The following is a 130,996-nucleotide window of genomic DNA, read 5'->3' on the forward strand; positions in this document are numbered from 1 at the left end:
TAACACCCCGTATTTTATTAAGTTGGATAAAATTCTTTTAATTGCTATTTTGAATTTAATTACATCATTTAACGATTTATATATATATGCTTAGCTAATTAATTAATTTCATCATAATTCGATACGTTAATTTTAATAATCATTAATAAGTTTATTTAAAATTAGTCCGAGTTTATTTATTTAATAATTTCCGTTTCTTTACGAGTCCTTATGAAAGTTGTTTTAAGTAAACCCGAGATGGATTTTGGGAACAAAACCGTCCAATTAGCTATTTTGAGCTTATTTCACTAAATTAGCAATTTTTATTAATATCCGTTAGTTTTGTAAAAATCGCTAATAATTCCGATTCAAGCTGATATCGTATTATTTCCGTTAACTAGCTGAGTTTATTTTATTTTCACTCATTAAATTTATTTATTATTAATTTCGTTTTATTACTGAAACTTTTATTAAAAACCGATTTTATTAACTCGAAACGGTTTTAAAAACGAACGAAATTACTTAACGATGAAGAAACGTACGTATAATTAGAAGCTAGCAAGCTAGCTGGTGTATCATTATTATTATTATTATTATTATTATTTATTATTGTTGTTTTTAGGCGTGACCCCCCACTTCCCCTTCTTTCCTCTTCTTTTCTTATTCCCTGCATAACGACTCAGCACCAACAACACAAACACAGCTCCGTCCAACTCCATTTTTGTGACATAAAAACCTAGATCCCGCCTTCATTTCTCAACCAAACTCCATTATTTTTGTACCATTAGCTTCCTCGTCCTTTCCTCGTTCTTTTAAGTTGAAGACTGAAGAAAGGCTCGTGCTTTGGACGTTTTTACTCGGGAATTCGAGAGTTAAAGGTAACGGTGATAGGTTACTCGAATTATTTATAATAGTAGCTATATATTTTTTTTTCAATCGTTTTTATTGGGTGTTCGTTCGTTGGGTTATGTTGAGATGATTTTAAGTGAGAACGATATTCTTGAAGATGACGTACTATTTTTGGGCTCAGTTGGGATTATTTGGGTGATAACAATGAATAATATTTGGTTGATTTAAGGTTGACAAGTTGGATATGAATTGTTCAATGAATATAATGAAACTACGTGAAGCTAATAGCAAGATATTTTGATTTTCGTTAATGTTATTCTAAGTTAATTGATAGTGTGTTTGGCTGTTGGGTTTGATTTCACTACGTGAGATCTAATTAGTGCACTACTATTTTATATTTGTGATAAGGCGAGCCTTGGTTGGTTTCTAGTATGTGTTTAAATTGTCGATTTCTTTGACTAAGACTCGTATGGTCATAATTTGGGGAAATTTTCATAATTGAATGTTCATGTGGTGTTGGTTTGAGACGGTTTTATACAAGTTTTATTTATCCATTTTGAGAAAAGTTGGTACCTTTGGATTCATGGTGAAGTGGGTGATTATGTTGGGTAATTTAATTGGGTGAATACTATCATTTTAATGCTTAAAATTTCGTCTTAAGACGGTCACAAATGAGCTTCTTTAATAGTGAAAATGGGTTTTGTCGAGCAGTTTTAGCGGGCTGTTTTGACGGGTTTCTTTATGCTAAATTGAACCAACCTCTTTGCTAACGTCTCAAGTACATGTACATGTTGGGTTTGGGTCTTTTGTTTGGGTGATATCCGTCGTGGTTTGGCCTAGGAAACCGTCTTAAGACGGCTGGACAGTAGGGAGTGGCCTGCTGTTGGCCTGGCCGTGGCCTACTGCAGCCTGGCCGTGGCCTGTTGTAGCCTAGCAGCAGCTGGCAGTGGCCTAGCTGTGGCCTGGCCGTGGCCTAGGCAGTGGCCTGGCCGTGGCCTAGGCAGTGGCATGGCCGTGGCCTGGCTAAGTCGCGAGTTTGGGCCGTATCTATAAATTGTTTTGACGCTAGTTTGGTTTATTTAAAATATAATTAAATTAATTTCCGTCTCATATTTTATATAACGATAATTCGTTAATATCGTCCTTTCACATAATTATTTTAGGTGACTCATATAGGGTTGAAGATGAAGAGTAATTTTGGGTTTTAGAAGCTTTCTCAAGTTTATTGCTTGTCTCTTTGCTAGCTTAAGGTAACTATTCCGAGTTACTCGACGAATTAATGTCACATTAGTAGTAGATGTGGTGCTTGTTGTTTGTTAAGTGTTTAGGTGATTGATAATGTTTTACTTTCATTTTTCACATGATAGAAATTGGAAATAGCAAAATGAATTTTATAGCGATAATTGTAATGTTTTGTTGATTGTCTTAAAACCGAGCCTTAGTCCCTTTGATCGATGCGATGTCGATTAATTGAGTGATTGGTCAGCCGCAATTTGACCCGCACTGTCCGCAGGTGGGGTTGCGGGTAAAAATTCGGTTGAATGATTTAGATAATCGGCCTTTTTCTTGTTTTAGGCCATTTATCAAGCTTTTGTTCACATGTATAGCTTATTGAATTTAATAGTGACTTGTATTGTAGAAATGGCCCTAGTTTCCCCTGAAGCCTTTAATATGGTTACTATTGTTAGAATTAGAAATTAGTATTGAATACTTATTGAGGATTCTGTTGGGATTGTATGCTGTAAATAGACATTATAAGCCTTTCACATGATAGAATGCTAGAATTTATATTGGTAAGTAGGACTTTTTGCCCTCTTAAGGTTAAGTGGGTGTCTTACTTGACTTGTGTGGTGAGTCTTGTGTGGTGTGGGCTAAAGTATTCAAGCTGGGACTAGCTGTGACTAGGTCCTAGGTGAGTATTTCGACCTTCATCATAGATAGGTCTTTATAGTCTCTGACGAGTATATGTTCACTGCTTGATAGCCTTTGTGTTCCTGACTAGTGGATGTTTATCCAAGTTGGGGCATGACCTCAGGTACTTATTTTGATAGTATGGGGTCGGCTTAAGTACTAGCCAACCCTTCGGTGGTGTCCTTAGGGTACTCACTTCACTTTGTTTTAAAAAAGTTGTGAGTCTTGGGTGCGGTGGTGTGTATCCGCATGTCTAGGTCTCAAGGCAGATTTTAGGCTAGGGTCGTGTTGTCTCTTGGCCATGTTTTCTTAATAGTAACCGCTGAGCCAAGATACCGGTTCGATTACCTTCCCTACCTCGTGGTATAGACTCGAGTTACAAAGTGACTATTGACGGTGCTAAGAACTTATGCCTGTCTTTGATATATTGCCCTTTCTTGTATGGTGATTCTATGAATCATAGAAGGTGAGATGCAAGTCGGCTATGGTTGATAGAGTTTGGATTCCTGGATGTTATGTGATTCACATGATAGTGTAGTATGAGTCGGTCTAGTATTCACATGCTAGGACTATGTGTTGTTATATTGTTGTTCACATGATAAGCACGATTGTCTAGCATCTATATGCTAAGGCTATGTGTTATTCATATTCATATTCTTATGTTTACATGTTATATTAATTATGACATTTCGTGGTCGGGAGAACTCGGAGTTACTCCCCATCGATCGTGGCTTTCGTATTTGTATAAAATGCGAATGACGGTGTAGGTGATGCATATATGGGGTACATGGACGAGCTAGCGAGCAAAGTAACCTTGGGACCTAGACTGGTTTTATTTCATTGTGACCCTTAAACCTTTTTTATGTCACATACATTTTAGGGACATATGTCTCCCTTTCTCATATTTGGTTTGTATAACTTTCTTTTCGCGACTTTAGCGATGTTTCATTCTTGAGATTTATTTTGGACCTTGCATGTTTGACACCTTCCCTTTTGGATATCTTTATAACAGTTCAGGTTTTAAAAATTAGGTTTTTACCCAATTGAACCTATTACAAACATATCCCGTCAGTTTTTCTGTAGAATTACGTGTTTACTTTTCCGCGATATATGAAAGACAGGTAGGTGATGCATATATGGGGTACATGGACGAGCTAGCGAGCAAAGTAACCTTGGGACCTAGACTGGTTTTATTTCATTGTGACCCTTAAACCTTTTTTATGTCACATACATTTTAGGGACATATGTCTCCCTTTCTCATATTTGGTTTGTATAACTTTCTTTTCGCGACTTTAGCGATGTTTCATTCTTGAGATTTATTTTGGACCTTGCATGTTTGACACCTTCCCTTTTGGATATCTTTATAACAGGTTCAGGTTTTAAAAATTACAGGTTTTTACCCAATTGAACCTATTACAAACATATCCTGTCAGTTTTTCTGTAGAATTACGTGTTTACTTTTCCGCGATATATGAGGGTGTCACAGTTGGTATCAGAGCATATTTGCTCCCGACGCACGTTTGTGCACCCCACTATAAATAACTTGACCTTAAAATAATAAACTTGAGAGATGGGTAAGATGGGTAGACTTAGGACCTTATGTTGTAGTCTCTTTGTGTTTGCTCTTTGTTAGGTACTAACCTGTTTGTTGATTGTCATTTAATAATTGTTGCGTTCCTTGGATCAATGACCGTGAGCTTATCTATAGCTAATGGGGTTATTACCCTTATTATAAAAAAAAAAAAATTTTGAACTAAAGGTTTTGAAAATATTTTAATGTTTTTCACCGGTTTTAACGCCAATTAGTGTTAAAGCTTGTTATTGGAGACGTCTGATAATTAGTTTTATCATTTGTTGGTGTAAAAATGTATTTTTATGTCTTTGAATTGGAATATTGATGTTCTTGAGTGATCGCCAAGAGTATCTCCGTTCCATTGAAAGGACACTTATATATTACGAAGATCAAGATTTAGTGCCTTTTGCTGAGGATTGAAGATTTGTTCAACCTTTGAAGAATGCTTCTACTTCCTTGAAGATATTTCTCGTTCTTTTTGTATCTCGCCTTATTCTTAATCTCTTGGTGCCTATCCTTCTTCTAAACTCTCTATTCTTCTTCCTAGGAAGTTACATTTGTATCCTCCCAACTTGTCCTTTCACCCTTGCTAATTCTCCCTTAACGCCTTTTAGATAGTTCTCTTTCTTTTGTGGGGTGTTAACCTTGGTTGGATAATTTGGCTTGTGGAGTTGTTTCTGGTTGACCTATAACCCCGGTTTTGAGAAGTTGTGATATTGGAAGGACTTAGGTTGAGTGTTGATACCTTAGGAGTAAACACGGAGTAAGGTTTATGATGTGATTTTGGAAAGTGATACCTTTAGGATGTTGATAGCCATACATAAATTGATGTTACCTTATGACATTGTTGTTTGAGATTTGAGTATCTGACTTTTCCTTGTTGTCTAATTTCCCTTTCTCCTTGATCATGAGCGTTACCGTTCATACCTCCTTTCCTCGCTTCATCTTGCTCCTCCTTTAAGTTTGACACTCGTATCTTGTGAAACTCTATCTTTGACATCCTTGTAATTTTGACTTCAATTTTTACCCTATGAAAGTCATTATAGCTCTCTTGTGGCTTAAGTTTGAGCTCTCTTAACATACTTTGTTTTTATGCTATCTAAGTTACTTTCCTTTTTGTACAACTTCTAAACTTTCAAGCTACCAGTTTCGATTCATTCTTAAAAGTTTATGTCACTTCTGCAAACCTAACCTATTTTTGAAGACTTGAAAATGAAAATTTGATTTAGTTCCCTATTCCTTCCTTGAATATAAACTCATTTATCGTAATTTTAATTACTAGACCCGAAATTTCTTTAAATTTTATCCAATTTCTATTAACCTTGATCTATTTATGACTTCTTTGTCAAAGTTTAATATTATATTTCCTAATTTAACTCCCCTTTTAGTTTAAAGGTGAAACCTTTATTTCTACTTTGGCTTTTTGCAAAAGAACATTTGAGAAGATTACCTTTCTCTTATTTTGATTTTAACGTTGATCGGATGTTAGAACTAGTTATTGGAAACGTTTGATAACTTGTTCTACGATTGTCGGCGAATAGTTTTTGTTTTAAATTTGTCTCTGACTTGGAAAGTTAGCGTTCTTGTGTGCACGACAAGAGCAATTCCGTTCCATGAATGAGACTTATATTTTTCAAAACTCTTCATTAATGTTTTTGAAGGTATTTTGATTTTTGATTTATACAAATGATTTGCCTTTTGACCTTATCTTTGATTTGGAATGTGATGTTCTTGAATACGTAACGAGAACACTTTCGTTCCCTTGATGAGAATCTGGTTATTTTCGGAAAATTTTATTTGAAACTTTTGAAAGAATTTTGATTCTTACGATAAATAACCTTTAAAATGTTTTGTTTACCGATTCCAATTCCAGTTTTATTTTCATAACCTTCCATTTATACTTTCAAGTTTCGAGGACGAAACTTTTTAAAAGATGGGGTGATTGTAACACCCCGTATTTTATTAAGTTGGATAAAATTCTTTTAATTGCTATTTTGAATTTAATTACATCATTTAACGATTTATATATATATGCTTAGCTAATTAATTAATTTCATCATAATTCGATACGTTAATTTTAATAATCATTAATAAGTTTATTTAAAATTAGTCCGAGTTTATTTATTTAATAATTTCCGTTTCTTTACGAGTCCTTATGAAAGTTGTTTTAAGTAAACCCGAGATGGATTTTGGGAACAAAACCGTCCAATTAGCTATTTTGAGCTTATTTCACTAAATTAGCAATTTTTATTAATATCCGTTAGTTTTGTAAAAATCGCTAATAATTCCGATTCAAGCTGATATCGTATTATTTCCGTTAACTAGCTGAGTTTATTTTATTTTCACTCATTAAATTTATTTATTATTAATTTCGTTTTTTTACTGAAACTTTTATTAAAAACCGATTTTATTAACTCGAAACGGTTTTAAAAACGAACGAAATTACTTAACGATGAAGAAACGTACGTATAATTAGAAGCTAGCAAGCTAGCTGGTGTATTATTATTATTATTATTATTATTATTATTATTATTATTATTATTATTATTGTTGTTTTTAGGCGTGACCCCCCCACTTCCCCTTCTTTCCTTTTCTTTTCTTATTCCCTGCATAACGACTCAGCACCAACAACACAAAAACAGCTCCGTCCAACTCCATTTTTGTGACATAAAAACCTAGATCCCGCCTTCATTTCTCAACCAAACTCCATTATTTTTGTACCATTAGCTTCCTCGTCCTTTCCTCGTTCTTTTAAGTTGAAGACTGAAGAAAGGCTCGTTCTTTGGACGTTTTTACTCGGGAATTCGAGAGTTAAAGGTAACGGTAATAGGTTACTCGAATTATTTATAATAGTAGCTATATTTTTTTTTTCGATCGTTTTTATTGGGTGTTCGTTCGTTGGGTTATGTTGAGATGATTTTAAGCGAGAACGATATTCTTGAAGATGACGTACTATTTTTGGGCTCAGTTGGGATTATTTGGGTGATAACAATGAATAATATTTGGTTGATTTAAGGTTGACAAGTTGGATATGAATTGTTCAATGAATATAATGAAACTACGTGAAGCTAATAGCAAGATATTTTGATTTTCGTTAATGTTATTCTAAGTTAATTGATAGTGTGTTTGGCTGTTGGGTTTGATTTCACTACGTGAGATCTAATTAGTGCACTACTATTTTATATTTGTGATAAGGCGAGCCTTGGTTGGTTTCTAGTATGTGTTTAAATTGTCGATTTCTTTGACTAAGACTCGTATGGTCATAATTTGGGGAAATTTTCATAATTGAATGTTCATGTGGTGTTGGTTTGAGACGGTTTTATACAAGTTTTATTTATTCATTTTGAGAAAAGTTGGTACCTTTGGATTCATGGTGAAGTGGGTGATTATGTTGGGTAATTTAATTGGGTGAATACTATCATTTTAATGCTTAAAATTTCGTCTTAAGACGGTCACAAATGAGCTTCTTTAATAGTGAAAATGGGTTTTGTCGAGCAGTTTTAGCGGGTTGTTTTGACGGGTTTCTTTATGCTAAATTGAACCAACCTCTTTACTAACGTCTCAAGTACATGTACATGTTGGGTTTGGGTCTTTTGTTTGGGTGATATCCGTCGTGGTTTGGCCTAGGAAACCGTCTTAAGACGGCTGGACAAAGAGGGAGTGGCTCTTTGTTGGCCCGGCCGTGGCCTCATCGCACTGGCCGTGGCCTCTGTTGTAGCCTAGCAAAGCAGTTGGCGAGGGCCTAGCCGTGGCCTGGCCGTGGCCTAGGCAAGGGCTTTGGCCGGCCGTGGCCTAGGCGGGCCCGGCTAAGTCGCGAGTTTGGGCCGTATCTATAAATTGTTTTGACGCTAGTTTGGTTTATTTAAAATATAATTAAATTAATTTCCGTCTCATATTTTATATAACGATAATTCGTTAATATCGTCCTTTCACATAATTATTTTAGGTGACTCATATAGGGTTGAAGATGAAGAGTAATTTTGGGTTTAGAAGCTTTCTCAAGTTTATTGCTTGTCTCTTTGCTAGCTTAAGGTAACTATTCCGAGTTACTCGACGAATTAATGTCACATTAGTAGTAGATGTGGTGCTTGTTGTTTGTTAAGTGTTTAGGTGATTGATAATGTTTTACTTTCATTTTTCACATGATAGAAATTGGAAATAGCAAAATGAATTTTATAGCGATAATTGTAATGTTTTGTTGATTGTGCCGAAAACTGAGCCTTAGTCCCTTTGACTGATGCGATGTCAATTAATTGAGTGATTGGTCACCGCAATTTGACCCGCACTGCCGCAGGTGGGGTTGCGGGTAAAAATTCGGTTGAATGATTTAGATAATCGGCCTTTTTCTTGTTTTAGGCCATTTATCAAGCTTTTGTTCACATGTATAGCTTATTGAATTTAATAGTGACTTGTATTGTAGAAATGGCCCTAGTTTCCCCTGAAGCCTTTAATATGGTTACTATTGTTAGAATTAGAAATTAGTATTGAATACTTATTGAGGATTCTGTTGGGATTGTATGCTGTAAATAGACATTATAAGCCTTTCACATGATAGAATGCTAGAATTCATATTGGTAAGTAGGACTTTTTGCCCTCTTAAGGTTAAGTGGGTGTCTTACTTGACTTGTGTGGTGAGTCTTGTGTGGTGTGGGCTAAAGTATTCAAGCTGGGACTAGCTGTGACTAGGTCCTAGGTGAGTATTTCGACCTTCATCATAGATAGGTCTTTATAGTCTCTGACGAGTATATGTTCACTGCTTGATAGCCTTTGTGTTCCTGACTAGTGGATGTTTATCCAAGTTGGGGCATGACCTCAGGTACTTATTTTGATAGTATGGGGTCAGCTTAAGTACTAGCCAACCCTTCGGTGGTGTCCTTAGGGTACTCACTTCACTTTGTTTTAAAAAAAGTTGTGAGTCTTGGGTGCGGTGGTGTGTATCCGCATGTCTAGGTCTGCGCAGATTTTAGGCTAGGGTCGTGTTGTCTCTTGGCCATGTTTTCTTAATAGTAACCGCTGAGCCAAGATACCGGTTCGATTACCTTCCCTACCTCGTGGTATAGACTCGAGTTACAAAGTGACTATTGACGGTGCTAAGAACTTATGCCTGTCTTTGATATATTGCCCTTTCTTGTATGGTGATTCTATGAATCATAGAAGGTGAGATGCAAGTCGGCTATGGTTGATAGAGTTTGGATTCCTGGATGTTATGTGATTCACATGATAGTGTAGTATGAGTCGGTCTAGTATTCACATGCTAGGACTATGTGTTGTTATATTGTTGTTCACATGATAAGCACGATTGTCTAGCATCTATATGCTAAGGCTATGTGTTATTCATATTCATATTCTTATGTTTACATGTTATATTAATTATGACATTTCGTGGTCGGGAGAACTCGGAGTTACTCCCCACCGATCGTGGCTTTCGTATTTGTATAAAATGCGAATGACAGGTAGGTGATGCATATATGGGGTACATGGACGAGCTAGCGAGCAAAGTAACCTTGGGACCTAGACTGGTTTTATTTCATTGTGACCCTTAAACCTTTTTTATGTCACATACATTTTAGGGACATATGTCTCCCTTTCTCATATTTGGTTTGTATAACTTTCTTTTCGCGACTTTAGCGATGTTTCATTCTTGAGATTTATTTTGGACCTTGCATGTTTGACACCTTCCCTTTTGGATATCTTTATAACAGGTTCAGGTTTTAAAAATTACAGGTTTTTACCCAATTGAACCTATTACAAACATATCCTGTCAGTTTTTCTGTAGAATTACGTGTTTACTTTTCCGCGATATATGAAAGACAGGTAGGTGATGCATATATGGGGTACATGGACGAGCTAGCGAGCAAAGTAACCTTGGGACCTAGACTGGTTTTATTTCATTGTGACCCTTAAACCTTTTTTATGTCACATACATTTTAGGGACATATGTCTCCCTTTCTCATATTTGGTTTGTATAACTTTCTTTTCGCGACTTTAGCGATGTTTCATTCTTGAGATTTATTTTGGACCTTGCATGTTTGACACCTTCCCTTTTGGATATCTTTATAACAGTTCAGGTTTTAAAATTACAGGTTTTTACCCAATTGAACCTATTACAAACATATCCTGTCAGTTTTTCTGTAGAATTACGTGTTTACTTTTCCGCGATATATGAGGGTGTCACAGTTGGTATCAGAGCATATTTGCTCCCGACGCACGTTTGTGCACCCCACTATAAATAACTTGACCTTAAAATAATAAACTTGAGAGATGGGTAAGATGGGTAGACTTAGGACCTTATGTTGTAGTCTCTTTGTGTTTGCTCTTTGTTAGGTACTAACCTGTTTGTTGATTGTCATTTAATAATTGTTGCGTTCCTTGGATCAATGACCGTGAGCTTATCTATAGCTAATGGGGTTATTACCCTTATTATAAAAAAAAAAAAATTTTGAACTAAAGGTTTTGAAAATATTTTAATGTTTTTCACCGGTTTTAACGCCAATTAGTGTTAAAGCTTGTTATTGGAGACGTCTGATAATTAGTTTTATCATTTGTTGGTGTAAAAATGTATTTTTATGTCTTTGAATTGGAATATTGATGTTCTTGAGTGATCGCCAAGAGTATCTCCGTTCCATTGAAAGGACACTTATATATTACGAAGATCAAGATTTAGTGCCTTTTGCTGAGGATTGAAGATTTGTTCAACCTTTGAAGAATGCTTCTACTTCCTTGAAGATATTTCTCGTTCTTTTTGTATCTCGCCTTATTCTTAATCTCTTGGTGCCTATCCTTCTTCTAAACTCTCTATTCTTCTTCCTAGGAAGTTACATTTGTATCCTCCCAACTTGTCCTTTCACCCTTGCTAATTCTCCCTTAACGCCTTTTAGATAGTTCTCTTTCTTTTGTGGGGTGTTAACCTTGGTTGGATAATTTGGCTTGTGGAGTTGTTTCTGGTTGACCTATAACCCCGGTTTTGAGAAGTTGTGATATTGGAAGGACTTAGGTTGAGTGTTGATACCTTAGGAGTAAACACGGAGTAAGGTTTATGATGTGATTTTGGAAAGTGATACCTTTAGGATGTTGATAGCCATACATAAATTGATGTTACCTTATGACATTGTTGTTTGAGATTTGAGTATCTGACTTTTCCTTGTTGTCTAATTTCCCTTTCTCCTTGATCATGAGCGTTACCGTTCATACCTCCTTTCCTCGCTTCATCTTGCTCCTCCTTTAAGTTTGACACTCGTATCTTGTGAAACTCTATCTTTGACATCCTTGTAATTTTGACTTCAATTTTTACCCTATGAAAGTCATTATAGCTCTCTTGTGGCTTAAGTTTGAGCTCTCTTAACATACTTTGTTTTTATGCTATCTAAGTTACTTTCCTTTTTGTACAACTTCTAAACTTTCAAGCTACCAGTTTCGATTCATTCTTAAAAGTTTATGTCACTTCTGCAAACCTAACCTATTTTTGAAGACTTGAAAATGAAAATTTGATTTAGTTCCCTATTCCTTCCTTGAATATAAACTCATTTATCGTAATTTTAATTACTAGACCCGAAATTTCTTTAAATTTTATCCAATTTCTATTAACCTTGATCTATTTATGACTTCTTTGTCAAAGTTTAATATTATATTTCCGGAATTTAACTCCCCTTTTAGTTTAAAGGTGAAACCTTTATTTCTACTTTGGCTTTTTGCAAAAGAACATTTGAGAAGATTACCTTTCTCTTATTTTGATTTTAACGTTGATCGGATGTTAGAACTAGTTATTGGAAACGTTTGATAACTTGTTCTACGATTGTCGGCGAATAGTTTTTGTTTTAAATTTGTCTCTGACTTGGAAAGTTAGCGTTCTTGTGTGCACGACAAGAGCAATTCCGTTCCATGAATGAGACTTATATTTTTCAAAACTCTTCATTAATGTTTTTGAAGGTATTTTGATTTTTGATTTATACAAATGATTTGCCTTTTGACCTTATCTTTGATTTGGAATGTGATGTTCTTGAATACGTAACGAGAACACTTTCGTTCCCTTGATGAGAATCGGTTCATTTCGGAAAATTTTATTTGAAACTTTTGAAAGAATTTTGATTCTTACGATAAATAACCTTTAAAATGTTTTGGTTACCGATTCCAATTTCAGTTTTATTTTCATAACCTTCCATTTATACTTTCAAGTTTCGAGGACGAAACTTTTTAAAAGATGGGGTGATTGTAACACCCCGTATTTTATTAAGTTGGATAAAATTCTTTTAATTGCTATTTTGAATTTAATTACATCATTTAACGATTTATATATATATGCTTAGCTAATTAATTAATTTCATCATAATTCGATACGTTAATTTTAATAATCATTAATAAGTTTATTTAAAATTAGTCCGAGTTTATTTATTTAATAATTTCCGTTTCTTTACGAGTCCTTATGAAAGTTGTTTTAAGTAAACCCGAGATGGATTTTGGGAACAAAACCGTCCAATTAGCTATTTTGAGCTTATTTCACTAAATTAGCAATTTTTATTAATATCCGTTAGTTTTGTAAAAATCGCTAATAATTCCGATTCAAGCCGATATTGTATTATTTACGTTAACTAGCTGAGTTTATTTTATTTTCACTCATTAAATTTATTTATTATTAATTTCGTTTTTTTACTGAAACTTTTATTAAAAACCGATTTTATTAACTCGAAACGGTTTTAAAAACGAACGAAATTACTTAACGATGAAGAAACGTACGTATAATTAGAAGCTAGCAAGCTAGCTGGTGTATTATTATTATTATTATTATTATTATTATTATTATTATTATTTATTATTGTTGTTTTTAGGCGTGACCCCCCCACTTCCCCTTCTTTCCTTTTCTTTTCTTATTCCCTGCATAACGACTCAGCACCAACAACACAAAAACAGCTCCGTCCAACTCCATTTTTGTGACATAAAAACCTAGATCCCGCCTTCATTTCTCAACCAAACTCCATTATTTTTGTACCATTAGCTTCCTCGTCCTTTCCTCGTTCTTTTAAGTTGAAGACTGAAGAAAGGCTCGTTCTTTGGACGTTTTTACTCGGGAATTCGAGAGTTAAAGGTAACGGTAATAGGTTACTCGAATTATTTATAATAGTAGCTATATTTTTTTTTTCGATCGTTTTTATTGGGTGTTCGTTCGTTGGGTTATGTTGAGATGATTTTAAGCGAGAACGATATTCTTGAAGATGACGTACTATTTTTGGGCTCAGTTGGGATTATTTGGGTGATAACAATGAATAATATTTGGTTGATTTAAGGTTGACAAGTTGGATATGAATTGTTCAATGAATATAATGAAACTACGTGAAGCTAATAGCAAGATATTTTGATTTTCGTTAATGTTATTCTAAGTTAATTGATAGTGTGTTTGGTGTTGGTTTGATTTCACTACGTGAGATCTAATTAGTGCACTACTATTTTATATTTGTGATAAGGCGAGCCTTGGTTGGTTTCTAGTATGTGTTTAAATTGTCGATTTCTTTGACTAAGACTCGTATGGTCATAATTTGGGGAAATTTTCATAATTGAATGTTCATGTGGTGTTGGTTTGAGACGGTTTTATACAAGTTTTATTTATTCATTTTGAGAAAAGTTGGTACCTTTGGATTCATGGTGAAGTGGGTGATTATGTTGGGTAATTTAATTGGGTGAATACTATCATTTTAATGCTTAAAATTTCGTCTTAAGACGGTCACAAATGAGCTTCTTTAATAGTGAAAATGGGTTTTGTCGAGCAGTTTTAGCGGGTTGTTTTGACGGGTTTCTTTATGCTAAATTGAACCAACCTCTTTACTAACGTCTCAAGTACATGTACATGTTGGGTTTGGGTCTTTTGTTTGGGTGATATCCGTCGTGGTTTGGCCTAGGAAACCGTCTTAAGACGGCTGGACAGTAGGGAGTGGCCTGCTGTTGGCCTGGCCGTGGCCTACTGCAGCCTGGCCGTGGCCTGTTGTAGCCTAGCAGCAGCTGGCAGTGGCCTAGCTGTGGCCTGGCCGTGGCCTAGGCAGTGGCCTGGCCGTGGCCTAGGCAGTGGCCTGGCTAAGTCGCGAGTTTGGGCCGTATCTATAAATTGTTTTGACGCTAGTTTGGTTTATTTAAAATATAATTAAATTAATTTCCGTCTCATATTTTATATAACGATAATTCGTTAATATCGTCCTTTCACATAATTATTTTAGGTGACTCATATAGGGTTGAAGATGAAGAGTAATTTTGGGTTTAGAAGCTTTCTCAAGTTTATTGCTTGTCTCTTTGCTAGCTTAAGGTAACTATTCCGAGTTACTCGACGAATTAATGTCACATTAGTAGTAGATGTGGTGCTTGTTGTTTGTTAAGTGTTTAGGTGATTGATAATGTTTTACTTTCATTTTTCACATGATAGAAATTGGAAATAGCAAAATGAATTTTATAGCGATAATTGTAATGTTTTGTTGATTGTGCCGAAAACTGAGCCTTAGTCCCTTTGACTGATGCGATGTCAATTAATTGAGTGATTGGTCAGCCGCAATTTGACCCGCACTGCCGCAGGTGGGGTTGCGGGTAAAAATTCGGTTGAATGATTTAGATAATCGGCCTTTTTCTTGTTTTAGGCCATTTATCAAGCTTTTGTTCACATGTATAGCTTATTGAATTTAATAGTGACTTGTATTGTAGAAATGGCCCTAGTTTCCCCTGAAGCCTTTAATATGGTTACTATTGTTAGAATTAGAAATTAGTATTGAATACTTATTGAGGATTCTGTTGGGATTGTATGCTGTAAATAGACATTATAAGCCTTTCACATGATAGAATGCTAGAATTCATATTGGTAAGTAGGACTTTTTGCCCTCTTAAGGTTAAGTGGGTGTCTTACTTGACTTGTGTGGTGAGTCTTGTGTGGTGTGGGCTAAAGTATTCGTGGGACTAGCGTGACTAGGTCCTAGGTGAGTATTTCGACCTTCATCATAGATAGGTCTTTATAGTCTCTGACGAGTATATGTTCACTGCTTGATAGCCTTTGTGTTCCCGACTAGTGGATGTTTATCCAAGTTGGGGCATGACCTCGGGTACTTATTTTGATAGTATGGGGTCAGTTAAGTACTAGCCAACCCTTCGGTGGTGTCCTTAGGGTACTCACTTCACTTTGTTTTAAAAAAGTTGTGAGTCTTGGGTGCGGTGGTGTGTATCCGCATGTCTAGGTCTGTGCAGATTTTAGGCTAGGGTTGTGTTGTCTCTTGGCCATGTTTTCTTAATAGTAACCGCCGAGCCAAGATACCGGTTCGATTACCTTCCCTACCTCGTGGTATAGACTCGAGTTACAAAGTGACTATTGACGGTGCTAAGAACTTATGCCCGTCTTTGATATATTGCCCTTTCTTGTATGGTGATTCTATGAATCATAGAAGGTGAGATGCAAGTCGGCTATGGTTGATAGAGTTTGGATTCCTGGATGTTATGTGATTCACATGATAGTGTAGTATGAGTCGGTCTAGTATTCACATGCTAGGACTATGTGTTGTTATATTGTTGTTCACATGATAAGCACGATTGTCTAGCATCTATATGCTAAGGCTATGTGTTATTCATATTCATATTCTTATGTTTACATGTTATATTAATTATGACATTTCGTGGTCGGGAGAACTCGGAGTTACTCCCCATCGATCGTGGCTTTCGTATTTGTATAAAATACGAATGACATGTGTAGGTGATGCATATATGGGGTACATGGACGAGCTAGCGAGCAAAGTAACCTTGGGACCTAGACTGGTTTTATTTCATTGTGACCCTTAAACCTTTTTTATGTCACATACATTTTAGGGACATATGTCTCCCTTTCTCATATTTGGTTTGTATAACTTTCTTTTCGCGACTTTAGCGATGTTTCATTCTTGAGATTTATTTTGGACCTTGCATGTTTGACACCTTCCCTTTTGGATATCTTTATAACAGGTTCAGGTTTTAAAAATTACAGGTTTTTACCCAATTGAACCTATTACAAACATATCCTGTCAGTTTTTCTGTAGAATTACGTGTTTACTTTTCCGCGATATATGAGGGTGTCACATGATGTCAGACTAGATGCCCAGATTTTTGAGGGGGTGTCGAGTGCATCAAGAATGCCTTCGCAAACACTAGTTAGCTTCTTTTCTTATATGATTATAGTTGTTTATTTATTTATTTCCCTACTTGATCATCAATTATTTTTTTTTATTTTTTTTTTTCAGGAAGGTGAATGTGCCTTGGAGACAGTCTCTCTTGCTCCGGAATATCGTCTTCCGCATCGTCCACCAAAGATGAAGCCTGGAAAAGGGAAGGGGCTTATGATTCTTAATAAATCAATACCCGTAGGAGACTCTTCTCAGTCCAAAGATCTCGGGGAGAGCAGATCGACGATTCGTTTGCCAATGGTAGTCAAACTGCCGTGGATAGTCCAGCCTCAACTCATATGTCTCCTCCTTGCAAACCTGACCATCGAAAGCAGACGTTTAAGCCTCTAACAATACCATTTAAACCTACCACGCTCCCTACGTGCTCCAAAGCCTCATTTCGTCCACCTCCTTCACTTAAGGGGATTTTTGACAGAGCACTAGACGCGATCCGCTTGCGGGTCTTGGGAGGATTAAAAAATGCAAGCTTCTCTAATGTAGGGGAAGTGGCAATGAAGGCTAACGTATGTTATGAGGGCATTCGACAACTCAAAGGTGATTGTTCTTCACTACAGGCACGAGTGGATTCTTATGTGGGTGCGGTCCATGCTTACCTTGCACTCGAGAAGCAGGCAGCAAAGTGTCATCATCCTGCATTGCTAGAGGACAAAAGACTGGAGTGGCATCAAAATATTGAGGATACCAAATCTCTTCATGATAAGGCGCAAGAAAAGCATAAAGAGCAAGCTGTGGAACTTTCTGTTACTCTAGAAGAAATAAACGATCTTGAAGCTAAACTCAAGCAAGCACGAGAGAAGGAAAAGACATTGCGAAGCAATTTAGAAGCTGAGGATATATCTTTAATCTCATTGCAAGATGATCTTCTAGAGTTGGAGAGAGAATTAACCGAGTTTGACGATATCCCTGTTTTGAGTCCTGAAGAGGAAGCCTTACTTCAAGAGCGAAGAGTTGAATTAGAAGAGATGCGGGCTTCTCTGGATGTTGATCTATAGGCACTTAGATTTTTTTTTTTTTTTAGATTATCTAGATTTCATCCTTGATTCATCCTTTTTTTTTGTAGCCTAATGGACCAAATGCGCCTAAGATGTTTGTTTGTCTTAATCGTTTGTGTGCAATAGCACCCTTTCAGCTTGTCACATTCCATTATATTTATTTATACAAACAAATACTTATAATACTGTTTATTTAGCCGTTCACAGTTTAAACTCTTGCGGGCCAGGAGTAAATATTTTGATATAATGTTTTTGGTGTGGCTGCACTTGAACAAAGTGTTTGCTCAAACTGCCTACGTACTTGCAAAGCTACCAAGATGACAACTTGCAAGATCAAGCCAACGTAGTTCAAGAGAGGGATTTTTGTTTTTTTTGGAGGTGTGGCTGCACTTGAGCTACATGTTCACCCAAGTTGCCTACGTACTTGTGAAGCACAAAGTGTATTTCACAAGATCAAGCCGACGTAGTTCATAAAGGAAGAAAGGAGTATTTTTTTTTTGAAACAGTTTAACCTCTTGCTTAGGAGCTTGGACTTGCAGTTTACGCTCTTGCTTAGGAGCCTTCACTGTTGGGATTTAAGAATAGTAACGCTTCAAAAACTTCCCATTGATTGGGCCTACCCGAACGCCGTCTTCATCCACGATTTTGTAAGCACCATTTGTATAGACCTCCTGTATCACGTATGGACCATCCCACTTAGAGGTGAACTTACCAACTGGCTTATGAGAGGTGATGATTGGTCTTCGTACTGCAAGGACGAGGTCTCCTACTTGGAAAGAACGAGGGCGCACTTTTTTGTTGAATGCGCGTGACAACCTTGCTTGATAGCACTGGAGCTTTTGTTGAGCCTCTAATCTCTTTTCATCGAGAGCTTCCAACTCTGCTAATCGCAATTTGTCATTCTCATCATCTGTGAGTCCCTCCTGAATAGCAATGCGTAAGGAAGGGATCTGCAACTCCAAAGGCAACACGGCCTCCACTCCATACACCAACGCGTACGGGGTTGCCTGAGTAGGTGTTTTGTATGTGGTAAGATATGCCCACAACGCCTCACCAATTCTTTCATGCCAATCTCGCTTTGACTTTGCTACTACTTTTCTCAACAAGTTGCAAAGAGTTTTATTAAAGGCTTTAGCCAAACCATTTGCAGAGGCATTGTACATGGATGACTTGTATTGTTTGAACTTGAATTTTTCTCCCAGACTTGTCATCAGATGGTTGAAAAATTGTTTCCCATTGTCAGTTGTGATACGTTGAGGTACACCATATCTGTAGATGATTTGGGTTCTAATGAAGTCCACAACATTTTCTTTCTTCACTTCCCGTAGTGTGATGACTTCTGCCCATTTTGAGAAGTAGTCAGTGGCAGCGAGGATATACTCGTGTCCATTTGAGGCCTTTGGAGTAAGAGGTCCCACAACATCAAGTCCCCAAGCTTCAAAGGGCCATGAAGAAACAGTAGGATGCAACGGCTCCGGCGGTTGGTGTATGAAGTTTCCGTAGAACTGACAGGGTTCACATTTTTTCGCAAAGTCCATACAATCTTGCACCATGGTTGGCCAGTAATACCCCATTCTCTTTACACGATCATGAAGTTTAGGCCCAGATTGATGAGCACCACAAATGCCAGAATGAGCTTCATGCATTGCTTGATAGCTTCGTCCTTGCTTAGACACCTCAACCATTGGCCTGAGAAAGAACGTCTGTAGAGTGTCCCTTTATAGTGAATGAACTTTGGAGCACGTCGACGTATTTCTACCTTATGTCTGGGATCATCGGGTAGTTTTTGGTGGTCCAAAAAATCAATGATAGGTTGACGCCAGTCATCTTCATCAACTGTGTAGACGCATATCATGTTGGTTGTGTCTACATTTTCTTTTCCTTCAAGCGATGATACTACCCAACGATTGCAGACTGGGACTTTCATAGACTCTTCTACCCCCAGTGCCAAAGTAGCTGCAAGATTAGCAAGCGCGTCAGCCAACTTATTGGCACTCCTTGGCACATGACCAACATGGATGTCGTCAAGTTGATTCAAAGAGTTGTAATGCCTGTTGATGGTAGGGAATCAAGTCTTCCTTTTTCACTTCATATTCACCAAGGACATGGTTGACCACCAGCTTTGAGTCTCCATATATGTCCATATCCCTGACACCTATTTCGATCGCCATTTGAAGACCGAGTATGAGAGCTTGGTATTCTGCCATATTATTTGTACACAACTGAGTGAGTGTAAAGGCATATGGCATAAGATGATTTTGTGGAGTTACGAATACAACTCCAGCTCCAGCTCCATCTTGCCTTGCAGCGCCGTCAAAGTACATTTGCCATGGAGGTAGGACGTCCACATAGAAAATTTCTTCTCCTGGGAGGTCATCGAAATTTCCCACTCTGCTTTGGTAATCTGGATGATCGCAAAGAAGTCGGCGATAGCTTGACCTTTCATGACCTTTTGAGGCACGAACACCAAGTCATACTGCTTAAGCAACATTGCCCATTTCGCAAGTCTTCCAGACAAGACTGGTCTTGAGAGTATGTACTTGATTGGATCAGCTTTTGAAACCACATGTATGGTATGCGCCTGCATGTAGTGCCTCAACTTCTGGATGGCGAACACCAAAGCAAGACATATCTTCTCTATGGGCGCGTAATTCAACTCAGCTCCAACCAAGGTACGACTCAAGTAGTAGAGTGCTCTCTCCTTGCGGTCTTCAATTTCTTGAGCACACATTGCCCCCAGTGAGCGTTCATGTGCTGCAATGTAGAGGACAAGTGGCCTTCCTGGAATTGGTGCCCCCAGCACTGGCGCGCTGGCCAAGTACTTCTTGATGCTATCAAAAGCATTTTTGCATTTTTCATCCCATTGAAATGGAGCATCCTTTTTCATGAGATGGCTAAACGGCTGGCAACGCCCGGCTAAGTTAGAGATGAACGTTCGGATGTATGCCAAACGTCCTTGCAATCCGCGCAACTCTTTCAATGTCTTTGGTTCCGGCATTTCGTTGATAGCTTTGATTTTTGTTTGGTCAATTTCAATGCCTCTATGCCTGACCACAAAACCTAAGAACTTCCCATATGTGACTCCAAATGCGCACTTGAGTGGATTCATCTTGAGTTGACATTTTCTAAGTCTTTCAAAGACGGTTCGAAGGTCTTTGATGTGGTCTTCTCTTTTCTTTGATTTGACAACCACGTCATCAACATAACACTCTATTGTTTTATGCAGCATGTCATCAAAGATCTTTTGCATTGCGCGTTGGTACGTAGCGCCAGCATTCTTCAATCCAAACGGCATGATGCGTAGCAGCGAAGATCCCTTTTGGGGTTCGAAACCTGTTGCTTCTTGATCTTCGGGTGCCATATGTATTTGATTGTAACCAGCAATACAATCCATGAATGAGAGGGCTTCATGACCGGTGGTTGCGTCAATCATCAACTCGTGGATCGGCAAAGGGAAGTCATCCTTCGGGCATGCATCATTAAGGTCTCTGAAGTCGACACATATGCGCAATTGTCCATTCTTCTTTTTGACTGGGACAATGTTTGCTATCCAGGTAGAATATTTGACTTCTCGAATGAAACCTGCTTCAATGAGTTTGTTGACTTCCTTTTCAATTTCAGGTACAAGCTCCGGCCTGAAACGACGTTGAGGTTACTTTTTGGGACTGGTGCCTTTCTTGATTGCTAGACGATGAACTGCAATTTTTGGGCTGAGTCCAGGCATCTCTTTATAGCTCCAAGCGAAGACATCCTTGTACTCGACCAACAACTTGTAGTACTCCTCTTCTTCTTCTTTAGTCAGCAGAGCACTAATATAAATGGGGCGAGGATCTTCCGTAGTTCCCAAGTTGAGCTCATTGAGTTAATCCACAGTCGATTGCCCCCCGTCTTCAAGTGTTTCCGGGGCCTCATCGGCCTCAACTTCTTCACTCTCATCAGGTATCTCTTCTACTGATGTGATATGACGACGTTGTAACTTCTAAATCTCCTGGCTTCTTTACACCAGAAGGACGTGAAGATGAAGGAATAGGCTCAACATTTTTTGACTGGCCTGTGAGAACTAGTACGCGCCTCCTTGCTTTGAGTGGCTCATGCTGGATGATATCCACTATTTGCATACGCTTCATGCGAGATGGTATTGCGCTTCTCAAATCATCACTTACTCTTACTTCTTTTTCATTTTGTGTTGCAGAAGTTGAGAGAGGACGACCCTCACCACTATTCCTTTTGAGAGCCCCTAGTCGACTGAAGACTGTTTTTGATGGACCACCCAAGCGTTCATGCATTGCGCCCTTCTTGTTTATGCGCAACGAAGGTGTTGACACTTTGACCTTACTTTCTCCTTGATTCCCAAGCCTAGCAAAGACAGAAATGTGTTTGGTTGAAGCATTTGGTCTCCCTAACCTTGTAAATATAGAAGGACGACACTTCTCTGTAGGTGAACTTATTCGATCGAAGACTGAAGATGGATGCATCTTTTCCTCTCCTTCTTCATTTTCTTCGACCTCTTTCTTTGTGATATCTTTGAGAAGATGCAGTAGCCCCTTTTCTACGAGCACCAATCTTCACAGGCGCAGGAGACTCATATCCGAGCCCGGCCCTGGTCACCATGAAGCTCCCATTTTGCTTGAATACTTCATGTTGCGCTTTGTTAAGACCGTACGGCTCAACTTTTATAACTTTGCCAAGAGGAGTCGGATTTGTAAAGTCATATCCAGCCTTTGCCAGTAGCTTGTAAGCATTGGAATCAAATATCCCCTTGTTTTCTTCATTTGATGATTGACTGGATGAACAGACGAAACCATTCGGAGGAGGTCTCACAATCTTCGTTTGAGTTGAACTTGGTAGAGGTGTAACGACTTTGGCTACCCATTCCTGCTTGAACACCAGACTTGACTTTTTATCCTTAGGCTCTATCTTTGGTGTTAGACACTCTGCAAAAGGACTCTCCCCATCTTTGCGGCGAGACTTCGAGATGTAGCGTAGTACTGGTGGTGTAGTTTTCTGCGGCGTCTCTTGCTTCTTGGGTGACGCAACAGGAGTAGCTGTTTTGTTGACCTTGTCTACATCTTTCTTAACATCATTTTCTTTAGCAGGACTTGCAGCTTCATCTTCTTTGATGATGTTCTTTTCCCGCTTACCTCATTTTCCTGTTGAAGAGATGGTGGTTGGCATGAACTCACTGGAAGTACCATTCTCTTCAAAGAATTTTGCATCAGCGAAGAAAGAGTCGACCTTAGAGAAAGGTTTGGCGTCTCCGTCTATTTTCCTTTCGCCACCACGATAATATTTCAAGCATTGATGGAGGGTTGAGGCGACAACTCTATTCTCGTGCTTCCAAGGTCGTCCCAGCAATAGTTTGAACGATGTCTTGCCATCCATGACATGGAACAATGTGTCGGAAGAAAGATCACCCATGGTAAGGTTCACACGGATCATGTCAACCGCACGCTCCCCATTCAAGTTGAAACCATGAATCGTTGTTCGACTACTGGAGAGTTCATCCATCGTGATCCCTAATTCGTTCATGGTAGCTTTTGGCATGAGATTGACTCTTGAGCCTCCATCTATTAAAATGCGCTTGACCTTTTGCCCCCGGATGTACCCAGACACATAAAGTGGCATGTTGTGAGGCTTGGATCCAAGAAGTAAATCCTCATCTGAAAAACTCAAGGCTGCATTGCATGAGACACATCCAGTTGATTGCTCAAGAGGCTCAATTTTTTCTTTCATCTTGCCCGCATACAACTCGGGCTTCTCAAGTCCTTGAATTATCAGCTGACGCTTCTCTTTAGGTAGATGAAAGATTTGCTTCCATCCCATGTTTGTAGGAAGGGCGTCAAGAACAGCCACTATTTCGTTCTCCTTTTCAGAATGCAACTGTTGTGCCAATACCGCATCATCTGGGCTTCCTTCCTCTATCTTCTTTTTATCATCACCACCTTCCGTAGCTGAGACGGTGCACACGGTAATCTTGTTTAAGAAGTCTTGTGGGAAGAATTCTTTTAAGGTGACGGGACTCGGTGGTTCTTGCTCAAGTACATCGATAGGCAAGACATGTGGTTTGATCACTGTTTTGGGCTTTTTCTTTCCCTTCGTCTTGCGAGGTTTAGTCTTCTTTGATTGTTTTCTTCGACGGTGAACAGGTTGCGCTATCTGTCTTGTTTGTTTCTTTGACTTCTTGCGCGTAACCAAAGTCCAACCTTCATCGTCATCTTCATGCTTCTTTTCCTCATTCTTATTCTGAGGAGGTAGTTTTTCTTCCAATGACATTGGAGGTAGCGACGGCAATGACCCTTGGATCTGTAATGCCACAGGCTCAAAACTTCCGAACTGCAACATATACACACATTGTCCTTGCCGTATAATTGGCTCGTCAAGTTGCTCCAGGACTACAGTAGTTTGATTTGTGGTTACTGTGTCCTCCAAGTCAAGAATGATCTTCCCTTCCTTGGAGAGCGGCATGATCTTCTCCTTGAGTGTTATACACTTTTCAATAGGGTGACTCACCAGCCTATGATAACGACGATAATTGGGATCGTTTGTCTTGTTTGCTTGCTCGGGCGCTTGGACTCGGCAATTGTATAACCTTCTTTTCCAAGAGGTCATCAAGCATTCCGGACAAGTCGAATCGGGGAATGGATATTTCTTAGCCTGCAACTCTTTAAATGTAGGCTTGTCTCGTTGGTAGTTGTAAGAGAATGACTCTTTCTTCTTTTCATACTTAGGCTTTGACGAGATTTTTTTGACAGTGCACTGCTTTGGTTTCGACGACCATTGTTTCCTTTGTCGACGATTTGGAGTTCTTATCAGTTTTCTTGAACTCCTTCTTTTCACTTGGCACCTTAGAAGAACTTGGTCGAGCACTACCATGTTCTTTGATTGTGATCTCCATGTCATGGGCGCGAGTAGCCAGGTCTTGAAAGCTCTTTGGCATGATCCCTTTCAGGATGTAAAGAATGTCCCATTTCATCCCGTTGACGCACATTTCAACTGTTGACGCTTCACTTAAGCGATCCTTGCATTCGGCACTCGCGACGCCACTGTTGATATAATCGACGACGGACTCATCTTGCCATTGAGTTGTCTTTGTCAATTCGCTCATGCCGACGACACGTGGTGTCTTTGTAGAATCTGTTGAGGAATTCATCTTCCATGTGACCCCAACTGTCAATTGACTCAAAGTCCAGATCGTGTACCGGTCGAACGCGATCCCTTTGAGCGAACGAACGAATCGCTTCACCAAACGATCACCTTCTGTTCCAAAGATTGTTGCATGTCTCGACGAAGTGGGCGATGTGTTGCTTTGGGTTCCCCTTCCCGTCGAATTGTTGAAATTTTGGAGGCCGATAGCCGAGATGGCATGCGCAGATCGTCAATCCTCTTAGTGTAAGGCTTGATGTAGCGTCCACTACTTGTCGAGCTATCATCCAACTGACACTTGATCGTCTTGGCTATTAACTCCTGCAGACTTCTCTTCGATTAAGTTCTTGATCTCATTCTTTGGCTTTTCCCTATCCTCGCCAACTTCTCTATCGCTATCAACATCCCTATCGGTGTCACCATGCTCGCTCTCGGCCTTCCTGTCACGGAGTGCCACCACCTCTTTTTGGAGCTCATCAATTTTCTTGTTCTTTTCTTCACTCTCCTTCATCATCTTTTCAAGGAGATCATTCATTTTCTGCATTCGATCCTCAAGAGTATCGCCACTTATCACCATGACTGAAGCAACGTTAGGAGTTGAGGTGTCTTTCTTCTTTGGCGACACTTTGGGTTTGCATGGAGAAGCCTTCTTGTCAACCTTAACACTTCTAGTCTCCTCGCGTGAAGGAGAAGAGGCGCCGGGAGCGCTATAGCAAAGAACAACGGCTATGGAGGCGACAGAGAACTTGCGCGGCCTAGTTGGGACGTGTGCAGAGCGTAGACTGGCAGCAACAGCATTGACAGCAGCCTTCTTCGCCATTCCTCTTGTGGAGATGCCAACTGACTGCGTAGCAGGGGAGGTAGTAGCAATGGGGGTGCCCTGCAGGATATCTGCGTAGGTCTTCTTGGATGGACTAGAGGAGATGTTTTGCTTAGTAGACATCTTCTTGTTTTGGTAGACTTGAATAAAACAGCAGCAGAGATGAGAGGTAGAGATTTTCACGTCGGGTTCACCAAAATTTGTAACAGCAAATTTTGTATTGCGATAACTGAAATACAAAACAAGGAAACAATTAAATTTTATTAATAAATATCAAAAGAACGTGTACAATCTCTAATGTATCCTCTAATTCTAAATGCCGTAGGGGGTACGTGTACGGGGTACACGTGAGGGGTGCGCGTGTGGACAAATTTAATTGATCTACACGCGATGTAGATTTGATTTCTTGAGAGAGTCGCGATGACTTGAATCTCTCTTGAAGGTTTGAATTTGTGATTGAATCTTCAACGCAGGCGGCACGATTTGATGTGCTTGTTGATTGCTTGCAATGATTTTGACAGAGAGGATTTGTAGGAATTTTGTACCTTGTTCTCTCTAGCTCCTTTGCAATTATGAATTTCCAACCCTTTGAATGAATGAGAAGAGCTCTATTTATAGAGTTTCAAATCTCCTTGTTGGACTTTGCTGGTCACAAGCCCATTTGTGGGTTTATAAGTAACCTTGGCCCAAATTTAATTCTTTCTGGGTTTAGTGATCTGAACAACTCCTTTTGTAATCCGAATCGGCCCATATTTCATTTAATCGGGACAAATTAATTAAATTAAGTTAAAATTTGGTATTAACTCAAAATAATTAATTTATTTTATTTACTCGACACATTAATAAATTTTCCGTGCCTACACCCTCAAAGTTGGGTCTATATATATATCGAGTTCTTCCAAAAATTTTGAACTTCTCATCAATAGATAGACGCCCAATAGGCATTCTTGACAGAGTATCTTCAATCCCAAAACTACACGCTTCCATCTGATTTGTAAGAGATGCAAATCATCTACAGAGTGGAAGAATGGCTGAAATGGAAGGTCATTGATATTAGTAATATACTTGTAATGTTTTGTTTCTCAACCACTCAGTAAAAGGTTGGTTCAAAGCAACATAATCAAATATTTTAGCTGAATAACTTAAACCTCATAGTAATCAGAGGAAGCTAACATCAACCATAAACCAACAAAAAACAGTAAATTATTTTCAAGAAAGACCAAGAACTTACCTCAGAAGCATTAAGTGATAACTGGAACACTTCACTACGTGAGAACTTCTCCAAAAATATGTTAAACCTTCTATGTTGTTTCTCATCATGGTCACCAGCACCCACATAAATGTCCAATTCTTTGAGGTAGACATCTCGAATAGATGAAACAGCAATTACATCTGGCATATAACCTATTTCCAAATCCAAACTTTTAAGATTGGGGACATCCAACGACCAATTTAGATCATCAGGATCATTAACTTCCATAAAAACAAGAGATAATTTATGAATGTTTGGAGCAGTAAATCTCAGCTTGTTTGTTGTAGGAAGTTGCTCAATATGGAGTTCCTGTAAAGAAGGGCATCCACAAATTAATTGTTGAAAGGCCTCCTCACGCATATAGGTATGGAAAAGTATAAGCTTCTTTAGAGATCGTAAGTTCACTGGAAATTGGAGAAAGATTTGGCAGTAACGGAGTTCAAGTGTAACAAGTGACTGACTTGTGAAATTCGGAAAGTCAAAACAAACATCAGAGATGTTAATTTCCTTTGCTTGTTTATCGAAAGCAAACGTCAACCACATTCTTATATCATCACCAGCCTCCTCTCTTCCGTCCTCATAATACTCCCCAAAAAGAAGATAAAATTTATCAATGGAGGGTCTTTTGTGAAGCATCAACACATTGCGAACAAAAATGTTGAACCGTACAACATTAAACCCTTTATCAACAAAACCCATCTTATTAAGGAATCCTCCAATGTCAAAGTTAAGAGTAGGAACCAAAGTCCAAAGATTTCCAAATGGACGAATCAACATTGTTCTAACAGCATCAAATGTCGGCATACAGGAAAGAATGTGAACAAGGACTTCATCTGGCATTTCACTCAACTTATCTGAAGAACACTTGCGCTTTTGGGGTTTCATAGTTTCCAAGTGATTACCTAACAATAATATAAAGGGTTTTTTGATAAAAATAATCCAACCTATTGCTGACCTGCTCAAATTAACCCAAGCTAAACGTAATCCCAAATTAATTCAACGTTTTCCTTAATTTAACTTTTTTCGCTTTAAGTAAAGGGAAACCTGTTTAACAGGTCACCCTTGAACTAACGTCATTACAAATCACCACTTTTTACTTTACTCTTTCATCTTCCTCCATACGTCACCCTTTATCATTCTTCACTGTCTTCATCATCCGCCCTTCTTTATCATCATCTGTCACTTTTATGCGTCATCCTTCATCATCCTTCGCCTTTTTCATCGTCTTTCTCACTAATCTTCACCGCCATTGTTAGACTATCAATGAATAAGGTAAATTTCAATTTACAGCTTTATTTTTTTCAATTCATATGTAGTATATTAATTTTGTAGTCTTAATTTGCTAATTAGTTTTGATTTGGACTGAATTAGATGATATATATTTGCTGTGTTTGTTATTTTTGTTAAATTAGATTGTTATTCTTTTACCCTAATTTGCGAAATTAAATTGTTATTCTTTTACTCTAATTTCGTCATCATTTTTATTGAATAATTGCAATCTCATTTGTTTAGGGTAACATGTGGGAAAGTGTCACCCTGAAAATGTGGTATGGAGGGTCTTTACTAGGAATGAATTAGGGTTTGTTTATACGGGTACATTATATAGGACTACTTCTGTTGAGTGTGATGAATTCTGTTGGTTTACTTTATTGGAGCAGTGTGAGAAATGTGGGTCATTCAAGAGGAATGTTGATGCCATCTTCTTCATGAATCCTGATGTTGGGTTGGAAAGAGTGATAGATGACAGTGGTGCCCAGGTTATGTGTAAACTTGCTGTGAAAGAGAGAGTAGTTGAGTGCTTTATTATGTTTGCTGGTGATGTTGCACATTTAATGCATTTGATAAACTTTGGTGAGGGTAATGGGACAACAATTGTCAAAAGCTCTAGGAAATTGACTCCTAGAAGAAAAGCAAACAGTAGAAAACAAAACCAAAAGATTCCTCCCCAAAAGCAGGGACCACAACCAAGTGAAGCAATTAATTATTCAATCAATACTACTACAAAAGAAAAGAAAAAAAATGTCTCTCACAGCACTACCACACAAACCCTAAAAGAATCATCTCCTAAAGCCACTAATCAGGAGAGCCAAGTTACCACAGTTGACCAAATAACATCAAAAAAAGCTGTCCAAACAACCTCACCAAATAACCCCAATCACACCACTATTGAATCATTTTATGATGTTAATGATATAAGAGTTGCAGATCTATTTGAGGAATATGAGAAACAGTCAGACTTGGCATGTTTGAATGCTAATGATGAAGAATGGGAGGATTTAAGTGAGGGAGAGGACCCTGGTTATAACCCTGATGATGAGTCTTTAAGTGATAATGAAGATAGTGAGGTAGAGTTAGTGGATGAGTCAGAAATTCAGACTGAGGATCTGAATGAAGAGAATTTTATTGAAGAACAATATGAGTCAGATGGGTTGTCAGGGGATGAGGAGACTAAAGCAGCAAGGCAGAAAGTGAGGGAATGGAATGCAAAAGCTCTTGAAACAGCAAAACAACTTCAACTACAAGCCTCTTCAACACAATTGTCTGGTCAAGAGACTGATTGCACTGTTGTTGAAGAAGTGAATGGAAATTTGAGTGATTATGACAGGAGTGGGGATGAGATAGATACCCCTTGTGAGAGTGATGAGGACCCTATACCTGGTAAGAGGAGGAGATCTTCAGTCCCAGAAGTTAATGAAAAAACAGATTTCTCAAAGTTCAAATGGTCAGTAGGGATTAGATTTCCTACAAGAGAGGTTTTTAGGGATTGTGTGGCAAGGTATGCCATAACACAGGGTAGAAATCTGACATTTGTGGTCAGTGATAAGAATAGAGGTAGAAGACTTGGTGTGAGGTGTAAACAAGGCTGCCCATTCAAGTTATATGGTAGTTGGGACAATAAATTGGCTTGTTTTATGGTAAAAACTGTCAAAGCAGCTCATAACTGTCAGAGGACCATGGAGAGCAATACACAATTGAAGTCAAGCTGGGTTGCCAAGCAATTACTTGAAGTTTTCAAAGCAAGACCCCACTGGCCTGCTGCTGATATAATAGACACAGTTAGGAGGGCATATAAGGTCGTAATTAAGAAAGACTTTGCATACAAGGTTAAGTACACTGCTCATAAGCTTTTGCATGGGTCTATGAGAGACCATTATAGCAAAGTTGGAAGTTATTTAAAAGCTCTTGAGCAAGAGTATCCTAGGAGTGTCTTCACTTTGAAAACAAACCCTAATGTCATAAGTTCAGTACCAGTTTTCCAAAGACTATTTATCTGTTTTGAGGCACTGAAATTAGGTTGGCTTGAAGGATGTAGGAAGATTTTGTGTGTAGATGCTTGTTTCTTGAAGACATTTCTTGGGGGTCAGTTGATAAGTGCAGTGGGCAGGGATGGTAATGATCAGATGTTCCCATTAGCATGGGGGGTTGTGGAAGGGGAGAACAATGAGAGTTATGAGTGGTTCTTCAAAGAGTTGAAGAATGCAGTGGGAGAAGAAGATGGTGCTGGTTGGACCATCATTTCTGATGAACATCAGGTACTTAAATGCTCTTTATTAACTTATGCTTTATTAAGTTATTCTTTAGTAAGTTATTCTTGTTTCTTGATTCTTAAATGCTCTTTATTAACTGTAGAGTATCATTACAATGGTGGCAAAAGAGTTTCCAAAGGCAGAACACAGAAGATGTGCCAGGCACATCTTTGCTAATTGGCACAAATCTTACAAGGGAGAGGAGATGAAGATGCTGTTTTGGAACTGTGCCAAAGCCTATAATCAGGCTGATTTTGATGAAGCAATAGCAGCATTGAGAGAAGTAGATCCAAGAGCAGCAGAATCATTCCTAGCATGTAATCCTACCCTTTTTTGCAGAGCCTTCATCAGCACAAGCACAACAAATAATGTGATTGTGAACAACATGGCTGAGACCTTCAACGCTTTTATCATTAATGCTAGATCAAAGCATTTGCTTTACATGCTTGAGGATATTAGGACTATGTTGATGCAAAGATTGGTGAAGAAAAGAATGGAGATGGAGGCATCAACATCAATAGTATGCCCTAATATTCAGGCAAGGCTAGAGAAAGAGAAAGAAAAGGCTGCATATTGCACACCTCTCTTGTCAAATGTAAATCAGTACCAGGTAAAGGATGGTCTAGATGAAGTAAAAGTAGACCTGACACAGAGAACCTGTACTTGCAGGAAATGGGATGCCACTAGAATCCCTTGCTACCATGTTGTGGCTGCCATATTTGACATCCATGCATTGGCAGAGGATTATGTACACCCCATGTATAGGAGGGAAGCTTACCTTAGATCATACCACTACTCCATAGCTCCATGTCCTGGAGAAAGACACTGGCCAAAAGTTGAGCAGCCTATGATCCCTCCACCTATCAAGATTGGACCTGGCAGACCCAGAAGGAAGAGAAGAAGAGATCCACATGAGGATCCAAAAAGGAGTGGAAAACTAACCAGACATGGGCTTAAGATGACATGTTCTATTTGCAAATCAAAAGCTCACAACAAGAGGAAATGTCCTAAAAAAGACCAAGTTCTTCCACCACCACCTAAAAGAGGAAGAGGCAGACCTAGGCTTACTAATGTGGGAAATAGAGAAGAACAAGCCTCAACCTCCCAGCTCCATCATGATGTAACTGCACAACCCAAAAGAGGGACGGGAAAGGGAAAGGGTGAACGGGTAATTAGAGGAGGTAGGGGTGCTGCAAGAGGGGATAACAGAGGAGGTGGAACAGGAGGTAGAAGAGGCAGAGGTGGTTGGAGAGGCAGTGGTGGAAGGGTAAGGTTATTCTGAAGCTATTTTGTTTATGCTATTGTTATAGTGTATACCAATATTGATGCTACTGTTTCACTTGCAGGCACCTCAAGGCCTTGGTGTCCTTATTGATGATCATGGAAATGCTTTCACAAACCTGCCAGGAAGTCAGAGGGGACCAAGAAGCATTTTGTCACCACTTGGATCAACCAGTCAGCCTTCCACCCAAGTTTCAACAAACCTACAGCCAACATAGGAGCCACTCTTGCTCTTGATGTTGTTATTTTGAAGCAGGAGCCATTTTGAAGTGCAATCAGAGTGTTTGAATGTTTAGTTTGAATGACTGTTGTTGTCATTATGAATTGCAGGCACTTGCAGTATTTTGTTTAACTTAGCTATGTATGTCTTTCAATATTGTCAAACTTATAATGTTATGTAATGGCAAATTTGGATAAACAGTGACTGTTTTAAATGGTAATGTCATCGCAAATTTGGAACAAATGATCAGTCTATTGCAATTTCTCATATAAATCAAGCACTTTCTACATAGCATTCTCCAATACTTCATTACATTTGCTGGGATTACATATGTTCTATCAACCAACACAAAGCAAAGAAAACCCATGAACATATCAAACACCTCATAGCTAATTTCTCGCCACTACAATGTTTCCTTACTTCATGCCTTAATTCCATTAACTCTCCCTTCAATTTTTTATTCTTCATCTTCAGTGTACTGATTTTCTCTTCATACCAATTCTTGTCCATTGAATTCATTCGTATATCCATCTCCTCTTCAAATACAAAAAACCCACAACCTTGCTACACAGACCAAATACAGAGAAATCACCATCAAAATTAAACCCAAATTATTATGTGTTATTGCTGTGTATAAATCTAATAATCAAATCAGGAAAAAAAAATTTCAGAAACTTACAGGCCACAAAGAACACCCGTAAAACATTTTTCCAACATTAGCCCCATTATTCACGCGCTTCAAAACAGCGGGTAATTGGTGTTTGCATAACACCTCTTTTCTGACATTTGTGCTCCTTGAGTATGAAGAAGATGAAGAAGACATCAGATTAGATAATGATATTTGGGATATTTGGTTATGGGGAAAGAGTAAAAATAAAGAAGATGAATTTTTTGAAGAAATGAATTTGGGGAAAGAGTAAAAATAAAGAAGATGAAATTTTTTGAAGAAATGAATTTGGGGAAATCTGGGAAGCTATGAAGAATATATAAAGTGAATTGGAAGAAGAAGAAGGTAACCTACAACTAATGGCATAATACCGGTTACAACAGGTGAGTTAATGAGGAAGAGCGAAAACAGTTAAATTAAGGAAAACGTTGGATTAATTTGGGATTATGTTTAGCTTGGGTTAATTTGAGCAGGTCAGCAATAGGTTGGATTATTTTTATCAAAAAACCCTAATATAAAAGCCTGATTCAGCATTCAAAAAAGCAACCGCTAAATAACTAAATTATCGATTAAGACTAAAAATCACCAGCACAAGCATCCACTTAAAGGCGGCCTGTACATGAACAATTCGTTGCTATAGTATTGCAATAAATCCGTCCCAATCATTTTTTACTTTTGTATTATTTGTGAGCGGTATTTTAATTAAAGGTAAATAAATGATTTGGACAAACGGAGTAATAATGAGGAGTTGAGGAATTCACTCCAATTGTTTACCTAAAACTACTCCCTCCAACAATTTATATGTGAATCTCTAATCAAATGATCGAGACGGAAAGAGTAATATAAAACTACCCCATCCAACAATTTGTTTACCTAAACTATTTATAAAACTACTCCCTCCAACAATATGTTTATCTAAGCAAATGATGGAGACGGAAAGAGTGATAAAAAAGAACACTTGAAACGAACAATAGAAGTACAATCTCAGATTAATTTTAATTAAAAATGCTAAATTGAAATTACCTAATCGTAAAGTTGGGATTGAGCACGGTGGTGAGTGGTGAGTGGTGAGTGGTGAGCAATAGGACTCCGGATAATTTATAGAGATGTTTTGGTAAAGAAGGAAGGGTTTTTTGTCAAACACAACCTTTAAAAATTTTTTTTTTCCAAACACCACCTTTAAAAAAAAAGTTTGTCAAACACAACCTTTAATAATTTTTTTTTGTCAAACACGACATTTTGGCCAAAGTTTGAGCACTTGTAATGGGTTGACTTTCAATTGATGTTTGAGATAGCAAATAAGATCGGTTTGAGGCGTTTTTGAACTCGTTGGAAAGGTGGGAGTACAGGCTTTCCAGCGGTTGTCAACACGGTGGTCAAAGATGGCCTTATAAGGGGTAGATTGGTGTATAAAGTAAAGCTGGTCACATGGGGTTGATGTAAGTTAAAGTAGGATTTTTCCGTGGGTCAATTCACTCCCCTGAACCACCACTTACAACCAACGAACATCACAAACAACACAACTACGATATACCTTGCACTCCCTTCAATCTACATACCAAATTTCAGAACAAACAAAACATCATAACCCCATTAAAAGACCCTCGAAAACCCCTCTAACAACCCACTGTAAACCCAAACTTCTAACCCTTTCTTTGACCAGCCTTACTTTGCGCCCCAATTGACCCCACGTAAGGCCACCTTTGGCCATCGTGTTGACAACTCCTAGAAATTCTGTACTCCCACCTTTCCAACAAGTCCAAAAACATCTCAAACCGACCTCGTTTGCTATCTCAAATATAGACTGGAAGTCATCCCATTGCAAGCGGCCAAAAAGTCGTGTTTGACAAAAAAAAATTTATTAAAGGTTGTGTTTGACAAACTTTTTTTTTAAAGGTGGTGTTTGAAAAAAAAAGTTTTTTAAAGGTTGTGTTTGACAAAAAACCCAAGAAGGAAATTGGAATTAGAATGGTTTGAGTTGGGAGTTTTGGCTAAGTCCGGATCCTCGCTTTCATCTTCATTTGTCAATTGTCACATAATTGCAGCTAGTTTTGCTATAAACGAATATATCCGTTTATAGTTAAAGACGGGTCAAATAACTTGAAAGTGGTTATATTTTTAATCCCCAACACTCCACTTATTATTTGTCCTATTAAAAATTTGATATTATATTTGACCCGTCTTTAATTATAAACGAATATGTGTCGTTTATAATGAGATTTTGTGAAATTGTTGTGTTTCATTGTATTTTCATCGGACTCATAAGTATAAGAGTAAAATAGTTTAGATCCATATAACCCATGCGAGCTATATACAGAGGTTTAACTATCTAATGGGGAAATATAGCAAATCACCCACATAAGTTTGATACCATGTACAAATGTATAATCAAGCCCTTAACTTATAAATGTAGCAAATCAACTCCATAAGTTTCTCTTAATGTGCAATTAGCCACATATCTTATTTTTAATAATAAAATTTGCTAATTAAATATTTTACTATTATTGAAAATCAAAATTATTGATTAGATTTTAATGATGTTACAATGAAAAATTCTTGTTTATTAAAAAACATGTTCGAATATTTCTTTGCAAAATTCTTGTTTATTTTTAATCCTAAATTCTTGTTTATTAAAAAACATGTTCGAATATTTTTTTTTTTTGTGAAAAATGTTCCTAATATGAGAATTGTTAATGATGTTACAATGAAAAATTACATGACCAAATTTTTGTTTATACTAAAATTGGTTCGCATTTTTCGTTGAATATGTAAATATTATATTTAACTATTTAAGAAATATATTTATAATAATTTTTATAATAGAAATAAATAGGTTTTAGTTAAAAAAATGGTAAAAAACTTGATTTGTGCTTAATTGCACATTTTTGAAAAGTTATGGAGCTAATTTGCTACAAGTGAAAGTTAAGGGGCTGATTTGCACACAATTCATAAGTTATGGGGGTAATTTGCTACATCCCCGCATTCTAATGTATTGCAAGTATAAATCCCGTGCAACGCATGAGCGGTATATATAAAGTTTTTATTTTTGTGGGGTATTATTTATAGAATTTAAATCGACGCCTCATTAATTTTAAATATTTCACTCCATTGTATTTTGATATGAAACAAAAAAAAAGAATTTAAATAAAAAACTAATAAAAGATAATTGTGTAAAATGTGTATTTTAATGAAAATATTTATTTACCATAAAACAAGCGATTTCATTTTATAAATTTTCTCCAATTATTTTAATGCATTTTTTTCTCACGAAACTAATAATAAGTATGTGTCAATTCATTTTCTAAATTAATAATTACTACATTAGTAAAATATTTAGCAATTTATAATTTTATTATAATAATTTTGAGTTTTATTTTAATGAAAAGATAAAATCATGTTTTCTAAAATTACTCTCTTATAAAAACTTTTTTTCTAAAATTAGTCACTTAACATACATTCTGATAAAAAATTACTCACTTAACTTACTACACTCTAATCAAAAATTATTTTAAATTATAAATGATGGAATAATTCATCTTGTATAAGTGAGTAATTTTAGGGGGGAAAAAAATTATAAGGGAGATTTTAGAAAACTGAATTTTATAAGGGAATAATTTCTAATTTACACTGAGCATAAATCGTGAAAAAGAGTTGTAAATAACATAAAAGGATCATGTGTCATGAGATTCATCTTAAGGTAGTGGGACATAACACGGGACACAAAAATTATATTGGACAAAAAAATTGTTCTTGTTTTGAGTTTGATAGTTCTACTAAGACACAATCTTTCAATAAATTTCTAAAAAAAGTTAATTATAATTTGATACTCCCTCTGTCTCGATAATTTGTTTAAATATTTTATATTTGGGTGTCTCATTAATTTGTTTAACTTTCTATATTGAAAATGTTTTTGAAGGCTAAGTTGATCCAGTAGGAATTGAACCTACGAATTAGCCAATTATGAGTTGGGCACTTTAACCGTTCAGCCGTGGATGCTTAGCGGGGATCCTCATACATGGTGAATAACCAAATTCTAATTGAAATGAAATTTTTAGGATAAATCAGTGTAATTTAGGAGGAATCAATGAAAGGACATCAATTCAAACTCTGGATTTTCGAATTGAGAGAGATTAAAAATTCTCACTATTTCTCAGATTCATGGACCCAATTCAATTCAGTGGGATCTTTCATTCACATTTTTTCCCACCAAGAACGTTTTATAAAACTCTTTGACCCCCAAATTTGGAGTATCCTACTTTCACCTAATTCACGGGGTTCAACAAGCAACTGTTATTTCACGATCAAGGGTGTAATACTCTTTGTAGTAGTGTTCCTTATATCGTATTAACAATCGAAATATGGTCGAAAGAAAAAATGTCTATTTGATAGGGCTTCTTCCTATACCTATGAATTCTATTGGACCCATAAATGATACATTGAAAAAACCCTTTTAGTCTTCCATTATTAATAGGCTGATTGTTTTGCTCCTCTATCTTCCAAAAGGAAAAAACATTTCGGCGAGTTGTTTTCTGGATCCGAAAGAGAGTACTAGTGCTTGGTTTTTTCCAATAACTAAAAAGTGTATCATGCCTGAATCTAACCGGGGTTCGCAGTGGTGGAGGAACTGGATCAGAAAAAAAGAGGGATTCTAGTTGTAAGATATCTAATGAAACCGCCGCTGGAATTGAGATCTCATTCAAAGAGAAAGATATAAATTATCTGGAGTTTCTCTTTGTATATTATATGGATGATCCGATCATCAAGGACCATGATTGGGAATTGTTTGATCCTCTTTCTCTGAGGAGGATGCGAAACATAATTAACTTGAATTCGGGACAGCTTTTCGAAATCTTAGTGAAGCACTGGATTTGTTATCTCATGTCTGCTTTTCGTGAAAAAAGACCAATTGAAGTGGAGGGTTTCGTCAAACAACAAGGGACTGGGTCAACTATTCAATCAAATGAATTTGATATAGAGCATGTTTCCCATCTTTTCTCGAGAAACAAGTGGGCTATTTCTTTGCAAAATTGTGCTTAATTTCATATGTGGCAATTCTACCAAGATCTCATCGTTAGTTGGGGGAAGAATCCGTGCGAATCGGATTTATTGAGGAACGTATCGAAAGATAATTGGATTTGGTTAGACAATGTGTGGTTGGTAAATAATTTTAACAAGGTACCGAATGTGTCATCAAATATTCAATATAATTGCAGAAGATCTAGTTTCGTTCAAGTAACAATTCTAGCATTAAAAGGATATTCTGATCAATCTAGAGATCGTTGGGATTTCATTAGTAATGTGGATTATTCGGAATATCACACATTAATCGATAAAAGAGATATTCAACAACCACATAACGTATTATTTGCTTGTTAATCTCCAACAATATCCACAAATGGTGCCATCCTTTTTTCTTGGTCTTTGTGCGCAAAACCAAAGGTAAACAAATGACCGGAATGGAGATGGTATCAAATGACCGGAACGGGGGAGTACCGAGTACGTAAAGGGTATGTATAGGTTGTACTAACACATATTATTTGTTCCGGGTGTGAATTCGGAGCAGTGTTATGACCACGTAAGCTTTGTTGAATGATGACTTTGCTTGACTCTTCCTTTCGGCCTCTCCTGAAACAATGAACAAACTGAGGGCTCGGCTTGGTACCGAGCGTACTCACTCCGACGCTCAAGTCAGTAAACTTAAAGGGATTAAGTTGTGTGTTACTTGGGCACGTATATTGTAGAGAGATAAAGGAGTTTATACCAGATTATGAGATGTTTAGGTTATATTTTCGGATCCTTTTCTCAATGAGAGAAGTGGAGTATTTATAGACTTTCACCTTTTGTCACGTAGTGGCCAAGTGGCAGAGCAGGTGGAAAGACTATCTTACCCTCGGCCCAGAGACCCATGGTAGGCCGGCTGGCCTGGTTGACTCCATGCCGAGGGGTCTTGGATATGAGTACGCGGATATGTCTCCCGGCTGGCTAGTTGCCTAGCCGAGACCCAAGTGACAGGCCGACAGGCTGCGTCGGTTAGCCTGTCAAATACGTTGACTTGCTGTCTTTTGTCTTTGACCTTACTCAATATGTTGACTCGGTCAGCGGGTGCAGAATATGCCCCATCATTATTGTCACAATCTACGATAAACGGGGCTTGTTTATCTAAAAACGTGTATCATATGAAAGATTTATTTGAGTCACAATCAATAATAAAAGTGTTACGAAAAACACATAAAGTGTTATGAAAAAAATGGTCTACCAATAACTTGGTAAGAATACGTCTCTCACAAGTTTTATATCTTATCATAATCAACTAATCATATATCAAATCCGCATTGGAATTTTTTTATATATTTTTTTAAAACAAAAACAATTCATTATTTATAAAACGTCTTATGACACTTATAAAAGATATGCAATCGACAACCAATCTGATGGAAACCAAAATAAAACTAATTATCTAGTAAACTAATAATCGTAAAACATGATTTTGGAATTCGGCTCATCCTCGTATTACTATCTTCATGCATCATTGGGGGATGTTTCCTTTGATTCATTATCAGAAAATTTACCTTTTCTAGTTCTAAATATCGTTGACAAATAACTTGTACGGAGTATATTTTAAAAGAACATACACGAACCTTCAACGAATTATTCTTGTCTATATTCTATTACTCTTGAAACTAAACACGGGAAAAACTTGAAAAACCCCTCAAAATACGGGATTGAAAAATAATTCTCACCAAAATGGGAATTTTATTAACTAAATGATAGATATGCATACTATTGATTGAAAATGAAACAATTTTAAACCAAGTGGTGTTATTCTAGTGGTAGCCGGGTTAAACCTTGAAACTTGCAGAAATGCAGGAGTTGAGAAGTCTCGGATTCGACTAGACCTGGCAAACAGATCAGGTCGTGTCGTGTTCGTGTCCGTATCAACTTTAAACGGGTCATCACTACCCCAACCCTAACCCGACCCAATTACATAAACGGGTCATTTGTCTCAACCCTAACCCAACCCATTTAATTTTTCTATAACCCAACCCGACTTGTTTAACCCGTTTATCGTATAGCAGGTCATTTTTAACCCATTTAACCCGTTTAACCCAATAAACTAATAAATAATCTAAGTTTTATAACCTTATTATCTCAAAAATGATGAATAAGAATGATTATTTTTAAGTTGTTTGGTTGGATTATTGATTGAACCCAGCTATATTATGACACTTTTAAATAAATAGGTTATTCGTGTCGGGTTCGTGTCAAAAGAGCTCAACCCTAACCCGACCCATTTAAGTTTCGTGTCGTGTTCGTGTCAACCCAATTACTTAAATGGGTCACATCCTCTCAACCCTAACCCGCTAACTTCGTGTCGGGTTCGTGTCATGTTTTCGGGTCGTGTCAATTATTGCCACCTCTAGATTCGACTACCAGTTGAGGCGATGATCACTTGGCCACTGCAGCTCCCGAAGGGGGTGGCGGCTTACATGGTCCATATGGTAGTGCGGGAATGCATGGGCCCGGGGGCTCGACCCCCTCGTTATCAAAAAAAAAAAAAAAAAAAAAAAAAAAAAAAAAAATTAGGGCGTATCATCGACTAATTATGGATGGAAGCTCCAGGTAAGATTGATGGAGGCTAGGGTGTTTTAGAGAGTTTTTTAATTTTTTTTTTTTATTTTTTCGGTAAATGGTTCTTCTAGACATTTTGTTTTTTCTTTCTACTCTTGTTGACCTGTATGGTATATTTTTTGTCAATCATAGTGCATTGATTGTAATATGGCCGAATCTAATACAAATTGATTGTCAACGACTCGAGGTTGTGAGTGAACCAACATGAACAGTATTAGTACTAAAAAAATGATCCAATTTGAATAAACTCATAACGAGTCAAAACAGTTTGATTATCTTTATGTAAGCTTAATATAATAACTTAAGTTAAACTCTTATTTGTATGGAGATGTCCTGCCCTATTTATTCGGCTCCGAAGGTTGCGTTGTGAAACATTGTCACGTTCAAACCAAGAATATGGCGGAGATGCAAATATTTAATTTTCCGTGCCTCACATGTGGGAAACCCCTGGAATTGTAACGAGACCTGTAATACAAAGACGGAATAAAAAGTCCGATGACGATTTTTCTAGATGGAATGATTCGGTTGTGGCATCATGTGGATTATACCACACTAGCTGATGGACGCCCTCGAAATCAAAATATTTGCGCACAAACAGTAAACGAAGAGGTCCTTCCTTTGAAGCCGCAACAAGAGAATATTTCCAAAACTTGGCTGGAATATTATACTTGATGCTCCATGAATCTTCATCTCTACATCCTCTCATGACCCATACATTATGAGGACCATAACTTACCGCATCAAGACCAAGTCGTAGGTATAAACAATCATCCCATACTCCAAGCTCGACATATGTCGGCCTCTTTATTGGAAAATTCAAGTCATTTCTCCATGTTTCTGAGGACAGATCAAAACGCGCTATTGTACAATTAGGATCGTTATTGTCCTGAATAATTATGGGTGAACGAACAATATAGTGAAGCATGTTGTTTAAACATACTACGCTTTTGCCTAGTGTTGGATGATAACTCTGAGACGAACCTTGAGACGAACCCTCAGCAGGACTATGAGTAGCGCACTTCCATGAATCAGCCTTGAAACTATAAATATACACATCTCCTCTTACCCTCTCTTTCCAAACTTCACTTGTTACGACTATTTTATAATCATCATGTTTACCATCATAACCGAAACCATATGATAAGTCCCAGCTTTTCAAGCATTGCAACTCCGAGAAAGGGAAGCTTGGTTTGAATTTGAATGTATGAGTTGAAGGGTTGCATATGAGGAAGCACAAAACCTTCCTTTCCAAGGGGTGGCTAGACTGTCTACCAATAACGGATAGGCAAATCAAGCCATTGCACGAACCTACGGTATATATACACACACCTTTACTTATGATATCTTTAGGCCAATATACTTTGATGGGTTTCAAGGGGCGATAAATATCATCAACAACACAAAGGTAATCGTCGTTGGTATAGAAAAGGGTACGATTATGTCGAAAGTTGAATACAAGGGATTTGTTAAGATGGAGTTGAATAAAGAGGGAACTATTGATGAGAGTGTACCAATTCTTGCATACGCTTTTGTAACGTAATAATGTTTTCACCGGAAGACATACCAGTATTTCGACTATCAGATCCGATGGGGTTCGATTAGCTGCCATTCCAAGAGTTGAATAATAACTAACGTCTTTGTTATCACACATTCACACGGCTGGAGCTATGAGGCTGTATTTTGGGTGGCTACTTATTATTATACATCTATCTATACTAGAAGTCTATAACCTAAAGTCCGTATAATTAAGTGTATAACCGTTTGTTTCCATCAATATGATAAGAATATCAACCTATTTTTATAATTCCCATATATTAGTAAATAAATATTGTATATTTATATTGTCCATATTTAGTTTATATTATATGTTCACACTTGTGTGATGCTAGTTTATATATTGTAAATATATATGGATAATATAAATATACAATATTTATTTACTAATACCATATATTGCAGAAGTCTTTTTGACTTTAAGAGATTGAGTAATGCTATGACTCGGGGCCGATTTTTTTTACTAAAGTGTTTGAATTAAACTAAATTTAATGGACCTAAATTAAATTTTAGATAAATGATCTAAAGACTTAGAGTGCAGATGTTAACTAACTTAGTTGGTAAAGTCATGAGAACGGTGGTACTCATGACGTGGTTCAAACGTGTCAGCATCAAAATCGTGTTCTCAACTTGGGAGTGGAGATGTCAACTTCTTTCATATCTTAGCCCTCAACTTGAAGTTTATGAATCCTACCCGATTGTACTACGTCAACGTGTTCTCGCCATCGCCTTCTACCCCACCTCTGCAACATCCGATCCGTAGTGTCATTTTTTATGTCGGGTAGAGGGAATGTCAATTGAACACACATCTTCTGCAGTTTGTTAATGGCAAACGCTAACCAGCCCATTTAACATCATCACAGATTTCTGTTCCGTAAGAATTCTGAAAAGAAAGCCCTTAACTAAAATTTATGACAAGTTCATGTGAACTGGAACAAACAATTAAGCTACAGTTCCCAAGCGGAAATAAATTAACCAATATGGAAAGTCGGAAACCTATAATTAAATAATTGAGTGTGGTGGAGAAAAATAAACATACCACTCAACGAAAGAGTACCCTGGCTTTTTGGTGAAGACCTCTGCAAGCTCGACACATGCATTACAAAATCCAGCTTCTCCAACTTCTCCTTTGTTGTTAATTGACGCTTGTTCTGAACAAATACCATGTTCTCCAAGACAGTCGCGCTTTTGAGCAAGAACTCAACTAGTTGAAGCTGATATTTCCAAGGCTTTGCATAGCCATGGAGGGTGATAGTCTTCAGCTTTGGCATCACACAACCAGTACTTGCTTGCAAACGTTGACTAGACAATAATACACTACTTAATAAAGTTAACTCGGTGGTTGTGTGTATAATGAGTTCTTCCAAGTGTTTTGAACTCCTCATCAATTGATAGAAACCCAAGAGGCAGCTTTGACACAACACCCGCAATACCAAAACTACACGCTTCCATCTCATTTGTAAAAGATGCAAATGACGAACTGAATGTAAGAATGGCTGAAATGGAGACATTGACATTATATAGGAATAAGCCAAACTATAAACATCCCGGATTGGTAAAAAGCAACATAATCAAAAAAACTAGCAGTAAGAAGATTTGCCAGTAATCAGGGGAGGCTAACATCTGTCATAGACCAAAGAAAAGCATTACATCACTATCAACAAAGACGTACTCGGAGTATATTAACTTTGTATTCTGAAATTTCGGTTATCGATCATGTTGTAAACAAATCCGACCCGTTCGCTTATCATCCAAATAACAAAGGTCAAAATTTAAAGCAAACAGAAGCACAATTGATGATTTTATTCTCATCTCTATCGTTTCTGACTCGCTTTATAATTGAAGGAGCTCCCTGGAATTGTAACGAGACTTGTAATACAATGACGGAATAAAGAGTCCGATGACGATTTTTCTAGATTCAAGGATTCGATTGTGGCATCATATGGATTATACCACACTAGCTGATGGGCGCTCCCATAATCAGAATATTTGCGCACAAACAGTAAACGAAGAGGTCCTTCCTTTGAAGCCGCAACAAGAGAATAATCATGTAAATTTTCTGGAATATTATACTGAAGCATGCTCCATGACTCTTCATCTCTATATCCTTTCAAGACCCATGTGTTAGGCCGATAATAACTTGCACCAAGACGTAGGTACAAACAATCATCCAATAAACCAAGGTCAACATATGTCCAATCCTGTACTCCAAAAGGAAAACTTAAGTTGTCCCTCCATGTTTCGGAGGAAAGATCAAAACGCGCTATTCTATAATTTCGATAGTCATGGTCTTCATCGGGTGAATAAACAATACTCATATAGTATAGCATATTGTTTGCACATACTACACGGCTGTGTAGTTTTGACGAATCTTCAGCCGGAGTACGAGTACCGCACTTCCATGAATCAGCCTTGAAACTATAAATATACACATCAACTCCCATATCTTTTTTCCAACTCTTGCGTGTGACAACGATCTTATAATCATCATGTTTACCATCATAACCAAAACCATATGTTAATTCATGGCTTCTCAAGCAATTCAACTCCGAGAAAGGGATGTTTGGTTTGAATTTGAATGTATGAGTTGAAGGGTTGCATATGAGGAAGCACAATACCTTCGCATCTAAATGGGTGCGGCTAGTAACGCGTAAGCAAACCAAGCCATGGCACGAACCTACAGTACGTAGGAACTCACGGTCACTTATGATATCTTTAGGCCAATATACTTTGATGGGTTTCAAGGGGAGATAAATATCATCAACAACACAAAGGGAAACGTTGTTGGTATAGAAAAGGGTATGATTATATCCAAAGTTGAATACAAGTGATTTGTTATGATGGAGTTGAATAAAGAGGGAACTATTGATGAGAGCATACCAATCTTTGCATACGCTTTTGAACCGTAATAGTGATTTCACCGGAAGACAAACCAGTATCTCGACGATCGCATCTGATGGAATTCCATAAGCTGCCATTCCAAGAGTAGGATAATAATTAACCAAATGTTGTTGAGTTTGAGATCCTAACGAGGCAATCAATAATATCACGGTTGGAGGCTTGCAGCTTATCTAACCTAAAGTCCGTATAACAATTTGTTTGAATTGTCACGATAAGAATATCTAACCTATTTTTATAATTCCCTTATTTGCGCAAGTCATCTTTGAATTTAGGAAATTGGTTAGTGCTAGGACTAGGGCCGGGACTGGGTTTTTGGACTGAAGTTCTCCAAACTAAACTAAATTTAATGGACGGAATGAAATTTTAGTCAAATGAACTAAAGACCTGAAGTGCATATGTATGTCAAATGACTTAGGCCTCGTTTAGCTGATACGGGAATTCAATTGATGTGTTAATTTGTAACTAGTATAGAACCCGTGCAATACATGCACGGTATTTATAGAGTTTTATTTTTTAATATACTATTTATAGATGGTAAATTGACAATTTATTAATTTTTATAATACGACTTATCTTACAAAGTTAACGAAATTTTTATTGCAAAAAACTTAGAGACAAATTTTATGCACCTCAAATAGGAAAGTATATAGGGGATTATATCATAAGTAAGTATATAGGGAATTATCTAAATAGGGGAATTTTTTGCTAAAATGGGCGATTTTGACTAATTATTTAACGAAATGGGTCGACTTTAAAATTAATTACCCAAAATGGGTCCACGTCATACCCGAACCTAGGTTTGTATTTAAGTCGCCATCTCGGTTGGCGACCATACCCAAATTGCAACCAAACCTAAATTTTGCTGTTATGATAATTGAGCATAAAATCGCCATGGGGGCTGGCGACTTGGCCTAAAGTCGCCATGCACCTTGGCGACTTGAATGGGCAGTGTTTGGGCCAATTTTGACGAAATAGCTGAGTATGTCTCAGATTCAAGTAGCCATGGGGGCTGGCGATTTGGCCTAAAGTAGCCATGGGGGCTGGCTACTTGGCCTAAATTTTTTTTTTTCCTGATTTGGGGCTATGAAACTGGGAAGGGGAGGGGAGTCGCGGAAATATGTCTTCGAAGTAAGTCGTCAAGCGCCGTGGCGATTTGACCATTGACCATAGCTTCGTAAATTCCAAGCCTACGTGGACCCATTTTCGACAATTACTTTGGGAATCGACCTATTCCGTTAAATAATTAGTAAAAATTGCCCATTTTAGAAACGGATTCTAAATAGGGAATGTGTTTTAGGCGGGAAAATTGGAGCTTTTCTTATTCTTTTAGTATATAGAGATGCACGGGAGTTTAATTCCTACATCAAAATTCACGTGAATTACAATAATCCGTTTGGGGTTTCCATGTTTGAGTTTTAGTGTGTGTTTGGCCTAATTTGTCAAAGTGTTTTTGGACTCAAAAACACTTTTTGGCGAAACACATCATTTTCTAAAAGTTAAAACAAAAATTCTCAAAAGCTAAAAATCCATATTTTTGCCCATAGAAATAGAAGCAACTATTTGTTGTTTCTGCTTTTGAAAAACACTTTTGAAAAATTAAGCTTGAAAAACAAAAACTCGTTTTTGAGAATCGAGGCCAAACATGCTCTAACTTTCCTAATAATTTCCAATGACCATAAGGGGTAGGTAGTTAAATTTCCCTATCATGTAGGAATTGGAAACCCCTATGAGTTTTAAACTCCCATCTTACAAAAACTGGGGTTATCCAAACAACCTCTAAAGTATTGTTTGGTTGTCCCATTAAAAATGGGTGAATTGGAAAAATGGAGATTGTTTGTTTGCCCAAAATCACGTGAATTGCATTTTTCTAGGGGTTCTCAATTCCTCCATTATGAAGGAGTTTAATTACCTAGTTCCCCTTAGGTAATTGAAAACTCCCACATAAATCCAACTCCCGTATGCCAACCGAACAAGTTTTGGGCAATTCACGTGTTTTGTAAAATCATGGGAAATTAATTCCAGTATGTCAACCAAACGAGGCCTAAATATCTCAATTCATGGGATTCTGGAATTCCCATGAATTGAGTGAGCAACCAAACGAGGCCCAGTTAATAAAATTAAGAGCGACGATATACATCACTTGGTTCAAACTTCGTCAGCATCAAAATCGCCCTGATGGCTCCTTTAAACAAAAAAAAAAAAAAAAAAAAAAAAAAAAACTTCCACGAATTGAAAATTTTGAGAATATTGATAATAAATACTGCAGTTTTTATAATTTCATATCTTAGCCCTAAACTTGAAGCAGTAAGTTTTGCTTGTGACCTCGCACAACCACTTTTCGTTTGCTATGTCACTTGCTCTATGATTAATTCATCATATCCCAATTTTGATGAATTTCTATGCTAAATACCCTTGCTCTATGATTAATTTGCGTTTATGGACTTCACTCATGGTCTGCTAGATTTTTGTAGTATTTCACGCATTTAATTTCTAGGTAACATTGGATATCGAGTGAAGGCCGGAACCCATTACAAGTGAAGAGTTGAAGTTTTGAAGCCTAATTGGAGGTGCTTGGGTGTATCAAGAGCAGTCAAGGTGCATCTCAAACTTGTAGGGTGTAATGGGTGTATTGATCCACACTGGGGTGTATCAAGAGCAATCAAGGTGTAACTTGGGTCTGTCCCGTGTAAAATTAGAAATAACCAATAATAGAATCGGGTTTAGCTCCACTAAACCACCCTTACCTACATGTTTCTGCTACATAACTAATGTCCTGACTGTGTGACATTCATAACAAACACTAGTCTTGCTGATATGACATTGCCAACAACTCTAATCTCGTCTTTCAGTCGTTCATCCTTGATTCTTTCACAACTGGGGCGGAAATGTAAGGTGGGTTCAAGATTTGTGATAAAGTTCCCGACATTGCCCATGTCCTGCCAGAAAGGATTATCATGGCAGCCCCCAAAGAATGCTGACAAAACCATATGTAGCTCTTACAAAATTAACCACTGTAATATACAATGTCATATATATCGAATTGAATTTTCAATATTATTTATTAATTAAATTGTTCATTGCGTACAATACGGGTCAGATGTTGACCCTAATATAAAGATCTTCTAATTATGTTCATTCACTCTCTATGGAACGCTTAAGCAAATTCCCGTTCATTCGCTCTAGCCTCTGTCAAAGGCCAAAGCTTACACTTTCAGCAATTGATTTCCTGATCTCGCCTCTCAGGATCATAAAATGTCCTGCACCTTTCTTTCACCCTTGTGGAGACAATGCCTATTATTACGGAACCTAATAGAGAGTGTGGAGGAGAAAAGCAAGCATACCACTCAAAAGAAAGACTACTCTCGCATTTGGTGAAGACCTCTGGAAGCTCGAGACATGCATAACAAAATCCAGCTTGTCCAGCTTCTCCGTCACTGTTAATTGACTCTTGTTCGGAACAAATACCAGTTTCTCCAAGATAGTCGCGCTTTTGAGGAACATTTCTACTAGATGAAGCTGATGTTTCCAAGGTTTTGCATAACCATGAAAGGTGACAATCTTCAGTTTTGGCAAATCAACTAGATTAAGCTGATGTTTCCAAGCCTGACCAGAAAATAAATTAGGGATATTGCATACACTTGTATAACTCAAAACTGCGTCTGTATATATATCAAGTTCTTCCAAATGTTTTGAACTTCTCATCAATTGATAGACGCCAAAGAGACAGCTTTGACAGAATATCTGCAATCGGAAAACAAAACGCTTCCATCTAATTTGTAAAACATGCCAATCATCTATTGCGTGGAGGAATGGCTGAAATAGAAAGACACTGATATTAGTAATAGGAAGCTAACATCGAAAAGAATTACTGCATAAATTATTTTCAAGAAAGAACAAGAATTTACCTCCGAAGCAGTAGCTGATAACCGGAAAGCTTTGCTACGTGAAAACTTCTCCAAAAATATGTTAAACATTCTAAGTTCATTCTTATCACCCGCATCAACGTACAACCTTTTGAGGTAGACATCTTGAATAGAAGAAACATCAATGACGATTGGTATCCTATCTGTTTCCAAATCCAAAGATTTAAGATTGGGGAAATCCAACGACCAACGATAGTTAGATTTTCTCTTTTCTATAAGAACCAGAGATAATTTACGAATGTTTGGAGCACTAAACCTCAGCTTCATTATTTGAGGTTCCACAATATGTAGTTCTTGTAAGGAAGGGCATCCACGAATATATTGTTGGAATGTATCCTCATGCATACGAGTACGGCAAAGTATAAGCTTCTTTAAAGATCCCAGGTTCACTTTGAATCGGCGATAGATAATGCAGTCATGGAGTTCAAGTGTAACAAGGGACTGACTCGTGAAATTTGGAAAGTCGGACCTTTCACTGAAGTAAGGATAAACATCGAAAAGATACATTTCCTTTGCTTGTTTATCTAAAGCAAACTTCAACAAGATTGATAAATCATCACCGGCCTCTATTTGTTCGCACTCGTAATTAAGATGAAATTTATCAATGGTCGGTCTTTTGTGAATCATCAACACATTGTGAACAAAAGTGTTGAACCGTCCAACATCAAACCATTTATCATCCGAAACCATTCTATTGGGGAATTTTTCAACATTAAAATTAAGAGTATGAACCAAAGTCCAAAGGTTTCCAAATGGACGAATCAACATTGTTTCAACAGCATCGAGAGTGGGCATATAAGAAAGAATGTGGACAATTACTTCATCTGGCATTTCACTCAACCTATCTCGGCCGGCATCTGCATAGGGACACTTGCGCTTCATAATTCTCAAGTGATTACCTAATAATAATATCAAAGCCCGATTCAGCTTTCACAAAATCACCAGCAACAGTCGATAGAAAAAAGCAACCGTTTGATTAACTTCTGAATTTTGATTAAAAATCAAAAACAAAACAAAATCTATAGAAATTAAAAGAGAACTACTCACTCTGTCCCAATACAGTTCGTAAAGACAACTGTATTCATAATGTTCGCAGTTCGTATTACTCCCTCCACACACCTATTTTCACCCCATTTGCTTTTGGGAGGTCAAAGTTTCCGAACTTTGACCGTAAATAACTTGGAGAATAAAAATTATTGGATTATAAAATAAAAATATTCACACTTATTTTCATGATAGCTTTCACGAAAAAAAATTTCAAGAAAAAAAATTAACATATAGAGGTCGAAAATAACGGTCAAAGTGCCGTCTTGGAGACCGCAATAAAGCAAATGGGGTGAAAATAGGTGTGTGGAGGGAGTATTAAACAATTACAATAGTACCGTATTTATAGTACTACAAAGATATAAGCCTATTCATAAGATCTCATAATATTGGTAAGATAATATAACTTATTCATTTTCTCTAACATTTACTTTGATTAAAATACTCATCACAGTATAAAACGTAGAAGATTGATCAAGAAAGAGTGATATGAGAAAACACTTGAAACGAAAAATAGAACATAGAACTAGAATCTCAAATTAATTTTAATAATAAAAAAACCTAAATTGAAATTACCTTAACAAAAAGTTGGGCTGTCAAAGGGACAATTGAGCACGGTGAGTGCCGAGTGGTGAGTACTCGGGAGGTAGATGTTTTGGGCAAGAAGGAATCACAAATGTGCTTTGATCTATATGGCCGGTCTCTAGATAAATTTATTAAAAGCATGAATTATATAGGGAAATAAATAAATATGATAAAATTGACCTGATTTAAATGGCCCATTTGAACAACCCTACCCGACCCTATCCTACGTTGACCAGCACCCGAATTGTGAACCTGAATCTAACCCGAGATCTGAATTCATCCGAACCTATTCAACCAGTCACGAATTTTTATTATTGTATACAGTCCATTATCATCCAATTTAACTTGATAACAACCAATCCGAAAATGACCCGTGACCGGGCCCAACCCAACCAGCCCAAATTCTTGCAAATTTGAAAAACCCGAACCCAAATTAACCCGATCCGAACCCCACTCAACTGACCTGTTAGGCCCGTACAACACGGGTCAAATTATTTTATAGATTTGAGTTTTAACTTAATATTCGAGGTTCAAGCCGGCAACAAGCCAAGATTCAGAAAAATGTCTAGCACTCTGCCACTTCGGTACTCCACATATTATGATCCAACAGCAATGACAATGTATGGAAGAAACCACGCAAACTCAAGGGTACGATCAAACACGCACATGATCGAAAGAAAGAGCCTTATACAGCTCGTAACTCGTAAGTGTACCCAGTCTTTTGATATATTCAGACCCTTCTGGCTTACGTTGAAATCACAATAACTGAAGAAACGAGCAGTATAACATTACAGGGATATCGGATATGTTCTCATTCTCCTCTAAGGAAAACTTCGTCTTTTGATATATTTCCTGATGAAGAAAAAAAACTTCATCTTTTGATATATTCATACTCTCGCTTCTCGGTTCATAAATGTCATCCACCATCAAGGAGATAAGCAAGTCTTCAACAAATTCACACTTCAACCCCTCCTCCACACTCGTGGTACTTCAGTTCAGGTTGTCGGGCACTTTCTCCGCTCCTTTCCACTGCTGCTCCAGGAAGTGAGCATGCTGCACAGGAAGAATGCGACTTTAAAAAAGTCTGACTTAGGTTCTCCCTGAGTTCGGTCTTTACTCATATATTCTTTTATTATCTTAGATGCTAAATTATTTCGGAAAATTATACTCCCTCCTATTCATTCATTTTGTCCCTCTTCTATTTTGCACAAGAATTAAGGAAATGATTTTGGACCACACAAAACACTCTATTCCACTCTACCCCACATGTAATTAAATTTGGACCACACAAAAGTTACCAAAAAAGAAAAGAGGGACAAAAATCCGACTAGCTTCGATAAGGAAAGAGGGACAAAATGAATGAATAGGAGGGAGTACTACTGAAATGTAAGTTTTCCCATCCTTCCTTGTCTGACCGTGGTACTAGCGAGTATTACCCTTGTTACTAGGTACCAGGTACTAGTTACATTCCGTACTTACCCTACTTGCTGTTGTCCTGCAACTTTCTTTCACCCTTGTGCAGACAAAGCCTGTGATACCCCGGAACTGCTTTTAACTAGCTGATGACGTAGTATTTGCCATATATCAGCTAGTCTTACTTGTGACGGGCTAATCAAGGTATATCAGCTAGTCTTGCTTGTGACGTAGTATTTGCTGGTGACCTCTCACAAAAAAGGGAGAGGGGACAAGGTGGGGCATCCCCCATGTGCTTCCCACTCACCTCCTCTACTAATATTACTTTAACACGTATAAACCATCAAAATATTCCGAATATTAATCAAGGTATGTCCGCACATCATCACAGATTTCCATTCCAGAAGAATCTGAAAGAAAACCCAACTGAAATGAAATACCTAGATTCGTGACAATTTCATCGGAATTTAGCCAAAACAGTTAAGCTACAGATTCCATGTGGAAATTACCCAATACAGAAACCTATTATTACGGAACCTAATAGACTCTGGCGGAGAAAAGCAAGCATACCACTCAAAGAAAGAGTACTCTGGCACTTGGTGAAGACCTTTGGAAACTCGACACACGCATAACGAAATTCAGCTCGTGAGGCTTGTTCGAAACAATTACAAGTTTCTCCAAGACAGTGGCGCTTTTGAGCAAGAATTCTATTAGTTGAAGCTGATGTTTCCAAGGTTTCGCATAGCCATGGAGGGTGACAGTCTTCAGTTTTGGCATCACACAAGGATAAAGCTCTACAGGAGGCAAATCTGCAATTGCCCACAAAGTTGTGTCTATATATATATCGAGTTCTTCCAATTTTTTTGAACTTCTCATCAATAGATAGACGCCCAATAGGCATTCTTGACAGAGTATCTTCAATCCCAAAACTACACGCTTCCATCTGATTTGTAAAAGATGCAAATCATCTACTAAGTGGAAGAATGGCTGAAATGGAAGGTCATTGATATTAGTAATATAATGTTTTTTTTTTCTCAGCCACTTAGTAAAAGGTAAAAGGTTGGTTCAAAGCAACATAATCAAAGATTTTAGCTGAATAACTTAAACCTCATAGTAATCAGAGGAAGCTAACATCAACCATAAACCAACAAAAAACAGTAAATTATTTTCAAGAAAGACCAAGAACTTACCTCAGAAGCATTAAGTGATAACTGGAACACTTCACTACGTGAGAACTTCTCCAAAAATATGTTAAACCTTCTATGTTGTTTCTCATCATAGTCACCAGCACCCACATAAATGTCCAATTCTTTGAGGTAGACATCTCGAATAGATGAAACATCAATTATGTCTGGTATCCAACCTATTTCCAAATCCAAACTTTTAAGATTGGGGACATCCAACGACCAATTTAGATCATCAAAATCATTATCTTCCATAAAAACAAGAGATAATTTATGGATGTTTGGAGCAGTAAATCTCAGCTTGTTTGTTGTAGGAAGTTGCTCAATATGGAGTTCCTGTAAAGAAGGGCATCCACAAATTAATTGTTGGAAGGCCTCCTCACGCATATAGGTATGGAAAAGTATAAGCTTCTTTAGAGATCCCAAGTTCACTGGAAATTAGAGAAAGATTTCGCAGTAACGGAGTTCAAGTGTAACAAGTGATTGACTTGTGAAATTCGGAAAGTCAAAACAAACATCAGAGATATTAATTTCCTTTGCTTGTTTATCGAAAGCAAACTTCAACCACATTCTCATATCATCACCAGCCTCCTCTCTTCCGTCCTCATAATACTCCCCTAAAAGAAGATAAAATTTATCAATGGAGGGTCTTTTGTGAAGCATCAACACATTGCGAACAAAAATGTTGAACCCATCAACAAAACCCATCTTATTGAGGAATCCTTCAATGTCAAAGAGTTAAGAGTATGAACCAAAGTCCAAAGATTTCCAAATCGACGAATCAACATTGTTCTAACAGCATCAAATGTCGGCATACAGGAAAGAATGTGAACAAGGACTTCATCGGGCATTTCACTCAACCTATCTGAAGAACACTTGTGCTTTTGGGGTTTCATAGTTTCCAAGTGATTACCTAAAAATAATATAAAACAGAAACTATAGAAATTACAAGAGAACTAAATTATCGATTAAGACTAAAAATCACCAGCACAAGCATCCACTTAAAGGCGGCCTGTACATGTACATGAACAATTAATCCGTCCCAATCATTTTTTTACTTTTGTATTCTTTGTGAGCGGTATTTTAATTAAAGGTAAACAAATGATTTGGACAAACGGAGTAATAATGAGGAGTTGAGGACTTCACTCCAATTGTTTACCTAAAACTACTCCCTCCAACAATTTATATGTGAATCTCTAATCAAATGATCGAGACGGAAAGAGTAATATAAAACTACCCCATCCAACAATTTGTTTACCTAAACTATTTATAAAACTACTCCCTCCAACAATTTGTTTACCTAAGCAAATGATGGAGACGGAATAAGTAATAAAAAAGAACACTTGAAACGAACAATAGAAGTACAATCTCAGATTAATTTTAATTAAAAATGCTAAATTGAAATTACCGAATCGTAAAGTTGGGATTGAGCACGGTGGTGAGTGGTGAGTGGTGAGTGGTGAGTGGTGAGCAACAGGACTCCGGATAATTTATAGAGATGTTTTGGTAAAGAAGGAAATTGGAATTAGAATGGTTTGAGTTGAGACTTTTGGTTAAGTCCGGATCCTCGGTTTCATCTTCATTTGTCACAAAAGCATAAATTGTTGCAGCTGATTTTGCTATAAACGGATATATAGCTAAAGATGAGTCAAATAGCTTGAAAGTGGTGATATTTTTTGCCCCTAATACCCCATTTATTGTTTCTCTCAATAAAAATGTGGTATTATATTTGGTCTTGTTATGAAATATCTATAGATATTATTTGGATGTCCATATATTACCATATATTTAGGAGATATTCTGTTACCATATTACATTGTACTCTTGTACTATATATACCCCTCCTATGAATAAAGCTGATCACACTTTTTGGTCTATTTATTGTCTCTATAACTCTCTATTATTTATAACACGTTATCAGCACGAATCCTAACCGACTGGGCAATAAAATTGACAACGATTACTTATTATTCAAATCTGATAACCTGGAGGTTTATATCAGATCTTATTCTCTTATTCAACTTATAAAGGTTGCTGAAATAAAGCTTATGTTTTGTAGTAAATAAATAGTTGTATATACAAACTATTACGGAGTATACATGATATTCATAAGTATAATTTGTACTTAACAAGCTTATTAGCATGCAGTTGATATTTATTGACAACTTTATTTACGTATAACGATTTTATGATGTATATGTGAAATTAATCAGTGGGGTATATTACTGCTTGGACCTGAAGTTCCATTTATATTTAATAAACAAGTTTAGAAAAAGGACATATCCTATAATTTTGGATTTGAAATTCCAAAAGATTTATTTTACAGGGATGAGAGATATGTCCATATTATGACTTTGGAAAGTTCAAAGTTTTGTGTACTAATTTAACATTGTCTCATCCGTACAATATATTCATATTGTATAAGTGTAAGTGGCCAGAAGTCCACGTCACTGAGTATATGAACCGTTGTTCAATTTAAAGCGGTCTTTATGAAGGCAAATTTATTTGCGAATTGATTCTTGTTCACCTGAAGTTGAACAGTATAATGAGATATGAAATTTGATTCATTCTTTGAAGTGAATGTGACATCTCATAAAGACTCTATCTGTAGCAGAGATCGAGAATACGGCGTTATGATAAGCCTAATGTTGCGGCCTTAATTGAGCCTAATAATGTGGCATTTGATGAGCCAAGTAAAGAAGCCTTAATTGAGCTTAATGATATGGCCAAATTTGTTCATTGAAAGAAATGAAAATATCTCATGAAAGTGATCGTGAATATTTCATGAAAGTCATATGAAAATACTCAAAGAGTAATATATTCCTTATTGGAATATTGACGAGTCTTGCTTACTTATATGAGACACTTATTGTGTCATATGTCAGATGTTACATCATTTATCTGGCCGGATTCTTAGAAAGTTGACATGAAATAATTCAGATGTGACATAGTGAGGCCATCCGGGTTCTTATTATACCCGTTTTGATAAACCTGAAGTTTATCTTAAGAAAAATATAAGTGCTGAAACTCTCTCGTGTAAATTTATTAAAGGCAAGACATTACACGAAGACCGAATATATTTAATATTGGAGATCACAGTTTGATTATTATATGGAATCGTTAGTCTCCGAATTGGGCATTGTGATTCAGCACACTTAAAATCCAACTGCATTATATGTTACTCCCCAAAAGATTTTGTTAATGTACAAAAATGCCCATATAAATTCTTATCGGTGATATGAGAAATTAAGGTCTAAGGTGGTTATGGTTTTTACCACCTTAGGGGGGGAATGATAAGGAAAAGCTGGTAAAAACAAACAAGTAAATTATCCCCAACTGAACCTGAAGTTCAGTGGTTTGTTTTCAATATGAAATACATCAAGTAGAGGTTCATGGAATTAGAAATGATGGTATTCATTTGGTTATGAAGATGTATTATGATACCACTTTTATCACCTTATCAAAATGTGATATGTTACATTAAAATCTATGATTTAATTATAGACAGTTTAGCCTTATATGTGGTATAGCGAGCTATACATTAGTCATAGAAAAATATGAAATGAAAAATTACATTCTTGCAAAATTGAACAATAAAGCACATGTGAAATATAGTGTGAGAGTCATATCGGTTCACATATTTCTAGTAATAAGAAAATGGCAAGTTTGGCAGTTGGTACTCCTATGGAGTAAATAAAGTTGGATGTCCCAGAAGTGGCATAGATATCTGAATGATAATAGATGGCTTATATAGAAAAGAAATGGTACCAAATATATTCAGATATCACTGATTCAGTACTGACAATATCACGAGATGTTGAAATTATATATCGATATATTTAAGGAACCGATATGCATTTGCGCGCGGAATTTAATGGACTAGATAGTGGGGATCTTATAAATAAGTCCAATTTTATTGTCGACACATAATCAATGATTATGAATGAGCTGATGGACTCGAAGTCCATTCATTGATCTGAAGTCAATTCAGATTATGATTATTGGAAAAGAAACTGTACAGTTTGCATTTTTAGTCATCATCATGTGCATTTTAGATAATAAGTTTATTATTTGCATCTTAGTGTTATTATATATACATTATACATTATTGCATGTTTTTATTGTTGTTTAGAATTACTTATATATCATATGCATGCACATAATTAATAATATTGTTATACTTTGATAAATGTTAAAAGGAGAAATATATTTTACTCCTACGAGGATAAATTCCCTGAAGGAGCCTCTTATAAATGATCATGAAATGATGATGTTTGATCAATTGAGTTTTGGGAACGACTCATGATTATGAACCTCTACGACACGATTGAAAGGTTATTGTGATTATTTCCAAAATGGGATATTCAAACTCCTGTAGAGTTACTTGAGGGAAAATATTATTGTCTCAACCCGAAGTTTGAGCATATGAGAATAATGATTTCAATGAGCTTCATTCTAAACATGTGAAATTAGTTTATGGTCCAGAAGTACCATAACGATTGCAAAATAATGTAGTCAAAGTCTAGAATGAGAATCCCAATTCATACATATGTGGTTTAGCAAAGAAAATCGCTCAAAAGTATTGGATGATTTATTTATTCAATAATTATCGTATTGATTCTCCTTACGATAAAGAATTAAGGAATGATGACTACACTATTTTCCCTTCGACTAGGTTTTTTGTCCCAATGGGTTTTTACTAGCAAGGTTTTTAACGAGATAGCACAATAAGCGCATTGATACGCTATAATTATTAAGATGAGTTATTCTTAACATTTAATGTTATGTCATCTATCAAGAAGTTCCTTATCACTATTGTGGAAAATATTATTTGAAATGAAGATCCAAGAGTCATCACAAATGACTACACCTAGATTGTGAGAATTAAAGAAATATGAAGATTGAAATTATCAAGGATTTGAAGATATCAAGTTTATCAACTACGATGGATTTTATTCAACGATCGAGAAGTTACGTCAAACCATGGTTCATTTCAAGATTTATCAAGTTATGTAACCATCAGGGGGAGTTGACACGCGTTGTACTCTTTTTCCTTAGCCATGGTTTTGTCCCACTGGGTTTTCCATGGAAAGGTTTTAGTGAGGCAGCTTGTTATGCGTGTTTGAAGTTAATGTACTCTTTTTCCTTTACTAGATTTTTGTCCCATAGGGTTTTTTCTAGTAGGGGTTTTAACGAGGCATTTTCCTCCGATGATGGACATCCAAGGGGGAGTGTTATGAAATATCTATAGATATTATTTGGATGTCCATATATTACCATATATTTAGGAGATATTCTGTTACCATATTACATTGTACTCTTGTACTATATATACCCCTCCTATGAATAAAGCTGATCACACTTTTTGGTCTATTTATTGTCTCTATAACTCTCGATTATTTATAACAGGTCTGTCTTTAGTTGTAGACGGATATGTGCCGTCTATAATGAGAGATTTTGTGAAATTGTTGTGTTTCATTGTATTTTCATCTGACTCATAAGTATAAGAGTAAAATAGTTTAGATCCATATAAGTATATAACCCATGCGAGCTATATACAGAGGTTTAACTATCTAATGGGGAAATATAGCAAATCACCCACATAAGTTTGATACCATGTACAAATGTATAATCAAGCCCTTAACTTATAAATGTAGCAAATCAACTCCATAAATTTCTCTTAATGTGCAATTAGCCACATATCTTATTTTTAATAATAAAATTTGCTAATTAAATATTTTACTATTATTGAAAATCAAAATTAGTGATTAGATTTTAATCCTAAATTCTTGTTTATTAAACAACATGTTCGAATATTTTTTTTTTATTTTGGTGAAAAATATTCCTAATATGAGAATTGTTAATGATGTTACGATGAAAAATTACATGACCAAATTTTTGTTTATATTAAAAGGGTAAATTGATAACTTATACGTCGTATAATACCATTTTTCAAATTTTATACCTAGGATAACTTTTTTCCAAAACTTATACCTAAATTCCCAAATTTTTCCAAACTTAATACCAAATTACATTTCCGGCAAAAAAAATGACAAAAGACCGTTTTGCCCTTACTTTATCCAACCACTTTAATCATCTCGCAGGACTCGCACTATTCACCATAATTCAAAACAATTTATATTGGTATGTTTAATTAGCAGGGGAGAGGAAAAGAAAGAACTTTATTGGTATGTTGATAGATGATGAGGGGCGAGAACGGGCTGGAGAGGAGGAGGTCTCACAAGTTGCTATTTCGTACTTTCAGGACTTATTTTCGTCAGCCGAGCCCACTGATTTCGACGAGGTGCTCCTCGGTCTTGAGGGGCGGGTCACAGCTGATATGAACCGGGGTTTGCGTGCGGAATATAGCGAAGTAGAGATCGTGGAGGCTCTTAACCAGATGCATCCTTTGAAAGCACCCGGTCCCGACGGTATGAATGACCTTTTTTATCAATCTTATTGGCAATTTATTGGTCCTAATGTGGTGTCTATGGTCCTCGGCATATTGCGTGGTGAGATATCCCCGAGTGGTTTGAACAAGACCAATATTGTCCTAATCCCGAAGAAGAAGGCGCCTGATAAAATCTGTGATTTTAGACCGATAAGTTTGTGCAACGTGGCGTATAAACTGGTATCCAAAGTTCTTGCTAACCGTCTGAAAGTGTTCCTTGGGGAGATTATATCAGGAAATCAAAGCGCCTTTACTCCGGGCCGATTGATTTCTGATAATATTATGACTGCGTTTGAATTATTTCATCACATGAAGAATAGCAGACAGAGGGAGGGATACATGGCGATTAAGCTTGATATGGCCAAGGCTTACGATAGAGTGGAGTGGGTATTTTTACGCCGAGTGTTGTGCACTATGGGTTTCGACCAAGGGTGGATTGAACGGGTTATGGAGTGTGTATCGACGGTGACGTTCTCAGTTCTCATTAATGGTTACCCATCTGAAGAATTTCGTCCAGCTAGGGGATTGCGCCAAGGGGATCCTCTGTCTCCGTATCTATTTCTGTTATGCGCTGAAGCTTTGTCTAATTTGATCAGGAGGGCTGTGGAGGATAATGCGTTGCGTGGGATCCGTATTGCTAGTTCGGCCCCTACTATTTCTCATCTACTCTTCGCGGATGATAGCATATTTTTTACACGAGCTACGGTGGAGGATGCTTCGGTAGTAAACGATATTCTGCGAAAGTATGAGCGAGCTTCGGGCCAACTTGTGAGTCTTGATAAGACCACGGTGTCGTTTAGCCGTGGGGTTGATAGGGGGAGGCGTGATCTTATAGCGACGAGGCTGGGTGTGGTACAAGTCGAGGAGCAAGCTCGGTAATTGGGCTTACCTACGGTGATTGGTCGGTCTAAAAAAGTTATAACGGATATTATCCGGGACAAACTTTGCAAACGTCTACAAGGGTGGCGCGGGAAGATGATGTCTAGGGCTGGTAAGGAGATTCTCATAAAGGTTGTGGCCAATTCGCTCCCTACCTACGTGATGAGTGTGTTCAAAATTCCCGTAAACTTTTGTGATGAATTGCGATCGATTATTGCCCGTTTCTGGTGGGGACACGATGAGAACAAACGGGGTATCCATTGGGTTGCTTGGAGGAAATTAGCGCGGCCTAAGTGTGTTGGTGGCATGGGATTCCGAGACTTTCAGCTGTTTAACCTCGCTTTACTGGGTAAATAGGCTTGGCGGCTTATAACTAACCCGGATAGCCTTTGGACCCGTCTAATGAAGGCTAAGTATTTCCCGGCTGGGAATTTTATGACAGCTGAGCGTGGACACAATCCTAGATATACGTGGCGTAGTATTCTCGAATCACGCGTAGTTATGGAGCAGGGACTTCGACGGCGAGTTGGGGATGGGATGGACACGAATGTCTGGGGTCACGCGTGGATTCCAAGCTCACATACTGGACGTGTTATTTCACCATGTGGACCGGGGAATGAGGTGATGAAGGTCGCGGATTTATTGATGCCGAATGGGTATGAGTGGGATGAGGGGAAGCTGACCCATTTCTTTCTGGACTTTGAGCGAGAACGTATTCGGGATATCCGGATTAGCCCCAATAGACCGCGTGATATCTGGTATTGGGGACTGGAACGTGACGGGTTGTATACGGTGCGGAGTGCTTATAAGATGTTGGCTGGTGAAGTAGGGGACTTGACGGATAGTTCGGATGGAAATAGATTGAAGCGGCTCTGGAATAGACTTTGGAGTTTTTCGATTTGGCCTCGCGTGAAGCTCTTCTTTTGGCAGCTGTGTAGCGAAGCATTAGCTACGAGGGCAAACATTGTGTCGCGAATCGGAGGTGAGTCTTCTTTCTGTCCTTTTTGTCAGTTTTCTATTGAATCAAGTTTACATTTATTCCGGGATTGTGGGGTGGCTCGTTGGGTATGGGATGGGTTGGGAATGGTGGTGGTCACGGAGAAACAAGGGGGCGATGTTAAGGAGTGGGTGGAAGCTTGCTGGCAAGAGTTGTGTGTGACGGAGAGTGTCAAACTAATGGTTGGATGTTGGGCCATTTGGGAACACCGAAACAAAGTCATCTTCGACAATGTTGAGGTTGAACCGGAGCTGGTGATTAGGAGGGCTAGGGACGTTTTACTGGAGGGCGTGGGGGATAGTGAGGGAGTGGGAGTGAGGGATGCTGTGGGGAGGCCGAGAGAGAGGGTGAAGGAGAATGATGGGTGGAAGGTACCAAGACACGGCTTTGTCAAGCTTAATGCCGATGCTGGAGTGAAGGAAGGTGTGTCGGGATTGTAATGGGGACGTGATGTGGGGCGTGGCTGTGGGTAGAGAAAAACAATGGGAGGTTCCCATGGCGGAAGTGTGTGCTGTGTTGGATGGAATGAAGAAGGCCGTGAGGCGAGGGATACAACACGTTGAAGTAGAGAGTGATTGCTTGCAAGTCATCGAAGCTCTCAAGGAACGAAAGACGGGACGAAGTGGATTCGCATTGACCATCGAAGACATCCTCGAGTGTAGTTCCAAGTTTCAGTCGGTCATTTGGCTACATGTATCTCGTACTAATAATTGTGTAGCTCATGCTTTAGCTCATTGCTTTCCTCGTGTTATGGGTAAAGTTGCATGGGATGATGGTTTACCATCGTCTGCAAACTCTGTTGTTCGCTTTGATAAATTATTAATTGAGTAAGGCCCTCGGGCTGTTGATTTAAAAAAAAACAATTTATATTTATATGACCATTTTAAGAGTATAACCCATCAACATTCATGACCACATTCTTATCGGCGACCTCCTGCCACCCCGCCAGAGGTGACTTCCCTCATCCTCTCGCCACTAAGCCAGAATTGATCCTTATTTGCGTTTTAGCATCACATCCTCATTCAGCCGCCTCCGACAGCAACCAAGCAATACCAAACTCCCTTGCGCTCCCGCCCATGACCTCAGCCGATCGATTATCATGGTGAAATTCAGCCACCAGAACATATACAACCCCAACAACGCCCTTCTTCCATTGCCATTAATCCAATCGCGGCTTGACGGCTTGTGGTGGTGGGTTTTTGAATGGTGGGTCAAATCTCGAGTTATTGGGCGTGCTTGTGGTGGTATTGGTGTTGGGCAATGCTTGCCGTGGTGGTTCTGGGTGGTGGGTCAACTCTAGTGTTGGTGATGGTGTTGGGGGATGCTGGTGGAGAAAATAGGTAGTAATAGTGCGTGTTGGGTGATGATGGTGGTGTTAGATGGAGACGGTATTGGGCAACGGTGGTGGTGTTAGATGGAGGCGATGTACTGGGCGGTGATGGCAGTGGTGTAGAGTGGGGATGGCATTGGGCGACGATGGTGTTGGTGTTTGTGGGTGATGGTCGGGTGTTGATTGAAACATTAATAAGAGAAGTTGATTAAGGGCAAATTTGGCAAACAACAACATATTTTATCGTTAAAACTTGATTTTACCCGGAATCCGGTCATTTTATTTGCCGGAGGTGAAATTTGGCATTAAGTATGAAGGAAAATAGGAAATTAGGTATAAGTTTTGATTTAAAAGGTGGTGTTATAGTAGGTATAAATTATCAATTTACCCATATTAAAATTGGTTTGCATATTTCATTGAATATGTAGATGTTATATTTAACTATTTTAGAAATATATTTATAATAATTTTTATAATAGAAAACAATAAGTTTTAGTTATTAAAAAAATGGTAAAAAACTTGATTTGTGCTTAATTGCACATTTTTGAAAAGTTATAGGGCTAATTTGCTGCAATTGAAACTGAAGTGGCTGATTTTGCACATAGTTCATAAGTTATGGGGATAATTTGCTTCATCTTCGCATTCTAATGTATTACAAGTATAAATCCCGTGCAATGCATGAGTGGTATATATAAAGTTTTTATTTTTGTGGGATATTATTTATAGAATTTAAATCGACACCTCATTAATTGTAAATATTTCACTCCATTGTATTTTGACATGAAACAAAAAAAAAGAATTTAAATAAAAAACTAATAAAAGATAATTGTATAAAATGTGTATTTTAATGAAAATATTTATTTACCATAAAACAAGAAATTTCATTTTATAAATTTTCTCCAATTAATTTAGTGCATTTTTTTCTTACGAAGCTAATAGTAAGTATGTGTCAAGTCATTTTCTAAATTAATAATTATTGCATTAGTAAAATATTTAGCAATTTATAATTTTATTTTAATAATTTTGAGTGTTATTTTAATGAAAGATAAAATCATGTTTTCTAAAATTACTCTCTTATAAAAACGTTTTTCTAAAATTAGTCACTTAACTTACACTCTGATAAAAAATTACTCACTTAACGTACTACACTCTGATCAAAAATTATTTTAAATTAGAAATGATGGAATAATTCATCTTGTATAAGTGAGTAATTTTAGAAAAAAAATTATAAGGGAGATTTTAGAAAACTGAATTTTATAAGGGAATAATTTCTAATTTACATTGAGCATAAATCGTGAAAAAGAGTTGTAAATATCATAAGAGGATCATGTGTCATGAGATTCAGCTTAAGGTAGTGGGAGATAACACGGGACACAAAAATTATATTGGACAAAAAATTTGTTCTTGTTTTGGGTTTGATAGTTCTACTAAGAGACAGTCTTTCAATAAATTTCTAAAAAAGTTAATTATAATTTGATACTCCCCTTGTCTCGATAATTTGTTTAAATATTTCATATTTGGGTGTTTTATTAATTTGTTTAACTTTGTATATTGAAAATGTTTTTGAAGGCTAAGTTGATCCAGTAGGAATTGAACCTACGAATTCGCTAATTATGAGTTGGGCGCTTTAACCGTTCAGCCGTGGATGCTTAGCGGGGATCGTCGTACATGGTGAATAACCAAATTCCAATTGAAATGAAATCTTTAGGATAAATCAATGTAATTTAGGAGGAATCAATGAAAGGACATCAATTCAAACTCTGGATTTTCGAATGGAGAGAGATTAAAAATTCTCACTATTTCTCATATTCATGGACCCAATTCAATTCAGTGGGATCTTTCATTCACATATATTTTCCCACCAAGAACGTTTTATAAAACTCTTTGACCCCCAAATTTGGAGAATCCTACTTTCACCTAATTCACGGGGTTCAACAAGAAACTGTTATTTCACGATCAAGGGTGTAATACTCTTTGTAGTAGTGTTCCTTCTATATCATATTAACAATCGAAATATGGTCGAAAGAAAAAATGCCTATTTGATAAGGCTTCTTCCTATACCTATGAGCTCCATTGGACCCATCCCCCCTACTACTAAGAGAATAAAAATTCTCTTAGTTTTTCCTCCAAAAGACATATAGCTAAATTATCTTTTCATTTAATATATTCTTATAATTAAGCTCTAATCTTTTTAATTAAAATTCATATTTATGATTTTTTCATTGAAATCCATAATTTATTATGCAAATCATTTCCATTTACATAAATATTATTTTTCATCAGTTACATTCTAAAATTACGCAAACCTGCTTCTTATGCAGTCTTTAACAATTATTGTCATCACTTACACCCTAAAATTACGTATATTTGTTTCTTATATTATCCTTTATCGGTTACACAGTAAATATTGTGTATATTTTAAAGGACGTAACAATTTTTATGTTTTTTTTAATTAAAAATAAAAAATATTAGTCTAATTATTCGTAAATCGTCTTTTTAAGTGTGTGGTATACTATTTTTACCTCTTATTGTTATAAGGTTTATACGCATATTACATCACTTAATTGTAATTTAATGTCATAAATTAATTTCATGCAATGATATAACATTATAGAGTTAATTTTTATAGTAAAGTAAAAATGGTTTAAGACAAAAATAACTTAACTTAAAGTGTGTTTTGATGGTAATAAACTTTTATTTTCTACCTCTTACTAAGATTATATTAGTACATTATAACATTAAAGGTACAATTAATTTATACAATTAATATAATGAGAATGTCTCTTTATAAAACAAAACTAAAAAATACCTTGCTGTAGCACGGGCATCTACACTAGTAAATGATACATTGAAAAAACCCTTTTAGTCTTCCAATATTAATAGGTTGATTGTTTTGCTCCTCTATCTTTCAAACGAAAAAAATATTTCGGCGAGTTGTTTCCTGGATCCGAAAGAGAGTACTAGTACTTGGTTTTTTTCCAATAACTAAAAAGTGTATCATGCCTGAATCTAACCGGGGTTCGCAGTGGTGGAGGAACTGGATTAGAAAAAAGAGGGATTCTAGTTGTAAGATATCTAATGAAACCGCTGCTGGAATTGAGATCTCATTCAAAGAGAAAGATATAAAATATCTGGATGATCCGATCATCAAGGACCATGATTGGGAATTGTTTGATCCTCTTTCTCTGAGGAGGATGCGAAACATAATTAACTTGAATTCGGGACAACTTTTCGTGAAAAAAAAAGACCAATTGAAGTGGAGGATTTCGTCAAACAACAAGGGACTGAGTCAACTATTCAATCAAATGAATTTGATATAGAGCATGTTTCCCATGTTTTCTCGAGAAATAAGTGGGCTATTTGTTTGCAAAATTGTGTTCAATTTCATATGTGGCAATTCCACCAAGATCTCATCGTTAGTTGGGGAAAGAATCCGTACCAATCGGATTTATTGAGGAACGTATCGAGAGATAATTGGATTTAGTTTGACAATGTGTGGTTGGTAAACAACTTTAACAAGGTACGGAATGTGTCGTCAAATATACAATATAATTGCACAAGATCTAGTTTCGTTCAAGTAACGGATTCTAACATTAAAAGGATATTCTGATCAATCTAGAGATCGTTGGGATTCCATTAGCAATGTGGATTTGGAATATCACACATTAATCAATAAAAGAGATATTCAACAACCACATAACGTATTATCTGCTTGTTAATCTCCAACAATATCCACAAATGGTGCCATCTCTTTTCCTTGGTCTTTGTGTGCAAAATCAAAGGTAAACAAATGAACGGAGTGGAGAGGGTATCAAATGACCGGAACGAGGGGGTACCGAGTACGTAAAGGGTATGTATACGGTAAAAAGTTGTACTAACACATATTGTCACGATCTACAATAAATGGGGCTTGCTTATCTAAAAACGTGCATCATATAAAAGATTCATTTGAGTCACAATCAATAATAAAAATGTTATGAAAAAAATGGTCTACCAATAACTTGGTAAGAATACGTCTCTCACAAATTTTATATCTTATCATAATCAACTAATCATATATCAAATCCGCATTGTAATTTTTTTATATATTTTTTTAAAACAAAAACAATTCATTATTTATAAAACGCCTTATGACACTTATAAAAGATATGCAATCGACAACCAATCTTATGGAAACCAAAATAAAACTAATTATCTAGTGAACTAATAATCGCAAAACATGATTTGGGAATTCGGCTCATCCTCGTATTACTATCTTCATGCATCATTGGGAGATGTTTCTATTAGAATATGTGTATATCAGGGAAAATATGGTAGTTATATTTTTCCATATTCTTAGTATTGACTCCTTGTAATTAGGCCTAGAATTAGTTCTTTGACTCCACTAATTTAGGCTTAGTATCTGCTAATATCTTGGTGTATGCTTTTGTATATATTACGTTGAAAGCTAATGAAAATACTCAAGGGATTACTTTCTATTATGGTATCAAACCTACTCTCGATCTAATCCTCTGCTTCCGCCTCCTTCTTCTTTCCCTTCATCTCTTTCATTTTTTTCTGTCTCTTTTTTCTTCTGCGCGCAATGACGAACAACAAAAACTCCTTCCACCCAGCCTACTCTGTCTCCAACATCAAAAACTTCGTTCAAATTACCCTCGAAACCGAGAATGTTCATTACGCTTCATGGGCCGAGCTCTTTCTCAATACTGCTCGTGCTTTTGATGTCCTCGATCACATTGACCCTCCCAAAGACACTGTCATCAACAAGGACGCTACATGGACCCGTCTCGATGCCATTGTTAAGCAATGGATCTATAGCACGATTTCTCTTGATCTTCTTCATACGATTCTTGAACCGGGTTCCACGGCGCAAGGTGCTTGGGATCGTCTCAAAAACATTTTCAATGACAATCAAAATTCGAGGGCTGTAATGCTTGAACAGCAATTCAAAAACATCCACATGGATAATTACTCCAATGTTTCGTCTTATTGCCAAGCGCTAAAGATGATAGCGGATCAACTTGCTAATGTTGGTGCCCCTGTTTCTGAAACTCGGCTTGTCCTGCAACTGTCCACCCATGTCTCTGAGGCTTATGACAACGTTGCCACCCTCATTCAGCAGAGTGATCCGCTACCACCGTTTTACAAAGCCCGCTCCATGTTAACCCTTGAAGAAAGCCGTCGTGCTAAGAGCTCTCCTGTTGCCACTGACACGGCTCTTAATGTCAATCAAGCTGATTCCTCGTCTAATTCCTCCAACCGCCAATACAATAACAAAAGTGGTAATTCTTCATACTCCAATCAAAATAAGGGTAAGAAGAATTATCGAAATAATAATCGTGGCAAGAATAGCGGCGGAGGAGGGAGTTCGAATGGCTCCTACAACAAGAACCAGGGCCGCAACAATCAGCAGCAGCAGCCCAGCACAGGCGGGTCCTGGACGTGGGTCCCGTTGTCTCCATGGCAGTCGCAGCAACAGCAGGGGTGGACACCACCACCCTGCCCTTATCCCAACTCCGGCTGGACAGGTACTCCCCATCGTGGCCAGGGGATTCTCGGACCGAGGCCTGCGCAGGCCTACATAGCTCAGCCTGTTTCTAATGGGACACTTCAGGGTGCGTTCGTTCCGACGGACTTAGCTGCAGTGATGCAATCTCTGACTCTCCAACCTACTGATGACAATTACTATATGGACACCGGAGCGTCGTCTCACATGACAGCCGACAATGGTAAACTCTCTTCTTATTCTTTATTGAGTAGCAAACGTAACATAGTCGTAGGTAATGGACACTTGATTCCAATTGTTGGCAGTGGTGCTCTCTCATTCCCTTCCCCTCATAAACCTCTTGTCTTAAATAATGTTCTCCACGTACCAAACATAATAAAAAATCTGGTTTCCGTCCGCAAATTTACAACCGATAACAATGTTTCTGTGGAATTTGACCCGTTTGGTTTTACTGTGAAGGACCTCAAGACGGGGATGCCGATCATGAGAAGCCATAGCACCGGTGACCTCTACCCTCTACACCCTACGACCCAAGCTGCTCCTGTCCACTATCCCCAAGCTTTTACCGCCATTTCATCTAGTACTTGGCACAGCCGTCTAGGACACCCGGGCCCCGTAGTTTTTAATTCTTTGTGTGCTAATAAAACTATTCCCTGTCGCTCTATTAATGTTTTATCTATTTGCAATGCTTGTCAATTAGGAAAACACATTAAAATTCCTTTTTCTGCTTCTTTATCTACTACTATTCAACCTTTTGACATCGTGCATACCGACTTATGGACATCACCAGTTTTAAGCACACTAAATCACCGATACTACATACTTTTACTAGATGATTACACCAATTTCCTCTGGACTTTTCCTCTCACAAATAAATCTCAAGTGTACCAAATTTTCTATAAATTCTACAACATGATTAAAACTCAATTTAATCTTCCAATTAAAACTCTCCAATGCGACAATGGACGTGAATATGACAACTCCTCTTTTCACCAATTTTTCTCTAATCACGGAATGTTATTTAGGTTTTCGTGCCCACATACCTCCCCACAAAATGGGAAAGCAGAACGTAAAATCCGGACCCTTAATAACACCATCCGTACCCTCCTCATACACGCCCATATGCCGCCTTCGATGTGGCACCATGCCCTCGATATGGCCACCTACATTCACAACATCTTACCTAGCAAAGCCAATTCCTTCCACTCCCCTACATCCAGCCTATATAAACGTGCCCCGACCTACAATCACTTACGCATGTCTTTGCTACCCACATAAACCCTCTACTACTATCCATAAACTTGACCCACGTGCTACGGCTTGTGCTTTTCTCGGTTACCCGTCTTCCCATCGCGGTTATAAGTGTCTTGATTTGGTGACTCGTAAGATTATCATTGCCCGTCATGTGACATTTGATGAATCGGTTTTTCCCTTTGCCACTATGCATAACCCGTCCCCATCATCCTATAAATTCCTCACCAATGACCCTTCTCCTTACATGGCTCACCACATTCGTCACAACCAACCGCAACCCAACCCAATAACGGATAGCCCACCTCGCACACTGTCAATCTCTCCCACTGCTAGTCCTCCTGCGAGTCCCACTGCCCCCACTCCCTCGCCTGCTGTGTCCTCCCCAACCAGCAGCCACGGGTCCTCTGTCCCCTCAATCCCGACCCCATCCCCTCCTCCCTCACCTCAAATGACAACTCGGGCCAAACATGGAATTTTTAAGCCTCGCAACCCCATGAATTTAAGTACCATAACAACGCCCTCCCCTGTACCCAAAAACCCGATTGATGCCCTTAATGACTCTAATTGGAATCGTGCCATGAAAGACGAATATGATGCTCTCATTAAGAATAAGACTTGGGTTCTTGTGCCACGACCTCCGAATGTCAATATTACGCGTTGTCTTTGGTTATTTAAACATAAATTTAAAGCTAACGGGGACTTGGAGCGATACAAAGCTCGACTTGTTGTCAATGGCAGGTCTCAACAGGTGGGAGTCGATTGTGACGAGACTTTTAGTCCAGTGGTGAAACCCGCAACAATCCGAACCGTTCTTAGTCTTGCAGTTTCGAGAAAATGGCTAATTCAACAACTCGACGTCAAAAACGCCTTTTTACATGGTCATCTAGCTGAGACGGTTTATATGCATCAACCGCCCGGATTTCGTGACTCCACTCATCCTAATCATGTATGTCTTCTACAAAAGTCGCTTTATGGCCTTAAACAAGCGCCACGTGCTTGGTACCAACGATTTGCCAATTATGCTTTTAAAATTGGTTTTGTGCAAAGCAAGTGTGACAACTCCCTGTTTGTTTTCAAACGTGGTACAACTATGGCCTATCTACTATTATATGTAGATGACATCATTCTTACCACTTCAACCATTGCTTTACGAGATGAGTTTATGTCCCTGTTACGATCGGAATTTGCTATGACAGACTTGGGCCCGCTCAGTTATTTCCTCGGCATCTCTGCTGTCCGACACTCCCATGGTCTGTTTCTTCACCAACGAAAATATACAGAGGACATCATCAGCCGAGCCCATATGTCCACTTGTACACCCGCGCGAACACCGGTCGATACTAATGCTAAGCTCGGTGATAACGCAGGTGCTCCGGTTGCCGACCCGACTCTTTTTCGTAGCCTTGCAGGTGCTTTGCAATACCTCACTTTCACTCGACCCGACATTACTTATGCTGTGCAACAAATTTGTTTAGATATGCACGACCCCCGTGAAGCCCATTTCGGTGCCCTAAAACGAATAGTTGGATACATAAAAGGTACGTCTCACTATGGTTTACACTTAACTGCCTCTAACACGACTACGTTGACAGCCTATAGTGATGCCGATTGGGGTGGGTGTCCTAATTCACGCCGGTCAACCTCGGGTTATTGCGTCTATATTGGGAACAATCTTATTGCCTGGTCTTCAAAACGGCAACCCACAGTTTCCCGATCAAGTGCCGAAGCCGAATATCGCGGCGTTGCAAACGTTGTAGCTGAGTCCTGTTGGATTCGTAATTTACTTTTGGAACTTCATTGCCCTATTCACAAAGCTACTATGGTTTATTGCGATAATGTATCGGCAATCTATTTAGCTGGGAACCCCGTCAACCACCAACGCACCAAACACATCGAGCTCGACATACATTTCGTACGCGAGAAAGTCGCTCTTGGCCAAGTCAAAGTCCTTCATGTTCCATCTCGCTACCAATTTGCGGATATTTTTACGAAAGGCTTGCCAAAGTTTCTCTTTGATGATTTTCGGTCCAGTCTCAGCATCCGTCCTCCTCCCGCTTCGACTGAGGGAGCCTATTAAAATATGTGTATATCAGGGAAAATATGGTAGTTATATTTTTCCATATTCTTAGTATTGACTCCTTGTAATTAGGCCTAGAATTAGTTTAGAATTAGTTATTTGACTCCACTAATTTAGGCTTAGTATCTGCTAATATCTTGGTGTATGCTTTTGTATATATTACGTTGAAAGCTAATGAAAATACTCAAGGGATTACTTTCTATTAGTTTCCTTTGATTCATTATGAGAAAATTTACCTTTTCTAGTTCTAAATATCGTTGACAAATAACTTGTATATTTTAAAAGAACATACACGAACCTTCAACGAATTATTCTTGTCTATATTCTATTACTCTTGAAACTAAATACGGGAAGAACTTGAAAAACCCCCCAAAATACGGGATTGAAAAATTATTCTCACCAAAATGGGAACTTTTATTAACTAAATGATAGATGTGCATACTATTGATTGAAGATGAAACAATTTTAAACCAAGTGGTGTTAGTCCAGTGCTAGCCGGGTTAAACCTTAAAACTTGCAGAAATGCAGGAGTTGAGAGATCTCGGGTTCGACTACTAGCTGAGGCGATGATCACTTGGCCACTGCAGTTCCGAAGGGGTGGCGGCTTACATGGTCCATGTAGTAGTGCGGGAATGCATGGGCCCGGGGGGCTCAACCTCCTCGTCATCAAAAAAAAAAAAAAAAAATTAGGGCGTATCATCGACTACCTATGGATGGAAGCTCCGGGTAAGATTGATGGAGGGTAGGGTGTTAGAGATTTTTTTTTTCTTTTTTCGGTAAATGGTTCTTCTGGACATTTTTTTTTCTTTCTAAACTCTTGTTGACCTGTATGCAGGGGCAAGGCCACTAAGGCCTTCGGTGTCGCAGCCACTACACCAAAGGCGAAAAATTCGGTTAGAATTTTGTGATTTGCTACACCAAAATTTACTACTTTCACACTAATTATCTATATATTTTACCTTGGAGTATAAATTTTGCTACACCGAAATCAAAATCCTGGACTTGCCACTGCGTGTATGGTATATTTTTTGTCAATCATAATGCATTGATTGTAATATGGCCGAATCTAATACGAATTGATTGTCACAACTCGAGGGCTCGAGGCTGTGACTCTGTGAGTGAATCAACATGAACAGTAATAGTACTACAAAAAATGATCCAATTTGAATAAACTCATAATGAGTCAAAACAGTTTGATTATCTTTATGCAAGCTTAACATAGTAAGCTAAGTTAAACTCTTATTTGTATGGAGACGTCCTACCCTATTTATACGGCTCCGAAGGTTGCGTTGTGAAACACTGTCATGTTCAAACCAAGAATATGGCAGAGATGCAAATATTTAATTTTCCATGCCTCATTGCCTCACATGTGGGAAACCCCTGGAATTGTAACGAGACTTGTAAAATAAAGACGGAATAAAGAGTCCGATGACGATTTTTCTAGATGGAATGATTCGGCTGGAATATTATACTTGATGCTCCATGAATAATCTTCATCTCTATATCCTCTCATTACCCATACATTATGAGGACCATAACTTACCGCATCAAGACCAAGTCGTAGGTATAAACAATCATCCCATACTCCAAGCTCGACATATGTCGGCCTCTTTACTGGAAAATTCAAGTCATTTCTCCATGTTTCTGAGGACAGATCAAAACGCGCTATTGTACAAGTAGGATCGTTATTGTCCTGAATTATGGGTGAACGAACAATATAGTGAAGCGTGTTGTTTAAACATACTACGCTTTTGCCTAGTGTCGGATGATAACTCTGAGACGAACCCTGAGACGAACCCTCAGCAGGAGTATGAGTAGCGCACTTCCATGAATCAGCCTTGAAACTATAAATATACACATCTCCTCTTACCCTATCTTTCCAAACTTCACTTGTTACGACTATTTTATAATCATCATGTTTACCATCATAACCGAAACCATATGATAAGTAGTCCCAGCTTTTCAAGCATTTCAACTCCGAGAAAGGGAAGCTTGGTTTGAATTTGAATGTATGAGTTGAAGGGTTGCATATGAGGAAGCACAAAACCTTCCTTTCCAAGGGGTGGCTAGACTGTCTACCAATAACGGATAGGCAAATCAAGCCATTGCACGAACCTACGGTATATAGACACACACAGTTACTTACGATATTTTTAAACCAATATATTTTGATGGGTTTCAAGGGGCGATAAATATCATCAACAACACAAAGGGAACCGTCGTTGGTATAGAAAAGGGTACGATTATGTCGAAAGTTGAATACGAGGGATTTGTTATAATGGAGTTGAATAAAGAGGGAACTATTGATGAGAGTGTACCAATCCTTGCATACGCTTTTGAAACGTAATAATGTTTTCACCGGAAGACAAACCAGTATTTCGACGATCAGATCCGATGGGGTTCGATTAGCTGCCATTCCAAGAGTTGAATAATAATTAACGAAATTTTGTTGAATTTGAGATCCTAACGCCTTTGTTATCACACGGTTGGAGGTATGAGGCTGTATTTTGGGTGGCTACTTATTATTATACATCTATCTTATACTAGAAGTCTATAACCTAAAGTCCGTATAAGTGTATAACCGTTTGTTTCCATCAATATGATAAGAATATCTAACCTATTTTTATAATTCCCATATATTAGTAAATAAATATTGTATATTTATATAGTCCATATTTAATTTATATGTTCACACTTGTAAATATATATGGATAATATAAATAGGGGGCTGATTTATATCGACGACGTTTTAGTAAATATCGACGACGTTTTTAAAAAAAAAAAGACGATAACTACCCTTCTACTCATCTAACATTTTATCTCTCTAAAACACTTCTTCTCAAATTCAACTAAAAATCAACTAAATTAAAAAAAAAAATCAACAACAACAATTAACAACATGACGGATCCCGAATCACCGGTACTTAAACAACCTAATCGCTTCATTATTTGGTTAATTTTTTTTTGTGCATCGTTAAATCTGTTTGATAATTGATTTACATCACCTATTAACTTAGGCCCTGTTCTTTTGGACTTAATTTCAGTTCTAATAAGTTCAGTTCAGTTCAGTTCAGCTCAATTCAGTTCAGTTCAGTTCAGTTCAGTTCAGCTCCATTCAGTTCAGTTCAGTTCAGTTCAGTTCAGTTCAGTTCAGTTCAGATCAGTTCAGTTCAGTTCAGTTCAGTTCAGTTCAGTTCATTTCATTTCAACATTACTATTATTATTCTTATTGATATCATTATTATTATTATTTTTATATTAACGTATTTAATAATATTATTATTATTATATTATTATTATTATTATTATTATTATATTTATTATATTACTATTATATTTATTAATAATTAATTCGTATTGTTTATATTATTATATTTATATTTATTATATTTATTATTACTATTATTATCGTCATTATTATTATTATTATTATATTATATTTATTATTTTATTAATATATTCCTTATTATTAATATTATTCATAACATATTTATTATTATTATTATTATTATTATTATTATTGATGGGACATATTCTGCACCCGCTGACCGAGTCAACATATTGAGCAAGGTCAAAGATATCCAAGGCAAGTCAACACCTTGGACAGCCTAGCCGACGCCACCTGTCGGCCTGTCACTTGGGTCTCGGCCAGGCAATCAGCCAGCCAGGGCACACATCCGCGTACTCATATCCAAGACCCCTCGGTCGGCCACTTGGCCACTACGTGACAAAAGGTGGAAGTCTATAAATACTCCTCAACCCTCATTGAGGAAAGGATCCACAATTTAACCTAAGAATCACTATTCATCTGGTAATATCTTCCTTATCTCTCTACAATATACGCTTAGCCAAGTAACAACAACTTACCTCTCTAAGTTTCCTGACTTGGGCGTCGGAGTGAGTACGCTCGGCCAAAGCCGAGCCCTCAGTTTGTTCATTGTTTCAGGAGAGGTCAAAGGAGGACTCGATCAAAGACGTCATTCTACAAGCTACGGGTGGTAACAATACTTGCTCTGGAATTACACCCGGAACAATTGGCGCCGTCTGTGGGAAAAGATACTATAAGCTAGTCACATTCATTCCCAAACAAAAACCCACCCAACAAGCTAAGAATATGTCAAAACAACCAGAGGTAACAATGACCGACGAAACCGCATTCTACCAGGACGACACATTCCCTAATTCTGAGATTGGGCCGTCCTCCACCGGCCGAGTAATTCAACCGGCGTACGGGATACCGATACTACCAGAAACACCGCTGCCCGCCGGCCAGGTCACCATCATGGGACATGTGGTCGATGCAGCCAAACTGAAGCTACTCCTGGACCTGATGGGTAATACGCCGATCACCCCCGCCGCAACGACGGTGACGGCAGCACACCTGCAGGTGACCCGGACCCACAAAGTGACCCCGAACAACTTGTCGGGGGCAGTGCAAGGAGCGGAGCATACTAGGACGTCGGCGGAGCCCATACTGCCAATGGCCAACCAAAGTCCTTCCCCCACTCGCGGGAGGACAGCGTCGCCGCGGCAACGAGGCCATCCCCGGAGGAAAGCAGACCGCGCCAAAACCTCGATCACCTCGGCCAAAGCCGGGAGTGACGGGGGAACGAGCCGACATGCTAACATATTTACGACGGCAGACAGCGCCAAAACCTCGATCACCTCGACTAATTAAGACCGAGGGCGACGGGGGAACGAGCCGATATGCCTAGATATTTACAACAGCAGACCGCGCCAAAACCTCGATCACCTCGGCCAAAGCCGGGAGTGACGGGGAACGAGCCGACATGCTAACATATTTACGACGGCAGAGACGGCGCCAAAACCTCGATCACCTCGGCTAATTAAGACCGAGGGCGGCGGGGGAACGAGCCGATATGCCTAGATATTTACAACAGCAGACCGCGCCAAAACCTCGATCACCTCGGCCAAAGCCGGAGCGACGGGGAACGAGCCGACATGCTAACATATTTACGACGGCAGACAGCGCCAAAACCTCGATCACCTCGGCTAATTAAGACCGAGGGCGGGGGAACGAGCCGATATGCCTAGATATTTACAAAAAGAGACCGCGCCAAAACCTCGATCACCTCGGCCAAAGCCGGGAGTGACGGGGGAACGATCCGACATGCTAACATATTTACGACGGCAGACAGCGCCAAAACCTCGATCACCTCGGCTAATTAAGACCGAGGGCGACGGGGGAACGAGCCGATATGCCTAGATATTTACAACAGCAGACCGCGCCAAAACCTCGATCACCTCGGCCAAAGCCGGGAGTGACGGGGGAACGAGCCGACATGCTAACATATTTACGACGGCAGACAGCGCCAAAACCTCGATCACCTCGGCTAATTAAGACAGAGAGCGACGGGGGAACGAGCCGATATGCCTAGATATTTACAACAACAGTCAGAACGTAAACTCAGTCGCCCCGGCCAAAGCCGGGAACGAGACGAGGGAAACGCGAGTTGCTCTCGGCAAATTAAGACCGAGCTTAAGAACGTATAAGTACAGTTGAGACGCAAATCTGACACCTCGGCTAACTAAGACCGAGCTTCAACGAGGACGCGATCAATATCGTCTATAAATACGAACGCTATCGCGCCGTAACCCCGATTCCCTCGGCCAAGGCCTGGAAGCAGCGGGGACACAACGACCGATACGCTAACATGTTCACAACGACCGTTGGGAAGCGCAAATCCGACGCCTCGGCTAATTAAGACCGAGCCTGAACGAGAACGCCACCGACATGCCAACATGTTTAAAAACGTTAAGTACAGTTGAGATACGCATTCTAACTGCCCCGGCTAGGCCGATGGTAGAAACAGAAAAGAAGCACTCAATTAATAACGTAAGAAGACAACTCATATGAAAATGAGATAAAGACCCCGGCCAAGCCGGAGGCAAAATAAACAAGCTTTATTAAAAATGATCGCAGAATATACGCTCAACACACATCGGAGCCCATACCACGGCATAGACTACGCTGGGGGCAAATTGATGGGGCATATTCTGCACCCGCTGACCGAGTCAACATATTGAGCAAGGTCAAAGATATCCAAGGCAAGTCAACACCTTGGACAGTCTAGCCGACGCCACCTGTCGGCCTGTCACTTGGGTCTCGGCCAGGCAATCAGCCAGCCGGGGCACACATCCGCGTACTCATATCCAAGACCCCTCGGTCGGCCTGCCATAGGTCCATCGACCGAGGGTAGAACGATCTTTCCACCTGCTAGCCACTTGGCCACTACGTGACAAAAGGTGGAAGTCTATAAATACTCCTCAACCCTCATTGAGGAAAGGATCCACAATTTAACCTAAGAATCACTATTCATCTGGTAATATCTTCCTTATCTCTCTACAATATACGCTTAGCCAAGTAACAACAACTTACCTCTCTAAGTTTACTGACTTGGGCGTCGGAGTGAGTACGCTCGGCCAAAGCCGAGCCCTCAGTTTGTTCATTGTTTCAGGAGAGGTCAAAGGAGGACTCGATCAAAGACGGCATTCTACAAGCTACGGGTGGTAACAATACTTGCTCTGGAATTACACCCGGAACAATTATTATTATATTTAATATTATTATATTAATAAGTTATTATTTTATATTTATTATTTTATTAATATACTCATTATTATTAACATTATTAATCACATATTTATTATTATTATTATTATTATTATTATATTTAATATTATTATATTAATAAGTTATTATATTAGACCTATTATTATTATTTTTATATTATTATTATTATTTATTTTTTAGTTATTATTACTAATATATTGTATTATTATTATTAATGTTATCATTTATATTACTAATATATTATTATTATTACTATATTTATTATTATATTACTATTTTATTTTTTATATATCTTATTAGATTATTATTATTATTAGATTATATTAATATATTATTATTATTAATGAATAATATTATAATAATATTTATTGTTAATATTATTGGTATTATCTTTATTATAATATTTATTATTATTATTATTATTATTATCATTATTATTATTAATATAATCTTTTTATTATTATTATTATTATTATTATTTGATTGATTGATTGATTGATTCAATTGATTCGATTCGATTTAGTTTAGTTCGATTGATTCGATTTGATTGCTCCATTAAGTTGATTCGATTGATTCAGCTCCATTAAGTTGATTCGATTCGATTGATTCAGACAATTTTGATCCAAAAGAACAGGGCCTTAGTAATAGCAAAATTGCGATTTTCTGCGTAAATCTGAAATTTGTCCCTCGAAAGTTGAGCCATGGACGAAAGTTGATAACCAACGTTCAGCCCATGGTCCAAACGTTGGAAATGAACGTTCACTGTGGTCCAAACAATGGAAATCCACATTCACCGTGGACCAAACGTTGGATTTCCACGTTTGGCCACGGAGAATTTTTTTTTTTTTTTTTTTTTAAAAAAAAATTAAAAAAAAAAAATTCACCATGGGCAAACGACCAAACCCAACGTTTGTCCATGGGCAAACGGCCAAAACCATCGTTCCACCATGGCCAAACCCGCAAAAATTCACGTTTCACCATGGATTTTTTGTTGAGTGTTGGTGGTGGCGGTGTGCGGCGGCGGCCGGCAGGCAGCATGGTGGTGTGGTGGTGTGATGTTGTGAAAAGTTGGTGGTGGTGGTAAATTGGTGGATTGGTTTTTTATTGTTTTGGTTTTTTGAATTAGAGAGGATAGTTAGTTTGTTAGTAAGAGAGTAGGGGTAGTCGACGTCTTTTGCAATGAAAACGTCGTCGATATTTACGAATCAGGTATAAATATTCAATATTTATTTACTAATACCATATACTGCAGATGATGTGACTCAGGGCCGATTTTTTTTTACTAAAGTTGTTTGAATTAAACTAAATTAGTACAGATCCTGCGCAAATGCGCGGTTTTTTTAGATAGGGATATTATAAAATTTAATAATTATACTATTGGTATTTAACTGCATTTGAAATTTAATTATATAATTTACTATTAATAATATTTTGTACTAAGAGCTAGAAAAAAAGATTGTTCAATCCTTTCACTCCTTGTAAATTATCGGTTTTGCTGAAATTATTTTATTAACTTTGTTTTAAAAAAAATATATTTTTTGTAATTACTCCGTATATCATTATATCCACTAAAGGCGTTATATAAACAACTAAAACAATTAACCAAAATTTAAGTTTTCATATACTCCGTAGTATGGAGCAAAGATAGATATTAAGTTAAAAATATTGTTTTAATTATATTAAGTTTTTCTTTTTAGAAGTAATAACAATTTATGAATACTCTCAACTCGTAGTACGTTTGTATCAAAAGATAGAAAAATAGAATTAATTAGAAAATGTTTCCTAAAAGAATGCTCTTGGCCATAATGTTTAGTTTTAAAAATAATAATAGTAAAATATTTCTATCACATTGTATTAGAGCAATTTCATGTCGGTAGCAAAATAAGAATATCATATTAATATGTTTATGCATATTAAAAAATATCATCCCCTTTTTAAAATGGTATAGAATTATTTATTGTATGAAATTAATCAGTATGGTCCAGTTATAGATATGATATTATAAAGCCCATTTATAGCATAAGTCAAAATTAACCAGGATGGCCCAGTTGTATATATGATGTTATGAAGCCAATTTGTAGCCTAATTCATTTAGGCGGGAAAATTTTAAAGATCTCTTATTCTTTTAGTTTAAGGGGGATCTAATGAACCTAAATTAAATTTTAGATAAATGATCTAAAGACTTGGAATGCAGATGTCAACTAACTTAGTTGGTAAAGTTCTGAGCAAACTAACGGTGGTACTCATGACGTGGTTCAAACCTGTCAGCATCAAAGTCGTGTTCTCAACTTGGGAGTGCAGATGTCAACTTCTTTCATATCTTAGCCCTCAACTTGAAGTTTATGAATCCTACCCGATTGTACTACGTCAACGTGTTCTCACCATCGCCTCCTACCCCAGCTCAGCAACATCCGATCCGTAGTGTCATTTTTTATGTCAGGTAGAGGGAATGTCAATAGTGGGTCATCGGGGTGCTTGATGGGTCGTGTTTTTGGGACGTGTCATGGGTCACGTATAAATAGATGAACTTGAGTCATTTACGGGTTATTTTGCTAAGCATCAGGTAGAGGGAATGTCAATAGCAGGGTCGACTTACTTTGCTCATATCACAGTGAGTGCTCTGTATGTCTCATACTCTCATCTGTAACCGGAAATGCCAAGTGAACTACTGATAAACAATCAACATGCCAATGCACGCTACTTGCTTCAGTGCATGTAACCGTTTCAATTCCCGAGAAGGGATGGTGTTTATCGTCAAGCTGGTTGGTGGCAGAGCATGAACTGACTCTGCTTCTCTACCAAATGCCGTCATTACCACACCCTACTGAACGTTGTGTCGCCAGCTTTTCGGTCCGCCTTACCCGACTTTATTTGTCCTTTCTCGTTGCTGAAAATAACCAATAAATTCCGAACATATATGATCTCAAGTATCAACAAATATATTCGGAATAAGGAAAGAAGAGATGCAACACGAGGCCTTCTCAAGAGGTCACCCATCCTAATACTACTCTCGCCCAAGCACACTTAACTGCGGAGTTCTGATGGGATCCGGTGCATTAGTGCTGGTATGATCGTATCCCAAAAGAGATTGCCCCATCTGTCGGTAGGGGATACTCCTGATCAACACCCAAAAAAATAAAACAAATATATTCGGAATCCAGTATGATGACGAAGGAATATTGACTGTTCAAGTTTTCTGATCAGACTGACATTCATGGCAAACACTGGTCTTGCTGTTATGACATTGCCAAAAGTCCACACCTGTATTCTCGTCTTTTAGTCGATCATCCTTGATTCTTTCAACTGGGGCAGAAATATAAGGTGGGTTCAAGAGAAAAGGTTTGAATAAAGTTCCCGACATTGCCATCTCTTGCAAGAAAGTGTTATCACAGCCTCCAAAGAATGTCGTGTAAACTGTAAACCATATGTTGTTCACTGAAGCATGAACAAGTTTTATCACAGCCTCCAAAGAATCACCCATAGTAATTCAGTACTTTCTCCCTATGAAAGCACCACAATTGCTACACAAAGCGATCAAATATACCGCTCAACAAGCCGTAGAAGTAAAAACAAATGGAGTAGAATTGTCTCATGCGACTTCATACCTGCAATATATAGCTGGACTTGAGCTGATTAATCAAAAATGGGACATTATGCTTTTATGTACAACCGAATTGTCTCCTGTGACTTCAGTGAATCTTTACGATTCCCATAAGGTAAAAAGCTTCTGATATTGTCTAGACCCTTTTTCCATATATATATATATATAGATTTGCAATTAAATTCCTGATTAACATGTCGTAGACTCGTAGTTGCTACTGTCCTGCAACATTCCTTCACCCTTGGGCAGACGTGATGCCCTGCAACAGCTTTTAACAAGCTGCTGTCTACGTATATTAATCATCAATATTTTTTCAAATGCCTATAAACCATAAGAATATTAATCAGGTATGTCCGCGGATACATTATGTCCAACATTTACTACGGAAACATCAGATGATAAAAACCAGTTAGATAGTCAGACAGGAAAATATCCAAATAAATCTCTGAATTCTCTCGTTACAACATTATACTACAATTGAACACACATCTTCTGCAGTTTGTTAATGGCAAACGCTAACCAGCCCATTTAACATCATCACAGATTTCTCTTCCGTAAGAATTCTGAAAAGAAAGCCCTTAACTAAAATCCATGACAAGTTCATGTGAACTGGAACAAACAATTAAGCTACAGTTCCCAAGCGGAAATAAATTAACCAATACGGAAAGTCGGAAACCTATAATTATGGAAATTAATTGAGCGTGGTGGAGAAAAATAAACATACCACTCAACGAAAGAGTACCCTGGCTTTTGGTGAAGACCTCTGCAAGCTCGACACATGCATTACAAAATCCAGCTTCTCCAACTTCTCCTTTGTTGTTAATTGACGCTTGTTCGGAACAAATACCATTTTCTCCAAGACAGTCGCGCTTTTGAGCAAGAACTCTACTAGTTGAAGCTGATATTTCCAAGGCTTTGCATAGCCATGGAGGGTGATAGTCTTCAGCTTTGGCATCACACAACCAGTACTTGCTTGGAAACGTTGACTAGACAATAATACACTACTTAATAAAGTTAACTCGGTGGTTGTGTGTATAATGAGTTCTTCCAAGTGTTTTGAACTCCTCATCAATTGATAGAAACCCAAGAGGCAGCTTTGACAGAACACCCGCAATACCAAAACTACACGCTTCCATCTCATTTGTAAAAGATGCAAATGACGAACTGAATGTAAGAATGGCTGAAATGGAGACATTGACATTATATAGGAATAAGCCAAACTATAAACATCCCGGATTGGTAAAAAGCAACATAATTAAAAAATTAGCAGTAAGAACATTTGTCAGTAATCAGGGGAAGCTAACATCTGTCATAGACCAAAGAAAAGCATTACATCACTATCAACAAAGACCAAGAATTTACCTCAGAAGCATGAACTGATAACTGGAAAACTTCAGTACCCCTGAACTTCTTCAAAAATATTTTAAACTTTCTAAGTTCAGCCTTGTCCATAAAATAGCTACAGTTTTCGAGGTAGAAATCCCGAACAGATGAAACATCAATAACATTTGGTATATGACTTGTTGCCAAATCCAGACTTTTAAGGTTGGGGAAATCAAACAACCAACGATCATCATAATCATCAAATTCCGCATCCATAAGAACAAGAGATAATTTACGAATATTTGGCGCACTGAAACTAAGATTCCTTATCTCATAAGGATCCTGAATTCGCAGTTCTTGCAAGGAAGGGCATCCACAAATAAATTGACTGAATCCCTCCTCACACATATTCATTTCGCAAAGTATAAGCTTCTTTAAAGATCCCAGGTTAACTTGAAGTTGGGGATAGATACTGCAGTTCCAGAGTTCAAGTGTAACGAGTGATTGACTTATGAAATTGGGAAAGTCGGAACTTTTCGTGAACTTATAACTAACATCACAGAAAAAGATTTCCTTTGCGTGTTTATCCAAAGCAAACTTCAACCACATTGTTATATCATCACCAGCCTCCCTTCTTCCGCCCTCATACTCATATCCTAAACAAAGATAAAATTTATCAATGAAGGGTCTTTTGTGAAGCATCAACGCATTCCGTACGAAACTGCAAAACGGCCTAACATCATATCTTCCCCATTTATCATCTAGACCCATCTTATTGAGGAATTCATTAACGTCAAAGTTAAGAATATGAACCAAAGTCCAAAGGTTTCCAAAGGGACGAATCAACATGGTTCTAACAGCATCGACAGTGGGCATATAAGAAAGAATGTGAACAATGACTTCATCTGGCATTTCACTCAACCTATCTCGGCCAGCATCAGCATAGTGCTCTGAAGAACACTTGCGCTTTTCGGGTTTCATAGTTCTCAAGTGAGTAGTGACTACCTAATAATAATATCAAAATAAAAAATTGATTCAGCTTTCAAAAAAAGCAACCGATATCAAACTAATTAGCGATTAAGGTAATAAGTAACAATCAGAAGCATAATGTTTAACATTAGCGGAACGATGGGGGACTGACACGGGGTTGTCTATTCAACGTCCAATGTACTCCCTCCGTCCCGGTCAATTGTTGTCTTTCGGTTTTGGCACAAAGACCAAGGAAAGAGGAGAGGGCTAATTAAAAGATGATAAGTGGACCAAATTGACTATAAATGATCAAATTGGTCATCAAATGTCATCCTAAAATATAAAGGACAACAATTGACCGAGACACATCAAAATGGAATAAGACAACAAATGACGGGGAGGGGGGGAGTAAATGAATTACCCCTCGGTCTCTCATACTGATCCTATAAGTCTACAATTTCGCTAGACAACACAATACTTCCTCCGTCCCATTTATATTGTTGCATATACAAATCTTGGTGTATGAGAAATTATTTTGCCCAGGTTGTGTATTTTGTAGGTTAAGGGTATATTTGGAATCGCAAGTTAGTGTTAATTTACAAAGCTGGCAATTATTTTGGAAGTTATTTAAATGAAAACGATAAAAATGAGATGAAGGAAGTACATTACGATAATTGCTCCGCTCAGATATCGCAACACATAGAAAAATGGAGAAGCCATACAGTAGTTTATAACATAAATATAGTATAATAAATTGAAATGGAAGACGAGTAAGGCACAATTTACCTGAATAAGAAGAAGGAAGACAGAGAAGAAGAAAGAGGGGTATTGTTGCCACCAAATGACCAAATGAGAGACCGTCTCGAATTTATGTTTCACTTAGGGTAAGATTATTGGTAGTATTGAGACAAGACTCACTCAAGACTACCAATAATCTACCTTAGTCTTAACAAAGTCTTAAGTTGAGTCTTAGAAATCCAAGACTCAACTTAAGATTTTGGGTGAGTCTTGACCCACCTTAATTATCCAATGGGTGAACAACATGTGTCCTTTCTTTTTGTTAAAAAAATAAAGTAAAGTGAAAAAGTAGAGTCTAAGGTAAGTCTGACGGATAATGTATAAAGTCTGGGGTGAGTCTGAGATGAGTCTAAACAAATAAGGGTGGAGAGACTTGGGAGAGTCTGATTATAATCTCACCCTAAACAGTTGTGTCGGGTTATTCCTGTTTGCTTGTTTGGAGTTGGGCTTGGACATTTAAAGGCAACTAAACTTGATGCTATTTTGGCTCCACCCATCTATGTAATTATGCAAAGGCTTTTATTTTTAGGGAAAATGCACGTGGTGCCCTTAAAGTTTCGATTTTTGCCCAAAATACCTAATTTTATGTTTCGGAAAACTTTAAGAGGCTATAACTCATGTCTACGAGTTCAGAAAATGATAAGTTTTTTTTTTCAAATAGATTATCTTTCCGAGAACTACGATTTGAAAAAAAAAATTATCGTATTTGGATCCCGTGACTATGAGTTTTGTACGTCAAAGTTTTTTTTACCGAACAAACTTTGAGTGACCATATCTCTTGCTCACGAATTCCAAACTCGACAATTTTTTTTTTCAAGCCGTAGATCTTGAAAAGATAATCAATTTGAAAAAAAAAATCGTCACTTTCTGAGCACGTAAACACGAGTTATAGCCTCTTAAAATTCTCTGAATCAAAAAATTGGGTATTTCGGACAAAACATCAAAGTTGAAGGGCACCGCGTGCATTTTCTCTTATTTTTAACTATTTTGTTTTTCTTTTTTTCTTATTTTTAACTACTTTATATTTTAGTGTCTTTGTGGCGAAAAGAAAAGTAATTAAATGATCGTAATAGAAGCTTTTACCAGTCAAATTGTTTATCAATTTGAGTTTTAATTAGACCTTTGGAGTTCAAACCAACGGTCAACCAGCAAAGACTCGGAAATTGTACTAGCACTCTGCCACTTAGGGTGTGTTTGGATTGAGTGATTTGAAGGGAAAAGAAAGAGGGAGAGGGTAGGCGATTTAAAATCTCTTATTTGTATAACAAATGAGGGTGGAGAGAAATGGAGGGAAGAGATTTGGAGGGATACAATTTCCCTTCTCCAAGCCTAATCAAAATCTCTCCATAATAGGCAAAATTTGGAGGAAAATTGTATCCAAACACTCACACTCCATTCCCCATCCCCTTCTCTTCTCTCCTTCCCCCTTCCCTCCATTTCCCTCCACTTTTGCTATCCAAACACACCCTTAAAGTATGTTTGAATTGAGATATTTGGAGGGAAAAGAAAAGAAGGGAGAGTAGGAGATTCAAAATCCCTTGTTTAGATAGGAAAATATGGGTGGAGGGAAATGGCGGGGAAAGGATTTGGAGGGATCCATTTTCCCTTCTCCAAACAAATCAAAATCTCTCCATAATAGGCAAAATTTAGAGGAAAATTGTATCCAAATACTCACTTCTCATTTCCCTCCCCCTCCCTCTTTCCCTTCCCTCCATCCCCCTACCCTCCATCCCCCTACACTTTTGCTATCCAAACACACCCTTAGGTACTCAACTTATTAGGGAGTAAGTGCATGGAAGAAAATTGAGAGGGATTCGAAAGTAAGCAAACTCAATATTAATCTTGCCAAACTCAATCTGTAGAGGAAAAGAGAATTTACGAATGTTTAAGAGGAAAGTAAGTGTGGAACTCGGCTTCTTTATCTTGTAAGGATCCACAATGTGCAGCTCTTGTAAGGAAGGGCATCTACATATAAATTGGTGGAATGCCTCCTCTCAGTGGCTTTAACAAACATGCATTCATAAAATGTCATCCACCATCATTCCATCAAGGAGACAAGAAAGTCTTGAACAAATTTACACTTCCTGGCCTCCACCATACTCATCGTCCTCCGAACTTGGCATACTTGCTGCTGTCCTGCAACTTTCTCTCACCCTTGTGCAGAGTGCAGACAACCTGTGATGCCCTGGTACTGCTTTTAACTTTTTATTAATATTTCTTCAACGCGTGTAAACCATCAAAATATTCCAAATATTAATCAAGGTATGTCCGCACATCATCACAGATTTCCATTCCATAAGAATCTGAAAAGAAAGCCCGATTAAAATGAAATCACCAGATTCATGACAATTTAGTCTGAATTTGACAATAAGGTTAAGCTACAGATCCCATGAGGGAATAACCTAGTACAGAAACCTATTATTATGAAACCTAATAGTGTGTGGCGGAGAAAAGCAGACATACCACTCAAAGAAAGAGTACCCTAGCACTTGGTGAAGACCTTTGAAAACTCGACACATGCATAACAAAATCCATCTTGTGATGCTTGTTCGGATAAATTACCAGTTTCTCCAAGACAGTGGCGCTTTTGAGCAAGAATTCTACCAGTTGAAGCTGATGTTCCCAAGGTTTTGCGTATCCATGGAGGGTAACAATCTTCAGTTTTGGCATCACACAAGGATACGAAAGCTCAACAGTTGGCAAATCAGCACTTGCCTTGAAAACCCGGCCAGCAAATAAACTAGGGGTATTGCATACACTTGTATAAGCCAAAGTTGTGTCTGTATATATATCGAGCTCTTCCAGATCTTTTGAACTTCTCATCAAGTGATAGACGCCCAAGAGGCAGCTTTGACAGAATATCCGCAATCCCAAAACTACGCGCTTCCATCTGATTTGCAAAGGATTCAAATCATTTATTGAGTGGAGGAATTGCTGAAATGGAAGGACGTTTGTATTAGTAATTTTTCTCAACAACTCATCACATTGTAGAGGAATAAGCCAAACCATAAATAATCAGTAATTAGGTTGGTTCAAAGCAACATATTCAAAGAATTAGCTGAATAACTTAAATCTCATACTGTAGTAATCAACATCTGTCATAAACCAACGAAAAGCATTATATTACTTTCAAGAAAGACCAAGGACTTACCTCAGAAGCATCAAGTGATAACTGAAAAACTTCACTACGTGAGAACTTCTCCCAAAATATGTTAAGCCTTCTATGTTCATTCTCATCACGCAAATTAACGTACAGCTGTTTGAGGTAGACATCTCGAATAGATGAAACATCAATGACGTCTGGTATCCAATTTGTTTCCAAATCCAAACTTTTAAGATTAGGGAAATCTAACGGCCAAGGATCATCAAAAACATGTTCTATAAGAACAAGAGATAATTTACGAATGTTTGGAGCACTAAATCTCAGCTTGTTTATAGTAGGTTCCACAATACGCAGTTCTTGTAAGGAAGGGCATCCACAAATAAATTGTTGCAAGGTCTCCTCGCACATATAGGTATGGCAAAGTATAAGCTTCTTTAGAGATCCCAAGTTCACTTGAAATTCGGGAAAGACACTGCAGTTCCAGAGTTCAAGTGTAACAAGTGATTGACTTGTGAAATTTGGAAAATCGGAACTGTCAGCGAAGGGAGAACCAACATCACAAAAATATATATTCTTGGCTTGTTTATCGAAAGCAAACTTCAACCACATTCTTATATCATCACCAGCCTCCTCTCTTCTGTGCTCATAAAGACACCCCAAAAGAAGATGAAATTTATTAATGAAGGGTCTTTTGTGACGCTTCAACACATTGTGGACGAAAATGTTGAATCGCCCAACATCATTACTCCATGTACTACCCTCCGCCATTATATCGAGGAATTCAGGAACCTTAAAATTAAGAGTATGAACCAAAGTCCAAAGGTTTCCAAATCGACGAATCAGCATTGTTCTAACAGCAACAATTGTGGGCATACAAGAAAGAATGTGAACAATTACTTCATCTGGCATTTCACTCAACCTATCTCCGCCGACATCGGCATAGTACTCTGAAGAACACTTGTGCTTTTGGGGTTTCATAGTTCTCAAGTGATTACCTAACAATAATATAAAATCCTGATTCAGTTTTCAAAAAAGCAACCAATATCAAACTAATTAGCTATTAAGACTACAAAATCACCAGCAGGGGCAGCCACTTAAACGGGGCATGTACATGAAGAATTCGTTGCTATAATATCACCTGTACATAAACAAATAATCCGTCTCAATCATTTATTTACTTTTGTACTCTTTGTGAGCGGTATTTTAATCAACCCTAGATTAGGACAAAGGGAGTAACAATTAGGACTTCATCTCAGCACTAAAGGAGTATAAGAGGATAACAAGAGAAACCAACGAATCAACAATAACATCCTAAAATAATAATAATCACAAAAAACTAAAGAAATTTCAAGAGAACTACTACTCCCTCACTGACTTTGTCCCCATCATTTGTTGACCTATTTGATTAAAATACTCCTCGTAAACAAATGATTGAGACGGAAAGAGTAATATAAAAAAAATAATTGAAACGAAAAATAGTACAGTCTGAAAATGCGAAATTGAAATTACCTTAATCGTAAAGTTGGGGTGTGTATGAGCTGATAAGGGACGATTGAATACTTTTGAGTTTTGGGGAAAGAAGGGAAGGGGAAATATAAGGATGTTCAGTTTTGTCAAAATAGTTATACAGATCTGGTAATGTTAGTAATATTATTTAAAAAAAAGTTTACTATTTAAAGGACTTTTATATTAATTTATTTTTGTGTGAACTTATTTTTATTATTAAAAAAATGATAGCTAAATATTATAGAATAACATAATCTAATATAGAGTCACTACTTTGTTATTGAATGACTCGACATTGTTTGAGTTGAGTTAATAACGCGAGTGATTTGACTTTTGAGACAGTCTTTGATAGATACAGTAGATAAATAGCTTGTGTGTTAAAAACCAGAGGAATTGAATACACATCAATGAAATAAGACATGCATGCTTGCCGATATCCCTATCACCAAGTAAAGTATAAGATTTGTTTTGTGTACATTTTTTTTGGCAACCGTAAAAAAAAGTGTCCTACATTCTCATGGGTACTAACGTACTACTGAGGTTTTTGTATCTCCGTATATCATTTTGATACTAGTCGACTGTTTGAGGAGCTTCCGACCCATGTTCCAATGAATGAGGCGATAGCGAGAGAGGTGGATGCCATGAATGTTGCTGCTGATATTGTGCTGCTGATCATTAAAAATGCTGCTCCTCTGCTTACTGAATCAATCTGCAAATAATGACTCGATAATCACACTCTCTTGAATCTAAAATGGGACGACCCAATAGCTCCTAAATTTATTTCCTGTAGGTTATAACGAGAGTACAGTAATCGTGTTGTGAATTGTCAATATAAGCTATCCTTAGTCCAAAAGCTATCGATGTACATACTATGATGCAGTGGCGTGTTCAATATCACGGTTTGTAACGTCTTGTTTCTGTATCCGCCCTAGAATTAGTATCAATAATCTAGTATCGTCTGTATGATTAACCCTGTACAGGTCATGTATCGAACATGCATTGGTCAAATATCAGATGTTTCCGTCAAATATTGGCTATTTTCTGGAAGCCATTTACATTGGGAAATGTATAGCCGCAATATGGTGAAAATCCCATACTGTAACAACTGATACATTGCACAATGGCTCATTTGAACACCGTGATATGGAGTTCAAATACAGGTTTCAATACTCAACAGAAAACACAACGAAATGGTAATAGTGCTTCGGATAGAAAACTAACCTTCATAATTTGATTGACCCAAGTCTTTTTGCAGTGATTATCAAAGCCAAGAACAGTAGTTTCAGGAAATCTCAAGTATTTGTATAGAATAGATCTCTATGATGTTCATTATCCCTGAAATTGAACTTTTTAGTATCACACCAGAGCTAACTAAAGTGTGCTCACGACACAGATCTTCTATGAAATCACCAAAAACTACACTTCATAACCAACCAACAATTGCTGCACAAAACGATCAAATATACCGCTCAACAAGCCATAGAATTAAAAACAAATGAAGTAGAATTGTCTCATGCGACTTCATACCAACAATATATAGCTGGATTTAAGCTGATTACAATTCCCATAAGGTAAAAGTAGGACAGTATGCTTTTATGTACAACCAAACTGTCTCGTGCGACTTCACTGAATCTTTACAATTCCCATAAGGTAAAAGCTTCTGATATGTTTAGACCCTTTTTCCATATGTATTTATAAATATGACGGTAAATCGGTAATATAGTAATTAGATTCCTAATTCACACGTCGTGGTTGCTACTGCCCTGCAACATTCCTCCAACCTTGGGCAGACGTGATGCCCTGCAACAGCTTTTAACAAGCTGCTATCTTCGTATATTAATCATTAATATTTTTTCAAATGCCTATAAACCATAAAAATATTAATCAGATATGTCCGCGGATACATTATGTCCAACATTTACCACGGAAACATCAGATCATAAAAACCAGATAGATAGTCAGACAGGAAAATATCCAAATAAATATCAGAATTCTCTCATTACAACATTATATAATTGACGAACACACATCTTCTGCAGTTTGTAAATGGCCAACAATAACCACCCCATTTAAGATCATCACAGATTTCTGTTCCATAAGAATTCTGAAAAGAAACCCATAACTAAAATCCAAACGGTTAAGCTATAGATTCCATGTGAAAATTACCCGATACGGAAACCTATTAATCTATTATTATGGAACCTAATAGCGAGCGTGGCAGAGAATAGCAGACATACCACTCAAAGAAAGCGTACCCTGGCATTTGGTGAACACCTCTGGAAGTTCGACACATGCATAACAAAATCCAGCTTCTCCACTGCTGATAATCCACACTCGTTTGGAACAATTACCAGTTTCTCCAAGACACTGGCGCTTTTGAGCAAAAATTCTACCAATTCAAGCTGATGTTTCCAAGGTTTCGTATAACCATGGAGGGTAACAGTCTTCAGTTTTGGCATCACACAAGGATGTGAAAGCTCTACAGTTGGCAAATCAGCACTTGCCTTGAAAGCCTGGTCAGAAAATAAACTATGGGTATTGTATACACTTGTATTGCATACACTTGTATAAGTCAAACTTGTGTCTGTATATATATCGAGTTCTTCCAAATCTTTTGAACTTCTCATCAATTGATAGACGCCCAAGAAGCAGCTTTCACAGAATATCCGCAATCGCAAAACTAAACGCTTCCATCTGATTTGTAAAAGATGCAAATCATCTCTTGAGTGGAGGAATGGCTGCAATTGAAGGAGATTGACATTAGTAATATATTTTATTTGTTCTCAACCACTCATCACATCATTTCATAGAGGAATAAGCCAAACCATAAATAATCAGTAAAAGGTTGGTTGAAAGCAACATATTCGAAGAATTAGCTGAATAACGTAAACCTAATAGTAATCAGGGGAAGCTAACATCAACCATAAACCAATAAAAAGCAATATATTATTTTCAAGAAACACCAAGAAGTTACCTCAGAAGCGTCAAGTGATAACTGGAATACTTCACAACGTGAGAACTTCTCCAAAAATATGTTAAACATTCTAAGTTCATTCTCATCATCCACAATGACGTACAAACTTTTGAGGTAGACATCTTGAATAGATGAAACATCAATGACGTCTGGTATCCAATCTATTTTCAAATCCAAACTTTTAAGATTGGGGACATCCAACGACCAATTTTGATTTTCTCGCATAACAACAAGAGATAATTTACGAATGTTTGGAGCACTAAATGTCAGCTTGTTTATAGTAGGTTCCTCAATATGCAGTTCTTGTAAGGAAGGGCATCCACATATAAATTGTTGGAATGCCTCCTCACTCATCTCTATATGGCAAAGTATAAGCTTCTTTAGAGATCCCAAGTTCACTTGAAGTTGGGGATAGATACAACAGTAAGAGAGTTCAAGTGTAATAAGTGATTGACTCATGAAATGGGGCAAGTGGCAACTGTCAGTGAACTCACAACCAACATCATCGAAATATATTTCCTTTGCTTGTTTATCCAAAGCAAACCTCAACCACATTCTTATATCATCACTAGCCTTACTTCTTCTACGTTGATCAAACTGCGCTAAAAGAAGATGAAATTTATCAATGACCGTTCTTTTATGAAGCATCAACACATTGCTGACGAAAATGTTGAACCACCCAACATCATTGCTTCTCGATGTATCATCCGGATCATCTTCAACTTCAAACTTAAGAGTAGGAATCAAAGTCCAAAGGTTTCCAAATGGACGAATCAACATAGTTCTAACAGCATCGACAATGGGCATATAAGAAATAATGTGGACAATTACTTCATCCGGCATTTCACTCAACCTATCACGGTACTTTTTTGAACACTTGCGCTTTTGGGGTTTCATAGTTCTCAAGTGACCACCTAACAATAATATAAAATCCAGATTCAGTTTTCAAAAAAGCAACCGCGAACAAACTAATTACTCCCTCCATCCCGGTCATTTGTTGTCCCATTCCATTTTTGGGGTGTCTGAGTCAATTGCTGTCTTTTCTATTTTAGGAATGCATTTGATAAGCAATTTGATCATTGACACTCAATTTGGTCCATTTGTTATCTAACAATTCGCTCCCTCTTCTTTCCTTGGTCTTTGTGAAAAAAAATCAAAGGACGACAATTGACCGGGACGGATGGAGTATTTATTAAGACTAAACATCACCAGCACTGGCATCTACTTACACGCGAAGAATTGATTGCTACAATATCGTCTGTACATGAACACTAAATCCGTCTCAATCATTTGTTTACTTTGGTATTCTTTGTGAACGGTATTTCAATCAAACGTAAACAAATGATTTGGACGTAGGGAGTAACAATGAGGACTTCACTTCAGTACTAATGGAATAGAGGAAGATAACAAGAGAAACCACGAAAACAAAAAGCTAAAGGAATTACAAGAGAACTACTCTTTCTCGTCTCAATCATTTGTTTTACTTTTGATTAAAATACCCCTCAATGAATAAAAAGTAAATAAATAATCGAGACGAAAATGTAATTAAAAAATGCGAAATTGAGATTACCTTATCGTATAAGCTTGCAAGGGACGATTGAGCAACAGGATTCGGGAGGAAGACTGAGAATTTAGAGATGTTTTGGGGAAAAAGGAAATCAAAATGGGGTGAAATGTGTGTTTTATGGTTCAATAGAGTTTGGGGTAACTTCGGAAAGTTCGGATCCTCGGTTTTATTTCCGGGTCTATTTTTATTACGTAATTTATTTTCGCAGTACAATTTTTACTTATTGCAGTACTTTTACACCAACCTTTTCATTTCTTTAACCTTCACTAAAAAACATCAAATCTAATTCTTTCTACCTTCTCTCAACCTTACCTCCATTGTTGAGACTTTAAATTTCGTCAACCTCCTTAAAATTCTTCAATTATAAACGATAATTCAAATAAATAGCATGTATTTAATTCGTTAATCTCATATTAATAATTTAATTGACTCTTTCTTACAGTTTTATTCTTTTTTAATTAAAAATCCCTTTTTAATTAGGGTTTATATTTATATTAATTAAGGGCTAATTAGTGGGTATGGTGGAGGTGGACTCGTCTGCTTTATGAACAAGCGTGGTCGGTGTGCTTCGACGGCAGTCCGTCGGTGATGTCAGAGTCGCCGTTGGAGCATGGTACGATGGTAATGGTGTTTGTGGTGGAGTGGGACGGTGTTAATACATTGAAAAAAAGGCATTGCATTACCTAATTTGCTTTTCTTCAATAAATGTAATGTGCAGCAATGCACTATTGCCTTGAAAACACATACGATGTTAATGGTGTTGAGGTGGAGTGATCTACTTTTTTTTACTCAATTCCTTTATTTCAATGTTTTTTTCAGTTGTAGTACATAGAAATTTACGAACATATAGTATGTGTTTGTTATATTGTACATGTGTTTGTAAAGATAATTCGTGAACGAAGTATATAATTTATTAATGTAGTACATGATTAATTAGGGTGGGTGAAATTAGAGGATTATGGGTAATTGAAATTAGAGAGAATAGTTAGAGAGAGGTTAGAGAGGGAAAATGTGAGGGAAAATTGTTGGAATATGTGTCCTCCGACCAGGCCCGGCCCAAGGGGTGTTCAACCCGCGCGGTGGAACAGGGCCCCCAATTTCAAGAGGCCCAATTATTCTCGCAACTACTCTAATTTATTTTTATATAAATTTTAGCGTATTTTGACAACATTGGGAAACTTGCATCTCAGCTGGTATGGATGCCTTATTATTACCTTGCACATCTCGAGTTCAATTCACATTAACAACATTTTTGAAATTTTAATTTGTAAAAATGAAATAAAATGGCCTTTAACAAGCCTTGAACCAGTATCCACTTAGTACTATAGGCTATAGACATGTTGCCAGTTGCCATCTCTACTATGATAATATTTAACGATGTAATCTTTATTTATTCAATATATATGTATTTTGTTTTGTACCCAATTTGAAAAAAATAATGGTAGTTGTTTCTAAAAAAAAAATTCAAGTACTTATTTAAAATTTAATTTATTATTTCATAGAAATATAGAGTATAATACTAATAAGGACCTATTTTATAAATATCGTATAGGGTCCTGAAATGTCAGGGAAGGCACTGTAAGTGAAAACGTGAAACAAGAAATAAGGCTAGATGATATACTCTTACTTAAACTAATAATATACGCCTTACATAACAAGTATTACATTATTTTCCGTAATAAATAATATAATCTGTTATCCGATGATATTTTTTATAGTAAGCAATATTTTTGTTTTTTTGATAATTTTTCATCGATTGTGGTTTTACAATTCACTTTTCGAGCAATATTTCGAGTAATTTGGTAATGGTTAAGGTCCAAGCTTAAGAATTTTTTTTTTGTGTTATCGTAAAAAATTATATACTTAAAAAAAAAATTAAGTATATGTATAACTAGTCGTATTAGTTAGGGCCCCTTTTCGAGATTTCGCACAGGGCCACCGAAATCTCCCAGACGGCCCTGCCTCCGACAATAATGCGATCACAACTGTTGATCATGATGATCACATGTTTAAGTCTCATTTTAAAGAATAAAATTGGGAAGTATTTTTACTGTCAACTGGTCAACACATATCGGTAATGATTGGCTGACTAGAGTTTGACATTACTGTCGTGCGACGGTGGTGATCAGTTGATCCCCTAGGTCATACCTAAAGGATAATACTCTTAATTGATCATTTAATTAATCGTATAACGTTACGAGTTAATTAAATTACTTAAAATATTGACGGACGATTTTGGAAGTAAATTTACGTATCTCATTATAATCTGATTAAATAAGATACGGTCTAAGTGATCGAATTGTTTTATTACTTGGATGAAATTATTGTTTAAGGAAACAATTGAAATTGAATGAATAATTTATTATAAATACAAGATGTTGTAATTTATAATTGGTAAATTATTTTGGTACAAGTAATTGTGAATTACCAAGTCGATTTTGTATATGACGTATTTTTATTAATACGTTGATTTTTAATATGTTAAAAATACATAACAATTTTACATGACATGTGACATGTGACAAATTGACAAAGATAAAAAGGAATCCATTTTATCCTCAAATGGACCGAAATATTGGGTGTGATTAACAATTCATATAATGTTAATTAAGTTAGTGGAAGATATGATTATATTCTATAACTAGGCATGCAAACCTAGTGCCTCTTGTGAAGAGCACCAAGCTCATGCATTGGCCTTCCTCCACCCTCCTACCCGGTTTCCCCTTGTAAAGAGCAAAGGGTCTTTTGCTTAAAATCTATCATTCACTACATGCAAATGTGTGTGATTCATTTTTATTCATTCTAACATTACAAAATATTTTTAGAGAGATAAAAATATTCACTTACTTTTTCTTCCTCCTCTTGACCGAAAACTAGAGAGGACCAAAAATATTTTGGATCATTTTATTTAAATTAATATCATTCTAGTATTGATAATATTAATTTTATTAAGGGTATATCTTGGGTATTATTACTTGGGAGGGATACTATACTTGTATCCTTTTGTTCATCCATTTAAGGAGAGCTCAAGAACAAGAGAGTAGGAGAACTCTCTTGTGCCCTTTGATCCGAAAATCAAATGTAAGGATGAATATTTCTTCTTTAAATTGTTTATTGTTTGCATGCATAAGATCACCATTTAATTTTATGACAAATTAACATAAAACATATATGAATATGTTGAGTATATAGATCTACTTTTCCTTCAATCGGTATCAAGAGCCTTGGTTGTTTGCATGCAAATCGGTTAAAAGTTTTTCCGAGTTATACGATTAACATATAAAACTTGTTTAATTTGTGTTATTATGATATATCACGAAAATCATTATGCATGTTAAAGTTTCTGGTCCTAAAATGTTTTTAGGATATTTTGGTTAATTTATGGATTTTTATTGTTCATATTATATAATAATGGCATTAAAATATGATTTTATGAATAAAATGTCATTTTCGGACTAAAATTAGCTAAACTTCGAATTTTCCAGTGATTTTTGGATATGTTATCACATATATTATTTTGAGATGACCTGTAAATTTTCATAATTTTTGGACTTTTTATGCTCGAAAAATGGATTTTTCATTATTAAAATCGGATTTAGATGAAAAATAGGTTAATATGAGATAAATTTTGAATCTGGTCATAGAAATTTAGTATGTTGTCACATGCAATTTTACAAGATGTGTGTAAAATAATAGGCTATATTGAAGTCATTATGCATGATTTATGATTTTTTGAAGAAAAATAGCATAAATAGTGACTTAACTAGTGAAATATTAATAAAACATACTCCAATTCCATGACTAAGAAAAACTTCACATGTTGCATTTTATTATCTTTTTCAGATCTAAAATTGAAAAGTTGATGAATATAATTTTTCTCATGTTTTTATGATTATTTTGTTAAAACCGATAAACCGCAACATTGTTTTTCCGGATAAATTTCGAAATTTTTAACCTAAGTTTTTGAACATTATGAGTGTCATGGTATTTTTCCAGAATGTTCATGAGTTTAAATTTCAAATTTTGAATTTATTTGAAATTTTGTGATTTATTTGAAGTTTATAGCTTTTTATTGTAATTTTAGGTCCATTAATGAACAAATTTTAGAAATATGAGTTAATTATGGTCAAATAATTAGTGAAGACTAAATTTTGAGTCCTAAGAGGTTAGGGTAATTAACTTATGCATAAATATGAATTTATGTAATTTTTGTGATTATAAAATGTTGAATCACGCAAATCCGTAAAAACCGAGTAATATACGATATTGGCTACTTAAAGGCGATTTAGCATAAAATTGGGCATGTTCATACATATTATAATGCTGCATTTTATTTATGATTGTCATAATTCTATTTTATGTAATTTTTGAATTATGTAATTTTTCCTTAGTATGGCCTTGGTTTTTAATTGGTATTACCCGAAATGTATGGGAATATCGATTCGGTTGTAATTTATTGTGATCTCGTATCACCGTTTTGTAATTTAATAGATTTATTTTATTTTAGTTACAAATGTATAATAGGAAATTATGTAATTTGTTATGAAATTTTATTTATTTCGGAGTTCCCAAAGACGGATTTCTTCAAGATGGCGATACATAAAGACGGTGTTGCCTCGAGATGCGTGCCACAACCGAAGTTCAAGGGACCAATGGAGTTGATTTCCGAATATGTAATAGTTTTTCTATTTTAGGAAGGCCATACTAGGATTTATTTTTTATGCTTTGCATTTTATTTATATGTCACATGCATCGCTAAATCGCCATAACTAAAACATGCATCATCTTTCATCGAGTTTATCGACCGTGTCAATTACAGTTATCGTAGTTCACCGCTTTAGTTCACTTAAAATGTGATAGATAATAAATTGACATGACCTCTCGCTAAAACAATCAATTGAGACATAGCCTTACCAAAGAGTAGAAACCATGAAAACCTATTTCGTGAGGGAGTGCACTCGGCCACACCGGGGTACAAACCTTGTTACGTAGGGGAAGTGGATGATAAATGTCTATCCACCGAATTCATGTTGATGAGGGTTTTATCGGCCACACCGTGCCCAAGTTAATGTGGGCTTAGATCATGGACACATTTATTCGAAATTTGGATTGAACTCAACAAAAGTTTTTCGATAAGGGTTTTATCGGCCACACCGTGCCCTTGTTGAATGTGTTTTGGGCTAAAGATAAATGTTAATGTAATATTATCGACCAAGAGTTCTAAAAGTAGAATCGATTAAAGCGTTAATCCACCGAGTTATATTGATAAGGGTTTTATCGGCCACACCGTGCCCAAGTTAATATGAATTTGGGTCTTGGAATCATTTATTATAGTTGGGTAGAGGTCACTATATAAATGCTCATACCTTGTTAATTTACAAGTATGCTTTAAAAGACAAATGTTAATATTTCCTTTCTTCCATACTTGTAGTTCATTACAATGAATCCATCAAACGCTACCGCACCGATAACTTTTGAGTCATACCACAATGTTTTTGACGACGTTTGCTCCAACAATGATTTCGACACTACAAGAGAACTTCATTTTGGGATAGATTCGGATGGAAACCTTAACTTCATCACTTCTACTAGACCACCCACTACCACTAGATCCCGTGTGAGCCCGTCTCAGGAAGACCACCTCATACAATCTATAGGATCTTTGTCTCTGGAAGATAAAGATGCCAAAACTAGTGGGAGCTCAAGCAATCAAGTTCTTGCTTCCAAGGGCAAAAGGTTCAAGAAGAAGGGAAAGAAAGTCAAAAACTTCAAGCAAGTTAATGATGAGTGCCATTATTGCTATGGCATGGGACATTGGCTTAGGAATTGTCCCGTATATTTGCGAAATATAAGGGAATGAATCATCACTCCAAAAGGTAAAATTCCTAAGGAAATTTATGTTATTGATATAAATTATACTTCCACTACGACATGGGTACTGGATACCGGTTGTGGTTCTCACCTTTGTAATCATTTACAGGGTTTAAGAGATGTGAAGAGGCTTAGCAAAGGAGATGTGGATCTACGCCTTGGAAATGGAGCTCGAGTAGCGGCCGAATCCAAAGGAACTTATGTTTTAGCTTTGCCTAACGGATTTGAGTTGTATTTACATAATTGTTTTTATGTGCCTACACTCTCTAAAAACATTCACTACTACAAAAACTGACAAAGAGGATGGTTCAAAACCGTCCTTACTTCGTAAACAAACCGTCCTTAATTCACCCGTCCTCGTAGCCTACGAGGACGGTTAACATAAAGTCAAACCGTCCTCTTTAGTTTTTAAAAGGAGGACGGTTATGTGTATGAACCGTCTTCTTTGTGTTTTCTAAGAGGACGGGTGCACATCAGAACCGTCTTGTTTTGATTACATGGCGCGCGCAATTTTTGAGCCAACTTCATGACGCTTTGTCAAGGAACCGTCTTCTACACATTTTTTTTTTTTTGAAATCAATTTCGCGAGAATTTATGAATATAGTCTGCACTAATATTGTTAAACATCCATGCTCTTTCACAACCAGATTTTTGAAAAGGAAATTGTTCATTCATACCCTACGACAATAGTAGTCGTATAGCTTAAATATTGTATCCAGCTACATTTTAAAAAATCCAGCAAATCTTACAATTATAGTCTAAAATCCAACCAAACAAAACAAAATAAGTTTGAACCTCCAAAATACAAGCTATCGACACTTGATTTTTGAACACAAGCACTAACACAAGTTTCTCCATCCACGAAACCATCACATAAACTATCCGATCTAGGTAATATCAAAGCGTTTAGCCTAAATACTTTAGACGCTGCCATCAAATACTTGCGCCTTGAACTCCAATGCCTATTTAGCCCAAATTTCCGGCACCTCATCAATTTGCTCAACCGAGTATGTCTTTGGAGCTTTAATCATGAACTATATACAAAGTAACCAAAAAATAGAAATAAATTATTTACATACCAACACGTTTTATTTATATAAAATGAAGTAAATATTGAAACAAAATAAACAAATGAAAGGACGTACATTTGGAGTAATATTAATATATCGTCCTGTGATGATCTCAAACAGATATCGGCAGATATAATATCCATATAAGACGGTTCCAAAAGGCTATGTAGGACACTAAAATCGAAAGCATGTCAACTTGAACGTATATACAATAAGCCCAATAGGCCCACAGTAATAAAACATAGACTATATAATTTAGGAGATAAAAGTATTATTAGTTGAAGGGGTACCTTTATTATTTTCCATTCAAGTTGTTTTTGTTGGTGACACCCGAAAAGTGAATCCATAGAGTTTAGCTTCATAATCGCCCTCTATTAAATACTTCCTCCCATCCAGACCAAAGGTTACAGTTACTTTATCACACTTGTCGAGACACGTTTTATAACGTGCATATCTTTAGTTACACATTATTAAAAATTATAAAAATTTGATATTTTTATAGCATTCATGACGATAAATCAAACAAGATCTCACATGACTATATTTTGTCTTATAGATTAAGAATAATATCAAAAATTCTCTACGACCATGAATAGTGCCAAAAAGCAACTGTAACCTTTGGTCTGGATGGGAGGGAGTATATGTTATAGATTTAGCTTAATTATATTTATTTTACTAAAAAAAATGTAAATCTATGAAATAATTCAAATGCAGGAGAGAAGTGATATGCTAGAAAACTGTCTTGGCTTGGGGGTCAAAGGATAGGATGAGCTTCTTGGATGACAAAGTTCAATGTTCTTGATAAGGATGTTGTCTTAAACTTCTAATCTTAATATTTGTATTTTTGAATCTTTGTTTTTTGTAAAACAACATGTTTACAGTAATAAAATATGAAATAGATAGAATATGAAAAATCGTAATTGATTTATTCAATATATATTGAATAAATCTGCTTTACACACTTATGCACCCGAGTTTATATACTATAGGACACAAGCATATTTACCGAAGGCGATTAACTACAAATATATGCAACAATTATAGAATAAAGTAAATAAGGCAAGGATGATTGTTGCGTTTGTGGGATGACCGTTGGCTGGCGGCTAGGGTGAGGTAAGAGTAGTTGGCTGGCTTTGGCTAAGAAGCTTTCGTAATATATATAGCTTAGTTGTATACTCTATGTGACTATTAAAGCGTACCAAAACCGAGATTAATCAAATTAAAAGATAACTTACAACTTTCTTCTCAATTCCCCCATATCCTCCTCGAGAACCATGGTATCGTGCTTTCCTTTGAGCCGCATTCTTCTTGTTTTTCTCACTAATGGCCTGTTTTTTATCCCAAAAGATCATTTTACATTGTATAATCATCAATTTGCTGCCACAAAAACAGTAACTTAAATAACAAAAAATGTCTAATATCATAGAACCATGTCCAACTGCATTCTGAGGTGAAATTGTCTGCATTCTGCATTCTACTACACTTAAAGGTGAAATCAAGGCCAATACCACAAGTGCGACCAAAACTGAGATTAATCAATCTAAATTAAATAATGGACTGAATGTAAAACACAAATTGATGCAGTATGGAGGCTGACTATTGCATGTTAGAATTAAGCTCAAAATTCTATACGCGTCAGTATAATTCAGCTCACCTTCCCATTCTAACTTAATTGGGTCCTTATCTCTAAGAGCTTTTGATGCTAACTTCAGGACCGATCAACCCCTCTCAGAACGCTTTTCTCTCTTTGTCATACCATCATCAGATTGCCCCGAACTGTTTTTTCTCTTTTGCGTTGTCATCGCTCAACCTGCATATAAATTTCTTGAATTAGTATTCTTAAATCACAAAGTCACCGCCACTTTTTTACAAACTAGACAGTTGGTATAAAAGTAAACTGACAGTAAAGGAGCAATGGAACAAAGGAACAAATGCAAGACTCAGTTCAGCATATAAAACAGGAAGCCCTCAGTTCACTAGATATCCAGTGAATGTGAAGGATGGGTTTAGCGTAGCTTTCTAATTTGATCTGTACTGAAAACATGCATGGTGGAGCTGTCCTCTACCTTGTAGAAATACTTCTCTTGTAAATTAAATTATTTCATTAATATACCATACATTTAAGCAAAAAAAAAAAAAGTTAACAAAATAAATTACTAGTCCTTGAAGTAATATTTTCATCGACGGTTAGAAATGATTAATAAAAAAGCAATATATTGGCATATATCTGCAATTTCTAAATTAGTAAATTGTTTTATGGATTTCATTTCAAGAGAATCCCTACCATTCCACAAGCTTGGTATTTGATTTTTGAGAAGTTCTAAGTTATTTATCTACTAGGCATTCTTGGAGTATGTCCCTTAACTTTTTATATCATTTTTTAGTTGGTTATACCATATAGTTAACCATTACAATAAATCTTAGCAACTCTTAAGATTTATATATTTGGATAGAAACAATCTCTTAAGATGTTTAAGTTGCTTCTATTTCTTTTTTCAGTTCAGATACGTTGTTCTCCTCTGCTTGGATGCTGCTAGAGTATCCACAGCTTTGATTGCTTCCCAATTTAGAATGGTGTCAGGAGGCATGGCACTCAAACACTTGTGTGGGATAACAATTGCAAATGAAAAGACTAGACCACCAAGTTGTTCCACTCCTATCATTCAAGTTAGCTAAACATTGCATTCAACTTCGTGTCCTACTCGTCATATTCAAATGAAAAATGTGAAGTAGTTGTAAATTTCTAAATCGTGCCCATATCCTAAATTAAGTTCTGGAATTCTCTTAGATAATCTTTTTATTTGAATTTAATTCATTTCATTCAAGACCTTGAATCCCATTGGAGAATCTCTTCCAGCAATTTCTACCCTTCTACCCCAGGCACATCAATAATCTAACAATTTCCCATTATAAAGGTCAGTCTCATGATAATCTAACTATAAAACCGTCTTACAAAAGAGTGTGCAGTAAGAAAGCTAAGATCAAGAATTACACACAAGCAAGAGCAGACTATGGGGATTGGGAATAGCAATATGTACGAAAAAACGGAGGAACAGTTATAAGATATCAATTTCCATATAAAGGACACATAGGACCATGGATGGATCTACTCTTCTACAGTATCAAAAGTCCAACATTATACACTGCCTAAGTGCTTGTAATTATGGACTTATCGACGAGAAAATGCCAAAAGATTATCAATTTGCAAATGGTGGTACTAGACTACTAGTTATTTTGATTGATACTGATGCGAACAAATTTCTATACTATTTTTATACACAAATTTGTATTCCATCATGATCAACTTTCCTCAATAATATACAAATAATATCAGGCCATCAGGGGTATAATTTTGAGATACTAGCAAACTCAGTACAACAATTTACCCGAATGGCTCAATAGCTCCTGCAAACTGCGGGATAAGGGGGTCGGATGTATGTAACTTTACCCTCGTGTCAGCAATACACAGAGGGTGTGAGCAAACTCCGAAAAACCAACTTAAACTAAAAAACCACAGAAATTTGTGAGCTTTTATGTCCCTTGATCATCCCAAAAACCTAGTTAATCAAACTAAATGTAACACAAATCACAATCAAACTTGGAGTATTTGACAAAGACCTATTAATCAAAAACCCATTTTAAACAACAAACCTAAGTTAAATAAACGAATTATTAGGTATTAAACGAAGAATATGATATGCAAAAGTGATTTGATTGTTCATTATGGTGTTTATGAAATCAATTTATACTAATTACTAAATAAACGAGTACTAAATGAAGAACACACATTACCTCGGTATATAAGGAGATGAAAGAATAAGGCGATCGGTGGTGTTAAGTTAAAGGGATGATGAAGGAGAACGTGGTGGTGGTGGTTTGCAAGGCGCGGGTGGCGTCAGGGTAGGTGATGGTGGCCTGGTAATGAGAGGCGGTGATGGTGGTTTATGCTATTGTATAACGAGTGTTTGATTGAGAGGGTGGGAGAGTAACGTGGTTGGGAATTTTGATAGTTACTATTAAAAAATAAGAAGACTCTTCTAGTAAATAACCGCCTTGTATATTAATAAGAAGACGGTTGTATTGACCAACCGTCCTTGATACTTTTACAAGGAGGACGGGTGTCTTTATTAACCGTCCTAAGTATGTGATTACTAATTGCGCCAAATTTTTGGGCGAATATAAGACGGTCGCGTCCCCAACCGTACTCTAAGGGGCGTCCTCTTAGCATAAAATTGTAGTAGTGATTATTTCAATCGCTATGCTAGACATAGACGGTTTTTGTTTTGTCATTAAGAACAATCGTTGTACTATTTCAAGGAACGACTTGGTTATAGGCCAAGCTTCCTCTATCAATGGCATTTACATTTTAGAGACCTCAAATACGACTAATGATATCTATAACATTCAATCAAAGAAACTCAAATCAAGTGACCCAAGTGAAGCATTCATTTGGCATTGTCGATTAGGTCACATAAACGAGAATCGCATCAAAAGATTAATTTCGACTAATGTGATTACACCATTTGATTATCAATCATATGGTACATGCGAATATTGCCTACTTGGCAAAATGACTCGTAATCCTTTTAGTGGTAAAGGGACACGAGCTAGTGAACTATTGGGACTCATACACACCGATGTATGTGGACCAATGAGTATCACCGCTCGTGGTAATTATGACTACTTTATAACCTTCACCGATGACTTGAATAGATATGGGTATATCTATTTGATGAAACATAAAAGTGAAGCGTTTGAGAAATTCAAAGAGTTTCAAAACGAAGTAGAGAACCAATTGAACAAAAGGATTAAGGCACTACGATCCGATCGTGGTGGAGAATATCTTAGTCTTGAATTTGATTCACACTTGAAAAGTCGTGGTATCATATCACAACTTACTCCACCCGGAACACCACAACTCAATGGTGTTGCCGAAAGGAGAAATCGAACCCTACTTGATATGGTTCGGTCCATGATGAGTCAAACCGAGTTACCAAACTCGTTTTGGGGTTTTGCGATTCAAACCGCAATAAGATCTTTGAACAATTCTCCCACTAAAGCCACCGAAAAGACTCCATATGAGATGTGGACGGGAAGAGTTCCTAATATATCCTACATGAAAATTTGGGGGATGTGATGCTTACGTCAAGATAAAGAACGACAACAAGCTTGCCCCAAGATCCGAAAAATGCATCTTTGTAGGTTACCCCTTAACCTCACGAGGTTACTACTTCTACAAACCTCAAGAAAACAAAGTGTTTGTGTCTTGCGAGGCTGTCTTCTTTGAAAATCAGTTTATTTCTAAGAGACAGAGTGGGAGAAATTTTGAACTTGATGAAATTCAAGAGCAACAAACCGAGGTAGAGACGCAAGAAGATGTTCCTTCGTCGTCTAACGCGGTTGTCCCTCCTCCACTTAGAAGAACGGGCCGAGTTATACGCCATCCCGATCGATATGTGGGACTTATCGAAGAAGATGGAACACTCGATGTGTTGCTTTTAGAAAGTGACGAGCCCGCTACCTACAAGGCCGCAATCTCTAGTCCTAATTCCACCTTATGGCTTGAAGCCATGAAGTCCGAAATGGATTCTATGCATGAAAACCAAGTTTGGGACTTGGTAGATTTGCCTAAAGGGGCAAGACCTCTTCAATGCAAATGGATATTCAAAGTAAAGAATGGCATAGAGGGACATGATGATGTCTACAAAGCTAGGCTAGTGGCAAAAGGATTTACCCAAGTCCAAGGTCTCCATTATGATGAGACCTTCGCCCCCGTAGCCATGCTAAGATCCATACGGATTTTGTTAGCGATTGCCGCATTTCATGATTATGAAATATGGCAAATGGATGTCAAAACCGCTTTTCTAAATGGGCATTTAGAAGAGGAGGTGTACATGATACAACCCGAAGGTTGTGTTGATTCTAAAAATCCTAACAAAGTGTGCAAACTTAAGAGATCCATTTATGGTCTTAAGCAAGCATCTAGAAGTTGGAATCATCGATTCAATCATGTTATAAAGGAAAATGGTTTCACTCGAAGTGTTGAGGAACCATGTTTATACATGAAATTTAGTGGGAGCAATGTTGTGTTCCTAATCTTGTATGTCGATGACATACTACTCATTGGAAATGATATTCCGATGTTGTCTTCTGTTAAGAAGTGGTTAGGTAACCACTTCCAAATGAAGGATTTAGGAGAAGCACAACACATATTAGGTATCCGGATCCATAGAGATAGATCCAAGAGGATATTGGCATTAAGTCAAGAGTCTTATGTTGATAAGATTCTTCGACGGTTCAGCATGGACAAATCCAAAAGGGGTTTGGTACCTATGGTAACTGAGACGATATTGAGCAAGACTCAATCTCCCTCCGAACCCCATGATGTTGAACGCATGAAGACGATTCCTTATGCTCCCGCTGTTGGATCAATCATGTATGCCATGATATGCACACGTCCTGATGTCTCGTATGCCTTGAGCATGACGAGTAGATATCAAGGAAATCCAGGTGAGAGTCACTGGATAGCCGTCAAGAACATCCTTAAGTACTTGAGAAGAACTAAGGATTCTATCCTAGTGTTTGGAGGAGACACTGAGCTGCGTGTTAATGGATACATGGACTCAAGTTTTCAAACAGATAGAGATGACATGAAATCACAAGCTGGTTTCATTTTCATGCTCAATGGTGGTGCCGTAAGCTGGAGAAGCTTCAAGGAAGTCAGAATCCGGATTCAACAACGGAGGTCGAGTACATTGCAAAGATCGAAGTCGCCAAGGAAGTGTGTGGATCGTGCAATTCACGGAAGGTCTAAGAGTAGTACCTACCGCCAATGATCCCATCACTCTCTATTGTGATAATAGTGGGACGATCTTCCAAGCTAAGGAGCCAAAGTCTAGTAATAGATCTAGACATGTACTTAGAAAATATCATGTAATAAGAGATTTCATTGAAAGAAAGAAAATTGCGATTTGTAAGGTTGGGACGGATGATAACATAGCCGATCCGCTCACCAAGCCTTTATCGCAGGCAAAACATGATGGACATGTGGCGTCCATGGGACTTAAACGTGTACCAAGTTTATGTTAGATTTTGAAATGAAATAAAAGTGTTGTTTTTGTTCATGATCATAATCGAATTTGTCTTTTATCTTTTTATTATTATACATTGTTATATCCAAACGGGTTGTGGAGACAATTGAACCCCGTTAAAGTGAACACGGATTAACATTGTATTTGCCCATAGTCACTTATATGAGGTGACGTCTCGAAGTGACTAGAGTGTGATGCGATTGATGGTAAGTTCAAGTACCATAGAGTCATGTGAGATGACTAGTCGATCACATAGACAGACTGTTAGGAACATTTTGTCAGGCCTTATGACCGCTTATAGAGTTCTGGCAAATTTATATAGCCTGGTCGTGGCGAGAGCTGCTATAGTATTCTAATGAGTCGATTCTTTTGACTAAAGACTATTCACCTAAGGTGGCACAGTTTCAGATTAACTTTGATTTGTGTTACTACGACCTTCGTAAATGGGGTCAAATGGGCATATTTTGGGTTATGATGGTTGTGGCTAGTCGAAGGGAATGAGTGCGATAGGAATTGTCCATCCCTAGTCAGGGTTATAACAATATCTCAGGGCCACTCGAGGAGTAATGAACTGGAAATGCGTGGCCACGCTCGGAGGGTATCTATGATAGATAAATCCGGTCAATCAGTTATTCTCCAGATCGAGGAAACCACTCTCGATATGATCACTTGCAAGTACGACCTGAAAGACACCTTGCATTGAGTGGGAGATAGTAATAGGACAAGAGAATTGGTGACGCACACTTGTCGAGGACAAGTGGGAGATTGTGGGAATATGTGTCCTCCGACAATAATGCGATCACAACTGTTGATCATGATGATCACATGTTTAAGTCTCATTTTAAAGAATACAATTGGGAAGTATTTTTACTGTCAACTGGTCAACACATATCGGTAATGATTGGCTGACTAGAGTTTGACATTACTGTCGTGCGACGGTGGTGATCAGTTGATCCCCTAGGTCATACCTAAAGGATAATACTCTTAATTGATCATTTAATTAATCGTATAACGTTACGAGTTAATTAAATTACTTAAAATATTGACGGACGATTTTGAAAGTAAATTTACGTATCTCATTATAATCTGATTAAATAAGATACGGTCTAAGTGATCGAATTGTTTTATTACTTGGATGAAATTATTGTTTAAGGAAACAATTGAAATTGAATGAATAATTTATTATCAATACAAGATGTTGTAATTTATAATTGGTAAATTATTTTGGTACAAGTAATTGTGAATTACCAAGTCAATTATTTTCTATAACTAGGCATGCAAACCTAGTGCCTCTTGTGAAGAGCACTAAGCTCATGCATTGGCCTTCCTCCACCCTCCTACCCGGTTTCCCCTTGTAAAGAGCAAAGGGTCTTTTGCTTAAAATCTATCATTCACTACATGCAAATGTGTGTGATTCATTTTTATTCATTCTAACATTACAAAATATTTTTAGAGAGATAAAAATATTCACTTCCTTTTTCTTCCTCCTCTTGACCGAAAACTAGAGAGGACCAAAAATATTTTGGGTCATTTTATTTAAATTAATATCATTCTAGTATTGATAATATTAATTTTATTAAGGGTATATCTTGGGTATTATTACTTGGGAGGGATACTATACTTGTATCCTTTTGTTCATCCATTTAAGGAGAGCTCAAGAACAAGAGAGTAGGAGAACTCTCTTGTGCCCTTTGATCCGAAAATCAAATGTAAGGATGAATATTTCTTCTTTAAATTGTTTATTGTTTGCATGCATAGGATCACCATTTAATTTTATGACAAATTAACATAAAACATATATGAATATGTTGAGTATATAGATCTACTTTTCCTTCAGAAATGAGAGGGGTATAATTGTCAATATTGTACTACGATGAGTAAAATACGTACTGCGAAAATCAGCACCCTTTTTATTATTTTTTGGATATTTTTTGGATGATGATAGAAAAGCTGTGCCAGCTATTTTTGTTTTTTGTGTGTACTAGATAAAACCCTTGGTATATGTTGGATTTGTTTGGTAAATAGCGGATCCGTCAACAATTTACACATGGATAGAACAATCTATTAACCAAAATCTTCTAATTACCAAACACTTCTACTAAATCTGCTAATTGAAATATACTAGTCAATCCTGTTAATCCAATATGTCATTTATAATCTGCTTGACCAATCTGCTTGACCAATCTGCTTCTGCTAATATTAATCTGCTGATAACCAAACAGGGCCATTATAGTCTACAAAACACGAATATCACGTTAATCATCCTTTTTAGGGAGGATAAGCTTGAAGTCTAAAAGGTATAGCTCAAGGTATATTTCCCCACAAAATTACTCTTAATGAGTTTTGAATCTAGAATCCTTGGAAATTTTGATTCAAGTTTTAACTTCTAAACTATCTAGTTGTTTTTTTCATTTGACACATAAAAATCAGTGGTGAAAAAGGGTGTAAATAAGTATTACTCCCTTCGTCGCGGTCATTTGTTGTCGTTTGGTTTTGGTACAAAGAACAAGGAAAGAGAAAATGACCAATTACTAAAGGACAAGTGGAATAAATTGAGTTTGAATGATCAAATTGCTCATCAAGTTCATTCTTAAAATAGAAAGGACAACAACTCACTGAGACACCTTAATATGAGAAAAGACAACAAATGACCAGGACATAGAAAATATAAAAGACGAAAATTTCGCACTTGTTTTGGATTTCATAGTTTTACTCAGAGTCGATCTTTCAATACATTTATTTAAATAAAGCAATTACAATACCCATCCTCTTTTCTCAACCTAACCATTCATGATTTTGTAATGGTATATATCCATCCTCTATCATGCGTAAAGTGGAAGGGACCATGTTGTCCTTATTAACAATATCCTATCAAATAATATTTCCAACTCAGAAGATCAAATCACTCCTACATAATCTCTCAATCAAAGCTGTCATATATTGTAATTATAGTATTAACATATTTTGTAAATCATCTAAATATCTTTGTATAGGCTCCTATCCTTATTTAAGTTATATAACTCTCCTATAAATACTGTAACCCTTAGTCATTCAATATACAACACTTTCTCAATAACCTTTGTGCTTTATATGATATCTACGAGCCACAATCGATCCAATCTCCTAAAACCTAAACGACGTTCATTCAAACGCCAACAACACCACCTTTCGCAACCCTCTTCCACCATGTCCAACACCCAAAACGAAACTATCATTCCCAACCCACACAACACTGACAAACCCCTCACGGCCCCAAACCTTGCCCATGTCGTCAAATTAACACCGCTCAACTACATCTCATGGCGGTTTCAACTCACAAACATCCTTTTTGGCCTTAGCCTTCTTGGGTTCCTTGATGGATCCAACCCTGCCCCTTCTGTCACCATTGTCGATGACACAAAACAGGAGGTTCCCAACCCCGCTCACATGTCTTGGCTCAAGCAAGACGGTCTAATACTTGGTGCCCTTATGGGTACCATCACCTCCGCCCTACAAACCCTAATCATACGGGCAAAAACCGCAAAAGAGGCTTGGGATATCCTCGCCCACACCTACGCAAACCCCTCGCGTATCCACATATTACAACTCAAAACAAAACTTGATTCGATAATTAAAAACCCGGATCAAACCATAACTGACTATGTCCACTCTATCAAAGCATGTGTGGATCAACTTGCTCTTATGGGCAAAATAATTGACCCTGAAGATGTAATTTCGAAGGTTCTCAGTGGCCTCGATTACGACCTTTATAAATCTGTTATTGATACAGTACGAGCCCGCGATACACCAATTTCATTCGAGGCTCTACACGAAAAACTCCTTCACCACGAGATGCTTATCAAGCATCAACCCACCTCTAACCTCTTTAACCCGTCTGCAAACTCGGCCTATCGTGGTCATAACCATAACCACAACCGTGGCCAGTACCGCCACCCCCATCAGACAGCTTCGAACCCGCAATATGGCGCCACCCACCAGCCTTCTTCCAACGCCAATCCTCCACCTTTCAAAGGTCGTTGTCAATGGTGTCGCGAAACAGGCCACGTTATAGCAAATTGCCCACTGTTTCGGAAATTATTTCCGAATATCGTCTTCCCTGCTCCCACCCGCCAGCAGCAAAACGCCCCACAGGCTCACACCATTACCACCACACCCGCCAATCCAAACCACAATTTCCTCCTTGATAGCGGAGCAAGTCATCACGTGACTCATGACTTGGATACCCTCACCTTCCACTCTCCCTACAACGGCTTTGATGATCTCATCATCGGAGACAGTTCCGGGCTCCCAATCGCCAACATAGGTAAATTTAAATTACACTCGCTTAATTTTAATAATGTTCTTCATGTACCGCCAAATATCGCGAAATATCATCTCCATTTCTCAATTATGTCGTGACAACCAAGCTTATGCTGTTTTTTCTCATGACTGTTTTGCTATTAAGGCGATAGCGACGGGAACCACACTTCTCCGGGGCCAAGTTAAAGATGGAATTTACAAGTGGTGTCCTTCGCAACCAACCGTCAATGCTTCCGCTAAAGGACCCGCTTCACTGTCTTGGCATCATAAGTTAGGACATCCAACATATGATGTAATCAAGATCATTAATAAAAAATTGCCCTTTTCTATCTTTGATTATGCTCACTGTGAATCATGTCAAATTGCAAAAAAGTAAAAAACTGCCATTCTCTAATTCTACGTTTCACTCGAACGCACCACTGGAGCTTGTGTTTTATGACCTTTGGACAAGCCCAATAACATCGTTTGACAACTACAAATATTACATCGTATTTGTCGACCATTATAGTAAATATATTTGGATGTATCCATTAAAAAGAAAATCCGACACCACCCAATTATTTTTACAATTCAAAGCGCTCATTGAAAAATATTTCAACAAACCAATTAAACATATCTTCTCCGACAATGGCGGGGAATACATTAAATTAAATACCACATTACTTAATAACGGTATCTCTCACTCTACATCTTCTCCGCATACTCCCGAGCATAATGGATATGCAGAGAGACGACACCGTCACATAGTTGAAACGGGCCTTGCCCTTCTTAATCATGCACGCCTACCCACCAAATACTGGCCATTTGCATTTAGTATAGCTACTTATCTTATCAATCGACTACCAACTCGATCTCTCAAAGGCAACTCTCCATATTTTGTCATTCATAATAAATTACCCACCTATACCAATCTACATAATTTTGGTTGTCTTTGCTATCCTTGGCTAAGACCTTACACCAAACATAAGTTAGAAAACCGTTCTATTCCATGTGTCTTTATTGGTTACTCAACTACACAAAGTGCCTTTCACTGTCTCGACCCAAAGACTCATCGTATATACACTTCCCGACATGTCAAGTTCTTTGACGACATATATCCCTTTGCTAAAACACTAATCGACCCCCTGCCCTCTCCATCTATTGATGAATGGGTCAATATATCTATTCCTATACTACCACCCTCTACTATCACCACGACACCAACCTCACCAATCCCCACTACTCAGTCGTCTCGTCCCAAACCGCCCATTCAGTTCGTCTACTCACGTCGAGCTCCTACACAAACTGACCCACTCGACACATCCACCTCTTCCGCCTCTTCCGCCTCTATCACTAACTCCACCTCCGCTGCCACATCACATGTCGATCATTCAACAATACCCTCCCCAACTGCCCAACCGCAACCCGCCATTACCACTACTCCACCCTCCTCTCATCCCAAACCCAATACTATCCCAAACAAAACAGTTACCACAAGACTTGATAACAACATTCGCAAACCAAACCCGAAGTATGCAAAACTCGCCCATCTCGCAGCCTCCGTCACGAGTCTTCCCAATACAGTGAAACAAGCTCTTGTCCTTCCACATTGGCGTCAAGCAATGCAAGATGAATACAATGCTCTTACACGCAAAAATACTTGGACATTAGTTCCACGCTCTTCCGCACACAATATTGTTGGCTGCAAATGGGTATACCGAAACAAATTTAATCCTGATAGAACACTTAAACAACATAAAGCTCGCCTCGTTGCAAAAGGCTTTCACCAACAACCCGGCATTGACTATACAGAAACCTTCAGCCCAGTTATAAAAACAACCACCGTTCGCTTAATTCTCTCTTTAGCCGTGACCAAGAATTGGCCTTTGCGTCAACAATGCTTTTTTACAAGGTACTCTCACGGACAATGTTTTTATGACACAACCACCCGGATTCGTTGATCAAACCAAACCCGATTTTGTTTGCAAATTGAATAAAGCAATTTATGGACTCAAACAAGCTCCTCGAGCTTGGTACACCGAGCTTAAAACCTATTTAATAACCATTGGCTTTACTCAATCTATTTCCGACCTGTCTTTATTTATTTTACAAACAAAAACGACCATTCTCTATATGCTTATCTACGTTGAAGACATAATAATTACCGGACCAAATTCAATTCAATTACAAAAATTAATTACTAACCTATCAAACCGTTTATCTCTTAAAGACCTTGGCCCATTATCCTATTTCCTTGGCATTGAAGTCACCCCCAATGCTCAAGGTCTTCACCTAAGTCAATCTAAATACATTCACGATCTTCTTACAAAATATCATATGGCTGATGCCAAACCAAATACAACTCCTATGGCTACATCACCTCCTCTTCTACGTGAAGATAACAAACCCATTCAAGATCACTCCACCTATCGCGCTATTGTTAGGAGCTTACAATATCTATCACTCACTCGCCCTGACATTGCGTTCCCAACTAACCGTCTTGCTCAATTTCTTCACCATCCTACTGCCACCCATTGGACAGCCTTAAAACGCCTTCTTCGTTACCTTCAAGGCACCCAAACTCACGGCATCCAACTTTACAAAACCACCCCTCTTTGTCTCCATGCCTTCTGTGACGCAGACTTTGGAGGTGACAAAGATGACTATTTCTCGACAACTAGCTACATTATCTACCTTGGCCGGAATCCGATCTCATGGTCCTCCAAGAAACAAACAGGCATTGCCATTTCCACCACCGAAGCTGAATTTCGCGCTGTTGCATCTGTCACTACAGAAACTCTATGGCTTCGCAACCTCCTATCTGAACTACGCATCACTGTTTCTAAACCGCCTGCCATCTTCTGTGACAACATCTATGCGACACTCTATGCCAAGAATCCGATCTTTCACTCCAGAATGAAACACATGGCCATCTCCTTTCATTTTGTCAAGCAACAACTCCAACTTGGTCAAATTCGTATATCTCATGTCGCCAGCAAAGACCAAATCGCAGACATTCTTACGAAGCTCCTACACAAGCAGCAATATCATGAGTTACGAGACAAGCTTGGTCTTACCACACGGACGTCCAACTTGAGGGGGCGTATTAACAATATCCTATCAAATAATATTTCCAACTCAGAAGATCAAATCACTCCTACATAATCTCTCAATCAAAGCTGTCATATATTGTAATTATAGTATTAACATATTTTGTAAATCATCTAAATATCTTTGTATAGGCTCCTATCCTTATTTAAGTTATATAACTCCCCTATAAATACTGTAACCCTCAGTCATTCAATATACAACACTTTCTCAATAACCTTTGTGCTTTATAGTCCTCAACCTCCAAGTCACTCAAACCACCCTCATCCTCAGTACTCACTACATCATCAACAGAAGGTATATAAGATGCATCAGTTTCTTTCACCCACGTTACACCACTGACTTTGAACCTTGGACACAAATACCCCTTTCTCAATGTTGTAGAGTATTGGAAAATTTCAATCTAGTTTATATCACTTGGGTTAACTGGGAATTGAAGGAGTTGCCGTTGGTGTCTCTTATGGGGAAATGGTTGCATTCCGCCATGCACTCCTTCTAGGAGAAGTTGATGACATATGGTTGCATTCTGTCATGCACTCCTTCTAGGAGAAGTTGATGATATTATAGTGCTTGGATCAACTTGAGTTTTAGTAGGGGAAAGGGTTGCATTTGGGCTACCACTTTACCTTCTTCTAGGAGAAATTGGTGACAAATTTGGTGCAAGTTCCTGAGTTTTAGGAAAGGAGATAGTTGCATTTAGTCTACCACTTCTTCTAGGAGAAGCTGATTAAATAATAGTTGCAGAGTCTTTAATTTTAGGAGGTGATGTGATAATACCAATTTTGTGTTTCAGGCTAGGGTTTTGCTTAGCTAGAGTGCCCGTATTTTCTCCATAAACAAAAAATAATTAACAGCAGAATTAACAACTTCCTCGGTATTTTCAACATATAATGTCCCCAATTAAGCTCTTACAGTTCTAGCTATCTATGTACCAAAAAAAAAACAGTTCTAGCTATCTGAAGGGTATTATATAAAAAGTAAAGTACTTTAATTGAGTAAAATTAAGCAATATAAACTTATCAAAAGTGTATGGATAGACAAAGTAAGTTTTTCTAAAAAATTTCTCGTAACGAGGGAACCCGCGGCCGTTACCTTCGGTGCGCACTGGATAAACCCTCGGGTATACGTAATAGCCTGCAATGCACGTATACCAGGTAAGCCACCCGAGGGTGGCAGGCTCGAAGTCTATATTAGGCATGGACTCAGGCCAAGAATGCTCCACAAGATTTTGCTCTTGGTGAGGCTTGAACCTGGGTCTCCTGGGAATTTTACCCAAATTTTTCTAAAATTTAGTAATTCACTAAATCCAAAAAATACATAAGTTCTTACTTCTAACAATACTTTTCGTTACCACGCACCCGTGCAGTGTACGGGTGTTGGATTCCTTTGATTGATGATAACATGCCCATTTGATGTGTGCTTTCTTAGTTTACCTTTTCAGGATTTATGGTTAAATCAAGCTTGGATTAAGAAGTGTTGAAGTTGTTAATCATCCCATTGTATTGAGTCTTATGTGTCATCTAATGTACAAGTGAGAAAGTAGAGTATCTTAGAGTAATAGAAACAGTCAAGACGACTGTTACTTTCACAAGTAACAGCTGCTTGGACTGTTGCCTCAATTCGTAACACTTGAAGTCTTTTTATCTTTCGAAAGCCCTTTACGTGTCTCTTATTTTTGAAAGATAAACTTCAGATTTTTATTAGGATTTGGCCTTCAATAAAAAGTGGTTTGAATAATTATCATTTTCAAAAAGTTTCCTCTTTGTGCAAATTTGACCCTTTGGTCTTTTAGAAAACAAGAAATGCTTTTTGCCATATTTGTGTAAACTTGTCATCATGTGACTTGTTTTTCCCTCTTTGTTTTCTGATTTTGCATGAGCTTTTATGGATAATTTTCAAACACTCTTTCTCTCTTTTTGCCTTTGCATAAGAACCTTTTTTGGTGCAAGTATTGGGTGGTTGTTGAGGCTCATCACATGTGAGGTCTTTGACCCTTCAAAACCCTAGCAACTCCCTTACTCATCCTCTCTATAAAAGGCGTGCCATCCCCTCATAAAAATCCAAAGACTTTTTCTGAAATTTATTTCAAGTTTGCAAATTGTTTTTCAAAGCTTAAAACCGTGTTTATTTTGCAAAACTTCTAAGAGTCTTCAAGTTGTTACAATCTTGGGTACGGTTACTTTAACTTACTAAACTCTCTCACTTAAGATTGTTGATCTTGTAAAAGTTGTCCACCTCAATTCTTTGTTAAGAATAAGATAGTGGAAGCTTGATCCTTAAAACATTCTTAGTGTGTGTGTAGAGTTAGGACGGAGTAGTCTTCAACTCTTTGGCAACCGGAGTAGGTTGCGAGTTGGCTTGTCATAAGAACGGAGTAGTTCTTGGACTTGTAACACAACCGGAGTAGGTTGTTGCTTTTATTGTACGGGTCTTTTAGTTGTCGGAGTAGATCACTAAAAGAATTCAATAAAAGGTAGATTGGACGTAGGCACTTGAGTTTCTTGCCGAACCAATTCAAAAATCTCGTGTTCAATCTTCTTTACTTTATTCCGCTGCTATTTATTTTGTTTGTTTTGTCTTGCTTGAACCTTTGAAGTAACAGTTCATCATACTGTCACATTTGGTCTGCAATTCGTATTCCATAAACTGAGACAAATAGCTACAGTCAGAACAGTTGTTACTTTCTTACTTCAGCAAACATTCATCTTGATACTCGTTTAGTCTTTCAATATTATTCGAAGTATTCTCTCATCTCTTTTGTTCTTCTAACTCACTTTAAATCATTAAAGTTGAAGTTAAATTTTTAAATAGTACCTAATTCACCCCCTCCCCCTCTTAGGTACTTGAATCCATAAACTCAACAATTGGTATCAGAGCCTCGTGCTCTTGATCGAGGCTAATCGCCTTAGAGTTTGATTCGTGGGTAATGGATTCCGAGAAACAGTCCAAGATCCCGGTCTTTACCGGTTCGAATTTTGGATGGTGGAAACTCAAAATGGAACATTACATCAAAAGTATCGATTATCAATGTTGGAACATCATCCAAAATGGACCTCTTGTCATTGAGGAAACCGATATCTTAAACGGTTTCACCAAGACAAAAGAGGAAAGAAATTACAATGAAAACGACTTCAAACTTGCCGAAAAGAATTCCAAAGCAATGTCGATTCTTCAACGTTGTGTTGGTGAGGGAGAAGTTAGTCGAATCTCCGGATGTCCTACGGCAAAATATATTTGGGATTCCCTTGTACTTGCCTATGAAGAGACGTCCCAAGTAAAAAAACACCGTATTGACCTTCTCATGCAACAATATGAGATGTTTAGAATGTCAAAGGACGAGTCCATAAATAGTTTCTCTTCACGTTTTTCTTGTATTGTTAATGAGCTTAAAAGTCTAGGAAGGAATTTTGAGTCCGAGGACATCATTCGAAAAATTCTTCGTAGTCTAACCTCTAAGTGGCAACCCAAAGTCACCGCCATAGAGGAAGCTAAAGACTTGTCAACCCTATCTCTTCATGAACTAATGGGATCACTAATGGCTCACGAGTTTAATCTCGATAAGCATTCTAGTGAATCCTCAAAGGGAAAGAGTCTCGCCCTCACATCCTCTCCAAGTGATGGAGAAGATGAGGAGGAAAACGAGTTTGCTATGTTCACAAGGAATCTAGCCGGGGTAGTCAATGGTCATGGAAGCAAAAGGCTCACTAATAATTACTCGAAAAAACGCTTTCCTAAGAAACGACCTAACTCCACCGTGGGATGCTTTAAATGTGGTGATAAAACTCATCAAATTAAAGAATGCCCCAAGTGGGATGATATCAAGTCAAAGGAAAGAAGAGAAAAGGTTAAAAAGGACTATAAACATAGAGTCATGAGTGCTATTTGGGGAATGTCCGACTCCGAGGAAGATGATAAACTCATCGAGGAGGAACTAGAGGCTAAAATGTGTCTTACAAATCATGTTAAAGAAAAAGTCTCAAAAACCTCAAAACTTGAACACTTAAGATGCCTCATGGCTAATCCCGACGATTCCGACTCCGATTCCGACAACGAGGTAAATCATCTAAAGGCCAAGGCTAGAACTTACTCCAAAGAGAAAGTATGTAAGCTTCTTGACCAACTTTTTGATAAGTGTCGGTTTCAAAATGATAAGCTTGAAGTAATGCAAAATGAGATTGAGGAAATTGCTCAAGAGAACTTTAATCTTAAAAATGAACTAAAAGCAACAGACAGCGTCACTGTCACCTCTGAGGTTTATGATGAAGTCAAAAGAGTCAACAAGTTAAACAAACATTTGACTAAAGAACTAGAGCGTCTTAGGTTGACCCCCACGGACGTCTCTGACCTTGAAAATGTCAACACTACCTTGGTGATGCAAGTTTCCTCACTAACCAAGGAACATGACGATATTTTGAAGGACAAAGATGCTCTCGAAAATGAAGTCTATGACCTTGTGGTTGAGATTGTTGACCTAAGAGAAACAGTCTCTGAGATTGTTGCTTCTGACAAACACTTAGACAAATCCAAAGAAAAGGTCAAATGCTTGGTCAATGAAAACAAGTGTCTAAAAGATGAGATAGCTTGTCTCAAGAAAGAAATAGAAGTTCTTCATGAAAGGCTTACCTTTCTTCAAAAGGGTATGCCCGAATGTAGCACTTCTAGATCTATCTCTCATCATAGATCCGATGAATTCGTTGATCTAAACAAACGTCTTGATGAGATGACGTCCAAATATGAAGAGTCCAAAGAACGAATCATGTATCTCGTGTCTAAACTCAACAACCACACCCATGACTTCATAGTTGAGAAAAGATTGTCTTTAGAAAGTGTTAACAATGATGAACTCAAGAGGGAAAAAGAAAAGAATTTGTATCTCCTCTCACGTGTCAATGACTTGACCAATGAACTTGTTAGTGCTAAAAACATCACTGAAAAATGGGAAGGAAGTCAAACCGTGTTAAACTTCCTCACGAATCAAACCGAGAGATGTAACAAAACTGCTGGTTTGGGGTTCAAATGGAACAGTCAGACAGACTGTTACATCCAGAAGCCTAAAACTGATTTTAGAAGGAGAAAGTATGTTGGTCTTCCCGAATACATTATTTGCAATTATTGTGGTAAGAATGGTCATGTTCTCAACACTTGTAAGAAAACATTTCATGACATTAACAAGAACATCAAAATAATCAAGCAAATATGGATTATGAAAGACACCATAAGATATGTTGATCACAAAAGGGGACCCAAGTTTGTTTGGGTTCCTAAACTCAAAATCTAATCTTGTGTAGGGCTTGGTGAGAGGCGGCCGCAATTGGTACTTGGATAGTGGATGCTCTCGTCACATGACGGGTGATAGAAGCCAATATCTCTCACTTAAAGCATACAATGGTGGCACGGTAAGATTTGGTGACAACAAGAAAGGTGAAGTAATTGGCATTGGAAAGGTTGGTAAGTCACCATTAATTTGTGTCGACAACGTGCGGCTTGTCAAAGGTTTGAAGCATAATCTCCTTAGCATTTCTCAACTTTGTGATAAGGGTAATATTGTAGAATTTAGTGCTAATATGTGTCGAATAATTGATGCCACTACTAATGAACTAATACTCGAAGGAAGACGCGTCAAAGACGTATACTTAACTAATTTGAACACTCTATCCGGTCACACCATGTCTTGCATGAGTGTAATGAACAATGATCCTTGGTTATGGCATAAAAGGTTTGGTCATGTTAGTACAAAAACTCTTAATACTCTTAAAAGACTTGACTTAGTTGAAGGTATTCCCAACATGAAGTTTGATTTTGATAAAGTATGCGATGAATGTGCTAGAGGCAAACATGTTAGAAGTTCCTTTAAATCCAAAAGAATTGTGAGTACATCTCAACCTTTGCAACTTTTACATATCGACTTGTGTGGACCAATGAGAACTAGAAGTAGAGGTGGTAGTCGTTATGTGTGTGTCATTGTTGATGATTACTCTAGGTTTGTTTGGGCACTCTTCTTAAGCTCTAAGGATGAGACATTTGATGAGTTTCTAATTTGGTTAAGAAAGATTCAAAATAAACTTGATTTAAAACTTGTTTCAATGAGAACCGATCACGGAACCGAATTCGAAAACTCATCATTTGGTGCTTATTGTGATGACAATGGTGTAGACCATAACTTATCGGCTCCTAGAACACCACAACAAAATGGTATGGTTGAAAGGATGAATAGAACCCTTGAAGGAATGGCTAGAACAATGTTATTATCTAGTAAGTTGCCTAAGAACTTTTGGGCCGAAGCGGTAAATACCGCTTGCTACATTCATAATCGTGTCATGATAAGGAGTATATTGAATAAAACTCCCTATGAGTTGCTACATGGAAGAAAACCCAACATTTCATATTTTAGATGTTTTGGAAGTAAATGTTTTGTTCATAACAATGGTAAAAACAACTTGGGTAAGTTCGATCCACGTAGTGATGAAGGAGTATTTATTGGTTACTCCGATCATAGCAAGGCCTATAAAGTTTACAATAAACGAACCTTGTTAATTGAAGAAAGCATCCATGTCATTTTTGATGAATCTAGTGTGCTTGGACAAGTACAAAACTTGGATGATAGTGATGATGATGACGATGAGTTTGAGATTGGGCTTGTTCGAAAAGACTTCGTGTTCGAGAATGAAGAAGCTCCCAACGCTGACTTGCAACAGACACAGGGACTGTCACCTTCAAAGGAGATCAGCAGCTCAGGGGGAACACATAGCACACCTGCTGCTGTTTCCTCTATGGAAGCAACAGACCCAACGACTGTTGCCTCCACCTCCAGAACTGAATCAACCCAAAACAGTAATGATGAAGATCACTCCAGGCCAAAAGAAACAGTCACTGTGACTGATGCTGCTGAGGGGGAACAAGAAACCATTGTTCCAAAGAAGTGGAAACATCAAAGCTCTCATCCACTCTCTAATCTCACAAGTGATCTCAACTCGGGAATTCGAACAAGATCATCCCTCAACAATCTCGCTCATCTCAATGAATTTTGTGCCCACAATGCCTTCCTTTCTCAAATTGAACCTTCAAATGTAACAGTCGCCTTGACTGATGTAGACTGGTTGCTTGCTATGCAAGAAGAACTCAATCAATTCAAAAGAAACGAGGTATGGCACTTAGTCCCTAGACCGCCTAATCGTACCGTCATTGGTACTAGGTGGGTCTTTCGCAACAAGCTTGATGACTCGGGAGAAATTGTAGGAACAAGGCTAGGCTAGTGGTGCAAGGTTATAACCAACAAGAGGGTATTGATTACGATGAAACCTATGCACCGGTAGCTAGACTTGAGGCCATACGATTGCTTATAGCTTTTGCGGCTCACAAAGGCATTAAACTCTTCCAAATGGATGTCAAAACCGCCTTCTTAAATGGATATTTGGAAGAAGATGTCTTTGTAGAGCAACCACCGGGTTTTGAGAACAATGACTTGCCTAACCATGTTTTCAAATTAGACAAAGCTCTTTACGGTTTAAAACAAGCACCTAGGTGTTGGTATGATAGATTGTCTAAGTTTCTTATTGAAAATGGTTTTAAAAGAGGCTCCGTTGACAAAACATTGTTCTTAAAGTCACAGTCAGATGAACTGTTGGTTGTACAAGTATATGTTGATGACATTATATTTGGTGCAACAAATGAACTCCTTTACTTATATTTTTCGGAACTAATGAAATCGGAGTTTGAAATGAGCATGATGGGTGAGCTAGGATTTTTCCTTGGGCTCCAAATTAAGCAATCAAAGGATGGAATCATGATCCATCAACAAAAGTATATTAAGGAAATGCTTAAGAAATTTGGGATGACTAATGGTAAGTCTCATGATACACCTATGGTAGCCGGGTCCAAATTGGACAAAGATGAACTCAGTAAGAATGTTAGCGATAAGGTGTATAGAGGTATGATAGGGTCACTTCTCTACTTGACCGCAAGTCGTCCCGACATTATCTTTAGTGTTTGTTTATGTGCTAGGTCCCAAGCAAATCCGAAAGAATCACATTTTAAAGCCGTTAAACGAATTCTTCGGTATTTGATTGGAACAAAAAATCTATACTTATGGTATCCCTTACATTGTCCTTTTGATCTCATAGGCTTTTCGGATGCGAACTATGCGGGATGTAAGGTTGATAGAAAGAGCACCTCCGGAATCGCAACATTCTTGGGTCCTTGTTTGATCTCTTGGGGCTCAAAGAAACAAAATACGGTAGCTCTTTCAATGGCCGAAAGTGAGTACGTTAGTGCCGCACATTGTTGTTCTCAATTACTTTGGGTAAGACAACAACTCTTGGATTTTGGTATTATTTTTGACTCCGTTCCCATAATGTGTGATAATACGAGTGCAATAAATATTTCCAAAAATCCTATTCAACACTCTAAAACCAAACATATTGATATTCGTCACCATTTTATTCGTGATCATGTGGAAAAAGGACATGTTAAACTTATCTTTTGCAAAACCGAAAATCAAATTGTCGATATTTTCACTAAGCCACTTGCAAGAGAACATTTTGAGAAATTTAGACTGGAAATTGGGTTAATTAATTGCTTGTGATTTTTAGTGTGAGTTTTACAAATTTCCTTAATTGATTAAATTAAAATGGACATATGTTATTAAGTATTCTAAGTGCATTCATATCAGTTTTAGACCAAAATTAACACCGTATTCGTGAGTCGGTAATCACTCAACCTCATATCTAAATTTACGTTTATAATATACTACCTTGCGTTTTTTTTCGAGTAATTAAATTTGATTAGTTGGGCCAACTACCTCACTCACCTCATTTATTGGGCCATTTACTCCCAACCCACCGAACTCCCTTAACCCACATCTCCCTTCATCTCCCAAATCCCTCAATCTCACCTACCCTATAACCCACCATGGTAAAAACATCCTTCAATACCCCTATACCCATCAAACCCGTGAAAATGACCTCTCCACCTGTCACATCTGACCCACCAACATCGTCTCAAACCATGCCTTCTCAAAAAATATCCCATGCCTTTCCTCCACAAAACTCAGCCACGACTCCTTCACCATCACCTAACCCAGAACCACCAAACCCTCATCCAACACCTCTCTCCACTGTCCCACCAACCTCGGTCCCATCTGACGATATCCCCATCTCCACTATGGTCGGGCGTCGTACTCGAGGAGGTCGGAAGAAGAGTACCACTGTCCCAAGCTCCTCCTCCGAAACTGTTACTGTGAATGTCGATGAAATTGAAGAAACTCCAATTGATTTGAATGAGAATCCGACTAAGTCTACTGAGTCAGATCCGGTTCCGGCAAAGGAAAATAACAAAAGAAAGGATAAAGCCTCTTCATCTCAATTACCCCCTATTTCTGAAAGTGTTGTACAAAGTGAAGTCGAAACCGCACCAATCAATCCCCCTGTTGAAACACCCAGTGAACCTCCCTTGAAAAAATCGAAACCATCAAAGAAAAAATTAGTGTACCTTTCACCTTCTGATTCGGTATCCCTAATCTCTAAATGGGATGCGACTCATGTTTGGGAACAACTAGAAAGTTTGGATCTTCCCACCTCCATCTACAAAAATTGTGAGAGGTTGATGAACCCCAAAGCCATCCATTCTCCTCGGGTATACAAACAGTCTTGGTTCGAGTCTCCCGCCTTTCACACTGTCCGTGATATGATTTTGGCTCAAGGTTGGGAAAAGTTGTTGGAATTGCGTGAACCGGTATTCGTAAGTGAAGTGATTCAATTCTTTGCATCCGTCCGAGTGGATAAATCGGGTGATTTCCTCACGGCTAAGGTGAATGGTAAGCCTCTTAAACTGACTCAATCTGATTTTGCTACCGCCCTCAATATCCCAACCGGAGGTTATGATAATCTCCCCTCCGAAACTTGGGTCGCCTTACCTTACGCCTCACCCCTCGGCGTTGCTCAAATTGTGTGTCCTAAAACCGTCACTTGTGGTCCAGTTAGCAACACCCAAATACCCCCTCCTCTTCGAATTGTCTTTAACATGCTTTGTCGCTCCATTTACCCTTCGGGTGACCGGGGAAAATTATCCATAGCCCAACAATATCTAATCTATCATATTGCAACTCATAAAAAGGTGAATTTCATTGGGTTAATGTTTAAGCGATTTCATCTCATTTCGACCAAACTCCGTAAACCCTCCTCTAGCATGCTACACTTACCCTATGGAATGTGGTTGTTAATTGTGCTCAAGGCACACGGGGTGTTAGTGAGTTCTAGTTTGGGTTCATTAGACATGTGTGACATCATGAGTGATGGTCAAATGGGGAAAATGCTTATCAAAGTGGATAATGATGAACTGATTTCCGTGAAAATTAAGACGAATCCAGAGGGTGGGTCGTCTAGTCAAGTTGGTACGGGTAATTAGCGGGAAGTTCTTCAAGCTGTGGCTGATTTGAGTGCTTGGATTAAGCACGATGCTAGTCAAAAGGATATGGCCATCTCGGCTCTTGCCTCCACCGTGGACCTCATTTGTGGTGAAGTGGACATTATCTCCACTCTTGTCTCAACAAAGGAACATGGTGATGATGCCCATGTTAATCAATTGGATGAAGATCCCTTGGGTAGTGACTCGGATGGTGACCAAACTTCCTCTCCTTAGCCCATCCTATCCATTTCAACCTTGTGCCCTTTATCCTTGACTTTTCGTTTTGTCCCACCTTGTTGTGCCCTTCTAAGACTATTTTTCTTTACTCGTTGTTTTTATGCTTGGTGGTGTAACTTAAACTACTTTTACCATGGTGAACTATGGTTGACTTATGTTAAACCGTATGTTTGTGTTGACTTTGTTACCTTGTCACGGTTATATGTGTCTTTTTGTGTTTTCTTATGGTTATTTGCACTCTAATGCCGTTGACATCCCTATCCTTTTTGATAATGTCAAGAGGGGGAAAAGGTAAACTCATGCTCTTAATCTCTTTGCATATTGATTAACTAATGTCTAGGCCTAACATTCTTAGCTTTTATTCTTGTTTTGGGGCAATGTAAAATTGTCATGGTTAGTTTGATTTAAGTTCTTGTTTTATATAAGGTAATATAGTCCCTTCTCTCTCATATGATCTTGCTTGATTAAAATCTTGAATTAAGGTGTTTACATTGCTTATACATTCGTTTAGGGCTTGTCATCATCAAAGGGGGAATTTGTTGGGTTCCTTTGATTGATGATAACATGCCCATTTGATGTGTGCTTTCTTAGTTTACCTTTTTCAGGATTTATGGTTAAATCAAGCTTGGATTAAGAAGTGTTGAAGTTGTTAATCATCCCATTGTATTGAGTCTTATATGTCATCTAATGTACATGTGAGAAAGTAGAGTATCTTAGAGTAATAGAAACAGTCAAGACGACTGTTACTTTCACAAGTAACAGCTGCTTGGACTGTTGCCTCAATTCGTAACACTTGAAGTCTTTTTATCTTTCGAAAGCCCTTTACGTGTCTCTTATTTTTGAAAGATAAACTTCAGATTTTTTATTAGGATTTGGCCTTCAATAAAAAGTGGTTTGAATAATTATCATTTTCAAAATGTTTCCTCTTTGTGCAAATTTGACCCTTTGGTCTTTTAGAAAACAAGAAATGCTTTTTGCCATATTTGTGTAAACTTGTCATCATGTGACTTGTTTTTCCCTCTTTGTTTTCTGATTTTGCATGAGCTTTTATGGATAATTTTCAAACACTTTTTCTCTCTTTTTGCCTTTGCATAAGAACCTTCTTTGGTGCAAGTATTGGGTGGTTGTTGAGGCTCATCACATGTGAGGTCTTTGACCCTTCAAAACCCTAGCAACTCCCTTACTCATCCTCTCTATAAAAGGCGTGCCATCCCCTCATAAAAATCCAAAGACTTTTTCTGAAATTTATTTCAAGTTTGCAAATTGTTTTTCAAAGCTTAAAACCGTGTTTATTTTGCAAAACTTCTAAGAGTCTTCAAGTTGTTACAATCTTGGCTACTGTTACTTTAACTTACTAAACTCTCTCACTTAAGATTGTTGATCTTGTAAAAGTTGTCCACCTCAATTCTTTGTTAAGAATAAGATAGTGGAAGCTTGATCCTTAAAACATTCTTAGTGTGTGTGTAGAGTTAGGACGGAGTAGTCTTCAACTCTTTGGCAACCGGAGTAGGTTGCGAGTTGGCTTGTCATAAGAACGGAGTAGTTCTTGGACTTGTAACACAACCGGAGTAGGTTGTTGCTTTTATTGTACGGGTCTTTTAGTTGTCGGAGTAGATCACTAAAAGAATTCAATAAAAGGTAGATTGGACGTAGGCACTTGAGTTTCTTGCCGAACCAATTCAAAAATCTCGTGTTCAATCTTCTTTACTTTATTCCGCTGCTATTTATTTTGTTTGTTTTGTCTTGCTTGAACCTTTGAAGTAACAGTTCATCATACTGTCACATTTGGTCTGCAATTCGTATTCCATAAACTGAGACAAATAGCTACAGTCAGAACAGTTGTTACTTTCTTACTTCAGCAAACATTCATCTTGATACTCGTTTAGTCTTTCAATATTATTCGAAGTATTCTCTCATCTCTTTTGTTCTTCTAACTCACTTTAAATCATTAAAGTTGAAGTTAAATTTTTAAAATTCACCCTCTCACCCTCTTAGGTACTTGAATCCATAAACTCAACAACGGGTTCAATTAACTAGTAAGATACAAAAGGTAGCAGTCCGGGGCATGGTTTTAAATCTCGGTATCGGTCGTAGTCGCGGTATCGGTATAATCGGTCCTTAATCGGTCGTCACGGACTGATCGCGGAGAATCTCGGTGATTTCTCGGGCGATATCTCGTATCGGTAGAGTGAAAATCCGATACAACTCGGCCGATACGATACAACTTGGCCGAGATTTTGAACCCTACTCCGGGGTAAAATCAAACACGCATGACTGAAAGAAAGTAGCAGATATGCCTCATAAGTGTACCCCATCCTCGTGGATGAATGTCGTTCCATGTTAAAGGCAGATTCTTATACCTTTTCGAGAGTACATTTATTTCTTGAATGCCCATGAATCCTGATTCCTTAATTGCCTTACTATGTTTTTCAAGCAATGTCTACAATTACATTTGCTGAAGCTCTCTTGAATCTCGATACTTGTTTAACCAAATCAAGCTCCTCAACTGCGTTTATTTGATTCTCACTTGTAATTACCAATTTCTCCAAGACGACTGCATTTCTCAGTATAAACTCTACTAGTTGGAGCTGACATTCACAACATTTTCCGTAGCCATGGATGGTGACATTTTTAAGTAGTGGTATTACACAAGAAGTCGATATCTCTGAGCTAAGTACTTCATGATTACCCTGCCATTAGTTAGATAGAAGCACAACAACAATTAAAACAGAAGACGCGATGGCACAAGTCGATTATTTAGAATAAGAAAACCAGTTAGTATACTAACCTCACTTCCCGATGATTTTCCACTGTATACAACGAGCTCCTCCAAGTCCACCGAGCTTTTCACCAACTCAATAATAACTTGAAGACATCTTTCATTATCCCACCATGGCTGCAAAGCCAAACTCCGCCATTTATTTTGTGGAATATCCACTTTCTTTACACAACAAAATTCCTGAATAAGAAAAGAACAAATACATCTCACATTATTATTCGATTCTCTGGACGTGTTCCATCAAATTGGCAACGAACTAAGAGTAACAATAAAACGCACCTCAAAAGCTAGACTGGACAATGTAAAAACCTCAACATCTCGAAAATGCCTCAAAAATGCCTTTATTATTAGGCTAGACAAACATCTAGGTAAACACCTGACATTCACCACTTGAAAGGATGAAACATCAATCACATCCAGAAGAATTGAAGGAGACGTTCCACGTATTGCAATATCCAAACTTTTTACATAGGGGCAATTAAGAGTAAAAGGGCGGTCTGGCACGTCGTATACTTCCAGGTCCAACCTACTAACACTTGTAGTAATATTCAGATTTCGCAATCCTCCAGCACCATGTATTTTCAGTTCTTGTAGAGAAGGGCATGCAGATATCAACTTCTTGAATGCCTCATTACTTCCATGAACTCCGATAAGTGACAATTTTCTTAAAGTTCCCATGTGGAGTCGAGGTTGATGCTCATACAGCTCTAACATACTACCACAGAGTGTGAGTGTAACTAGAGATTGACTTGTGAAGACACAACGAGGTGAAGCTATATCATCAAGATAATCACAAGTGAAAGATAGATCTTTAACTTCTCTATCGGTAGCAAATTTCAGCCACACTTGAATATCGTCAATAAGCCATGGATCTAGATGAACACCTTTATAACCCCCAATATCAAGGTGAAAACAGTCAATGGTGCTTCTATGAAACATCAGCATATTTCGGACAAAGCGAGCAAAACGTGAAAATGCCTCACTCATTATTCTTTTTTCTGCATAATAAGCATTATCATCGGTCGTCGTCATTATCATCATCACCATCACCATCATCATCTTCACCATCATCACCAGGTCTAACATAGCGATCATTGAAGTCAAAGATAAGAACATGGTATAAGATAGGTGTATTAGAATGAAATGAATTGTACAGATTACAAAGTTAGCTAGACTATTTATACTAATCTTAGGGAGCTAAATAAGGCTATTAGATGGAGCCTTGTGCAAGACTTGACTATATTAACAAGATTATGATTACAAGATATTGACTAAAGTATTATGTGCATATGGTGATTGATATTTGCAGATTATGTGGATATTTGATTGCTTGAGGAAGATTCTTGAGGTATAGAAGATATACTGTTGATACGCCCCCGCAAGATGGACGTCGAGGAGAGGAGTCCAATCTTGTCTCGTAGTTCATGAAAGTGAAGCCTGGGAAGCGGTTTAGTAAGAGCATCGGCCAATTGATCTTTGCTAGCAACGTGTTGTATGCGAATGTGGCCAAGCTGAAGTTGTTCACGAACGAAGTGAAAGGAGAGAGCCATATGCTTCATTCTGGAGTGGAAGACTGGATTTTTGGCATATAGTGTAGCAGACAGATTATCACAATATAGTGCTGGGGGTTTTGTGACAGTGATATGAAGCTCGGTAAGAAAATTACGGAGCCAGAGTGTTTCGGTTGTTACAGCTGCGACGGCTCGAAATTCAGCTTCTGTGGTTGAGAGAGCAAGACCTCGTTGTTTCTTTGAAGACCAAGAGATTGGATTGTGACCGAGGTAGATAATATAGCCAGTGGTGGAGAGGTAGTTATTCTTATCTCCTGCAAAGTCAGCGTCACAAAAAGCGTGTAAGCATAGAGGAGAGTTTTTATGGATTTGAAGTCCATGGGTTTGTGTTCCTTGAAGATAGCGAAGTAGCCGTTTTAAGGCGCCCCAGTGGTTGGACGTAGGATGATGAAGGAACTGAGCAAGTCGGTTGACTATGAAAGCAATATCAGGCCGGGTAAGGGAAAGATATTGCAGACTCCCAACAATAGCTCGATTGTCCGAGTGGTTATGAATTGGTTTGTCATCTTCACGAATTAGATGACTGTCGGTTGCCATATGTGTTGTGGTTGGTTTGGCATCTGACATGTTGTATTTTAGAAGTAGATCATGAATATATTTGGATTGGTTTAAGTGAAGTCCAAGATTGTTTGGTGTGACTTCTATACCAAGGAAATAGGATAACGGTCCAAGGTCTTTAATAGAGAACCGGTTTGCTAGTTGGTCGATAAAATGTTGTAAATGTTGAGGGTTTGGTCCAGTAATGATAATGTCATCAACATAGACAAGCATGTATATACATATTGGTTTTGTTTTAAAGATAAATAAAGATGAGTCAGAGAGCGATTGTTTGAAACCATAGGTGAGGAGATAGGTTTTTAGTTCAGTATGCCAGGCTCGAGGAGCTTGTTTTAGGCCATAGATTGCTTTGTTGAGTTTACAAACATAATCAGGTTTTGATTCGTCAATAAAGCCTTGAGGTTGGGCCATATAAACATCGTCTGTTAATGTACCCTGTAAGAAGGCATTATTGACGTCAAGTTGTCGGAGAGACCATGACCGAG

At 37.5% G+C, this 130,996-nt stretch overlaps 9 protein-coding genes, 2 long non-coding RNA genes and 1 other non-coding gene across 19 annotated transcripts; 3 read left to right on the plus strand and 9 right to left on the minus strand.

Moving 5' to 3' along the window:
* Positions 1-1,990: 1,990 nt before the first annotated feature.
* On the plus strand, positions 1,991-4,058 carry LOC141642377 (uncharacterized). The gene is made up of 2 exons (XR_012543276.1): positions 1,991-2,078; positions 3,861-4,058. It is a non-coding gene; the product is annotated as an uncharacterized LOC141642377 (long non-coding RNA).
* Positions 4,059-8,257: 4,199 nt separating this feature from the next.
* LOC141642378 (uncharacterized) lies at positions 8,258-9,963 on the plus strand. The gene is made up of 2 exons (XR_012543277.1): positions 8,258-8,344; positions 9,766-9,963. It is a non-coding gene; the product is annotated as an uncharacterized LOC141642378 (long non-coding RNA).
* A 16,331-nt stretch (positions 9,964-26,294) lies between these two features.
* Positions 26,295-33,504, minus strand: LOC141635816 (F-box/FBD/LRR-repeat protein At5g56420-like). Its single transcript, XM_074446724.1, has 3 exons — positions 33,408-33,504; positions 26,669-27,591; positions 26,295-26,468 (listed from the first exon to the last, which is right to left on the minus strand). The coding sequence occupies exons 2-3, from the start codon at positions 27,572-27,574 to the stop codon at positions 26,295-26,297; spliced, it is 1,080 nt and encodes a 359-aa protein (XP_074302825.1). The 5' UTR covers positions 27,575-27,591; positions 33,408-33,504.
* Positions 33,505-47,568: 14,064 nt separating this feature from the next.
* On the minus strand, positions 47,569-50,153 carry LOC141628634 (F-box protein At4g09920-like). Its single transcript, XM_074441744.1, has 3 exons — positions 50,012-50,153; positions 48,374-49,290; positions 47,569-48,281 (listed from the first exon to the last, which is right to left on the minus strand). The coding sequence occupies exons 2-3, from the start codon at positions 49,271-49,273 to the stop codon at positions 47,775-47,777; spliced, it is 1,407 nt and encodes a 468-aa protein (XP_074297845.1). The 5' UTR covers positions 49,274-49,290; positions 50,012-50,153; the 3' UTR covers positions 47,569-47,774.
* A 1,616-nt stretch (positions 50,154-51,769) lies between these two features.
* LOC141642379 (uncharacterized) lies at positions 51,770-54,186 on the minus strand. Of its 2 annotated transcripts, none has more exons than XM_074451160.1 (3): positions 54,026-54,186; positions 52,624-52,953; positions 51,770-52,420 (listed from the first exon to the last, which is right to left on the minus strand). In XM_074451160.1, the coding sequence occupies exons 2-3, from the start codon at positions 52,870-52,872 to the stop codon at positions 52,007-52,009; spliced, it is 663 nt and encodes a 220-aa protein (XP_074307261.1). In that variant the 5' UTR covers positions 52,873-52,953; positions 54,026-54,186; the 3' UTR covers positions 51,770-52,006. The 2 variants fall into 2 exon arrangements, with proteins under 2 accessions (XP_074307261.1, XP_074307260.1); XM_074451159.1 differs by having other exon boundaries at positions 52,624-53,530.
* Positions 54,187-66,856: 12,670 nt separating this feature from the next.
* Positions 66,857-68,277, plus strand: LOC141635863 (uncharacterized). Its single transcript, XM_074446725.1, has 2 exons — positions 66,857-68,054; positions 68,240-68,277. The coding sequence occupies exons 1-2, from the start codon at positions 66,857-66,859 to the stop codon at positions 68,275-68,277; spliced, it is 1,236 nt and encodes a 411-aa protein (XP_074302826.1).
* Positions 68,278-80,666: 12,389 nt separating this feature from the next.
* Positions 80,667-80,785, minus strand: LOC141644639 (5S ribosomal RNA). The gene has a single exon (XR_012544251.1). It is a non-coding gene; the product is annotated as a 5S ribosomal RNA (ribosomal RNA).
* Positions 80,786-81,739: 954 nt separating this feature from the next.
* LOC141642381 (F-box/FBD/LRR-repeat protein At4g26340-like) lies at positions 81,740-84,982 on the minus strand. 2 transcript variants are annotated; one of them, XM_074451162.1, is made up of 3 exons: positions 84,386-84,982; positions 82,670-83,635; positions 81,740-82,487 (listed from the first exon to the last, which is right to left on the minus strand). In XM_074451162.1, the coding sequence occupies exons 2-3, from the start codon at positions 83,609-83,611 to the stop codon at positions 82,035-82,037; spliced, it is 1,395 nt and encodes a 464-aa protein (XP_074307263.1). In that variant the 5' UTR covers positions 83,612-83,635; positions 84,386-84,982; the 3' UTR covers positions 81,740-82,034. The 2 variants fall into 2 exon arrangements, with proteins under 2 accessions (XP_074307263.1, XP_074307264.1); XM_074451163.1 differs by lacking the exon at positions 84,386-84,982 and adding an exon at positions 84,264-84,372.
* Positions 84,983-86,210: 1,228 nt separating this feature from the next.
* On the minus strand, positions 86,211-89,138 carry LOC141642380 (F-box/FBD/LRR-repeat protein At4g26340-like). Its single transcript, XM_074451161.1, has 4 exons — positions 89,010-89,138; positions 87,549-88,495; positions 86,861-87,331; positions 86,211-86,700 (listed from the first exon to the last, which is right to left on the minus strand). Exons 2-3 carry the CDS (start codon positions 88,476-88,478, stop codon positions 86,864-86,866), a joined length of 1,398 nt encoding a protein of 465 aa, XP_074307262.1. The 5' UTR covers positions 88,479-88,495; positions 89,010-89,138; the 3' UTR covers positions 86,211-86,700; positions 86,861-86,863.
* Positions 89,139-89,414: 276 nt separating this feature from the next.
* On the minus strand, positions 89,415-93,707 carry LOC141642383 (F-box/FBD/LRR-repeat protein At2g04230-like). 2 transcript variants are annotated; one of them, XR_012543278.1, is made up of 5 exons: positions 93,551-93,681; positions 91,981-92,894; positions 91,244-91,744; positions 90,228-90,341; positions 89,415-89,715 (listed from the first exon to the last, which is right to left on the minus strand). XR_012543278.1 is itself a non-coding variant. In XM_074451164.1 (4 exons), exons 2-4 carry the CDS (start codon positions 92,875-92,877, stop codon positions 90,336-90,338), a joined length of 1,386 nt encoding a protein of 461 aa, XP_074307265.1. In that variant the 5' UTR covers positions 92,878-92,894; positions 93,551-93,707; the 3' UTR covers positions 90,228-90,335. The 2 variants fall into 2 exon arrangements, 1 of the variants encoding a protein (XP_074307265.1); XM_074451164.1 differs by lacking the exon at positions 89,415-89,715 and having other exon boundaries at positions 91,262-91,744; positions 93,551-93,707.
* A 6,470-nt stretch (positions 93,708-100,177) lies between these two features.
* LOC141642384 (uncharacterized) lies at positions 100,178-104,535 on the minus strand. 5 transcript variants are annotated; one of them, XR_012543280.1, is made up of 6 exons: positions 104,281-104,529; positions 102,143-102,298; positions 101,724-101,816; positions 100,779-100,859; positions 100,564-100,662; positions 100,178-100,452 (listed from the first exon to the last, which is right to left on the minus strand). XR_012543280.1 is itself a non-coding variant. In XM_074451165.1 (6 exons), exons 2-6 carry the CDS (start codon positions 102,148-102,150, stop codon positions 100,381-100,383), a joined length of 390 nt encoding a protein of 129 aa, XP_074307266.1. In that variant the 5' UTR covers positions 102,151-102,298; positions 104,281-104,535; the 3' UTR covers positions 100,178-100,380. The 5 variants fall into 5 exon arrangements, 2 of the variants coding, with proteins under 2 accessions (XP_074307266.1, XP_074307267.1); XM_074451165.1 differs by having other exon boundaries at positions 100,564-100,650; positions 101,724-101,865; positions 104,281-104,535; XR_012543279.1 differs by having other exon boundaries at positions 100,564-100,859; positions 104,281-104,532.
* A 23,497-nt stretch (positions 104,536-128,032) lies between these two features.
* Positions 128,033-129,498, minus strand: LOC141635909 (F-box/LRR-repeat protein At3g03360-like). The gene is made up of 3 exons (XM_074446727.1): positions 128,662-129,498; positions 128,392-128,562; positions 128,033-128,293 (listed from the first exon to the last, which is right to left on the minus strand). Exons 1-3 carry the CDS (start codon positions 129,496-129,498, stop codon positions 128,033-128,035), a joined length of 1,269 nt encoding a protein of 422 aa, XP_074302828.1.
* Between the last annotated feature and the right edge of the window lie 1,498 nt (positions 129,499-130,996).

This window comes from Silene latifolia, chromosome 2 (assembly GCF_048544455.1).
Source record: "Silene latifolia isolate original U9 population chromosome 2, ASM4854445v1, whole genome shotgun sequence".
In the NCBI taxonomy this organism is placed as follows: Eukaryota; Viridiplantae; Streptophyta; class Magnoliopsida; order Caryophyllales; family Caryophyllaceae; genus Silene; species Silene latifolia.

What these genes read in the sequence shown, in the direction of transcription:
- LOC141642381 (XM_074451162.1), bottom strand. Translation starts at nt 83,611, where the DNA reads ATGAAACCCGAAAAGCGCAAGTGTTCTTCAGAGCACTATGCTGATGCT. An exon ending in TATCAGTTCATGCTTCTGAG is followed by an intron (nt 82,488 to 82,669) that starts GTAAATTCTTGG and finishes TCTCCATTTCAG; the next exon opens with CCATTCTTACATTCAGTTCG.
- LOC141642380 (XM_074451161.1), bottom strand. Translation starts at nt 88,478, where the DNA reads ATGAAACCCCAAAAGCACAAGTGTTCTTCAGAGTACTATGCCGATGTC. An exon ending in TATCACTTGATGCTTCTGAG is followed by an intron (nt 87,332 to 87,548) that starts GTAAGTCCTTGG and finishes CTTCCATTTCAG; the next exon opens with CAATTCCTCCACTCAATAAA.
- LOC141642384 (XM_074451165.1), bottom strand. An exon ending in TTGAATGGAAAATAATAAAG is followed by an intron (nt 100,651 to 100,778) that starts GTACCCCTTCAA and finishes TGTCCTACATAG; the next exon opens with CCTTTTGGAACCGTCTTATA. An exon ending in ATATTAATATTACTCCAAAT is followed by an intron (nt 100,453 to 100,563) that starts GTACGTCCTTTC and finishes CTTTGTATATAG; the next exon opens with TTCATGATTAAAGCTCCAAA.
- LOC141642383 (XM_074451164.1), bottom strand. Translation starts at nt 92,877, where the DNA reads ATGAAACCCCAAAAGCGCAAGTGTTCAAAAAAGTACCGTGATAGGTTG. An exon ending in TATCACTTGACGCTTCTGAG is followed by an intron (nt 91,745 to 91,980) that starts GTAACTTCTTGG and finishes CTTCAATTGCAG; the next exon opens with CCATTCCTCCACTCAAGAGA.
- LOC141635863 (XM_074446725.1), top strand. Translation starts at nt 66,857, where the DNA reads ATGACGAACAACAAAAACTCCTTCCACCCAGCCTACTCTGTCTCCAAC. An exon ending in CAAACGTAACATAGTCGTAG is followed by an intron (nt 68,055 to 68,239) that starts GTAATGGACACT and finishes TTTACTGTGAAG; the next exon opens with GACCTCAAGACGGGGATGCC.
- LOC141635816 (XM_074446724.1), bottom strand. Translation starts at nt 27,574, where the DNA reads ATGAAACCCCAAAAGCGCAAGTGTTCTTCAGATAAGTTGAGTGAAATG. An exon ending in TATCACTTAATGCTTCTGAG is followed by an intron (nt 26,469 to 26,668) that starts GTAAGTTCTTGG and finishes CTTCCATTTCAG; the next exon opens with CCATTCTTCCACTCTGTAGA.
- LOC141635909 (XM_074446727.1), bottom strand. Translation starts at nt 129,498, where the DNA reads ATGTTCTTATCTTTGACTTCAATGATCGCTATGTTAGACCTGGTGATG. An exon ending in TGTCCAGTCTAGCTTTTGAG is followed by an intron (nt 128,563 to 128,661) that starts GTGCGTTTTATT and finishes TTTCTTATTCAG; the next exon opens with GAATTTTGTTGTGTAAAGAA. An exon ending in GAAAATCATCGGGAAGTGAG is followed by an intron (nt 128,294 to 128,391) that starts GTTAGTATACTA and finishes AACTAATGGCAG; the next exon opens with GGTAATCATGAAGTACTTAG.
- LOC141628634 (XM_074441744.1), bottom strand. Translation starts at nt 49,273, where the DNA reads ATGAAGCGCAAGTGTCCCTATGCAGATGCCGGCCGAGATAGGTTGAGT. An exon ending in TATCAGCTACTGCTTCGGAG is followed by an intron (nt 48,282 to 48,373) that starts GTAAATTCTTGT and finishes TTTCTATTTCAG; the next exon opens with CCATTCCTCCACGCAATAGA.
- LOC141642379 (XM_074451159.1), bottom strand. Translation starts at nt 53,004, where the DNA reads ATGCGTGAGGAGGCCTTCCAACAATTAATTTGTGGATGCCCTTCTTTA. An exon ending in TATCACTTAATGCTTCTGAG is followed by an intron (nt 52,421 to 52,623) that starts GTAAGTTCTTGG and finishes CTTCCATTTCAG; the next exon opens with CCATTCTTCCACTTAGTAGA.